General features: G+C 53.9%; 8 protein-coding genes, 1 long non-coding RNA gene, 2 other non-coding genes and 1 pseudogene across 36 annotated transcripts; 4 read left to right on the top strand and 8 right to left on the bottom strand.

The window, feature by feature from the left end:
- Positions 1-13,615: 13,615 nt before the first annotated feature.
- On the bottom strand, positions 13,616-23,082 carry TMEM59L (transmembrane protein 59 like). Its single transcript, XM_035286665.2, has 8 exons — positions 22,832-23,082; positions 21,859-22,003; positions 21,681-21,772; positions 19,766-19,918; positions 18,453-18,555; positions 16,225-16,342; positions 16,010-16,127; positions 13,616-14,239 (listed from the first exon to the last, which is right to left on the bottom strand). Exons 1-8 carry the CDS (start codon positions 22,988-22,990, stop codon positions 14,111-14,113), a joined length of 1,017 nt encoding a protein of 338 aa, XP_035142556.1. The 5' UTR covers positions 22,991-23,082; the 3' UTR covers positions 13,616-14,110.
- Positions 23,083-29,010: 5,928 nt separating this feature from the next.
- On the top strand, positions 29,011-47,517 carry CRLF1 (cytokine receptor like factor 1). 7 transcript variants are annotated; one of them, XM_035286658.3, is made up of 10 exons: positions 29,011-29,265; positions 35,965-36,246; positions 36,741-36,812; positions 36,905-37,034; positions 37,205-37,374; positions 38,421-38,578; positions 38,658-38,826; positions 41,631-41,818; positions 41,962-42,004; positions 46,878-47,517. In XM_035286658.3, the coding sequence occupies exons 1-10, from the start codon at positions 29,154-29,156 to the stop codon at positions 46,952-46,954; spliced, it is 1,401 nt and encodes a 466-aa protein (XP_035142549.2). In that variant the 5' UTR covers positions 29,011-29,153; the 3' UTR covers positions 46,955-47,517. The 7 variants fall into 7 exon arrangements, with proteins under 7 accessions (XP_035142549.2, XP_035142551.2, XP_035142550.2 ...); XM_035286660.3 differs by lacking the exon at positions 46,878-47,517 and adding an exon at positions 42,529-43,643; XM_035286659.3 differs by lacking the exon at positions 46,878-47,517 and adding an exon at positions 42,529-43,643 and having other exon boundaries at positions 41,957-42,004.
- On the bottom strand, positions 29,412-31,821 carry LOC144580915 (uncharacterized). Its single transcript, XM_078361616.1, has 3 exons — positions 31,752-31,821; positions 30,419-30,678; positions 29,412-29,915 (listed from the first exon to the last, which is right to left on the bottom strand). The coding sequence occupies exons 1-3, from the start codon at positions 31,819-31,821 to the stop codon at positions 29,412-29,414; spliced, it is 834 nt and encodes a 277-aa protein (XP_078217742.1).
- LOC128930571 (uncharacterized) lies at positions 39,666-40,855 on the bottom strand. The gene is made up of 3 exons (XR_008478805.2): positions 40,377-40,855; positions 40,175-40,289; positions 39,666-39,883 (listed from the first exon to the last, which is right to left on the bottom strand). It is a non-coding gene; the product is annotated as an uncharacterized LOC128930571 (long non-coding RNA).
- Positions 43,373-47,262, bottom strand: REX1BD (required for excision 1-B domain containing). 2 transcript variants are annotated; one of them, XR_013531296.1, is made up of 5 exons: positions 47,160-47,262; positions 46,983-47,065; positions 46,388-46,592; positions 43,981-44,863; positions 43,373-43,596 (listed from the first exon to the last, which is right to left on the bottom strand). XR_013531296.1 is itself a non-coding variant. In XM_054250746.2 (5 exons), exons 1-5 carry the CDS (start codon positions 47,256-47,258, stop codon positions 43,524-43,526), a joined length of 540 nt encoding a protein of 179 aa, XP_054106721.1. In that variant the 5' UTR covers positions 47,259-47,262; the 3' UTR covers positions 43,373-43,523. The 2 variants fall into 2 exon arrangements, 1 of the variants encoding a protein (XP_054106721.1); XM_054250746.2 differs by having other exon boundaries at positions 44,784-44,863.
- A 1,889-nt stretch (positions 47,518-49,406) lies between the features above and the next one.
- On the bottom strand, positions 49,407-53,631 carry UBA52 (ubiquitin A-52 residue ribosomal protein fusion product 1). 10 transcript variants are annotated; one of them, XM_078361840.1, is made up of 5 exons: positions 52,624-53,631; positions 51,875-51,988; positions 51,530-51,616; positions 49,672-49,774; positions 49,407-49,591 (listed from the first exon to the last, which is right to left on the bottom strand). In XM_078361840.1, exons 2-5 carry the CDS (start codon positions 51,975-51,977, stop codon positions 49,498-49,500), a joined length of 387 nt encoding a protein of 128 aa, XP_078217966.1. In that variant the 5' UTR covers positions 51,978-51,988; positions 52,624-53,631; the 3' UTR covers positions 49,407-49,497. The 10 variants fall into 10 exon arrangements, with proteins under 10 accessions (XP_078217966.1, XP_078217968.1, XP_035142546.1 ...); XM_078361842.1 differs by having other exon boundaries at positions 51,875-51,985; XM_035286655.2 differs by having other exon boundaries at positions 53,327-53,631.
- Positions 53,632-55,603: 1,972 nt separating this feature from the next.
- KXD1 (KxDL motif containing 1) lies at positions 55,604-69,370 on the bottom strand. 3 transcript variants are annotated; one of them, XM_078361839.1, is made up of 5 exons: positions 69,107-69,370; positions 64,334-64,455; positions 59,505-59,657; positions 57,583-57,629; positions 55,604-56,555 (listed from the first exon to the last, which is right to left on the bottom strand). In XM_078361839.1, exons 2-5 carry the CDS (start codon positions 64,432-64,434, stop codon positions 56,329-56,331), a joined length of 528 nt encoding a protein of 175 aa, XP_078217965.1. In that variant the 5' UTR covers positions 64,435-64,455; positions 69,107-69,370; the 3' UTR covers positions 55,604-56,328. The 3 variants fall into 3 exon arrangements, with proteins under 3 accessions (XP_078217965.1, XP_054106722.1, XP_002761956.1); XM_054250747.2 differs by having other exon boundaries at positions 69,291-69,370; XM_002761910.6 differs by having other exon boundaries at positions 69,326-69,370.
- On the top strand, positions 61,284-62,939 carry LOC100414017 (eukaryotic translation initiation factor 4E pseudogene; annotated as a pseudogene).
- A 12,434-nt stretch (positions 69,371-81,804) lies between the features above and the next one.
- FKBP8 (FKBP prolyl isomerase 8) lies at positions 81,805-95,420 on the top strand. Of its 8 annotated transcripts, none has more exons than XM_017967471.4 (9): positions 81,805-81,892; positions 83,390-83,706; positions 89,244-89,413; positions 89,505-89,593; positions 90,199-90,416; positions 90,882-91,054; positions 93,882-93,959; positions 94,394-94,525; positions 94,931-95,420. In XM_017967471.4, the coding sequence occupies exons 2-9, from the start codon at positions 83,415-83,417 to the stop codon at positions 95,015-95,017; spliced, it is 1,239 nt and encodes a 412-aa protein (XP_017822960.2). In that variant the 5' UTR covers positions 81,805-81,892; positions 83,390-83,414; the 3' UTR covers positions 95,018-95,420. The 8 variants fall into 8 exon arrangements, with proteins under 8 accessions (XP_017822960.2, XP_002761955.5, XP_078217956.1 ...); XM_002761909.7 differs by having other exon boundaries at positions 90,196-90,416; XM_078361830.1 differs by having other exon boundaries at positions 81,805-82,060.
- LOC118150360 (U7 small nuclear RNA) lies at positions 88,550-88,611 on the bottom strand. The gene has a single exon (XR_004738467.1). It is a non-coding gene; the product is annotated as a U7 small nuclear RNA (small nuclear RNA).
- A 73-nt stretch (positions 95,421-95,493) lies between the features above and the next one.
- On the bottom strand, positions 95,494-101,554 carry LOC118150093 (peptidyl-prolyl cis-trans isomerase FKBP8-like). The gene is made up of 4 exons (XM_035284093.3): positions 101,455-101,554; positions 96,587-96,756; positions 96,407-96,495; positions 95,494-95,803 (listed from the first exon to the last, which is right to left on the bottom strand). The coding sequence occupies exons 1-4, from the start codon at positions 101,552-101,554 to the stop codon at positions 95,521-95,523; spliced, it is 642 nt and encodes a 213-aa protein (XP_035139984.2). The 3' UTR covers positions 95,494-95,520.
- On the top strand, positions 97,385-97,446 carry LOC118150359 (U7 small nuclear RNA). Its single transcript, XR_004738466.1, has one exon. It is a non-coding gene; the product is annotated as a U7 small nuclear RNA (small nuclear RNA).
- Positions 101,555-113,584: the final 12,030 nt, after the last annotated feature.

Below are 113,584 nucleotides of genomic sequence, written 5' to 3'. Positions count from 1 at the left end.
TAAGGAGTCTATGAGTGTCCTGGGGAGCTGGCGGGCGTGTTCGGGGCGTTGGCTGGGCATGGTTATAATTTGAGGCGTGGGAGCAGGATAGGTGACCCAGGGAAGGGGGCCATGGGTAGGGTGGGCGGGAGGGCGAGGTGGAGTATGAAAATATGGGTCTCTGAGCTCTGAGAACCACACCCTCTCTCTACCCGCCCTGCACACCCGGACTCCAGTCTTACCTCCTTCCGATGCCTCTCTTAGGGGCGAAACTCACCCATGCCCAAGCCTCAGACTTCCCGTCCCTCATGGGTCCCCCCTCCCCTGACATACCCTCCCAGAGCCTCCACCCTCAGACCCCAATCATCGGCCCTTAGGTCCCCAAGCCTTCTGCTTCATACACCAGTTCTGGTTTCTCACACTTCAAAACCCTCCACATTCAATTATCTCTCATCCTCTACTCAAATCTCAACTCCCACTCCCCCAAATCCCTGCCCGCAGATTCTTCAAACCTTACACCCCTAAAGTCCATTCCACCAGACCCAACATCCTCAGGTCCCCAACCCCAGCCATCCCAACATGCCAACCTTCAGCCGGGGCTCAAAGTCCTGCATCTATAAGCCTCTATAAAGCATCTAGAGATTTTGGGGGCACCCCTCACTCCCCAAGCCTGGTAGGGTTCAAGCTCCCAGGATCCTCTCTATAGCCTGGAGCTCATTTATTCTTTTAACCTCCAAGTCAGAAAACTCTGACTTGTGCAGTGTCTGGCAGAGAGCAGGGATCCAGAAGGAGCTCAAAGGCCTCTCTACAGTCAGTGCTGGAAGGAGGTGGCTATGGGGCTGGAGAACCCCTAGGAGGAAGAAAAGGGCCTGCTTGGGTGGACTTCTGCAGATTGGACCACACACAACCAGCATCCCCCAACAGAGGGCCTGATGCAACAGTAGGTGCTCAATTGTTGCACAAAATGCTCTCAGATGACCCTGTGCAAGTTGACAGATACCAAGTGCTGAAGGGCCCTGCTGACCTCTCCAATACACAGTAAGCACTCTGCAAATGTTGAATGCACACGTGCATGAGCAGCCCATGTTCCAGCAAGGTCTGCACACACACACACCCTCGCCTGCCCTTGGTCAGCCCGCCGCAGGAATCTGTTCCAAATGAACCACATGCAGGCATCAAACCTCGCTCAGCAGAGACCTACAGCTGACACATCCTCCACGAATAACATCTGAAGTCAATGGTGTCCATATGCACGCACACTTCATAAACATCCAGATTTGACCCACATGTCAGACACACACACAGCTGAAGATAAGAAAGAAGAGTTTCTCTGGGCTCCTGGCTGTGCACACACGCATAGTGTGCTGTAGACCCACTGTACTTTGGACACTCTGTGTTATCTGTCCTCCCAGATCACATAGCACAGGGCAGCTGGTGCAATGTCCCTGGGGTGCCTAGATAGTGGCCTGTCAAAGAAAAATGAGGAAGAGGGAGAGGAGAGGGGAGGAGAATGGGTGGGAGGCAACAGGAGGGGGTTCAGGTCACAGAGGGCTTTGGGGATCATTTTTGGGGTCCTCTGTATGAAGTGAGAAAGGAGAGGGGTTTGTAAGCAGTGGCAATTACATTGTGATCACAGCTCACTGCAACCTCCCCCTCGGGTTCAAGCGATTCTCTTGCCTCAGCCTCCCAAGTAGCTGGGATTACAGGCATGTGCCATCACACCCAGCTAATTTTTGTATTTTTAGTAGAGAGAGTGTCACCATGTTGGCCAGGCTGGTCTTGAAATCCTGACCTCAGGTGATCCACTTGCCTCAGCATCCCAAAGTGCTGGGATTACAGGTGTGAGCCACTGCTCCTGGCCTAATTTTTGCATCTTTTTTTTTTTTTGAGGCGGAGTTTCGCTCTTGTTACCCAGGCTGGAGTGCAATGGCACAATCTCGGCTCACCACAGCCTCCGCTTCCTGGGTTCAGGCAATTCTCCTGCCTCAGCCTCCCGAGTAGCTGGGATTACAGGCACGCACCACCATGCCCAGCTAATTTTTTGTATTTTTAGTAGAGACAGGGTTTCACCATGTTGACCAGGATGGTCTCGATCTCTTGACCTCGTGATCCACCCGCCTCGGCCTCCTAAAGTGCTGGGATTACAGGCTTGAGCCACCGCGCCTGGCCTTTTTTCTTTTTTTTCTTTTTTTAAAAGATGGGGGTTTCACCATGATGGCCAGGCTGGTCTTGAACTCCTGACCTCAGGTGATCCACCCACCTCAGCCTCCCAAAGTGCTAGGATTACAGGCGTGAGCCACTGTGCCCGGCCTAATTTTTGCATCTTTAGTAGAGATGGGGTTTCACCATGTTGGCCAGGCTGGTCTCAAACTCCTGACCTCAAGTGATCTGTCCGCTTTGACCTCCCAAAGTGCCAGGATTACAGTGTGAGCCACCATGCTCGGCTGACACTGGTTTTAACAGTGTCAGTTCAACAGTGTTACAGTGTCTGACTGTTTAACAGTGTATGACAATTGGGGGGCAATATCTTGAATTTGGGACATGAGTTAGGAGGCATATAATCCACAGGAAAAATGGGTAGGGCTCATCCCAGTGTGGTGGACATGGAGGGGGTGGGAGGTAGTCCCAGCTGAGATGCACTTTGCTGGTGGGACCAAATAGAGATGGAACAGATGGGATGTTGAGTCCAACAGAGTGAGGCCAGTGACCTCTGCCAGTGCTCTTAGCCTGAGCCCTGGTGGCTGCCATCACTGGGATGGGGCAGAGACAAGTGGGGGACCTGGAAGGCCCATGCCGGTGACTGCACACGCCCCATCCAATAAGGATGACCTGTGGTCTGACGGAGCCTGCAGGCAGGGACACAGCAGGCAGCGTTCACAGGCCTGGCCACCATCTGGCCCACAGCTGGCATGGGTCTACTAGAGGCAGGGACTGCACCACCTGCTCTTCCGCTCCAGACCAGCTGCAGGGCTCACACCCCCAGGTCAGAGCTTCTCCAAGTTGTAAGGCCTCCGTTACAACCCCCAGATGTTATGGAGGAAGAAAGTGAAATCTGGGGAAGACTTCAAGTTCCTGCAGTTTTGGGCTGGGGACAGTGTCTACCCTGTCGGACGGTCACCACAGATTGGTCCTGGGGCTGGAGTGCAGTGGTGCAATCTCAGTTCACTGCAGCCTGGACTTCCTGGGCTCAAGTGATCCTCCCACCTCAGTCTCCCAAGTAGCTGAGACCACAGGCGTGCACCACCATGCCCAGCTAATTTTTGCATTTTTTTTGTAGAGTTGGGTTTTGCCACGTTGCCCAGGCTGGTCTCAAACTTCTGAGCTCAAGCAATCTGTACACCTCAGCCTCCTAAAGTGCTGAGATTACAAGCATGAGCCACCACACCAGGCTCTTTTATTTTTATTTTATTTTATTTTTAAAGATAAGGTCTCACTCTGCCACTCAGGCTGGAGTGCAGTGGTGCAATCATAGTTCACTGCAGCCTCGATCTCCTAGGACAAGTACCTCAGCCTCTGGAGCAGCTAGGACCACAGGTGTGTACTAGTACACCTGGCTAATTTTGTAAAATAGGCCGGGCGCTGTGACTCATGCCTATAATCCCAGCACTTTGGGAGTCCGAGGCAGGTGGATCACAAGGTCAAGAAATCGAGACCATCCTGGTCAACGTGGTGAAACCCCGTCTCTACTAAAAATACAAAAATTAGCTGCGTATGGTGGCACATGCCTGTAGTCCCAGCTACCCGGGAGGCTGAGACAGGAGAATTGCTTGAACCCAGGAGGCGTAGGTTGCAGTGAGCTGAGATCGTGCCATTGCACTCCAGCCTGGGTAACAAGAGCGCAACTCCATCTCAAAAAAAAAATTTTTTGTAAAATAAATTTTGGTAGAGATAGTGTCTCACTATATTATTCAGGCTGGTCTTGAACTCCAGGCCTCAAGTGATTCTTCCACCTCAGCCTCCCAAAGTGCTGGGATTACAGATGTGAGCCACCGAACCAGCCTATATCATCATTATAGGAGTATCTTAGGAGGCTAACATTTGCCAAAACTTATTGAACTGGGCATTTAAAATGGGTGTGCCGTAGGATGCAAATTATGTCTTATTAAAGCCGATTTACTAAAAAAGAATAACAATCAGGCCAGTTGCAGTGGCTCAAGACTGTAATCCTAGCACTTTGGGAGGCCGAGACAGGAGGATCACTTAAGTCCAAGAGTTTGAGACCAGTCCTGACAACATAGTGAGACCCCATGCCCCCAGAAAAAAACGCCAAATCCACCCAACGTGATAGAACTGGGACTGCCTCTAGGGGGTGACCAACTGGGATCCCCCTCTGGGGACAAGGGTGTTGAGAGGCTGCTGGGGATTCAACTGTCAGCCCATCTGACAAGAGTCTTACCGTCAGTTCCAGGATGTTCTGAAAGGTACACTCTGATGGGAAAGACAAATCTGAGATACACAATTGATCAATGACCAAGGCCATTTGAGATGACAATAATTGACTTGAAGGCAAGGGACTGAGAGTGATCAAGTGTGTGTTGGGTGGGAGAGCACTGCTTCCGCCAGGAGATCAGGAAAAGCCTTCCTGAAGAGGTGATGTCCCAACCTCAGTAAAAGTGGGGGGACAGACTGTTCTAGAATGTTCCGGGACATTCCAGAACATTGTGGAAAGTTCCAGAATATTCTGAGAGGACATAATGTGAAGGACCTGAGCCCAGTGCCAGAAAAAAGCTCTAGGGATACATATGAGGCCGAATTGGCTCGGAAGAAGTGGGCAAGGCGGAGCAAGGATGGAGAGTGTCGACAAAGATGTATTGAGAGCAGCCTCCTCAGTGTGTGGGACACAGCTGTGACTGAGACGCCTAGCGCGTCACATCTGGCAGAGGGAACATTTATTAAACCAATCATCACACAAGCAAACAAGCCATCACTTAATTGTCACCATGATAAAAGCTGGGGCTGTGCCAGGAGGTCAGGTTGAAAAGCTGGCCAGAAGGAGCGAAGAGGGAACAGCCTCCAGGTGGAGGGAACAGCCTTAGTGGGGGCCCTGAGGAGGGAGAACGGGCCAGGAGCTGCATGGAGCCCAGCAGGGACCTGACACCTCCTCCTCATGCCCCAAGCAAAGACAGCCACCATGCGTCCACATCCTGCCCTCCAAATGTTTACAGAATGTCCCCTGTGTGCCTGCTGGATGCTGGGGACACCCTCTCCTCATCTCTTCCCGGTGGATTGCCACCCTGGGGAAAAAAACTCAGGCCTGTCACTAGGGAACCAGGTTGCTGTGGAAACCCTGTGCTACCGTTGCCATGACGCCAGCCACCCACCCACCCACCACCAGGTCTGTGTGCAGCTCAGGAAGAAGATAGAAGGAGGGGCAGGGCTCTAGGACAGAAGAGGAAATTGAAGCTCAGAGACAGACAGAGTTGCAGTGAGTCTGGTCTTCAGCCACATAGTCAAAGGGGCCTCTCTCTCTCCTGAGAGTCTCGGTAGTGCCAAGGGTTGGTTATGTGGCAGAGCAGTGCCAAGACTCTGCATGGCACACGGGGTTCTTTCCCAGCTGTCCCACACACCCTTGTTGGGTCATTCCTCTGCGATCTGTGTTTATGGATGCTGGGGTCACAGCCGACCCAGCCCTGCCCTCCCAGTGAGCCCAGCCTTGCGTGGCGTAGGAGGCAGACAATGAACCCATAAAGAAGTAAATAGGCTGGGCACAATGGCTCACGCCTGTAATCCTAGCACTTTTGGAGGCTGGAGCAGGTAGTTCACGAGGTCAGGAGTTCAAGATCAGCCTGGCCAAACCAGGTGAAACCCCATCTCTACCAAAAATATAAAAAATTGGCTGGGCGCCATGGCTCACGCCTGTAATCCCAGCACTTTGGGAGGCCAAGGTGGGCAGATCACGAGGTCAGGAGAACAAGACTATTCTAGCTAACATGGTGAAACCCCATCTCTATTAAAAATACAAAAAATGAGCCAGGTGTGGTGGTGAATGCCTGTAGTCCCAGCTACTTTGGAGGCTGAGGCAGGAGAATAGCTTGAACCTGGGAGGTAGAGGTTGCAGTGAGCTGAGATCATGCCACTGCACTCCAGCCTGGGCAACAGAGCAACACTCTGTCTCAAAACACAAAACAAAACTACAAAAAATTAGCTGGGTGTGGTGACAGACGCCTGTAATTCCAGCTACTTGGGGAGGCTGATATAGAAGAACCACTTGAACCAAGAGGTGGAGGTTGCAGTGAGCCGAGATTGCATCACTGCACCCCAGCCTGGGCAACAAGAGCAAAACTTGTTCTCAAAAAAAAAAAAAAAAAAAAAAGGTTGAAGATATTGTAGGCAAACACACACACCCTGGGATGCCTTTGACACATCTACATGCACAGACAGATACACACACACACACACACACACACACACACACACGATGCTTTTCCTTCCACCTGGGACTTCCTCCCGTCTCCCCAGATCATACTCATCCCTCAAAACCCAACTTGACTGCCACCTCCTCCAGGCAGCCATCACTCACCACCTGGTTGGAGGGGACTCCCCTCCCACTTCCACACACCTACGGAGCTCACAGTATGTGCCCACGCCACCTGGCATGACTCATTATACATTTGTGAAGCATCCACTCTGGGCCCAACCCTAGGCTGGTCACGGGATTCAAGAAATGACCAATTACACACAACTATGAAAAGAACACATAAAGGCCGGGCGCGGTGGCTCACGCCTATAATCCCAGCACTTTGGGAGGCCGAGGCGGGTGGATCACGAGGTCAAGAGATCAAGACCATCCTGGTCAACAAGGTGAAACCCCCTCTCTAGTAAAAATACAAAAATTAGCTGGGCATGGTGGTGCACGACCTGTAGTCCCAGCTACTCGGAAGGCTGAGGCAGGAGAATTGCCTGAACCCAGAAGGCAGAGGTTTCGGTGAGTCGAGATTATGCCATTGCACTCCAGTCTGGCTAACAACATTGAAACTCCATCTCAAAAAAAAAAAAAAGAGAAAAGAACACGTAAAAACATTCTGCCGGCCCAACTCCGTGGCTCATACCTGGAATCCCAGTACTTTGGAAGGCCAAAGTGGGTAGATGGTTTGGGCTCAGGAGTTCAAGACCAGCCTGAGCAACATAGGGAGATCCTGTCTATCGAAAATATTTTAAAAATTATCCCTCAGCCAGGTACGGTGGCTCACGCCTGTAATCCCAGCACTTTGGGAGGCCAAAGCAAGCAGATCACAAGGTCAAGGCTTTGAGACCAGCCTGGCCAACATGGTGAAACCCATCTATACTAAGAATACAAAAATTAGCCGGGGGTGCTGGCACGTGCCTGTAATCCCAGCACTTTGGGAGGCCGACGCGGGTGGATCCCGAGGCCAAGAGATCGAGACCATCCTGGTCAACATGGTGAAACCCCGTCTCTACTAAAAATACAAAAAATTAGCTGGGCATGGTGGCGCGTGCCTATAATCCCAGCTACTCAGGAGGCTGAGGCAGGAGAATTGCCTGAACCCAGGAGGCGGAGGTTGCGGTGAGCCGAGATCGCGCCATTGCACTCCAGCCTGGGTAACAAGAGTGAACTCCGTCTCAAAAAATAAAAATAAAAAAAAATAATAATAATTAGCCCTAGAGGTTGCATGCATATGTCGTCCTAGCTGCTCAGGAGACTGAGGACAGAGGATCACTTGGGCCTGAAAGATTGAGGCTGCAGGGAGCCATGATCGCACCACTGCACTCCAGCCTGGACGACAGATGAAACAACAAAAATCAAACAGTCGAGGGAAGGAGGAACACTGCAGGTGCCGGGTAGATTCATACAGAGTCCCAGACCGCACTGCGAAGTGAAGGCAGGCTCTGGGAAAAGCCCTGAGGCTGGACCACTGATGCACCACTAGAAGCAGTGACGACAAGCGCATTTTGGTCTCTAAGAGCAAAAGGCAGGAGGGATGGCAGAGGAGAGGTGGCTGCCAGACTGGCAAAGATCAAAAGCTCTTCACAGGTAAGCAGGAGAATTAGGTTCTCCCGCCTCAGCCTCCTGAGTAGCTGGGATTATAGGCCTGAGGCACCACGCCCAGATAACTTTTGTATTTTTAGTAGACAGGGTTTCACCATGTTGCCCAGGCTGGTCTTTAACTCCTAACCTCAAGCCTTCCATCTGCCTCAACCTCCCAAAGTTCTGGGACTACATGTGTGAGCCGCCATGCCTGGCCTCTATTATTTATTTATTTATTTATTTTGAGACAGAGTCTCACTCTGTAGCTCAGGCTGGAGCGCAGTGGCGTGATCTCAGCTCACTGCAACCTCCGCCTCCTGGATTCAAGTGATTCTCCTACCTCTCAAGTAGCTGGGACTACAGGCATCCGCAACCATGCCTGGCTAACTTTTTTATATTTTAGTAGAGATGGGGTTTTACCGTATTGCCCAGGCTGATCATGAACTCCTGAGCTCAGGTAATCTGCCCACCTTGGCCTCCCAAAGTGCTAGGATTACAGGCATGAGCCAGTGTAACCAGCCATTTATTTATTTACTTTTTTAAGATGGAGTCTTGCTCTGTTGCCCAGGCTGGAGTGCAATGGCATGATCTCTGCTCACTGCAACCTCCGCCTCCCAGGTTCAAGCGATTCTCCTGCCCCAGCATCCTGAGTAGCTGCGACTGCAGGCGCGCGCCACCACGCCCGGCTAACTTTTGTATTTTTAGTAGAGATGGGATTTCACCATATTGGCCAGGCTGGTCTCGAACTCCTGACCTTGTGATCCGCCCACCTCGGACTTCCAAAGTGCTGGGATTACAGGTGTGAGCCACCGCGCCCGGCCAACAAATAAGTCGTAATCAATGACGAATGTCATCAGAGCAGAGAAGATGGACGGGAAGTGAAACATGGGGATCCCGGGATATTGGTGTGGCTACGAACTTAGCAAAGCAGGACCAGAATGTGCTCCTGGCAGAGGGGACTGCGTGTACAAAGGCCCTGGGGCTGGAAGGAACAAGGTAGGCTCAAGAAATCCAGAGAAAACCTCATGCGTCCCCTGGAGCAGATTGAGTGAGGGGCACAGACTCACAGAAGCGCTTGGAGACAATAGTGAGACCCAGTCGTGGGAATCTGTGCTGTCCAGGCATGTTTTGGCTCCTCATGACAGTAAACCCCAGAAAGGGGTGAGGTCTGGGATCAGATTTGCTTTACCCAAGACGGAAACAGAGGGCAGCTGTAGAGGAGGCCGGAAGCCCCACAGGGAGGAGGCAGTGGGGGCCGTTGTTGGGTGAGAGGCGGTGGCAGCTTGGACCTCAGTGGTTGCCATGGGAACAAAGAGATGCTTGTGGGCTGCAGGTATGCTTTGGAGGCCAAGGGGACAAGCCGTGCCGATGGAATGAGGTGAGGTGAGGACAGGGAAGAATCAAGATGCAGCCCAGATGTATAGAGCTGAGATGAGAAACTGGGACTGGGCGGGAAGACAGGTGAGTACAAATGAAGTCCCCTTCAAGCTGGGCTGACCAGTGACAGTGGCCATGCAAATCCACGGAAGGGCCGGGCGCGGTGGCTCACACCTGTAATTCCAGCACTTTGGGAGGCTGAGGCAGGCAGATCACTTGAGGTCAGGAGTTTGAGACCAGCCTGGCCAACAGGGTGAAACCCCATCTCTACTAAAAATACAAAAATTAGCTGGACGTGGTGGTGGATGCCTGTAATCCCAGTTACTCGGGAGGCTGAGGCAGGAGAATCACTTGAACCTGGGAGGCAGAGGCTGCAGTGAGCCGAGATCGCACCACTGTACTCCAGCCTGGGTGAAAGAGCAAGACTCAGTCTCAAAAGTAATAGCAATAGGGGCCGGGCGCGGTGGCTCACGCCTGTAATCCCAGCACTTTAGGAGGCCGAGGTGGGTGGATCACGAGGTCAAGAGATTGAGACCATCCTGTTCAACATGGTGAAACCCCATCTCTACTAAAAATACAAAAAATTAGCTGGGCATGGTGGCATGTGCCTGTAATCCCAGCTACTAAGGAGGCTGAGGCAGGAGAATTGCCTGAACCCAGGAGGCGGAGGTTGCAGTGAGCCAAGATGGCGCCATTGCACTCCAGCCTGGGGAACAGAGCAAGACTCAGTCTCAAAAATAATAATAAACAAATAAAACAAATCCATGACAAGGATGGCAGCACAACATTGTGGATGCAGTTGATGTACTCAAAACTCATGAAAACGGCAAATTTTGACGAGGCAAGATGGCTCAAGCCTGTAATCTCAGCACTCTGGAAGGCCGAGGTAGGCAGATTGCCTGAGATCAGGAGTTCAAGACCAGCCTGGCAAACATGGCGAAACCCCGTCTCTACTAAAAATATAAAATATTAGCCATGCGTGATGATGGGTGCCTGTAGTCCCAGCAACTCGGGAATCTGAGGCACGAGAATCACTTGAACCCAGGGGCGGAGGTTGCAATGAGCCAAGATCGTGCCACTGCACTCCAGCCTGGGGAACAGAGAGACTCTGTCTCCAAACAAAACAAAAAAAAAATTTAAAAATTAGCCTGGTGTGATGTCATGTCAGAGACAGGATCTTACTCTGTCACCCAGGCTGGAGTGCAGTGGCGCCATCTCAGCTCACTGCAGTCTCAATCTCCCCGAGCTCAAGCAGTTCTTCCGCCTTAACCTTCCAAGTACTACGGAGTAGCTGGGACTACAGGCACCCACCACGACACCTGGCTAATTTGTGTGTATATACATATATGTGTGTATGTGTGTGTATATATATTTTTTTGCGGGGGGGCGGGGTAGAGATAAGGCTTCACTTTGTTGCCTGCACCTAGACTAAAAGATTGTTTTAGAGAAAGCCTGGTGACACAGTGAGACTCCATCTCAAAAAACAGTAAAAATAAAAATAAATAAAATAAAATTAAAAAGACAGGTGCCTTGGCCGGACACTGTGGCTCACACTGTAATCCCAGCACTTTGAGAGACTGAGGCAGGTGGATCACCTGAGGTCAGGAGTTTGAGACTGGCCTGGCCAACATGGCAGAACCTCGTCTCTACTAAAAATACAAAAATTAGCCAGGCATGGTGGCACATGCCTGTAATCTCAGCTACTCAGGAGGCAGAGGCAGGAGAATTGCTTGAACCTGGGAAGTGGAGGTTGCAGTGAACCGAAATCGTGCCAGCCTGGGCAACAGAGTGAGACTCCATCTCAAAAAAAAAAAAAAAGAAAACGGCCGGGCACGGTGGCTCAGGCCTATAATCCCAGCACTTTGGGAGGCCGAGGCAGGTGGATCATGAGGTCAAGAGATCGAGACCATCCTGGTCAACAAGGTGAAACCCCGTCTCCACTAAAAATACAAAAATTAGCTGGGCATGGTGGTGCGCGCCTGTAGTCCCAGCTACTCGGGAGGCGGAGGCAGGAGAATTGCTTGAACCCAGGAGGCGGAGGTTGCGGTGAGCCGAGATCATGCCATTGCACTCCAGCCTGGGTAACAAGAGCGAAACTCCGTCTCAAAAAAAAAACAGGTGCCTCACCATGTTGCCCAGGCTGGTCTCGAACTCGGGCTCAAGTGATCCTCCTGCTTCCGCCTCCCAAAGTGCTGGGATTACAACTATCAGCCACAGTGCCCACCTAGAAAAATCTTACGTGTACATCAACTCAAACTAAATAAAGTAAATTCGGGGCAGGCGCGGTGGCTCACGCCTGTAATCCCAGCACTTTGGGAGGCCGAGGCGGGAGGATCACCTGAGGTTAGGAGTTTGAGCAAAACCCCGTCTCCACTAAAAACACAAAAATCAGCCGGATGTGGTGGTGGGCACCTGTAATCCCAGCTACTTGAAAGGCAGATGCAGGAAAATCACTTGAACCCAGAGGGTGGAGGTTGCGGTGAGCCGAGACCGTACCATTGCACTTCAGCCTGGGCGACAGAGGGAGATTCCTTCTCTAAATAAATAAATGAAGGGGCCATACACATATTTTTTGAGTCATGGTCTTACTCTGTCACCCAGGCACAATCATAGCTCACTGGAACTCCTGGGCTCGAGGAACTCCTGATCCTCCTACCTGGGCCTACAGAAGTGCTGGGATTACAGATGTGAGCCATCCCACCTGGCCTAAAGGAGCTATTATTATTGTTATTTTAAATTTATTGTTTTTTAAAATTATGATTTTTTTAGATGGTGTCTTGCTCTGTAGCCCAGGCTAGAGTCCAGTGGTGTGATTTCGGCTCACTGCAACCTCCACTTCCCGAGTTGAAGCAATTCTCCTGCCTCAGCCACCCGAGTAGCTGGGACGACGGTACAGGCTGCCACACCTGGCTACCTTTTTGTATTTTAGTAGAGACAGGGTTTCACCATGTCTCCTAGGCTGGTCTCAAACTCCTGAACGCAGGTGATCCGCCCACCTCAGCCTCCCAAAGTGCTGGGATTACAGGCACGAGCCACCGAACCTAATTTTTGTAGAGATGGGGTTTCACCATGTTGGCCAGGCTACTCTTGAACTCCTGACCTCAGGTGATCCACCCTCCTTGGCCTCCTAAGGTGCTGGGATTACAGGCATGAGCCACCGTGCCAGGCCCCTCCAGAGATCTTGAAGATCCCCAGGGAAGGCCGCCTGGTCGAGCTGTGGTCTTGGGTCAGGGGCTGCTGCGAAGGAGACCAGGATAGACCTTAACTCCTCCCTCATCTCCTCTCCTGCCAGTGGTCCCTGTGTCTGACTCCAGTGGAAAGAGGAAGGACCCAAGTGGATCAACCCTCTTGAATCCAGGGTAGGGTGGCAGGTTGGAGGGTCTTACGCACAGCCCTACTAGGCATTATGTCATTTGCTGCCCAGCCTGCCAACCCGCTGTCACTGCATCAGCCTGGAATCCCTGAGAATTTCCACCCCATTGCCTGGGGGCTGGGGCCCTCATGCCCCTGATCCCAAGCTCTGCCCAGGGGACGAGGCCCTGTATCAGCCAGCAATCTCTAGTTCCGAGCAACAGAAACCAGCTCAAGTCAACTGAATCTCAAAGAGGAGTTACCAGAAGAATGTGGGGGAGTCTGTGGAACAGACAGGAATGGCAGGGCGTGCGTGGCTCCCCTCCTGCATGGTCCTCTCCAACACAGAGTCCAAGGGAAGAAGGCTGTTTGGTCTCCTCGGAGGCGGAAGACGAGAGGACCCCTGCGCAATGCCCCGAGACTGTCCCCAGTGGGCCACAGCCCCATTCCCAAAAGAAAGTGGACTGGGCTGGGCACACGGGCTCACGCCTGTAATCCCAACACTTTGAGAGGCCGAGGCGGGTGGATCACGAGGTCAGGAGTTTCAGACCAGCCTGACCAGCATGGTGAAACCCGGTCTCTAAAAAAAATAAAAAGTAAATAAATAAATAAAATTATCCGGACGTGGCAACATGAGCCTGTAGCCCCAGCTTCGGGGCTCCGGTGATTCTCCTGCCTCGGTTTCCTAAAGTGCTGACATTACAGGCATGAACCTCTGCCCCTGGCCACAAGCCACCTTTCCAGGGACATCTCTAGCAGGGAGTGTGACCTGGGCTGGAGCAGAGGGAGTGTCCTTCCGAGAGGCAGCTACTTTGAGTCCCTGGTGCCACCAGAGTTTCCGGGTCTTTCCCGTGTCAGAAAGGGCCACACCCCAAGGGCAGACAGACAGCTGAACAGAGCAGAACAAGCTCAGCCTGAGACTCTTTTATATACACGGTTTATTTCTCCCCAGCCCTGAACGAGCCCCAGGGACACTCTGTTGGGGATGGAGCTGCCCACGCCCCATCTCTCAGAAGCTGGGTCTCCGGAGACCAGGATGGAGAGAAAGGGGAAGCCCTAGCAAAACGCAGCTCTCTGTCGGCCTCAGCCCCTGCAGAGAGGGGAGAGAGAAGGGACAAGGAAGGCGACACGGGACTGGGGTTCAAACACTCAGAAAGCCACACAATAGAAGACAAAAAGTAGCAAGCCCCCAAGAAAGTGGGAACAAGGAGGAACTGGCACCCCATCCCACCCTCCTCCCAGCTGGGGCACTGTGTCCCCAGGACTCCGTGGGGCCAGGGTCAGGACTGGGAGGAGAGGAAGGATTGGGGGGTGGAGGAGGCCAAGGCTGGTCCCACCCTGGCCTTGGACTCCTGGGCTCAGGGCAAGTGAGGCCCGAGGGCCCCTGCGATTGGCAATGATGGGGCCAGTGGAGGCCTACAGCTTGGTCAGGTCCAGCTTCAGCTTGTAGGGTGGCGGGCTGTCCTCACAGGCGTGCGACGGCGGAGGGTACAGGGGCCAGTCTGGCTCGATCATGAAACCCTTGTGCTGCTCCAGGGTCAGAGGCTGCAGGAAGAGAGGGGAGGAGGGAGTGGAGGGACGGAGAGTGGCTGAGCACCCAACCCTGACAAGAGTCTCCTTCCTGTCTCTGATTTTTTTTTTTTTCTGAGACAGAGTCTCTCCCTGTTGCCCAGGCTGGAGTGTGGTGGTGTGATCTCGGCTCACTGCAATCCCCAACTCCTGGGTTCAAGTGATTCTCCTTTCTCAGTCTCCTGAGTAGCTGGGACTGCAGGCACGCGCCACCACACCCAGCTAATTTTTGTATTTTTAGTAGAGACGGGGTTTCACCATTTTGGCCAGGCTGGTCTTGATCTACTGACCTCAAGTGATCCGCCCGCCTCAGCCTCTCAAAGTCGTTTCGCTCGTTACCCAGGCTGGAGTGCAGTGGCGCAATCTCAGCTCACCCGTAACCTCTGTCTCTCAGGTTCAAGCGATTCCCCTGCCTCAGCCTCCCAAGTAGCTGGGACTACAGGTGCCCACCACCACACCTGGCTAATTTTGTATTATTAGTAGAGGCTGGGTTTCACCATGTTGGCCAGGCTGGTCTCAAACTTCTGACCTCAAGTGATCTGCCCGCCTCAGCCTCCCAAAGTGCTGGGATTACAGGTGTGAGCCACCACACCGGGCCTTTTTTTTTTTTTTTTTTTTTTTTGAGATGGGGTCTCACTCTATTGTCCAAGTTTGAGTGCAAGTGGCACCATCACAATTCACTGCAGCCTTGAACTGTCAGGTTCAAGTGATCCTCCCACCCCAGTTTCCCAAGTAGCTGGGATCACAGACATGCACTTTCATGCCCAGCTAATTTTTTTTCTTTTTTTGAGATGTAGTCTCGCTCTGTCACCCAGGCTGGAGTGCAGCTGTGCAATCTCAGCTCGCTGCAACTTTCGACTCCTGGGTTCAAGTGATTCTCCTGCCTCAGCCTCCCCAGTAGCTGGGATTACAGGGACCCACCACCATACCCTGCTAATTTTTGTATTTTTAGTAGAGTCGGGGTTTCACCATGTTGGCCAGGATGACCTCGTACTTCTGACCGTGATCCACCCACCTTGGCCTCCCACAGTTCGGTGATTACAGGCGTGAGCCACCGTGCCTGGCCAGGCTAATTTTGAAAGATTTGTAGACACGACGTTTCACTATGTTGCCCAGGCTCTGGACACCACAGAGGTAAGGCCAACACCACAGAGGTGAGGCCACCTCTGACTTCACGTCGCCCCAACTAACAGTGGATGTTCTTCCCGCCAATTCAAAAGCCACTGAAGAAACTGGCCCCAAGTCTCACAGCAAGTCTGAGATCCTGGCCAAGGGCGGTGGCTCACGCCTGTAATCACAGCACTTTGGGAGGGCAAGGCGGTGGCTCACGCCTGTAATCACAGCACTTTGGGTGGATCGCTTGAGCCCAGGAGTTCAAGACCAGCCTGGGCAACATAGCAAGACTCCCATCTCTACAAAGAATACAAAATGTAGCTGGGCGTGGTGGCACGTGCCTGTGGCTCCAGCTATTCAGGAGGCTGACACAGGAGGATCGCTTGAGCCAGGGAGGCTGAGGCTGCAGTGAGCTGTGATCACGCCACTGCACTCCAGTCTGGGTGAAAGAGTGAGACCCTGTCTCAAAATTTCAAAAAATTATATATATATATATATATATGCAAAAAGAAGGATAAAAAAGCCTGAGGTCCTGAGGTCCGTGGGAGTGGGAGGCCAAGTCAGGACCAGCAAGCAGCTTTCTCTGCTTCCACCCCCTCCCTCAGTGCAGCGCCGTTCACAGATCACACCCACCTGGAACTTGAGGTACTGGCCAGGCGCAGTCACCACCGTGGAGCAGCTCAGCCACAGCATCACCAGCACGGACAAGAAGAGGCAGCAGGCCAGGACCCATCGAGGCAGCCCCGAGCGCCTGCCCCAACCGCAGGCACCACTCAGTTCCCTGGGCTGGGTCCAGGGAGACCCACACCTCCAGTCCCACCTTCCGCCCCCAGGGTCCTGCCACCCACCGGGACATGCAGCTGAGGAAGTCATTGTCCTGCGGCTCTTCAGACTCCACCTTGGTCTTGCTGCTGGTCTTGACCCTGATCTTGGCCTTCCTCACCTTGTCCAGGGGACCTACGGGGTCTGAGAGATCAGCTACCACTCAGTCACCAGCAGCTCTTTGCCAAGAGGTCATAATAGCCATGACCAGGAGGCAGGAGGCCAGGACCTGGGGCATGGAGTCCTGGAATGGAGATCAGAGCCCTGGGAGATGGGCCACAGAATGCTGAGAGAGGGACCACGGAGCCCTGGGAGATGGACCACAGAACACTGAGAGAGGGACCATGGAACCCTGGGAGATGGACCACAGAACACTGAGAGAGGGACCATGGAACCCTGGGAGATGGACCACGGAACCCTGGGAGATGGACCACAGAACACTGAGAGAGGGACCACGGAACCCTGGGAGATGGACCACGGAACACTGAGAGAGGGACCACGGAACCCTGGGAGATGGACCACGGAACCCTGGGAGATGGACCACGGAACACTGAGAGAGGGACCATGGAACCCTGGGAGATGGACCACGGAACCCTGGGAGATGGACCACGGAACACTGAGAGAGGGACCATGGAACCCTGGGAGATGGACCACGGAACCCTGGGAGATGGACCACAGAACACTGAGAGGGACCATGGAACCCTGGGAGATGGACCACGGAACCCTGGGAGATGGACCACAGAACACTGAGAAACCACGGAACCCTGGGAGATGGACCACAGAACACTGAGAAACCACGGAACCCTGGGAGATGGACCACAGAACACTGAGAGACCACGGAACCCTGGGAGATGGACCATGGAACCCTGGGAGATGGACCACGGAACCCTGGGAGATGGACCACAGAACACTGAGAGACCACGGAACCCTGGGAGATGGACCATGGAACCCTGGGAGATGGACCACGGAACACTGAGAGAGGGACCACGGGACCCTGGGAGATGGACCACAGAACCCTGGGAGAGGGACCACTGAACCCTGGCAGAGGGACCACGGAACCCTGGGAGATGGACCACGGAACCCTGGGAGAGGGACCACGGAACACTGGGAGAGGGACCACGGAACCCTGGGAGATGGACCACGGAACCCTGGGAGATGGACCACAGAACACTGAGAGAGGGACCATGGAACCCTGGGAGATGGACCACGGAACCCTGGGAGATGGGCTGTGGGAAGAGATGGCCAGGGGCAGACCTGTTACTTATAGTTAAATGATTACAAGGTTGCTTTGCTTTTTATACCCTGAGATTTGTGCCACGGATTATATCCAAACTACGGTGTAGTAAAATAAAAGCAGAGTTTACGTGGTAACAGGAGGCCTACAGTTAAGACCATCTGAGAGTGCCCTATAACCGTGAAACACTGTGACATGGCTGCAGAGCAGAAAAAAAAAGCTTTGGTCTCACGACTCTTTTTAACATAGTTTGTGTAAGGATTTTGTAAAGGGAAATTATGCAAACAACTCTGGGAAAAAAATGCGACTTTTGCTCATAAAACTCAGGAGGGTCTTTGCAGATGGGTGCTGGTGAGGCAGGGCAGAGACACCAGAATGCCACAGGCTTAGAGGGACCATGGAACCCTGAGAGATAGACTATGGAACCCTGGGAGATGGACTGCAGAACGCCAAGAGAGGGACCACGGAACCCTGGGAGATGGGCCGTGGGACTCTGGGAAATGGGCAACAAATCCCTGGGATATGGACCACAGAACCCTGAGACATGGACCACAGATCCCTAAGAGATGGGCCACGGAATCCTGATATATAGACTGCAGAAACCTGGGAGGTGGACCGCAGAACCTTGGGAGGTGGACAATGATTCCTGGGAGATGGATTATGGAACCCTGAGACATGGGGCACAGAACCTTGGAGGATGGACCACGGATCCCTGGAAGATGGGCCACGGAACCCTGAGGGATAGACTACGGAACCTTGGGATATGGACCATGGAACCCTGGGAGATGAATTGCAGAACGCTGGGAGATGGACCACGGAACCTTGGGGGATGGACCACCAATCCCTGGGAGATGGGCCATGGAACCTTGGGAGATGAGCCACGGAACCTCAGGGGATGGACCATGGAACCCAGGACTTGAGAGACGGAGATCCCAATCCTGGCGGGTCTGTTTGCCAGGCGGACTCCTCATGGCAGTGCGGCCACCCATGGAAGGAACACTAGTCTAGGTTGCACCTTACCCACGTGCACCTCCAGGGCTTCAGGGTGGGAGCCTCGCCAGGTCACCTCCACGCGCTGTAGATGGCCCCCCTGGAAGCCAAGGCTCTCCACTACGGGCTGAGTCTGAGCCAAGAATAAGACAGCACAGAGAAGCCTGTGAGGACAGCACCCCTGGGCCTAGGCAGGCCCTCTGTGACTGCCATGTCCCACGCCCAACTGATACCCAGTTCCCCTGGGGGCCGGCAGGGAGGACACCATCCCATGGGCTGTGGGCTTGGTGTCAGGGATGCTGTTTTCTGCTTTCATAGGCTCTTCCATTTGCCTCAACCCCATCGTTTAGCTCCAGAAGTAGGAACATCATCCAGACCAAGCCAGTGAATTGGCTGAGAGATGGTCTATGATCCAGCCAGGGCCAATCAGAGTAAATCCCAGCTCAGTTAAAATCCCAGAGGGTTGGCCAAGCGCGGTGGCTCACACCTGTAATCCCAGCACTTTAGGAGGCTGAGGCAGAGGGATTGCGTGAGGTCAGGAGTTTGAGACCAGCCTGGCTAACATGGTGAAACCCCGTCACTACTAAAAATACAAAAATTAGCCAGGCATGGTGGCGCACAGCTGTAATCCCAGCTACTCAGGAGGCTGAGGCAGGAGAATTGCCTGAACCCAGGAGGCGGAGGTTGCGGTGAGCCGAGATCGCGCCATTGCACTCCATCCTGGGTAACAAGAGCGAAACTCCGTTTCAAAAAACAAAACAAAACAACAACAACAACAACAAAAACTCAGAGGGGGCCGGGTGCAGTGGCTCATGCCTTTAATCCCAGCACTTTGGGAGGCCAAGGCGGGTTGATCCCCTGAGGTCAGGAGATCAAGACCAGCCTGGCCAACACAGCAAAACCCTGTCTCTACTAAAAATACAACAATTAGTTGGGCATGATGGCGCATGCCTGTAATCCCAGCTACTCGGGAGGCTGAGGCAGGAGAATTGCTTGAACCTGAGAGGCGGAGGTTACAGTGAGCTGAGATCACACCACTGAACTCCAGCCTGGGCAACAAGAGTGAGACTCCATCTAAAAAAAAAAAAACCAGACGGGCTGTAACCTAGAACCTCTGACATCCACCTTACTGCCAAGAGGAAGTAAATGCCTGGGAATGAAGCCACCACAGAAGAAAGCAGTCAAGGCATGGAGTGAGACACTGAGCCCCTGGATCCAGCCATGCCTGAAGCTCACCCACTGTGGACTTTGCATCTCATGAGCCAAGAGCCAATGCATCACAGCGTCTCATCCTGCCCGCCCATCTGCCACTCTGGTGTGGCCCCTGTTGGGGGGGGTCTCACCTGAAACACCACTACCTTCCCATTGTCAGTCTGCAAGTAATAGGTCCAGGTGGAGGAGACAAATCCCTGGGCTGAGCTGACGAGGTCATTGCAGAGGGTGGAAAACAAGTCCAGGAAAGAGAGGGCCCCACTTGGAGCTTCCAGGACCTTTCTCTGGTGAAAAAAGTTCCAAGACACAAAGGTGGCACCAAAGAAGGGATTGGCCGATGAGTGGGAGGGGGCAGGGCGCACTGGCTCCCAGCGCTTTGGGAGGCCGAGGCAGGCAGATCACTTGAGGCCAGAAGTTTGAGACCAGCTGGGACAACATGGTGAAACCCTCTCTACTACAAATACAAAAATTAGCTGGGTGTGGTGGCACATGTTTGTAATCCCAACTACTCGAGAGGCTGAGGCATGAGATTTGCTTGAACCCAGGACACAAAGGTTTCAGTGAGTCAAGATCGCATCGCTGCACTCCAGCCTGGGTGAAAGACCGAGACTCCATCTCAAATAAATAAATGAATAAATAAACGAATAGGAGGGGAGCTGGGAGAATTCACTTGGATTGGATGTGGCTAAGTGACTTGGGCCAATAGGACTTCTTAGAGGGAACGCAGATCTCAGCGTGGCATGTGGCTTCCTCTGTACCCTTAGGGAAGTGGATTGTGCTCTCTGAGCCCTAAAATGGGGATGATTGTTTTTCTTCATGGAGTAGCCATGAAATTCCAACTAGAGGATGTCTGCCAAGCACCTGGCATGGCATAGGCACTCAATACATAGTAGCCCCTATTACTGAAAAGCTCATCATCTTCACTATCCTTATTTGACAGCATAAGCGGAGTTCTGATGGCCGGGCGCGCTGGCTCACACTTGTAATCCCAGCACTCTGGGAGGCCAAGGTGGGAGAATCACTTGAGGTCAGGAGTTCAAGACCAGCCTGGCCAACATGACGAAACCCCCTTTCTCCTAAAAATACCAAAAATTTGCTATTGTAGTGGCAGGTGCCTGTAATCCCAGCTACAAGGGAGGCTGAGGCAGGAGAACCGCTTGAACCTGGGAGGCAGAGGCTGCAGTGAGCCAAGATTGCGCCATTGCAATCCAGACTCCAGACAGGGACAGAGCGAGACTCCATCTCAAAAAAAAAGGGAGCTCTGAATGGGAAGGGCTGACAGTGCAGTGAGCTCTTCTGAACAGAAGTAAAAGCCTGGAAGGGGTGGAGGAAAATGGGGGAAGCGGGGAAAGGGCTTTCTGGGGAGTCCCAATCCCTGGATCTCTGGCTATGCTACATGACTTTCTGTGCCTCAGTTTCCCCTGATGCAGCACTGCTTGGACGACAGCAGATGAGCCGTTATTGTTTCTTCCACAAGGCGGTGTGTGCCTGCTTTCGAGGCAAGGCTGCTCTGGCCTGAGCTGTGGTTCTGAGCCCCTCTAAGGTGATAGTGACCACCAGCTCATCCCAGGGGAAGGGCTTAGACCAGCACCTGGCAGCTCTGGGGGTGCCTAAGATGAGTGAGGTGAGGCGTGGCCACAGCCCTGGTGGCTTCAAGTCTTGCCCCTTGCACAGCCCTAAATGTTTGTGACCTGGGATGTTGCCCCCGGGCACTAAATGGGGGTGACAGTGTCCCTTGTGCCTCCAAGTGACACAAGACATTTGGGACAGGTCGAAGTCAGGCCTGAACCAGGACAGATGTTTCATAAAACAGGGCGGTTTTCTGCCACTTACTCCTGAAAAGGTGGTGGGGCATGGGGGGCACTGTGCATGTTAGAGATGGCAACTCAGGCTGGAGATGTGCCAAGGCTGGATTGAGGTCACCCTGCAGGCCTGGGACATAATGCAGAGCCTGGCAGAGCCTCTGGACCTGAATGAAGACTTCCCATGGGGCAAAGTGGGTGAGGTCGCAGGAAAAGGGGCCCCAGGCCACAGTAGGAGGCTTACCTTCTCCTCCGGCTCAGGCTCGGGGGACTGGCTCCAGCAGCCGTGGCTGCAAGCCTGCTGCTCTGTCTCCTTCACATAGGCTTCCACGCAGGCTGTGGGAGGTGGGAGGATGTGACTGGGGATGGCCATCCCAGGCCACCTCTCCCCGCCCTGGCCCACCCTGCCTGCGGGTCCTCACCTGCTTCACATTCAGTCTGGGTGGCATTGGGCTTGGAGCTCCTGGCCACGAATCGGCAGATGGAGAAGAGGCGGCAGCCACGCTCGCAAGCGCTGATCAGAACAGCTCTGTCATAGGGAGACTCGGAGGCGCCCTCCAGCCCCGCCTGGGGTGGGGGGGACACGGAGCTCAGGACATGGGGAGGGGCAGGAGGGGGTGGACCGGAGCCTTCAGGAGAGGCAGGGGAGGGTTTTCCGACTTCCCACCAAATCTAGCCAGATGGGGATGAGTTGGGAGGAGGCTCCAGATATCAGTGGAGGCTCCGAGGAGGGAGATGGGGAGGGAGCTTGAGAAGAGAAATGGACGGTGAAGGTGGAGAGAAATGAGCCTTCCTCCCCAGGCGTCAGGGAGGAGGGGAGAGATGGAGAAGGGTTCTCAGACCTGGAGGAGGAGGGGGAGGCTCAGAGGAGGGGGCAGGTTTAGAGGATAGGAGGCGGCTCAGGCTTAGAGGATGGGGGAGGCTCAGAGGACGGGGGAGAGACTCAGAGGAGCGGGGAGAGGCCCATAGGAGGCGGTTTTGGTCACACTCAGATCAGGCTTGAATCCTGGGAAGTGGTGGTATGAGTAGAGGCTGGTAGCTCTGAGTGGGGAGGGAAGAGGATGTGGAGGAGGGGGAGGAGTGAGATGGGGGACCGGCAGGCCTGAGGGATCTGGGGTTGGGTGCTAGAGGGTCCTTGCTCAGCAGAGTGCAGAGGGAGCCCAGGAGGTGGTATCAGCCCTTATCGCAAGGACCTGCATCTCCAAGCCCTCCCTCATAGGAGGGACCCCCCCTAGCCCGTCCCCCACTGGAGGGACATCCCCATTCCCGACCCCTCCCTCCCCAGGGGCCCTCCCCCAGTCTCCTGCTATCATCCAAGAGAAGCCATCCCAACCCCTCCCCTTTCGGAGAGATCCCGCGTACCCCGGCTGGCAGCTGGCCCCTCAAGCGTCTCACCTGCGAGGGCCGCGGGCCGAGGTCGCGGCACCGCAGCTGGCAGTTCTGCGTGTCCCCGAGCTGGGGGGCGAAGGGGTCGCGGGCGGACGGCGCGGAGGCTGCGGGCGGAGATGCCAGCAGCAGCAGCAGCAGCGGCGGCATCAGCGCCACTGCAGCCATGGCTGGGCCGAACGCGGGGGGCGCGGGGGACTCCGGCTCCGGCCGGGAACGGAGGATTCAGCGGCTGCGGCGGGGACCGGAGCGCTGACGTCACCCGAGCGGAGCAGCCTGGGAAGGAGGGGTGGGAGATGCGGAGAGCGGGCGGGGGAGCTGCGCTGCGGCACCCGCGGGGTGCGGGTCGGGCGGGGCAGGTGCATCGCGGCCCTCACCGTCTGTCCCATCGCGGGGGTCCCAGGACATCTCCCTGGTGCCCACGGGCGGAGGATTTCTGCTGGCGCTAGGGGCCAAAAGGAAATAGATAGGGGGATGGGATGGAGGGGGCTATTTGCCAGGGGTGTTGGAGAGAGCCTGGCGGAGGAGGCAAGGAGTGAGTCGACCCCGTGGGAAAGAGGAGGAAGGGGTGTCCAGGCTACAAGGGTCAGCGAGGACCCTGAGGAGAAGAGCTCGTAGGTGGAGGAGGAGGAGGGAGGGCGGTGGGGCTGGAGTCCAACCGGGGAACGGAGAGGGAGAAAGGTGAGAGCCCCAGGACCCAGCAGCTGAGGCCGGACACCCAGGTCAGAGAGAGGTGGCAATTTGTGCAGTTTGCCTCCTCCGGGAAGCCCTGTGAGCCCCTCTCTTGCTCCTTCAGCTTTGCCTCCCTTTGGCCCAGCCCAGATCCACGGACCTGGAGGATCTGGCCCCATCTCCCCAAGGCTGGGGACCCCTTGGGCCAGGCCTTAGTGGGAGGGGATCCAGAGGTACGCTCAGGAGCAAGGGGAGGGGGAGCTGCTAAAATTTGTAATTCTCGTGGGAAAACTCTGGGCAAATAGCGACACTTCTGACTTCCATAACCACCACACCCTCGGGTGATGCGCTGTACCCCAGGAGCCGAATCTCGGGTTAGGGTGTCCACCCAGCTTCTTCTCCGCCAGGTACGGGAATGGGGGTGCCCCTCTAAACCCAGATCCTCTGCAAAGATGCCCCAGTTTTCGCTGGCATCTCTGGCGCAGGTGCCTGCAGCGCCGCGCCACAGCCAGCGCGTCCTCCCCCCCCCCACTCTCCGCCCCCGCAGACGGCCCGGCAGCCTCGCAGGGTCCGCGGGTCAGAGGGCGCCTCAGGTTCCGGCCCGGGAGGAGGGGGTCCCGGGTGGGGGCCTGGCGCACCCGACCCCGCCCCCCGCACGGCCTGCGGCCGCGCTTTCATCTCTGAGGCCCCCGGCCGGCCCCCACGTGGCTTAATCAGGCGCGGCTGTGCCTGGCGGACCCCGAACATCTGGATCCCGGCGCGGCCCCTCCCCCGCCCCGCCCCGCCTCTCCCCTCCCTTTGCCTCCCCTCCCCTCCGCTCCCAGGCTAGGCCGCTGCGACCCTAGGGCCTCCAGCCCGCAGTTTGCGCCAGAATCCAGCAGGGGAACTCCGGCTTCTAACCCACCCGCGCGCCAGCACCTTGGGAAACAGTCCTGTGCATTATGACCAATACTGCCCCCTATTTCACAGGTGGAAACGTAGGCTCCGAGACGCGTTGACAAAGACAGGATTCAAGCCCACACATGTTAATTCCAGAGGCCCGCCGCGCGCCTCACCCCTCCACAATTACTGTCCTTCATTCATAACAAAACACTTTTTCTTGCAACAACCGTAGAAGATAGGTACTGGCGGCGTTGCCCTTTTCTACGGATGAGGAAAATGAGGCTCAGACTGCAGAGTGGTTCTGTCCAGGTGACAGGGAGAGACGCAGAGAAAAGCCGGCAGGGTCCTGCCAATGATGGGAGGGGGGCCTTTGGGTATAAGAAGCATTTCTTAAAGCGCATCAGGGAGGAGGGACACCCCGCGCCCTTTTGCAGAAGGGGAAACTGAGGCTGCAGGAGTGGGTCGATCGCCCAGGTTGCCCGAGGGGAGAAGGGAAAAAGGCCGATTGCCTCCCACCCACCCCCCTTTCCGCTGCGCGAGGCCGCTGGGGGTGGGGGGTGAGCGGAAAGAGGACTTGACCCCGGCCCCCAAGGTGAGCCCCCGCGCCCCTCCTGCTGTTCCCGGGGGAGCCGGTCCAGGTGAGGGGCGGGCGGGCCGGCGGGCGGCCAGGGTCGGGTTTCAGGAAATCCGCCGACATTCCTTCGGGGCTTAAGAGGGAAAGTTGACTCGGCGCCGCCCTCGCCCCCCCCCCCACTTCCTACCCCCCGGGGCGGCCTGGCTGGGGGCGGCGCGCGGGGGGCGCTGAGGCCGGCCTGGGCGTGAATCAGCGGCAGACCAGGCGTCCGGGAAGCCACAGCGGCCGAGGTCAAAGCAGGCGTCGGACAAGCGCCCTTTGTCCCTTGCCGCCCTCATCACGACCCTGCTGACCCCCACCTCCAAGCAGGGTACAGGCTGGGGAGGAGGCAGGGCACCATGGCGCCGGTGGTGGTTGCTGAGGGTTGTTGGGGGAGGAAGGATGGATGTGACTGCCCCTCCTCCCCCAAGCAGCTGGTCCTCCTGGGACCCAGACTTCAGAGGCTCCTCAGGGTGCAGACAGGCAGGAAATCTGGCCTCCCTGGGGCAGGTCTGCAATCCCCAGTCCCGGTCTCCAGGGCCTGAAGTCCAGAGTACATTAAACTGAGGACCCAGGCATCCCTGCTCCCCAGGCTCAACCTCCAGGGCAGAAATTATAAAGCCTAGGGCACACCCAGGCCCCACTTTCCTGGGCCACAGACCTTGAACCAGACATCCAGAACCTCACTGTCCCTTAATTCCTGGAAGCACCCGCCTGGAACACCAGGCAGCTAATCCTATACTGGGGGCCCCTGAGCACCCGGCTCTCAGAATGGAAAAGGCAGCTCCGCCCTCCTCCCAGTGGCTGTGGGTCCCCACAGGACCCTGAAGGTCCCATTTCCACTGGCCCCTCCCTGGTGCACCCTCAGTGCCTTGGAATCCCAAGGAAGCTGGGGATGGAGGGCCCCTAACCTAATACGTCTCCTCCAGAGGTGACCTTTGAGTGGAGGGTACAGAACTCAGGATGGGTCCCTCCCCCAGCCCAAGGAAAGGCCCTCCCTCCATCTACCCTTTAGACATTCCCAGCCAACTTCAAGAACTTGGGTCAATATTTGCCAGAAGTTCCATTGAGGAGAGCTCCCTTTTGTCCTCAAGGAGATGATGGAACTGGGGAGGAAGGGGTTAAACTGCTGGGGCCCCTGAGGGCTGGGAAAGTTGCATCTTGGAGTCAACTCCCCTTCCCTTAAGTCAAAGGTGTGGGGTAAAGTTCACCCAAGGGCAGAGGTCACACTCCAGGATGGGGCTGGGCAGGACTGGAAAGGGTCCTTCCCCTTCTATCGGTAAGGAACAGAGAGGGAAGTCTACCAGCTAGGGTTACACAGCCAGACAGAGCGCGCGCGCCAGCCTGGGACCCGGGCAGCATGACTTGCTGGGACTGAGTTTTCTTGCTACTTAGAGGGACTGAGAATTCTCCATACTTTCATTTTGCAAATATTTAGTGAGTGCTTTGCCTTTAGCCCTTACTGGGTCCAGCATGGGGTCCAATGGGGCTACAGCTGCCCACAGTCTAAAGAAAATCTGCTGCACAATGAATGAAGTGTTTGGAAGAGTTGTATTTCAAAAACAATAAAACGACGTGAAGGAGAGTGAGACTGCTGGGGAAGGGTGGAGGGCCTCTCTGAGGAGGTGACACTGGACCTGTGACCTGGTGGAAGAGAAGGGGGCTAACTGGGGAAGATGTGGGGAACAGCATTCCAGCAGAAGGAACAGCCAATTCGCAGAGGCCCTTTGATAGTAACAAGCCTGGTATGTTTGGGGAAACAGGGCTCCAGTGGCTGGGGTGGAATGAGGGAGAGGAGGGGGAAGAGGAGAGGGAAAAAGAGGATTGGAGAGGATGGGGAGAGGGAGGCAGGGCAAAGATCTGCTTTTTCTTCTTTTAAAAGCTCCCTGTGCCTGATGTACAGAGAAAGGCAGAGAGTTATCAGGAAAGTCCCGGAGGAGGCCGGAAAGCATCCCTGGGGGAGACTGTGGGGTCTGGATCTGAATGGGTTGGGGAGAAGCGTCTGCATCTCAGAATGGGATGTGTTTTGGAATCAGAGCCAACAGGATTTGCTGATGAATTGGACATGAGGGATGAGGGAAGGAGAGAGTTGTCACGCGCGCTTCTAGGTCTCTGCCCTGAGCACCTGGATGGATAGGGGAGCCCTTTAAACGGAGGGGGAAAATATCAACATTTTGCTCCAGAAGCCTAAAGTCCTCCCAGGAGTGCGTAAGGGGTCTGTAGCCACAGAGAGAGCATCTGCAAACAGGGGCGGTGGGGGAGGAGTGTTGAGTATCCTAAAAACTCGATTCCAGCCAAGAACTGCCACCTCCACTTAACCCTCTGGGCCCCCTGGCAGGTGGGACAATGGCTCCATGTTTCAGAGGGGACAAGCAGGCCTGGGGGTCACCTCTGCTCCAGGAGATCCTGCAGTGCTGTGCTAAGGTTGTAGAGACTTCTGCTGCCTTGCGTCTTCCCACGGAAGCCCTCAGGCTGGGTGGTGCCCATTGGGCAGTGAAAGAAACTGAGGCACAAAAGGCCTGGTAAATGGCAGCGTCTCTCTTTGTCCCTCTTCTCCATCCAGAGTTCAGATGGGGCAGGGGCGTCCAGGTCCCCCATAGGCCCCCATCCCCCAATCTTGGTTTTTGACAGTCTGGAGTCTGAACTGGAGATTTAAGTAGGAGAGGGTGGGGCTTCCTCTTGGGCAGACAAGTGGGTGCTCCTGAGCCCCCCTCAGTCACTTTTACCCCCTTGGCTGGTTGAGAACCTAGGGAGAGAATCCAGGCCTCTAAGGGACTCCTAAAAACGGGGACTTGGAGGCGTTCCCTTCCCTGGACGCTGCAGCTGGGGGCGGGGCTGCGACCCAAAGTGGGTAACTGCACCCCCTAACTCTCATTTCAGGCACCCCCATCCGCAGCAGCCTAGGAGGCCAGTAACTCTTTATTCCTGGGCACCCTCATCGGGTGGGGACCTGGAGGAGATAGATGAGGCGCCCGGGCCGGGAGGGGTCCCGAAACTCGAGCAATGGCCAAAAATAATAACACGGAGAAGGCTCTTTGCGCAAAAGAAGGAAGACAAACTATGCGTCGCTCCGGGCAGCCGGCGTTACCTGGAGTCGGCGGGCGGCGGCCGCCGGAGCGATTACTCACCGCGTGGCGCACCCCACCCGCGGGCCGCTGAGTGGATTTTTCCGTGGTGGGGTGTGAATAGGTCCCGCGGGGGGAGAACTTCTTACGCTCTCCTCCTGGGAATCCCTCCTACCGCGGTGGGATTCCCAGGAATCCCGCGCAGGCCTGGGTCCCCGCTCCCACAGGGGACAACATCTCCCAGTCTGCCCACGCTGGAGCTCTCGCCCCGAGCAACCTCAAACCCATCCCGCGCGTGAGGGGGACAGCGCAGCCGGGGCGAGGGCGAGGGACTCCGTGCCTTCCTGCTTTTTCTCCTTTCTTCCAGCAAAGCCCCGGGCCGAGGCAGGATGAGGTGGGAGGGCTGGGACCCGAGCGCCGAGGGCGTGGGGCTGGGGGTGACTTTTAGGCCCCTGGGAAGGCAGAGGGGCTGGAGCTGGGGGTAGGCGGGGCTCAGGGACCGCTCCGTGGGGGGGCGGGGCCAGAGCTGGGGTGGGGGCAGAGACAGAAGATTGGGCGGTGGAGGGGGGAAATGGAGGAGCGAGCAGGGTTGGGGACCGCAGGGGCCACTGAAGAGGCAGCGGGCTGAGAGGAGGGTGCAGGGAAGTGGGCAGGGTTATGGAAACGGGATTGGGGGTGCCGGGTCCCAGACTGGAGGTGGGAAGCCTGGAGCTCGCGGGGTTGGAGAGGGAGGTCCTGGGCCGGTGGGGGTTGATTAGGGGCTCTGGGCCGCGGGACAGGGCGCGCGCGGTTCCCGGTGGGGCGGAGGCCGGACGGGCGGGGCGCGCGGTGCCCGCGGGCGGGCGGGCGGCGGGGAGGCCGGTGCGGGGCCCACCGCCCCCCCGGGGCCGGGCCGGGCCGGAGGCGGGGCCGGGCGGGGCCAGCGGCGCATTAGCGCCTTGTCAATTCGGCTGCTCAGACTTGCTCCGGCCTCCGCGTCCGCGCCCAGCGACGTGCGGGCGGCCTGGCCCGCGCCCTCCCGCGCCCGGCCTGCGTCCCGCGCCCTGCCCCGCTGCCGCTGAGCCGCCGCCCGCCGCGCGCCCCCGGCAGCGCCGGCCCCATGCCCGCCGGCCGCCGGGGCCCCGCCGCCCAATCCGCGCGGCGGCCGCCGCCGTTGCTGCCCTTGCTGCTGCTCTGCGTCCTCGGGGCGCCGCGAGCCGGATCAGGAGCCCGTGAGTACCCAGCGCCCCATTCCTTCCCCCACGCCAGAGCAGAGGGCGGGCGCCCCGGGGGTAGCCGCGGGGGGAGGGGGCGCGGGCGCCACCTGGACGGCCCGGGAACAAAGGAAGGCGCCCCCAGCGCAGCCCTCGGGGCGCCCTTACCTGCGGGGCGCACGGCGTCGCAGTCTCCTGCCGGGAGAGTCCTGCTTCCGCGCCCGAGGCCATCTTACCTGGGCAGCTGGGCCGAGGGCGCCAAGCCAGGCCCCCAGGGGCTTGGGGATCACGGCCTGGGACCCTCTGCACGCTAGGACGTAGCGGGCGCACGAGTCTGCTTCGGCCGACTCTGAGCTGCGGGGACTGCGGGGCACCGCTCCCAGGCGGGGGCGCACGCGGTTGGCGCGCTGGGTGCGGGCCCCCAGCGGGGCTCCCCCCCCCGGTCGGAGGGATGAGCCCCACGGGGAGGGCGGGGCTGGAGGGGGGCCGCTCTGGCCTCCTGGCGCGCTTCCCGGTTCCCCGGGGACTTGCCTCTCCACGGGCCGGCGCCACCGCCCTCCCACTGCGGGACCCGGCGCACGGGGGTCCGCGGAGTCCCCGCCGCCGGCGGTGCTTAGAACCGTTTTCGGCCAGGCTGTGTCGGGCAGAGAGCCTCCAGCGAGAGGAATCTTTGTGAGGGAGTGGGTGAGAGGGAGAGAGAGAGCGGGAGCCAGTGAGTCCGGGCACCGGCGGGCCCAAACTTTGAGGTGGCCCACTGGGAACTCGCTGCCCGACGAGCCAAGACCCCCTCCCTGGAAGGACTTCTGGCCTCAGGCACTCTGGGGCCCCCCATCCAAGGAACACCCCCGCAAGGATACATCTCTATATCCAGACCCGCTCTGGGACACACCCAGAGACACAAAGAATCACACTGGCTTGTGGCCCGTCACCCTCGCCCTCAAACTCGCGCACACTGCATCCCAGATGTACATTCGCACACCATCGCGGACGCACACACATTCCATCCCTGACACACAATCACGGTCACACACTCATCCCACAGGGGAGGCGACCCAGGGGCACAGAGGCAGGCACGACTCGCCTCAGACGTGCATTCACTCCACGCACCCCATCCAGGCGCACGGGCCACCCTGGGGGTCTCTGGGCACACACTGCTCCCAGGCTCACTCACCCTCAGCTGGGCTATTTGCAGGCTGCCTGTAGGGCTCCTCCGGTTAGGGGCAGGGTCCCGGCATCCTCTGGGGGCACTTGCTGAGAATGCAGTGGCATCTCCCCTGCATCTGAGCAGGTGAGGGTCTACCTCGGACCTTCCCAGGGCCCCTGACAGCTCTACCAGGTGGTGGGCAGAGGCTGTGAGCGCCAAGCTTTGTTTTCCAGTCAGAGCAGCAGGCGAAGGTGTGGGGGTGGGGGGGTTGTTAAGTGTGTTTTTTCCTTTAAGGGGGAAGAAATTAAATAAAAGATTCTCACACCTCGGCAATATGTTTCTACTTACGGTGTGTCTTAGCACCTGACCAGCAGGCGGGTGGGTCGTAAAGTGTCTGCAGGTACCAGCGGGATGGGAGGTGGGGACCCCCGTGGGGACCCTGGGATGGAGGCCACCCTTCCGCCCTGGTTGCAGAGAATCTCACACTTTTCCCTTTTAAAACACATGGTGTTCCTTTTTAATAACCGCAGTGGCTCCAGATTGGGAAAAGAGGAGAGAGAAAACTTTTAAAGGCCCCAGCTCTTCAGGAAAGGAGGGGAGGCAGGGAGTGAAAACGGGGCTGTTGAAAAGCCCAACCTAGGGATCTGCTTTGGGGAGCCCTCTAGGAGGCCCTCCAAACCAAGCCAAGTCCCCCCCAACTCAGGCTCAGTGGGCTGTTCCCAGCTGCTCCCCCGCCTGGCCTGGAATGTGTGCATCCCTGTCCCCAGCGCCTTACCCCATTGTTTTCAGAGGCCGGGAGGGAGTGCCAAGCCACCCGGGACCCCAGAGCTGGGAGGGCCTGTCATCTTTACAGTTCCGGGGACTGCAGGCTTCTGAGCTCTCTGGACATTGGATTCCAATCACAGCTCATTGATCTCCCCAGCAAGTAGAATGTATTTCTCCTCCCGTTTTATGGAAGAGAAAAGTGAGAGCTGGAGAGGGGAAGTCGATTGCCCAGGTTCTCCCACTGGGGTTTCGAACGGGAGGAGAAAGCGTCCTTCTGACCTTGCCTGCTAGGGCTAAGCGGGTGGGAGACTGGCCTGCCCAGGCCCGTCTGGCCTTGCCCTGCCCCCGCCACCCGTGGCCTCCCGGTGTCCCCCGCCCAGCCCCAGGAGGGCAGCTGCAGCTGCTGGCAAGTGAGCCACGCCAGTCCAGGCCAGGCAGGCGTGGCAGAGGGGCAGTGCCCCCTAGCCAGGACCCCCCAGAAAGCCCCTTCCTGGCCAGGCCACGGTGGTGGGTGCGGGGAGCAGGAGGGGCATGACCCACTCTAGGAGGGCTGAGAGGGGCCTGGGGTCCGGGCAGGCCTGGCCGTGCCTCCCACTCTGCTGGGGGGGCCCAGGCAGGAAGCGGTGGGTGGGCCAGGGCAGAGACGCTGGCACGCCCGAGTTCATGCAGAAGGAATTCCGAATTAGCGGGCGGCTGGCTGCCTGGGACCTCCAGGGCGGCCCCCTGGCCCCCGCCCCCCTCAGCCGCCCCCGCCTCCTCGGCTCTGGCCCGCTCAGCCGGCTCCTTCGCACGGACGCGAAGACCTCCGGCGAGCCCTGGGCCAAGCCCCAAGCGCAACTGCGATTCCAGGCTCCAGCAAGACAGCCCTCGAGCCAAGTTTGCCCCGGAAAATCATCAGGGCCGGCCCAAGAACCGTGTCCACCCCACCTCGCCCATCGGGGGCAGTGAGGGCAAGTGCAGGGCAGCCGCTGGCATTCAGACGACCTCCCGGGGGGCCGGGATCACCCTGTCCTTGGCTGCCATCTCTGCGAGATGGGCTGCCCCTACCTCCTGCAGTCCTTTCTCCCAGCCGCCTGGGGAGTCCTTTTGAATGCAAATCTCACCGCGTCCGTTCCTCCCCTGCTCAGAACCCTGGAATCCCTCCTCCTGCAGGTCAGGGTCTCTGACCTCTCAAGCCTCATTTCCCACTGCTCCTGCCCCAGGACCTTGGCACTTGCCTGGACACACTGTTAGATAATGTCACAGCTACTGCCCCTACTTTATTCCCGTGTCTACTCAAAGGTCACTTCCCCAGACAGGCCTTTGGAGCTTCTGCCACTGCTCTTTTTCTGGCTTCTCTCCTATTTATTGTCTTCGATATTTATTCGTTCCTTTTTCCTGCTGCTTCCTTGGATTTGATGCCCACAATGGCAGGACGTTAGTCCTCGGTCTTTGGTCATCAGCCCGGTGCCCATAGATATTGACACTTTATAGATACCTGTGAATGAACAGATGAATCAGATGAGTCAGTGAACAAGGGTGGATGATCTTTGTAACCACTCTGAGTAGAACGAGAGGCCCCTTTCCAGAGACTCAGAGAAGTAAAATACTGAGGCCGGTGCCGTGGCTTATGCCTGTCATCCCAGCACTTTGAGAGGCGGAGGCAGGTGGATCACTGGAGGTCAGCAGTTCGAGACCAGTCTGGGCAACATGGTGAAACCCCCATCTCTACTAAAAATACAAAAATTAGCCACGGAGGTTATAGTGAACTGAGATTGTGCCACTGCAGTCCAGCCTGGGTGACAGAGTCTCAAAATAAAACACTGAGACTTTCACAGTGAGCTAGGGACATTTGAATCTGGGTCAACTTGGTTTAAAGATCTCATGGGAAAATATTGTCTCCAACAGTATTTCCTCTCAAACGACCCCATGAGGTTTGTTTTGTTGCTTTTTATAAATTTAAATTGATTTTTTTTTTCTTTTCTGAGACAGGGTCTCACCGTCACCCAGGCAGGACGGCAGTGTGCAATCATGCCTCACTGCAGCCTCAACTCCAGAGGCTCCAGCGATCCTCCTGCCTCAACCTCCCAAGTAGCTGAGACCACAGGCACCTGCCACCACCCTCCCCCCACCCACAGTCTGCCTAATTTTTGTGTTTTTGGTAGAGACAGCGTTTCACCATGTTGCCCAGGATGGTCTCAAACTTCTGACCTCATATGATCCTCCTGCCCCAGCCTCCCAAAGTGCTGGGATTACAGGCATGAGCCACCACACCCAGCCAACCCCATGATATTGATGACATGATGCCCACTTCCCAGATAGGGAAACGGACTCAGAGAAGCATCTGAAGCTTGGCCTGGGCACCCCCGCCTCCTCTGGGCCTTGGTTTCCCCATGAACAAAACACATTCCTCTTAGGTTCTGGTCTCAAGAAGGCGAGCTCCTGAGCTGCCCTGATGGCCAGCAGAAGAGGAGGCATCGACCACCTGTGGGCGTCCCCAGGGCTCCTGTGCCCAGCACCTGACACCACACCACCTAGTTCATCAAGTCCCCTTCCCCTCTCACTTTCACAGTTGCCCAGGAGACAAAAGAGCTTTCTCATTCCCACTTTGCAGATGAAGAAAACTGCGCTGAGGGAAAGAACGGTGATGTCTAGTCCTTTTGGATAGGAGTTGGGGACATGCAGTTTCCCAGGGCTGCCTTTAGTTCCGGAGGTAGGCAGTGTGGAGCAGAACACTGTAGACCAGAAAATCTGGGCGTAACTAGGATGGCCTTCCCTCATTGCGGCAAGGGAACTCCATCTTTCAGAGCCAACTTTTTTTTTTTTTTTTTTTTTTTTGAGACGGAATTTCGCTCTTGTTACCCACGCTGGAGTGCAATGGTGCAATCTCGGCTCACCGAAACCTCCGCCTCCTGGGTTCAGGCAATTCTCCTGCTTCAGCCTCCTGAGTAGCTGGGATTATAGGCATGCGCCAGCACGCCCAGCTAATTTTTTGTATTTTTAGTAGAGACGGGGTTGCACCATGTTGACCAGGATGGTCTCGATCTCTTGACCTCGTGATCCACCCGCCTCAGCAGAGCCAATTTTTTTTATCCTTAGCATGAGAAGGATTGGCTGAGAAAATGAAGGTAAAGTCTTAGCACAGTATTCAGAACACAAGTGCTCAATAAACTGTGCCTGTAGGCTGGGTGCGGTGGCCCACGCCAGTCATCCACGCCAGTCATTGGGAGGCTGAGGCAGGAGTTCAAGACTCACATTCAGGAGTTCAAGACCCATCCAACCAACATGGTGAAGCCTCGTCTCTACTAAAAATACAAAAATTAGCCAGGCGTGGTGGTGTGCACCTGCAATCCCAGCTACTCAGGAGGCTGAGGCAGGAGAATCCCTTGAATCCAGGAGGCAGAGGTTGCGGTGAGCCAAGATCGCACCATTGCATTCCAGCCTGGGTGACAGAGGGAGACTGCTCAAAAAATAATGGAATTAACGAAATTAAAATGTATAAAAAGGTGCTCTTAATCATTCAAGTAAGGATCAGGGCTTTCATTTTAAGCAATGCCCTCCCCCAACAGAAACACCTACTATGTGTGAAGCTCTGGGAGTATCACAGGAAGACCCCACAGTCGTTTTCTAATTGCCAAAAAAGAAAAACGAAATGAGAATGAAGAATAAAGAAGGCTAGGCACAGTGGCTCATTCCTGTGATCCTAGCACTTTGGGAAGCCAAGGTGGGAGGATCGCTTGAGCTTGAGGCCAGGAGTTCAAGACCAGACCAGCCTGAGCAACCTAGTGAGACCTCATCTCTAAATAAATATTTAAAAACCACCACATTCGGTGGTGCGTGCCTGTAGTCCCAGCTACTCAGGAGCTGAGATAAGGGAGGATCACTTGAGCCCAGGAGATTGGGGCTGCAATGAGCTATGATCGTGCCACTGCACTCCAGCCTGATCAACAGTGAGACCCTATTGCTAAGAAAATAAAAGTCGAAGCCTGGCTGGGCGCATTGGCTCACTCCTGTATTCCCAACACTTTGGGAGGCCGAGGCCGGTGGATCGCTTGAGGTCAGTTCAAGATCACCCTGCCCAACATGGTGAAACCCCATCTCTACTAAAATTACAAAAATTCCCCAGGCGCAGTGGCAGGCACCTGTAATCCTAGCTACTCGGAAGGCGGAGGTTGCAGTGAGCTGAGATGATACCATTGCACTCCAGCCAGGGTGACAGACTGAGACTCTGCCTCAAAAAAAAAAAAAAAAAGCCTCGGCACAGTGGTTCATGCCTGTAATCCCAGCACTTCTGGAGGCCAAGGCTGGTGGATCATGAGGTCAGGAGTTCAAGACTAGCCTGGCCAACATGGTGAAACCCTATCTCTACTAAAACTACCAAAATTGGCTGGGCATGGTGGCAGGCACCTGTGATCCCGGCTGCTCGGGAGGTTGAGGCAAGAGAATTGTGAACCCAGGTGGCAAAGGTTGCAGTGAGCCAAGATCTCGCCACTGCACTCCGATGTGCAAAGCAAGAGTCACTGGATCCGAATGAGCTTTATGCCTGAGATGTGTGACCCCTCAGAACCTTGAGCACCTCAGTGATGAAGTTTTGGAAGGATCTATTGTTGGCGTCAGACAGACCTGGACAACTCCAGCTTTGTCAGTTTGGCCGCCCGTGTTGGCCTGGACATTTAACCCAACCAATCCTCAGCTTTTCTATCTGTAAAATGGGGGACTGTCATTAACAGCGGCTTCTCAGGACCACCATGCACCCTGGAGGTCCTGGCATGGTCCGGGGCTCAGAGGGTCCCTGCCCCGGCCTGACACGTGCTCCTCTTTGACCCCAGACACAGCAGTGATCAGCCCCCAGGATCCCACGCTTCTCATCGGCTCCTCCCTGCAGGCCACCTGTTCAGTGCACGGAGACCCACCGGGAGCCACCGCTGAGGGCCTCTACTGGACCCTCAACGGGCGCCGCCTGCCCCCTGAGCTCTCCCGGGTGCTCAACACCTCCACCCTGGCCCTGGCCCTGGCCAACCTCAACGGGTCCAGGCAGCAGTCAGGGGACAACCTCGTGTGCCACGCCCGAGACGGCAGCATCCTGGCTGGCTCCTGCCTCTATGTTGGCCGTAAGTGGGCACCCAGGACCCCCCAGGGGTAGCTCTTGGGAGCGGCATCTCCCTCTGGAGAGAGGCATGAATCGTGGGCCTTCTGACCTGGGGCTAAGCAGTGGGTAACTGGCATGGCTATGCAGGTCTAGGTGGGAATGAGAACCTGGAGACCCAGTCAGGCTCAGTGTGGCTCAGGCTTGTAATCCAGCCCTTTGGGAGGCCAAGGTAGGTGGATGATTTGAGGTCTGGAGTTTGAGACCAGCCTGGCCAACATGGCAGAAACTCTGTCTCTACTAAAATTACAAAAATTAGACAGGCATGCTGATAGGTGCCTATAATCCCAGTTACTCCGGAGGCTGAGGCAGGAGAATTGCTTGAACCCAGGAGGTGGAGGTTGCAGTGAGCTGAGATTGTGCCACTGCACTCCAGCCTGGGCAACAGTGGGAGACTTTGCCTAGAAAAAAATAAAAGAACTGGAGACCGCGTCACCAGCTTCTCCATTGCCCATGCAGGTGTCACCAACCATGCTGGCATCTCTCAGCACGGGGCTGAGACGGTCCTATCTGCCCTTCTTCCACTCCAAGGTGGGGCCCTGGCGGGCGGGTAGCAACCCCTCGGCCCAGGCTTAGCTGGTCCAGACCCTCAACCTGCTTCCTGCACCCTCCCCCTCTCCTAGTGCCCCCAGAGAAACCCTTCAACATCAGCTGCTGGTCCAAGAACATGAAGGACTTGACCTGCCGCTGGACACCAGGGGCCCACGGGGAGACCTTCCTCCACACCAACTACTCCCTCAAGTACAAACTTAGGTTGGTGGTGGCCCGAGGGCCATGTGTGTGTCCCAGGCTGGCTGCATGACCTTGATGAACGCGGACCCTCTCTGAGCCCTCATGTACTGTCTGCACCCCAAGGCTGCCATGGTGAGATCTGGGGGCCAGAAGGAACCCTCATTCGTCCTGTCCCCCTCCCATCCCCGCAGGTGGTACGGGCAGGACAACACGTGTGAGGAGTACCACACAGTGGGCCCTCACTCCTGCCACATCCCCAAGGACCTGGCTCTCTTTACACCCTATGAGATCTGGGTGGAGGCCACCAACCGCCTGGGCTCGGCACGCTCCGATGTGCTCACGCTGGATATTCTGGACGTGGGTGAGCCCCCAGTGTCCACCAGTCCCTTCCCTCAGCACCAGCCTGGCCCACCAGGCATCCGGAGGGGTCCCTTGCACCTTCTCATTTCTCCTGGGGTCCTGCCTGCCCCTCCAGCCATGACGGCAACTCCCAGGCTGTCCCTGCTGGTCGGAGGGGAGGTAGGTAAGTAGCTGAGCATCCAGCCAGGATACCCCCACTCCTCGGAAAACACCTGGCCTGGCCACCTCCCGCTCGGCAGCCCAGGTGTGCTGGAGGGGGCCCTGGGGAGAGGGGAGGGGGCGCCCAGGTCGGGAGGCGCCCCAGGAAGCCGAGGCCTGGAGCTGGGGGGTGCAGGGCGGGAGGCAGGAAATGGATGATCTGTGAGCAGAATTGAGCCTAATCTAATTAGGGTGTTTCTCAGCCCCAAGCAGGCCTGCGCCTTAACCCTTTCAGCCCCTCACCAAGGCCTCAGGGAGAGGTGGGCTCACCCTGCTGCCCTCAGGGGCCCCCAGAAGGATCCTCAGCACCCTCAACACACACATACCCCCGGGGTTGTAGCTTCCATCCCTGCCCCCACCAGCCTGCTTCACTCTTCCCCACATCCTAAAGCTACAGGGCGAAGGTTCTAAGCCTCGGTTGCTTCTCTGCACCCAGCAAAATCACATCAAAGATTCTGGTGAAAGTGGAATGGAGGTGGAAGTGGGGAGGGAGTGGCAGGGGGTTCCCAGAAGGGAACCTAAGCATGATAGTAACAATATCATCAGCCTGCCATGTCCACTTTCCCATAGTGAGTTGAAGATCGGATTGTTTCTCCCGTCACAGATAATAATGGTGATAACAGCTAACGTTAATTAGGTGCTGAGTGTTTCTCCAATATTATTTATCGTGTAATCCTCCAGTCCTGGGGCTGGGGGCAGAGGGAGGAGGAGGAAAACAGGCAGGTGCCACCTAGGCCACGTGGCCTGGGCCACTCTCTTGGGGGGAGTTCAACCCAAACAGTCCCGGCTGAGGGGGGCCTGAGAGCGATTACCCGCATCACAGTGACCAGGCCCTGCTCCGCCCCGCAGTGACCACGGACCCCCCGCCGGACGTGCACGTGAGCCGCGTCGGGGGCCTGGAGGACCAGCTGAGCGTGCGCTGGGTGTCGCCACCCGCCCTCAAGGATTTCCTCTTTCAAGCCAAATACCAGATCCGCTACCGAGTGGAGGACAGTGTGGACTGGAAGGTGCCCCGCCCCTTCTCTGGCTCCGCCCCCGCTCCTGCCGGGCCCCGCCCCCTGCTCTGACCCTGTTCTCACTGTTCAGGTGGTGGACGATGTGAGCAACCAGACCTCCTGCCGCCTGGCCGGCCTGAAGCCCGGCACCGTGTACTTCGTGCAAGTGCGCTGCAACCCCTTTGGCATCTACGGCTCCAAGAAAGCGGGGATCTGGAGTGAGTGGAGCCACCCCACAGCCGCCTCCACCCCCCGCAGTGGTGAGCACCACCCCCCAGGGCTGGGTGATTCAGGGGCCAGGCCCAAACCAGCTAGAGCCTCTGTTTCCTTCTTTTCTTTTTTTCCTTTGAGGCGCAGTCTCGTTCTGTCACGCGGTGGCGTGATCTCCACTCACTGCAACCTCCGCGTTCCGGGTTCAAGCGACCCTCCTGCGTCAGCCTCCCGAGTAGCTGGGACTACAGGCACGCGCCACCATGTATAGCTAATTTTTGTTTCTTTTTTTTTTTTTTTCTCTCGAGATGGAATTTTGCTCTTGTTACCCAGGCTGGAGTGCAATGGCGCAATCTCGGCTCACCGCAACCTCCGCCTCCTGAGTTCAGGCGATTCTCCTACCTCAGCCTCCTGAGTAGCTGGGATTACAGGCACGCGCCATCATGCCCAGCTAATTTTTTGTATTTTTAGTAGAGACGGGGTTTCACCAAGTTGACCAGGATGGTCTCAATCTCTTGACCTCATGATCCATCCACCTCGGCCTCCCAAAGTGCTGAGATTACAGGTGTGAGCACCGCACCCAGCCTAATTTTTGTATTTCTTCTTAGTGATGGGGTTTCACCATGTTGGCTAGGCTGGTCTCCAGCTGCCGACCTCAGGTGAACCACCCACCTCTGCCTCCCAAAGTGCTGGGATTATAGACGTGAGCCACTGTGCCTGGCCGTGTTTGTTCTTGTTGAGACAGAGTCTTACTTTGGCCCAGGCTGGAGTGCAATGGTGTGATCTCGGCAACCTCCACCTCTCGGGTTCAAGCGATTCTCCTCCCTCAGTCTCCTGAGTAGCTGGGACTACAGGCACGCACCACCATGCACAGCTAATTTTTGTATTTTTTAGTACAGACAGGGTTTCACCATGTTGGCCGGGCTGGTCTTGAACTCCTGACCTCAGGTTATCTGCCCCTTTCGGCCTCCCAAAGTGCTGGAATTGCAGGTGTGAGCCATAGCGCTCAACGGGTTTCCTGGTTGTCTCCAAGAGAGTAGAGGTCTCAAACTGGTGACTCCCCAACCCCCCAAGGCTGAATGTGGCCTTCGATCTATTTCTTTTGCTCTGTTATTTGGAAAACAACAACAACAACAACAACAAACCTTTGACCTACTTGTAGAAATTCAAAAACAGGAAGTTTTTACATAAAAATATCCTAGATTCCCTAGAAAAATAAATTCTCTAGAAAATGTAACAGCATGACCCACAGCCCCACCAGCAGCCGCCATCCCTTCTTGGGACTCTCTCTCCATTTGCCCATCCACACCTGGCCTGTTCTGCCCATTTAGACTCCCTCCTAAGAGAGCCAGCGAGTCGGAGACCCCTGCTTCTAAGGGCAATGGGCTGCCAACTCACTTTGATGGGCCTCAGTTTCCCCTTCTGATCAAAGCAGGGGGATGGGAATGATTAGGTGCCTGAGTCTGCCTCCTCTTGCTGTCTTGGGTTTTCTCTGGGTCCACAGACCTCTAGTCTCCCTTTTGTGAAATGAAACGAAAGCTGTTACTTGGAATGTCTGGCCTCTGTTTCCCCATCTGGAAAGTGGGGACGAGAATCTCACTTGCCTTGGGCTGTTGTGAGGCTTGGATGACATAATTTGTGGCAAGTGCCCACATGGTGGGTGGCACCCAAGTGCCTGCAGGCAGCAGGCGTGGAGTTACTCATTGTCGGGTCCCCGACACCCCAGGGTTTCTCTGCAAGGGAGACAGCTTTTTCTCAGGTGAGGACACGGAGGCTTCAGGAGGTCACATGGGTCTGAACTCAGTTCACAGAAAGCCCAAGCTCACCCTGGCTCGTGAGATGATAGGGAAACTGAGGCCCAGAGAGGGTCCCAGAGCTAGGGAGGGGTAGAGTCAGGCTCCAGCCAGCTCCGCAGCCCCTATCCCGGGCCCCTCCAGGTTTGGGGGTGGGCGGGAGCAAGCTCAGCCGGGAGGGGCCTGAGCCTTGGCCCCTGCTCGTGCCCGGCACCTGCGATTCTTGCACAGTTGCCAGCAGGCCGCTGCAACCGCAGGGGAGGCCAGGGAGGCCGGGGAGGCTAGCAGGGGCGGCGGGGGCCGCGGCCGTGCCAGGGCCTGTCAGCGGGTCCCCGGCTTTATTTATGACGTGAGGCCGATGTCCTTATCTGCCGGCCTGCTGGGGGCTGGCTGCAGCCGGCAGCTGGACCGACAGGCCGGCCTCCCACCTGGCCCTCCCGGCCCACTCCTTGTCCCATGGGCCTATGATGGGGACTGTGCCAGGGGGTCATCTTGCACTCTGTCTCTCTTCATCTATCACTCTTCCCCTGTGCCTCTGTCTTGATCTCTTTGTCCCTGTGTCCCCATGGTTTCTGCCCTACCCCGATCAGGCCCTTCCCTCCTACGTTGACCCCCTTGGCTTTCACGCACCCTGCGCCTTCATCTCTCATCCCTGGCCCCGGCTCTCTCTCTCATCAGTGCCTCTTTATCTCTCTCTCTTTTTCAGCCCCCTGCTCTGTTTGTCTGTCTCTGCGTCTCATCCTCCCGGTCCTGGCCTCTCTCCTCCCCTCCCCCCACTCCACTCGCACCTGGCTCAGGCCACAGGAATCGGGTTCCTGGAGGAGATGTGGAGGAGGAGCCCCTTCCTTCCCCCGCCCCCCCCACCTCCCCAGGGGCGCAGCCGGGCCAGGGGCGCAGCTGGGCTGCTGTTCAGGGCCGCAGGGAGGACCCGGTCCCTGAGAAACAGGGAGGGAGGTTCCCCGAGGGGAACACGGTCCTGCCGCGCCGGGGGTCTTCCCTCTCCTGCCCGCGCGCGTCCCCTGCCGGGCGCGCCCTGACACTGCCGCTCCGCCCACCACCAGAGCGCCCGGGCCCGGGCGGCGGGGCGTGCGAGCCGCGGGGCGGAGAGCCGAGCTCGGGGCCGGTGCGGCGCGAGCTCAAGCAGTTCCTGGGCTGGCTCAAGAAGCACGCGTACTGCTCCAACCTCAGCTTCCGCCTCTACGACCAGTGGCGAGCCTGGATGCAGAAGTCGCACAAGACCCGCAACCAGGTAGGAAGGAGGGACCCGCGGGCGTGGGGGTGGGGACGGGGACGGGGAGCTGGGGGGCGCAGGCAACAGGGGAGGGAGAAGAAGCAGGCTGTGAACGCAGGTCTACAGCCCCCACGACACCTCTGCCTTCCTTCCAAGCACAGGACGAGGGGATCCTGCCCTCGAGCAGACGGGGCACGGCGAGAGGTAAGGTGGGTCCGAATGGGTGGGCGGGAGGGAGAAAGGGCGGGCCCCTTTTGGTGGCTGCAGGTCTTGCTCACACCCTCACATCCGCCAACCCCACCTGAGTTGCTGAGATGGAATGCGTTCTCTTCCTTTATTCATCGGCATTTACGTAGCACTTACTATATTACTGGCATTGTTGCCTTTAGTCTAAGAACATTCAATGCCCTGAATGTTCTTAGGCTAAAGGCTAATGTCCGTAGGGGAATCTCCTCTGAAATGAATGAACATACCCACCCTAGTTAGCAGCATGGGCGCCTACTGCATCCTGGCCCCGTGCCAAGTGCTTTACCTGCAAACCATGGGATGCTCAGATAGTCTGCCTTCGCAGATGGGGAAGCCAAGGTTCAGAGAGGAGCAAAACCCTGCCCAAAGTCACACAGCCAAGAGCGGTGGGGACAGGACCCGAATGGGGGCTTCTTCAGTGGCTCTGTGGTGAGGGCCTCTCCCCAGCTCCCTGCTTAGCTCCCCTTCCCCTCTGCCTACAGGTCCTGCCAGATAAGCTCTAGGGGCTCAGGCCACCCTCCTTGCCACCAGAGATGCGGAGGCCAAACCCAAACTGGGGCCACCTCTATACCCTCACTTCAGAGCACCTGAGCCCCCTCAGCAGGAGCTGGGGTGAGCACTGAGCTCCAACGGCCTTAAAACTCTGACTCCCACATGAGGCCACCTTCAGGTGCACCCCAGTGGGGGCGTGTGTGTGTGAGGGTTGGCTGAGTCGCCTAGAACCCCTGCCAGGGCTGGGGTGAGAAGGGGAGTCATTACGTCCCCCTACCCAGGGCCCCTCCGAAAGAGTCCTTTTAAATAAATGAGCTATTTAGGTGCTGTGACTGTGAAGGTGTTTGGGGCCTGCCTGGCCTGGGCTGGGGGCTATGAGATTTAAGGTCTAATTTTGAACCCTTGGAAAATGTGATTCAAAATACCTTACTTGGCTGCATACGAAGGCTCACCTGTAATCCCAGAACTTGGGGAGCTCCCAAGCTGGGAGCCTCACTCGAGGCCACGAGTTGGAGACCAGCATAGGCAACAAAGGGAGACCTCATCTATACTAAAAAAACATTAACTGGGCTCATGGTGGCATGTGCCTGTAGTACCAGCTACTTGGGAGGCTGAGGCAGGACTGCTTGAGCACGTGGAAGTGGAGGCTGCGGTGAGCCATGATGTTGCTAACGCACTCCAGTCTGGGTGACAGAGCAGCGAGACCCTATTTCAAGCCAAAAAGCCTGAGCTTCTGGGGAGGGTAAGAGTCTTTCACCCACAATCCCTGGCCTTGTGAGGGCCCCTCTCCAGGCACACTGGCTGCAGTGCCCCAGGACACAGATGGCAGACTGGTTGAAGAGGAAGAGCTCTTTATTGTGGGAGGTGTCTCAAATGCAGAAGGTCAGCAGCGCAGTGGGGCACGACCCCAGCCAGCTGGCAGTCAGGGCTGGGCTGGGGGCCATCCGTTCCGTTTCCCATCTCCTCCGTCCCTGGGGAGCCACCATCACTCGGCAGATTCCGCATCAAACCTGAGATCCTGGAGAACCTCGCTGATCGCCTCCATGGTTTTAATTACCCTACAAGAGCGGATGGGAACTATAAATAAAACCCAGATGGGGCGAATTAGCTGCTGCCTCGAAACTGCAAGAGGGCTGTGGCTGTGGTGAGCCCCGGGCCCTCCTGCCCGCCGCCAAACCTCCAGGCAGCACTAGCCGCAGGAGGGACCACGTAGGTGCTTGGGAGAAGGGGTGGTCCCATTAGGTCAGAGTGGGCTGAGAGGAAAGGCCATCTTGGCTGGGTGCAGTGGCTCATGCCCGTAATCCCAGCACTTTAGGAAGCCAAGGCAGACAGATCACTGATGTCGGGAGTTCGAACCAGCCTGGCCAAGATGGCGAAACCCTGTCTACTAAAAATACAAGAATTAGGTGGGCATGGTGGCAGGTATCTGTCATCCAACTTACTTGGGAGGCTGAAGCAGGAGAATCGCTTAAACCGGGGATGGGAGGTGGAGGATGCAGTGAGCCGAGATCACACTGGTGCACTCCAGCCTGAGCAACAGTGAGACTCCGTCGCCCCAAAAAAAAAAAAAAAAAAAAAAAGAAAGGCCCGGCTTGGTGCTTACGCCTGTAATCCCAGCACTTTGGGAGACCGAAGCGGGCAGATCACAAGGTCAGGAGTTTGAGAGCAGCCTGGCCAACATGGTAAAACCCCATCTCTGCTAAAAATACAAAAATTAGCCAGGTGTGGTGGAACTAGCCTGTAATTCCAAGCTACTCAGGAGGCCGAGGCAGGAGAATTGCTTGAACCTGAGAAGTAGAGGTGGAGGTTGCAGTGAGCCGAGATCATGCCACTGCACTCCAGCCTGGGCAACAGAGCGAGACCCAGTCTCAAAAAAGAAGAAAAGGCCATCTTGGTGGGGTGTGTACCATCAGGAAGTCATGAAGCATGACTCTGAAATGTGTGTGTGCGTGTGTGTCCTTGGGGGTGAAGGCGTGTGCCTGGTGGGGCATGGGCAACAATGTCCAAGCTCCAGCTGACAGCCACGTGTGCAGGATTGGCATGTGTCGAGGTATACAGCAGTGTCCCGGCAATGCACAGCAAAGCTGATGTGAAATTTCACAGCTGTGCTCTCTGGGGAATGTGTACATCTGGGGGACACCAGATGAGAACACCACTGTGCATAGGCAGAGGGTCCCTCTGCTGGCAGGGTCGGAGCACGTGCCAGGCATAAGCATAGCCAGGCGGCCTAGGCAGCGGCGCTCACTTCATTTCCAGCTGGTGCATCTGTACCGCATCCTTCTGCTCCACCACCTCAGGTGTCTCCATCAGCTGCAGCAGGGCCACCTGGTGGGGGAATGGGCAACTTGAAGGATGACTCCACTAACAGAAGCCACCCCCTGCCCTCCCATGCTGTTCAGGAAGACAGAGGCACCCAGAAAGGCAGTGCCTGGGTAGAGCCACGACGGGTGGTGCTTTGTGTAGGAAAAATCAAATTCAGTTTACAGGGGCTCTGCAGAAGGGAGAGAGTGGGCAGGCCAGAGGCAGTGCAGAGCGGGCATGTGGGTGTGGCCTGGGAACAGTAGTGACATTTCCATTGGTGGTAGGGGTAGGTTAGGCTGGGCCTCATTGTCCCAGGGATGGGACAGGGTGTTATTAGCATAATCCCGGGATAAAAGTAGGCCAAACAGGCTAGAAGCAGTGGCTCATGCCTGAAACCCTAGCACATGGGAAACCGAGGAGGGCGGATCACTTAAGACCATGAGTTCGAGACCAGCCTAGCTCATATGGCAAAACGCCGTCTCTACTTAAAAAAATACAAAAATAGGCCGGGCGAGGTGGTTTATGCCTGTAATCCCAGCACTTTGGGAGGCCGAGGTGGGCGGATCATGAGGTCAGGAATTCGAGACCATCCTGAACAACATGATGAAACCCCGTCTCTACTAATTTTTGTAATTAGCCAGATGTGGTTGTGTGTGCCTGTAATCCCAGCTACTCAGGAGGCTAAGGCAGGAGAAGCACTTGAACCTGGGAGGCAGAGGTTGCAGTGAGCCTAGATCGCACTACTGCACTTCAGCCTGGGTGACAGAGCAAGACTCCGTCTCAAAAAAAAATTAGCCGGGAGTGGCATCACACAGCTGTAGTCCCAGCCACTCAGGAAGCTGAGGCGGGAGAATCGCTTGAACCTGGGAGGTGGAGGTTGCACTGAGCCGAAATCAAGCCATTGCTCTCTAGCCTGGGCAAAAGACCGAGACCCTGTCTCAAAAATAAAAGAGAAAAAGAAAAAGGCTGAGACGGGTTGCTGGCGGGGGGGGGGGGGGGGGGGGGGGCATGGCCTGGGAATTCCAGTGTAGAGCTTGATGTGGGCGTGGTTTTGCGTAGATATGATGCCCGCCACCACATACACCGGGTTGCGAGGCTAAGTAGTCGGAGCCAAAGAGCGAAATAGGCCAAGAACTAAAGCCGTGATGGAGGGATAATACGGAGGAGGTGTGGGCTGGGAACCCTCTCCCCGGTATCTAAGGGACTTTGAGGGCAGGACCCGAGACTCAGAACAACCAGAGTGGGTGGAGTATTGTTGGGGCGGGATCTGGGCATCTTGGAATAGCATTTAGGCGGGGCTGGGAGAAAGTGGGAGTACTCTGGGAATAAGGAGGAAACTTGTAAAAAAAAATTGGGGATAAACAGCAGAGGGCAAGGTCCGAGAATCCCCAAAGTGAAGCCCTTAATAGAAGACTGAGGTGGGACAGGAAGGGGTGAGGTCTCCGTATGGGATACTGGGACCAACCCCAATTTCCCAGATAGGGGTGCGCCATAGGCGGAATCAGCCAGGATCCTAGAGCCACGGTCGGGAAGGGGTGGTGGTCTCACCGTGCCCAGCCGAGTCTGCTCCAACTGCTGTAGGCTGCGCACGTGGCTGGCGAGCAGCGGCTGCCTGCGAGGCCCGGCCAGCTCTGCTTCCACCGCCAGCACCTCCCGCGAGGCGGCGGCGAAAGCCTGGGTCACCTCGTGCACTGTGCTCCGGTAGCGCGCGAAGTCGTAGTCCGGGCTGCTGCGCAGGTACTGGCGGTGGCCTCTGCGGCAGGTGAGGACCCTGAGGCCGCGCCCCAGGCTCTCAGGCCCTGCACCCACGCTAACCTCCTGAAAGGCCCCCAGGGGGCGTCCCCGGACCCCAGCGGGGAGAACTGGCAGAGAAGACGCTTCCTGACTCCCGCAAGGGAAGCCGAGACAGGCCCACCCCTGCTCTTGGGGAGGAGAGAAGCCACGAGGAGTGGGTCGTCGGGCAGTGGGAACGTGCTGTGGGGCCTTTCTTGTGAAGGTGAGGACCCGGTGCCCCTAAATCCCTGCCCCATCTGACTAGGCAGCCGCGCGAGGATCCAGCTCCTCCTCCAGACACGGCCGAGACCATGTCCACGCCCGGAGCGGGCCGGGGACTGAACCCTGCGCCCCCAGCGCCCGCACTCACTCCTCCAGTCGGCGGAAGCCCTGCGCGCGCTCAGCCTGCAGCTGGTGGATGCGCTGCACCAGCGTCTGGATCGGGGCGTCTTTCTGCGGGGAGGGGGGCACGGCTGGGGCATGAAGCCGGCGCCCCTAGGTCTGCGCCGCCCGCCCCTCGCCCGTTCCCGCTTGGGCCTGGGCTCACCCAGGGCCACGCCGGCTCCTCGCGTCCCGCAGCTTCGGTGGCCGCCTCAGCAGTAGGCACCGCAAGGACCGTGAGCTCCGCCGCCTCATCGGTGATCATGACTGCGCAGCCCTGACCAGGCTCCGGAGCAGGCCCTTCCGCTGCACCCGACGCCCCCTACAGGCCGGGAGGTCCACGGATCGCCACCCTGCGGCCGGCCAACCCCGAGATCCCGGGGAAGAAAGGGGAGCCAAGACCGCGGGCCGCCCAAGCAAGCCCTGCATCCTTCACCCACCGTTCTTGTTCCTGTCCAGCACCCGCCTGATCCTGTTTTTCCTTGAATGTGCAGTTCTGAATACAGCACAGCTGTTAGCCTTGAGTTCTTTTCTATGTATGTATCTCAACACCTACTTCCACGTGAAAGAAGTATTGAGCATGGGTTTTGACGTTCAAAAGCGTGAAGTAGGGCCAGGCACGGTGGCTCACGCCTGTAATCCCAGCACTGAGAGGCCTGGGCAGGTAGATCTCCAGAGGTCGGGAGTTTGAGACCAGCCTGGCCAACATGGCAAAACCCCATCTCTACTAAAAATACAAAAATTAGCTGGGCATCACAACAGACGTCTGTAATCCCAGCTACTTGGAAGGCTGAGGCAGAAGAATCACTTGAACCCGGGAGGCAGAGGTTGCAGTGAGCTGAAATCACGCCACTGCACTCCAGCCTGGGTGACAGAGCTGACTCCATCTCAAAAAAAGAAAAAAGATTGTGAAGCAAGCCTGGCAACCTAAGCAGGCCCGATCTCTACCTAAGCTTAGCCCGGCGTGGTGGCTCCCGCCTATAGTCCCAGCTACTCTAGAGGCTGAGGTGGGAGGATTGCTTGAGCCCAGGGAGTGGGAGGCTGCCACGAGCGATGACTGTGCCACTGCACTCCAGCCGCAGCCACAGTGAGACTGCCTCAGAGTGCCGTGGCTGAACTCCACTGACAGTAACAGATTCATTGGTTCTTCAGAAAATCACAGGAGTGAAGACAAGATTCAGTGATGGGGACCTTGTCAATGGCCCAGAGTTGAATTGGGTGTCTTGTAGAATAGCTCTGAGCCTGGGGCACAGGAGGGGCCAGCATGACCTCAAGTATAAACAAGGCCTTAGAGCTTTCTGCTGGAAGGACACAAGGCCTAGATTGAACTTTGGAAAGCTTCCCCAGGGAGAGAAGGAAGATGGTGGTAGGATGACCTAGTGAAGAGGGACCAGCTCAGGTACTGGTGACAGTCACCAGCCTGTAAGGGGAAGGGACTAGGCTATCAGGATACACCACTGGCCATGCACTGGCTCACCGACACTGAACCTTCATCATAACTAAACAGGGGCCCAGTACGGCGACTCACCCTTATAATCCCAGCACTTTGGGAGGCTGAGGCAGGACACCACTTGAGAGCCCAGTCCAAAACCATCCTCCTGGGGAACATAGCAAGATACTGCCTCTTTAAAACAAAATAAAAAAAAAAAAGGGGTAGTAAGGCCAAGCACAGTGGCTTACACCTGTAATCTCAACACTTTGGAAGCCCAAGGCAGGTGGATCACCTGAGGTCAGGAGTTCAAGACCAGCCTGGCCAACACAGTGAGACCCCATTTCTATAAAAGAATTTGAGGGCCAGCATTGTATGTCATTGGGTGTACTGTCTCCCCACACCTTGACTCTTGAGGGCCTAGGCCTGAAGCACATCTCAAAGTGCCTGGGATCTGGCCGGGCACAGTGGTTCACGCCTATAATCCCAGCACTTTGGGAGGCCGAGGCGGGTGGATCATGAGGTCAAGAGACCATCCTGGTCAACAAGGTGAAACCCCGTCTCCACTAAAAACACAAAAATTAACTGGGCATGGTGGCACGTGCCTGTAGTCCCAGCTACTCAGGAGGCTGAGGCAGAATTGCTTGAACCCAGTAAGCGGAGGTTGCGGTGAGCCGAGATGGCACCATTGCACTCCAGCCTAAGTACCAAGAGCGAAACTCCGTCTCAAAAATAAAAATAAATAAAACTGGGATCTGTCAGTAAAAACCTCACTCCCACCAATCACAGGACTGAGGTTTTTACTCCAACTTTACAGATGACAAATCCAGAGTCAGGGGCATAGGGCAGGGACCACTGCCAGTGTGACAGAATCTAGGACAGAGGACCCATGGGTGGCACAGAATGGAGTGCTGATTAGAGTCCCTAAGGGAGATGCCCACTCTCCAGCCACCTCCCTGGACAGACCAGCCATGAGGACACCAGTTGCTGCTCCAGTCAACCAAAGGGACACTTTATTGAGGCTCCAGGGCCATGGGGCTTGGGCAGGAGGCTGCCCTTCCAGGAAGGAAGCGGCTTATTTGACCTTCTTCTTGGGGCGCAGGTTGTTGGTGTGGCCACATTTCTTCTTGCGGCAGTTGACAGCACGAGGGTGCAGGCGAGCATAGCACCTGCGAAGGAACAGGAGTGGCAGGTGAGGGCAAAGTGACCCAGCAGCCCTCCCAGCCCCCAGGCACTAAAGTAGACATACTTGCGGCAGATCATCTTGTCGCAGTTGTATTTCTGGGCAAGCTGGCGGAGGGAAGGCTCAATAATGCCACCTCGCAGGCGCAGCACCAGGTGCAGGGTGGACTCTGTAGGAGATAGCCAGAGGGACAGCGACTGCCCGACTGAGCCCAGCCTTAGCTCCTCAGTCACAGGGCAGGCCTCTAGAGCCCTACTATAGTCTGGGGCTTTCTCAAGTGTGATGGGGACAACAAGTCGTGGTCCCCAGAGTGTTCTACATGTGGAAGATACACCGTCCCAGTCAGGCCTGCCCCACAGAACCTCCATCCCAGCACTGACCACAAGCCCTGGGGGAGTCTGAGACTGAAACATGTATGACAACTGAGTCGTCCATCTGGGTTTTCCATCATGGAAGCCAATCTCTAAGTGATGCCGGTAAGGTAAAACACTGACGTCCAAGCCAGGTACAGTGGCTCACACCTGTCATCCCAGCACTTCTGGAGACTGAGGCAGGCAGATCATGAGGTCAGGAGTTTGAGACCAGCCTGGCCAACATGGTGAAACCAAATCTCTACTAAAAATACAAAAAAAAATTAACCAGGCATGGGGTCAGGCTCCTGTAGTACCAGCTACTTGGGAGGCTGAGAGGAGAATCACTTGAACCCAGGAGGCAGAGGTTGCAGTGAACTGAGATCACGCCACTGCACTCCAGCTTGGGCAAGAGTGAGACTGCCTCAAAAAAAAAAAAAAAAAAAAGACACTTTTGGGAGACTGAAGCAGGTGGCTCACAAGGTCAGGAGTTCAAGTCCAAACTGGTCAAGATGGTGAAACCATCTCTGTAAGTGACACTAATTTCTTTTTTTTTTTTTGAGACGGGGTTTCACTCGTTACCCAGGCTGGAGTGCAATGGCACGATCTCAGCTGACCGCAACCTCCACCTCCTGGGTTCAGGCAATTCTCCTGCCTCAGTCCCGAGTAGCTGGGACTACAAGTGCGCACCACCATGCCCAGCTAATTTTTTATATTTTTAGTAGAGACGGGGTTTCACCATGTTGACCAGGATGGTCTCGATCTCTTGACCTCGTGATCCACCCGCCTCGGCCTCCCAAAGTGCTGGGATTATAGGCGTGAGCCACCGCGCCCAGCCTGACACTAATTTCTTTATTGCAGTGATATGATTTTTCACTCTTATTTTTTTTGGAGACGGAGTCACTCTGTGATTCAGACTGGAATGCAGTTGCATGACCTCTGCTCACTGCCGCCTCTGCCTACCGGGTTCAAGTAATTCTCAGGCCTCTGCCTCCCAAGTAGCTGGGATTACAGGAGCACGCCACCATGCCCAACTAATTTTTGATTTTTTTTAAATGGATCTCACTCTATCACCAGGCTGGAGTGCAGTGGTGCAATCTCAGCTCACTGCAACCTCGGTCTCCTGGGTTCAAACAATTCTCCTGCCTCAGCCCCTGGAGTAACTGGGATTAGAGGCAAATGCCACCATGCCCGGCTAATTTCTATACTTTTCACCACGTTGGCCAGGATGGTCTTGATCTCTTGACCTCATGATCCATCCATCTCCACCTCCCAAAGTGCTGGGATTACAGATGTGAGCCACCACGCCCGGACAAGTTTTGTTTTTTTAATAGAGACAGTGTTTCACCATTTTGGCCAGGCTTTTCTTAAAATCCTGACCTCAGGTGATCCACCCATCTCACCCTCCCAAAGTGCTGGGATCACATGCGTGAGTCACTGCATTCAGCCCCATTGTTTTAAACAAAACATAAGTCATTTGAACTGCTTCCCCAGCCCCTGACTGAGGCCATCAATGCTCCTTTCCTAGGACCTGAGGATCTCGGGTCCCTGCTCAGCAACCCCAACCCTGGTACCTTTCTGGATGTTGTAGTCTGAGAGCGTGCGGCCATCCTCTAGCTGTTTGCCGGCAAATATCAGACGCTGCTGGTCAGGTGGGATACCTGAAAGGGAGAGAGGCTCAGTTAGAGGCTCTGTGGAGCACATTACTGGTAGTGTCCCCATGCAGGAGAGCTCCAGCACTACCCCCAGTGTCTCAAAACACAAGCTGAGGTAGAGATAACATTCTTCAGATCACATGGAGAAGCAACGCAAAACTGAAGTCTGTCTAAAGCCAGCACCAACCCACACAGAAGGGACTCCCCTGAGCAGAGAGGGACTGCCAGTCCATAGCCAGAGCCCCCACACCCAGTCCCACTCACCCTCCTTGTCTTGAATTTTGGCTTTGACATTCTCAATGGTGTCACTGGGCTCGACCTCAAGGGTGATGGTCTTGCCTGTGAGGGTCTTCACAAAGATCTGCATCTCTGCGTCTGCTGAAGGGAGGCAGGATAGATGGATGAGCAATGCATGTGTGGGGGATGCAAGCTCAGGTACCTACACCTCAGTTGCTATCCCTGTGCCTGCACTGACCACAACTGCTCCTGCCCCAGTACCTGTCTTCCTTCCACTCCTCCAAGCCTGTCCTATTAGGCTTCCCACACACCCTGGCCTGCAGCCTAAACATGTCCTGGAACTAAAGGCCACAAGTCCTCCACCCTACTGACTGCTTCGGTGCTCTCCAGGAACAGACTGGTTATTCTCCTTAGGCTCAGCAGGGGAAGGATCTCTGGAGTAAGTTCCCTTTGGCACCATCAGATACAACTTCCCTGAGCCCAGTCCCGTCCTCTCCAACACTGCAAGGTCCTGGTCTCCTTCACTGAGGGCTCCTGCTGCCATCCTGGATGGGAAGCCATCCTCTACAACACACATGCCTTCCGGTCGCAGCCCCCTCCCCTCTAACTGCAAGCTGTGGCAGCCAACACTGTTTCTTCTCCAGACTCCACTTCTTGCTTTTACTCCAGACCACAGTCAGCACTTTTATCTACCAACCACGTGCCAACCACTGTTTACATATCAAAGTTGACTTTTTTTTGAGGCGGTTCTCGTTGCCCAGGCTATCTCAGCTCACCGCAACCGCTGCCTCCCGGGTTCCAGCGATTCTCCTGCCTCAGCCTCCCGAGGAGCTGGGATTACAGGCATGCGCCACCACGCCCAACTACTTTTATATTTTTAGTAGTGACGGTGTTTCACCATGTTAGTCAAGCTGGTCTCGAACTCCCAACCTCAGGTGATCCACCTGCCTCGCCCTCCCAAAGTGCTGGGATTACAGGCATGAGCCACCGCACCCGGCCCAAAAGTTCACTTTAAAAAAATAACCTGCCAGGCGTAGTGACTTACACCTATAATCCCAGCACTTTGGGAGGCCAAGGCAGACGGATCATTTGAATTCAGGAATTCAAGACCAGCCTGGCCACCATGGTGAAACCCAGTATCTACTAAAAACACAAAAGAACAGCTGGGTGTGGTGGCGGGCGCCTGTAATCCCAGCTACTTGGGAGGCTGAGGCAGGAGAATCGCTTGAGCCCGGGAGGTGGAGGCTGCAGTGAGCCGAGATCACACCACTGCACTCCAACCTGGGGGACAGAGCGAGCTCCACCTGAAAAAATAGAAAGAGTCTAAAAGGCGCTACCACCGGCTCCTCCTTACAGACGTCGCAAGGGAGCCGGCTATGAAAACTCGGCTAGAGAAATTTAGTACTTCTAAAGGGATTGACGCAGGGACTGGAAGAGTTAACGCTACAAGCTCAATAACCCCCCCTCATTAGCACGGACCGGTCCCGAGGGCCGGTTCCCGCCCGAGGCTTCGTGGGGTCACTCAGGCAGGCAGAGCAAGCAGGCTCCTCTCCAGAGCGGCGCTCGCCTCCTGGGCCCCGGCCTGGTCTCGGAGCCGCGGCCTCGAGCGCCATGCCCGGCCACCCCGCCGAGACTGGCCTGCATGAGCCGGCTCAAGGCCGCCTCTTCTGCCGCCCAGGCCTCTGCGGCCTCCTGCAGCCCCACCACCCGACCTCCGCCCGGCGCGAACCCACAGGACCACCACCACCACCAACCAACTCAGTCGCCTCGCTGAAGAAAAAGAGGACGGCGGAACCGGAAGCCGGCTAATCGCCGCCGAAAGCGCTTGCGCGCGGAGCACGCCGGACGTTACGTCACAATCCGCGCCGCGCTTCGGGTCCCGCCCTGTCGCCATCTTGGATGCTGGGAAACGAAGCCGCAGCACACGTGGGTGAGCGTCTCCCACACGCTTTTGGGTGTTGGCCCCGCCCGCCGAGTCACGTGAGGAGACTAGCGCACCTCTCCAGGTGTTTGTGCCCGCTGCCTCTGAGCCACTGACAAACGGGGGCGGTTGGCAGGCCCTCAGCGACTACTTGAACGGAGTAAAGAATGTTTTCTGCTAAAGCAAAGGCATTAGGCAGAGGGCTGCGGGTCCAGGACGCAGGAGTTGGGGCTGGGAAGGGACCTAACACCCGGAATCGGTTATTAGAAAGCTCTCGGCCACTGTGTACGATGGATTTCAGGACAGCAGCAGGGAGAGCAGACGGGACAACCGCATTCGCCAGGAAAGGTGGTGGTGCCTGGCAAAATGTGCCAGGTGGGACTGAGGGTCTCTTGTTTCCATCTAGGATCCAGGTTTGTCGGCGGTTAAAAAGTGCCGGGGCGGCCTGGGTGCGATGGCTCACGCCTGTAATCCCAACACTTTCGGAAGCCGAGGCGGGTGGATCACCTGTCAGAAGTCCGAGACCAGCCTGGCCAATATGGTGAAACCTCGTCTCTACTAAAAACACAAAAATTAGCTGGGTGTGGTGGCGTGCACCTGTGGTTCCCAGCTACTGGGGAGGCTGAGGCAAGAGAATAGCTTGAACCCAGGAGGCATTGGTTCCATTGAGCTGAGATCGCACCACTGCACTCCAGCCTGGGCGATAGAGTGAGACTCCGTCTCAAAAAAAAAAGTGCCAGGGCAAGTTCAGTGGTTCACACTTGTAATCCCAGCATTTTGGGAGGTCAAGGAGGGAAGATTACTTGAGGCCAGGAATTCAAGACCAGCCTGGAAAATGTAGCAAGATGCTGTCTCTACAAAAAAACAAAAACCACCGTTTTTAAAATTTATCCAGGTGTGGTGGCGCACACCTGTAGTCCCAGCTACTTGGGAGGCAGGAGGAATGCCTGAACACAGGGGTTTGAGGTTGCAGTGAGCCATGATCCGGCCACTGCAATCCAGCCTGGGTAACAGAGAGAGATGCTGTCTCAAAAAACAAGAGAAGGCTGAGCACAGAGAAGATGGGAGAGTAAAGAGTAAGAAGTTACCTGTAGGCTTGGCAGGGGTACCTGTTCATTTCCTTGAATGTTTGCAGGTACTACCACAACAGGCAAAAGTATACCCTCCAATGTCTGAGAAGATGACTTCATGAACATTTTTTTTTTTTTCCTGAGACAGAGTTTCACTCTTATTGCCCAGGCTGTAGTGCAATGATGCGATCTCAGCTCACTGCAACCTCTGCCTTCCGGGTTCAAGTGATTCTCCTGCCTCAGCCTCTGGATTACAGGTGTGCACCACCACACCCAGCTAATTTTTGTATTTTTAGTAGAGTCGGGGTTTCACCATGTTGGGCAGGCTGGTCTCGAACTCCTGACCTCAGATGATCCGCCTGCCTTAGCCTCTCAATGTGCTGGAATTACAGGCATGCAACACCACGCCCAGCTGAAACAACTTCATTTCTAAGTACTCAGAAGATCAGGTAACCCTGGGAGTGTGTCTGACGGGGAATGGGATCCTGTGTGGCTTCCTGATCAGGAGGAGTGCTGAGATCTGGAGGAGGAATTATGAAAGGAGAGTGGTAACAGTCGTACCGTCAGCACTGAGGGCCGCATGCAGGAAGACGTAGCTGGTGACAGGAACTTAGGCTGTGACAGCTCACACCAGGGGGGTTCCAAGAAAGGGCCAGGTCTCTTTCTAGCTCCGTGGTAACTGACTGCACCTCCCTCCAGCAGGGCCCCCAGCCCACCTTCTGGATTGCTTGGCCTAAGGATGGAGGAAGCCACTGCTAGGGGTCCTTTTTCCTTTTTAGTAATGGTGTCTTTTTATTGATAACTTCCCAACAGCATCTGTAAACATCGGGTACAAAAATATCCCATTAAATTCTTTCCCGAGTGGCTCCATTTGCTCCGTGGAGGCCCTCAGAGAGGCCTGCTGGGCCCTCAGGTTCCACACCTCTGTTCTGAGACACAGGCCACAGCATGCTCAGGGCTGAATGGATGGCCCGCCAGCCTTCGTCTTGAGCCTTCGACCTATCTCAGAAACCTCTTTACAATACCGAGGAGAAAGTATTTGATACTTTTACAGAGGAAGGGGCAGGAAAAGCAGAATTAGTGGGTGCAGGGGTGAGCGGGATGAACTCACACGAGACCATGCTTGTGCGCCTCAAGGAAGTCCCGACTAGGGGTGGGGGACATCTGGCTCTGGTCTCTGGGAACCTTTTTAAGCATTATTCAGAGCAGCTCAGCTCTGGAAAAATTCCCATGCCCAGCCCCACAACTCCTGCTGTGCCCTGGCATGGCAGAGGGGTCTTGCAGAGGAGATGTGTTCTGAGGAAGGAAGGAGCCAGAATGAAAGACCCCCCTCAGTAATCCACACCCTTTGAGAGAGCCCTGTCCCCCTAGGAGCCCTGGGTGACAGAATGGGGCAGCAAAGGCACCCTGGATGACAGAACAAGGCAGGGTCACCTGCTGCCACCTTGTATGCTGCTGCCCTGAGACCCTCAAGGCACCAAGCAGCAGGGCTACTCGCCCATCTCCTCATCATCTGTCTGGCTGCGCCCATTGATGGCTGGGGAGCCAGGCCGGACATGGGATAGGTCTTCAAAGCCGGGGCTCAGGGAAGGTGAGACGGTGTCAGGGCTGGTGTCACAGGAGTCCGTGCTCTGCTCTGAGGTGGCGATGGTGGTCGTGGTGCTGGGTGGGATGGGGTCTTCATCCTCATCCTCCAGGAAGGATGCCTCCGGGATGTCTGGGGAAAGGAGGCCCAAGAGTTGGTTTTGTCACCTTGCCAAGCACTGTGACGTAGGACTTACTGTCCGTGTGACCCCTGATGGCTCCCCCACCCCATGGGGTATGACTTGGCCCATTTTTTCGGTGGGGGGGAGGATGCAGTTTTGCTCTTGTTGCCCAGGCTGGAGTGCTGTGGTGCCATCTCAGCTTACCGCAACCTCCACCTCCCAGGTTCAATCAATTCTCCTGCCTCAGCCTCCCGAGTAGCTGGGATTACAGGTGTGCCCCACCATGCCTCGCTAATTTTGTATTTTTAATAGAGACAAAGATTCCCCATGTCGGTCAGTCTGGTCTCAAACTCCCAACCTCAGGTGATCCCCCTGTCTTGGCCTCTCAAAGTGATGGGATTACAGGTGTGACCCACCGTGCCCTGCCAACTTAGCCCATTTTACAGAGGAGGGAACTGAGGCTGAGGCAGGAAAGAGCCTTCAAGGTGAGGTGAGGAGGGGACACAGGCTCTGGGGATGGGCCTATAGGAGCCCTGAGGGCGAGCCTGGCTCACTGTGCTACCTGGGCCAGGACCTGACCTCCCCTCAGCCCGGCTCCCTGCTCTATAAACTGCTGCTGGAGACCCTGGGATGGAGAGCTGTCGGCCTTTTCAACAGATGGGTAAACCAGGGCTCAACCTGCAGAGCCCTTTAAGTTTCCCTCTCCATGAAATGGGGATACTCACAGCCCCTACCTCATGGCAGGCTGATAGGGGCTCAGAGTGCCCACAGGGACAAGGATTGTCATGCTGCTTAACCACAGTCCCCGGTGCGGCTTCCCCACAGGGCATAGACCCCAGTCCTAGCACCCACTCTGCAAGCTGCCGAAAGGACCAGGCCAGCATCCCTACCCCTGCCGTCACCCCCGCCCCAGGTCTCCCCAGGCTCACTGCTCATTATAGCCTAGTCTCAGTATCAGCCCCCAAGGTGGCCTTCCAGAAGCTCCCACTGGGCGGAGGGCACGACATGCTCACGTGCAGGAGCCCTGGCAACACTTACGGCTGAAGGCCTCTGGGTGCTGCCGGGCCAGTTTTCCTTTCAGTGTCCTGCAGGGGAGAGAAGGCACACGGGCTTAACCTGCTGAGCAGGCAGGCTGGGCCTGGCGCCAGCCAAGAGCCCTGCTGCCAGCTGAGGGCAAGGGGAGTTGGGAGTGAGAACCCCCACACTGTTAATCACCTCACATCTTCACTCTCTCTAGGTGCTCGGCCCAGCAGCCATGGCCCTGGCAGTCACCTACCAGCCGGCCTCCAGCCCCAGCTTAGGCCCCAACCCCCAACAAGTTAGAGTCTGGATGCTCTGAGCATAGGCACTGGCTGGGGGTGCCCTGCAAGGCCTCTTCTTATGTGTGGCCTCTGCTACTCAGATAGCTTTTTTTTTTTTTTTTGAGCTGGAGACCCCCTCTGTTGCCCAGGCTGGAGTGCAATTGAGCAATCTCAGCTCCCTGAAACCTCCGCCTCCCAGGTCCAAGGAATTCTCCTGCCTCAGCCTCCCAAGTAGCTGGGATTATAGGTGTGCGCCACCCTGCCCAGCTAATGTTTGTATTTTTAGTAGAGACAGGGTTTCACTATGTTGGTCAGGCTGGTCTCAAACTCCTGACCTCACGATCACCCACCTTGGCCTCCCAAAGTGCTGGGATTACAGGCGTGAGCCACTGCGCCGAGCCATTCCTGCCTTTTCATTATGTGTCTAGCACTATGTTACATTTTTGAAAACTAAACAGCCGGGTGCGGTGGCTCAAGCCTGTAATCCCAGCACTTTGGGAGGCCGAGGTGGGTGGATCACGAGGTCAAGAGATGGAGACCATCCTGGTCAACATGGTGAAACCCCGTCTCTACTAAAAATACAAAAAATTAGCTGGGCATGGTGGTGCGTGCCTGTAATCCCAGCTACTCAGGAGGCTGAGGCAGGAGAATTGCCTGAATCCAGGAGGCGGAGGTTGCGGTGAGCCGAGATCACCATTGCACTCCAGCCTGGGTAACAAGAGTGAAACTCCGTCTCTCAAAAAAAAAAAAAAAAAAAAAAAAAGAAAACTAAACTTTGAGGTTGGGCGTGATGGCTCACACCTCTGATTTCAGCACTTTGGAAGGTCGAGGTAGATAGATCACCTGAGGCCGGGAGTTACAGATGAGCCTGGCCGACATGGCGAAACCCTGTCTCTAGTAAAAAATACAAAAATTAGGCCAGGTGTGATGGCTTACACCTGTAATCCCAACACTGGGAGTCCGAGGTGGATGGATCACCTGAGGCCAGAAATTCAAAATGAGCCTGGCCAACATGGTGAAACCCTTTATTTAAAAAAATACATAAATTAGGCTGGGCACAATGGCTCACACCTGTAATCCCAGCACTTTGGGAGGCTGAAGTGGGTGAACTGCCTGAGATCAGAAGTTCGAGACCAGCCTGGGCAACACGGTGAAACCCATCTCTACTAAAATACAAAAAATCAGCTGGGCGTGGCAGCACGCGCCTGTAGTCCCAGCTACTTGGGAGGCTGAGGCAGAAGAACTGCTTGAACCAGGGAGGTGGAGGTTGCAGTGAGCTGAGATTGTCCCACTGAACTCCAGCCTGGGCAACAGAGCAAGATTCTATCTAAAAAATAAAAATAAAAAAATAATTAGCAGGGCACGGTGGGGCACACTTGTAATTCCAGCTACTCGGGAGACTGAGGCACAAGAATCATTTGAACCCAGGAGGCAGAGGTTGCAGTGAGCTTAAGATCACGCCACTGTACTCCAGCTGGGTCCAGAGATCAAGACTGTCTCAATCAATTAATCAATCAGTAAATTTACTTCAAGATTTTATCCCAGGGCTGGAACAGTTCCAGACACTTAAGTGCGCTATGAAGCCTTGTAAAACAAACAAATCTTCCCTGGGGAAGATGGGGAGATGGAGGCAGAGGGCAGCTGGGGCCGAGCACCCACCTGATCCGGCGGAAGATGCTGTCCAGGTCCCGTTTCATCTCTACCAGGGTCCTGGTGTGGTGCAGGAAGCGCTCGCTCATCTGCTGCAGACGGGCGCTGGACAGGTTATTGAAGTTCAGCAGCATCTCATTGGTCTTTTCAAAGCGGTCCAGCCTGAGGGTGGAGAGAGGGCATGAGCTCCTCTGCCAAGCTTCAGGGCCCTGCCTGACCTGGCCCAACTGACTGTTCATGCCAAGCCCTTGCCTGCCTCACAACCTTTGTATGGGCTGTTTGCTTATCATGCAGAGTTCTACCTATTTGTTGAGCCACTTAGCAAACTCCTGTTCAACCTTCAAAACCCTACTCAGGTGTGTCCTTCTCACGCTTTGTCTAACTCTTCCTTCAATCATACTCTCTTTAACTCCATTAGCCCCAGGTTGTTCCTCTGGCCCATCCCTGACACCATAGGGACAGGAAGGTCTGTCTCTGGCTTTGTCCTCCCTCAGTCTGGAAGTTCCCCAGAGCCAGGTCTGAATCTGACCTAAAGAAACAGGAGGCTGGGCTCAGTGGCTCAGGCCTACAATCCCAACACTTGGGGAGGCCGAGGCGGGCAGATCACGAGGTCAGGAGATCGAGACCATCCTGGCCAATGTGGTGAAACTCTATCTCTACTAAAAATACAAAAAAATTAGCTGGGCATGGTGGCGCATGCACACACCTGTAGCCCTAGCTACTAGGGAGGCTGAGATGGGAGAATTGCTTGAACCCAGAAGGCGGAGATTACAGTGAGCCGAGATCATGACACTGCACTACAGCCTGTGCAACAGTGAAAGACTCCGTCTCAAAAAAAAAAAAAAAAGAAAGAAACAGGAGACCAGCACACCAGCATTTGGGAGGTTGAGGCAGGCAAATCACTTAAGGTCTAGCCAACATGGTGAAATCCCATCTCTACTAAAAAAATCAGCTGGGCATGGTGGCAGGTGCCGGTAATCCCAGCTACTCGGGAGGCTGAGGCAGGAGAATCACTTGAACCCAGGAGGCAGATGTTGCAGTAAGCAGAGATTGCACTACTGCACTCCAGTCTGGGCAACGGAGTGAGAGTCTGTTTTAAAAAAAGAGCCAGGCACGGTGGCTCACGCCCGTAATCCCAGCACTCTGGGAGGCGGGTGGATCACGAGGTCAGGAGTTCAAGACCAGCCTGGCCAAGATGTTGAAACCCCATCTCTACTAAAAATACAAAAATTAGCTGGGCACGGTAGCACATGCCTGTAATCCCAGCTACTCGGGAGGCTGAGGCAAGAGAATTGCTTGAACCTGGGAGGCGGATGTTGCAGTGAGCCGAGATCGCATCATTGCACTCCAGCCTGGGTGACAGAGTGAGACTCTGTCTCAAAAAAAAAAAAAAAAAAAGGCCAGGCGCAGTGGCTCACACCTGTAATCCCAGCACTTTGGGAGGCCGAAGCGGGTGGATCACGAGGTCAAGAGATCAAGACCATCCTGGTCAACATGGTGAAACCCTGTCTCTACTAAAAATACAAAAAATTAGCTAGGCACGGTGGCGCGTGCCTGTAATCCCAGCTACTCGGGAGGCTGAGGCAGGAGAACTGTCTGAACCCAGGAGGCGGAGGTTGCAGTGAGCCGAGATCGCGCCATTGCACTCCAGCCTAGGTAACAAGAGCGTAACTCCGTCTCAAAAAATAAATAAATAATATAAAAAAAGAAAGAAACCAGGAGAGAGACAGATACTGTGGAGCCTCAGAGCCAGCCGCTCTGGGCCTCAGAGAAAAGGTAAGAAAATCGAGATCGATCTAAGATGGCGACTGTCGAACCGGAAACCACCCCTACTCCTAATCCCCCGGCTACAGAAGAGGAAAAACCAGAATCTAATCAGGAGGTCGCTAATCCAGAACACTATATTAAACATCCTCTGCAGAACAGATGGGCACCCTGGTTTTTTAAAAATGATAAAAGCAAAACTTGGCAAGCAAACCTACGGCTGATCTCTAAGTTTGATACTGTTGAAGACTTTTGGGCTCTGTACAACCATATCCAGTTGTCTAGTAATTTAATGCCTGGCTGTGACTACTCACTTTTTAAGGATGGTATTGAGCCTATGTGGGAAGATGAGAAAAACAAACGGGGAGGACGATGGCTAATTACATTGAACAAACAGCAGAGACGAAGTGACCTCGATCGCTTTTGGCTAGAGACACTGCTGTGCCTTATTGGAGAATCTTTTGATGACTACAGTGACGATGTATGTGGCGCTGTTGTTAATGTTAGAGCTAAAGGAGATAAGATAGCAATATGAACTACTGAATGTGAAAACAGAGAAGCTGTTACACATATAGGGAGGGTATACAAGGAAAGGTTAGGACTTCCTCCAAAGAGAGTGATTGGTTATCAGTCCCATGCAGACACAGCTACTAAGAGCGGCTCCACCACTAAAAATAGGTGTGTTGTTTAAGAAGACACCTTCTGAGTATTCTCATAGGAGACTGCGTCAAGCAATCGAGATTTGGGAGCTGAACCAAAGCCTCTTCAAAAAGCAGAGTGGACTGCATTTAAATTTGATTTCCATCTAAATGTTGCTGAGATATAAGAGAAGTCTCATTTGCCTTTGTCTTGTACTTCTGTGTTCATATATATATATATATTTTTTTTGGCTAGAGTGTCCACTATCCCAATCAAAGATTTACAGTACACATCCCCAGAATCCATAAATGTGTTCCTGGCCCACTCTGTAATAGTTCAGTAGAATTACCATTAATTACATACATTTTACCTATCCACAATATTCAAAAAACAACTTGGCATTTCTCTACTTTACAGGAAAAAAATTCTGTTGATGTTCTATTGTATGCAGGAGCATATTTTGCTGTTTTGAAAGATTATGATGCATACAGTTTTCTAGCAATTTTCTTTGTTTCTTTTTACAGCATTGTCTTTGCTGTACTCTTGCTGATGGCTGCTAGATTTTAATTTATTTGTTTCCCTACTTGATAATATTAGTGATTCTGATTTCAGTTTTTCATTTGTTTTGCTTCTGTTTTTTTCCTCATGTAATACTGGTGAAGGATCCAGGAATATGACACAAAGGTGGAATAAACATTAATTTTGTGCATTCTTTGGTAATTTTTTTGGTTTTTTTTGTAACTACAAAGCTTTGCTACAAATATATGCATTTCATTCAAATCAGTGATCTAAGTTTGTGTGATTTCCTAAACATAATTGTGGATTATAAAAAATGTAACATCATAATTACATTCCTAACTAGAATTAGTATGTCTGTTTTTGTATCTTTATGCTGTATTTTAACACTTTGTATTACTTAGGTTATTTTGCTTTGGTTAAAAATGGCTCAAGTAGAAAAGCAGTCCCATTCATATTAAGACAGTGTAAAAAACTGTAAATAAAATGTGTACAGTTGAAAAAAAAAAAAAAAAGAAAAGAAAATCAGGTGTGTGCTGTGTCATGGAGGCTGGGAAGAGCCTTGGCTCAGACACACAGAAACAGAGCTGTGGGGAGGCTGTGCTTCCACTCCAAGACTGTATCAGCCCAATGGCGTCCAGTCTTTCCATTTCCCTGGCCCATGTTGGAAGAATTGTTTTGAGCCACACATAAAATACACTAACAATAGACAGCTTATGAGCTAAGAAAGAGGCTGGGCACGGTGGCTCACGCCTATAATCCCAGCACTTTGGGAGGCTGAGGCGGGCGGATCACCTGAGGTCTGGAGTTCGAGACCAACCTGACCAATATGGTGAAACCCCCATCTCTACTAAATATAAAAAATCAGCTGGGTGTGGTGGCGCATGCCTGTAATCCCAGCTCCTTGGGAGGCTGAGGCAGGAGAGTCGCTTGAATCTGGGAGGCAGAGGTTGCAGTGAACTGAGACTGCACCATTGTACTCCAGGCTGGGCAACAAGAATGAGGCTCCATCTCAAAATAATAAATAAATAAAAGATTGCTTAAGAAAGAAAGAGGAAAAAAAAACAAAAAAATCTCGTAATGTTTTAGGAAAGTTTAGAAATTTATGTTGGGTCACATTCAAAGGGCTGGGCAGACTTCATATCAGCCTTTCTCCCCCACAGGGCAGGGCTTCAGCGGCCACAGCACCAAACCCCAGTGAGGACAAGAGGCCTTTCTATCCCCTCCAAGAGACGTGGGCATTGTGCAAACAGCGTGGGCTCTGGCAGACCACTCCTTCAACAGGAAGTCGGCACACCAGCTCCTTAAAACCCGCATAAAGGCCAGGCGTCGTGGCTCATGCCTGTAATCCTAGCACTTTGGAAGGCCAAGGCCGGTGGATCACCTGAAGCCAGGAGTTCAAGACCAGCCTGACCAACATGATGAAACCCCGTCTCTACTAAAAGTACAAAAATTAGCTGTGCATGATGATACAGGCCTATAATCCCACCTACTGGGGAGGCTGAGGCAGGAGAATCGCTTGAACCCGGGAGGCGGAGTTTTCAGTGAGCCAAGATGGCGCCACTTCACACCAGCCTGGGCAACAAGTGTAAAACTCTGTCTCAAAAAAAAAGAAACCCAAAAAACCCCCATATATGGCTCCTCGGGTCCCTCAACTATCCCTCCCCTAGGCCTTAGGACAGGAGCCCCTGCGGCCCCCGCCCAACCATCCGCAGCTGCAAAACCTCCCCGAAGCCCTGCTTCCTGTGCCAAGGCCTCGCCTCCGGGCTGGGAAGGAATTTACTTTGGAGCCAGCCGCAGACTTGCTCATTTCCTTCGTTTTATCACCAGTGTGGGCCCCGGGTAGGGGCAGGAAAGACAAAAATGTTGGCGAGCCCGTGGATTCCTTCCCACGCGCAGGTCCCCCGGCCACCACTCACATGTTCTTCTGGGCCAGAATGATGGCGTTGACGTCATCTGTGTTCACCATGCTCAGAATGCGGCCGCAGAAGACCCTTGAGGCCGATTCCGGGAGGTCCATCTCTTCCTCCTCCTCCACTGCCTGAAATGTACAAGCAAAGCATGGTCTGCACCCATCACCAGGGGAGGTGGGACCAAGAAGCCAGGCTGGGACCCTTATGGGCTGGGATCTAACCCACACGTGGTATCCTACAGTGCGGACGTGTGACCCTGGCTCAGTCATGCCACCTGAACCTTAAGTTTGCCACCCCAGGAATGTGGAGGTATTGGGCAAACTACAAGAGGTTGTATTTGGAAACCGCACCCAAACACATTCAAATCCCATCACCTCCCACTTCCATGAGCCCAAGGCCACAGGCACCTTTCACCAGCACAGAACTGCCAGCTTCCCCTCTCACCCCCTGCTTTACACCTGCCACCCTCACAAGCTGAACGTGTGTGGCTGCCTCGGCAAATTGTCACCTCCATGTCTCCTCTCCCAAGAGGTCCTTGAGGACTACCCCTATTCCGGTCATTCTTACCACTTCTCTTACTACTTTATCTTGGTTTTGTCTTGTTTTGGTTTTTGAGATGGAGTTTTGCTCTTGTCACCCAGGCTGGAGTACAGTGGCCCAATCTCAGCTCACTGCAACCTCCGCCTCCCAGGATCAAGCAATTCTCCTGCCTCAACCTCCTAAGTAGCTGGGATTACAGACGCCCACCACCTTGCCTGGCTAATTTTTTATATTTTTAGTAGAGACACGGTTTCACCATGTTGGCCATTGGCCAGTCTGGTCTTGAACTCCTGACCTCAGGTGATCCACCTGCCGCAGCCTCCCAAAGTGCTAAGCCACTGCGCCCAGCCTACTTTACTGTTTTTGTTTGTTAAGAGACAAGGTCTCACTATGTTGCCTAGGCTGGTCTTAAATTCCTAGGCTCACACAACCCTCTCGCTTCGGCCTCCCAAAGTGCTGGGATTACAGGCATGAGCCACTGTACCCAGCCAGTTTTAACTGTTTCACTGGTTCACCTCTTCATGAAATTATCCTAGGATCAGGTGACCCCTTTGCTTGTCACCCCCCACAACAATGTAAGCTCCAAAAGAGCAGAGGCCTGTCTGTCACCAGAGTCTGACCCAGAGTCTAGCTCACAGCAAGGCACTGCCAGAATCTTGTGGGGAAGGCCAACAGAACTTTTCAAACAGCTCTGACATGACACTTTTATTAGCAAATTAAAGCCAAGAATTGCAGGCATTCACAGCCAAGCTGTGGGCCCCAGCAACCCAGATGGCCGTGTGGTTCCCAGTTTTGCAGGCACAGATGACCGTAATGGCAGGCAGGGGCTTCCAGGAGCAAGTAGAGTAGGAGGGGCTACAGCACTGGCCCTCCTAGGGAGTTCAGGAAGAATCCAGACTCTTGATGTAGCTTGGCTCTGAGGTTCACACTTCAATAGCCAAGAAACAGAGAGAACCACTTCTACTGGCTCAGAAGGGCTTGCAGAGGCCGGGCACAGTGGCTCACGCCTGTAATCCCAGCACTCTGGGAGGCCGACGCTGGTGGACTGCTTGAGGTCAGGAGTTCAAAACAGCCTGGCCAACATGGTGAAACCCCGTATCTACTAAAAATACAAAAAAAATTAGCCAGGTGTGGCCAGGCGCGACGGCTCACGCCTGTAATCCCAATGCTTTGGGAGGCCAAGACAGGTGGATCAAGAGATCAAGACCATCCTTGCCAATATGGTGAAACCCCGTCTCTACTAAAAATACAAAAATTAGCTGGGCATGGTGGCACGTGCCTGTAATCCCAGCTACTTGGGAGGCCGAGGCAGAATCGCTTGAACCAGGGAGTCGGAGGTTGCAGTGAGCCAAGATTGTGCCACTGCATTCCAGCCTGGAAATAAAAAATAAAAATTAGCCGGGCATGGTGACGGGCACCTGTACTCCCAGTTACTCGGGTAGGCTGAAGCATGAGAGGAGAGGCTGAGGGCAGAGGAGAGGAGCTGAGATTGAGGGAGGAGAATCGCTTGAACCTAGGAGGCAGAGGCTGCAGTGATCTGAGACTACGCCACTGCACTCCAGCCTAGGCAAGTGCGAGACTCGGTCTCAAAAAAAAAAGAGTTGGCCAGGTACAATAGCTAACGCCTGTGATCCCAGCACTTTGGGAGGTTGAGGCAAGGTCAGGCGTTCAAGACCAGCTTGGCCAACATGGTGAAACCCCGTCTCTACTAAAAATACAAAAATTAGCTGGGTGTGCTGGCAGGCGCCTGTAATCCCAGCTGCTCAGGAGGCTGAGGCAGGAAAATCACCTGAACCCAGGAGGTGGAGGTTGCAGTGAGCCGAGACCACACCATTGCACTCCAGCTGGGGCAACAGAGATTCCATTCCCCCCAAAAATAAAGGGTTTCAGAGCTCACTTAACCTACTCTCCTATTTATTCAAGCTCATACATACTAACTGCTATCCTTATTTATAGATGAGAAAATGGAGGATCAGGGACACTAAAGAACTGGGACACTGTCACAATCCCAGCAGTGAACCTAAGTCACAACAAATGTCCACAGCCCAGAGGTCTCACAAATGTGTGGATCTTAACAGATGCACAATATCTAGCAGTGACAGGACAGTGGCTTCTTACAGCAGCTGATTTCTGTATGACCTCTGAAGGATTTTTTTTTTCTAGGAAATTGACTCATTGACAAATGTTAGCAATGAATACTTTTTCCCAAAATATCATGGAGGCCAAGGGTATCTCTTTGTGATCTGAATCTGGCTGGCCAGTGGTTTGCAGCACCTTCTAGAAATACAATGCCACACCCAGTGAAACCCCCCTCCAATAATTACTATGGTTATTGAACTCCTGTGACATGCCAGGCAGAGACACCCACAGTCCCCACATTCCCAAAGAAGCATGCTCTTGTATAAAGAGGATACCTGGACTGGGTGCTCACGCCTGTAATCCCAGCACTTTGGGAGGCTGAAGCTGGCAGAGCACCTGAGGTCAGGAGTTTAAGACCAGCCTGGCCAACATGGTAAAACTCCCGTCTCTACTAAAAATACAAAAATTAGCCAGGTATGATGGCAGGCACCTATAGTCCCAGCAACTCAGGAGGCTGAGGCAGGAGAATTGCTTGAACTCTGGAAACAGAGATTGTAGTGAGCTGAGATCAAGTCACTGCATTCCAGCCTGGGCAACAAAGGGAGACTCCATCTCAATTAAAAAAAAAAAAAAGCTGGGTGCGGTGGCTCACGCCTGTAATCCCAGCACTTTGGGAGGCCGAGGCGGGTGGATCACAAGGTCAAGAGATCGAGACCATCCTGGTTAACATGGTGAAACCCCATCTCTACTAAAAAGTACAAAAAATTAGCTGCGCATGGTGGCGCGTGCCTGTACTCCCAGTTACTCAGGAGGCTGAGGCAGAAGAATTGCCTGAACCCAGGAGGCAGAGGTTGTGGTGAGCCAAGATCACGCCATTGCACTCCAGCCTGGGTAACAAGAGCGAAATTCCGTCTCAAAAAAAAAAAAAAGGTGGGGCGCAGTAGCTCACGCCTGTAATCCCAGCACTTTGGGAGGCCGGATCATGAGGTCAAGAGATTGACTTCAGATCACGGATTGATCCAAGGTCAAGAGATTGATCACGGATCACTTTGGGAGGCGGGTGGATCACAAGGTCAAGAGATTGAGACCATCCTGGCCAACATGGTGAAACCCAGTCTCTACTAAAAATATAAAAATTAGCTAGGCATGGTGGCGTGTACCTGTAGTCCCAGCTACTCGGGAGGCTGAGGCAGGAGAATTGCTTGAACCTGAGAGGCGGAGGTTGCAGTGAGCCAAGATCATGCCACTGCACTCCAGCCTGACACCTGGCGACAGGGCAAAACTCTGTCTCAAAAAAAAAAAAAAAAAAAAAAGACACCTGGAAAGGAAGGAAGCCCGTAGCTAGTGGCAGTGGGACACAGTTACTGGGACCTTCTGGGATACACCCCTACTTCAAAACAGAAATCTTTCCTGTCTCTGACTCCCAGATGTGAGGGCTGATTTATGGCACCTCCCTCTTGTTCCCCCTGCAGTTTCCTCTCCCAAGAAGCCTTCCCTGATTACTGCTAGTCTGGCCCACCTAGTGAAATTGACCAAGCAAGGGCTCTGATCCCAACTCCAAATGTGGATTTATTGAAGAAACGTAGGCTGTTTAACCTTAGGAGAGCCACTTCACCCTTCTGAATCAGTTTTTTCAACCATAAAATGGGAAAAGGGTGGAATGAAGATCTCACAGTGCTGTCTGTGAGAATTGAAACCAACGGTGATAACGAGTGGAGCTCAGAACGGGCTGTTTTTCCAAGAGGAGTGTGAAGGAGTACCGGGACAGGGCCCAGGAGTCAACATTTAGAGAGCATCCCAAGGGCTTCTAAGAATATATTATGGACAGACACTTGTAGAGCACTTCATTTAATCCTCAATCACCGTTATGAGGCAGACGCAATCACCTACGAGGGAAACTGAGGCTCACAAGAGTGGGCGCAGTTGCCAAAACTCACACGGAGAGGCAGAGCAGGACAACGGTTCTATCCAGATTATTTAACATAATTTAACTCCGCCATCCAAGCTCTGAAAAACCCCAAGTGGGGAGGAGCTCAGATATCCCCTCACGCCCCGTCACCTACAATGCGGGGAAACTGAGGCACAAGCCGGGCAACGCCCAGCTCCAGGTTACACGGCACACCCAGAACACAGGCGGCCCCACTTCCTATTTCTATACACCTGATCCGGATCCAGATCCAGCCCGCGGCGCCGCAGGTGTATCCATTGCGCAGACGGGGAAACTGAGGCCTGTGCGCAGCAGGAGTGACCAGATGTGGCCAGCGGCGCACCCCACCCCACCGCAGCCCGGGGGCCGCGCCCGACCCGGCCCGGTTCCCCGCGGCCCTGAAGTCCCCAGCCCCACCCCAAACTCGGCCCCGGCGTCGGTAGCGGCGGCACCTGCACATCTGGCGGCCTCGCTCGCGCTTCCGGGATGGCGCCCGCGCCGGCGCAACGTCACCACGCACCGATCGTGCGAGCGCGCGTGGCGGCGACGTATCCTGGAACCCCTTGCGTGCTTGGAGTCACGACAGGAAAGGGCGGAGCTTAGACGCAGCTTCAGCTCGCGGGTGGTCACAATGAATAGCCAATCAAGCAGTTCGGCTTGCGCCTGCGTATTTTCCGAAACCCCGGGTTCAGAGCAGCCTGGCAGAGGGAACGCTCAAAGAAGAGTTCCATCTTATAGATGGTGTGACTGAGGGCCCAGAGCGGCAACAGTCCCCAAGATCGTAAATGCTCCAGTGGTCTGTGGCCAAACCAGACCCGCGTGTCCTGCTTTCCAGGCAGGGAATCAGCAGAGCTGAGGTGGTGCCGGTGCTACGGCACCTCAGCCTAAGAGACAAGAGCGAAACTCCATAAGAAAAAGGATTTCCGGCCGGGCGCGGTGGCTCGCGCTTGTAATCCCAGCACTTTGGGAGGCCGAGGCGGTCAGATCACCTGAGGTTGGGAGTTCAAGACCAGCCTGACTGACATGGAGAAACCCCGCCTCTAAAAAACTAAAAGAAAAAAAGGAAAAGGATTTCCATTTGCATTTAGTCATGTCTCCTTAGTCTCTTACCCAATCCACCATTTGTGTCAGGTTCTCCACGTCTTTCATGATCTTAATGATTTTTGTTTGTTCGTTTGGTTTGTTTGTTTTTAAGATGAAGTTTCAGCCGGGCGCGGTGGCTCACGCCTATAATCCCAGCACTTTGGGAGGCCGAGGCGGGTGGATCATGAGGTCAAGAGATCGAGACCATCCTGGTCAACATGGTGAAACCCCGTCTCTACTAAAAATACAAAAATTAGCTGGGCATGGTGGCGTGTGCCTGTAATCCCAGCTACTCGGGAGGCTGAGGCAGGAAAACTGCCTGAACCCAGGAGGCGGAGGTTGCGGTGAGCCGAGATCGCGCCATTGCACTCCAGTCTGGGTAACAACAGCGAAACTCCGTCTCAAAATAAATAAATAAATAATTTTAAAAATAACAATAAAAAATAGGATCTCGCCGGTGCCATGGCTCACGCCTCTAATGCCAGCATTTTGGTAGGCCCAGTCTGGCGGATCACGAGGTCAGGAGTTCAAGACCAGTCTGACCAACATAATGAAACCCTGTCTCTACTAAAAATACAAAAATTATTTGTATTTTTTGTATTTTTAGTAAAGACAGGGTTTCATTATGATGTGGTGGTGTGCGCCTGTAATCCCAGGTACTTGGGAGGCTGAGGCAGGAGAATCTCGTGAACCTGTGAGGTTCACGAGAACCTCACAAGAGCGAAACTCCGTCTCAAAACAAAAAAGAAAAAAATAAAATGGGCCCGTGGCCCCATCTATGGTCCCAGCTGCTCAGGAGGCTGATTTGGGAGGATTGCTTGAGCCCAGGAGGCAGAAGTTGCAGTGAGCCAGGGTCCCACTCCAGCCTGGGCAACAGAGTGAGACCCAGTCTCAAAAAACAAACAGCGCCTCCCCCCCCCCGCCAAAAAAAAAAAGAAAAGAAAAAAAAACCAACAAAACATCACTATGAACTGTATTTATTTTATTCTATTCTATGGGTTATAATTGATTATTTCTTTTTCTGCCCCTTTAAATGCCTGTGTCCTTTTTTTTCGAGATGAAGTTTTGCTCTTGTTGCCCAGGTTGGAGTACAGTGACGCGATCTTGGCTCACTGCAACCTCCGCCTCCCGGGTTCAAGTAATTCTCCTGCCTCAGCCTTCCGAGTAGCTGGGATTACAGGCATGTGCCACCACGCCCGGCTAATTTTGTATTTTCAGTAGAGACAGGGTTTCTCCACGTTCTTCAGGCTGGTCTCAAACTCCTGACCTCTGGTGATCTGCCTGCCTCGGCCTCCCAAAGTGTTGGGATTACAGGCATGAGCCACCGTGCCCAGCCACCTGTGTTCTTTGAATAGGTCCCCACCATTCTCAGAGCATTATTTATCTTGGGCACCACAACATAATTCAATGCTGTGGAAAATTCCTGGAATCAGCCATTTCTCCAAGGAACCTGGTTTCCTTGCTTAAAGAGTAGGATTAAGAAACCAAGATCAGGCCAGGTGCGGTGGCTCACATGTTAGTCCTAGCACTTTGGGAAACTGAGGTGGGTGGATCACCTGAGGTCAGCAGTTTGAGACCAGCCCAGCCAATATGATGAAACCCCGTCTCTATTAAAAACACAAAAAATTAGCCAGGCGTGGTGGTGGGCGCCTGTAATCCTAGCTACTGGGGAGGCTGAGGCAGGAGAATCACTTGGACCAGGGAGGCAGAGGTTGCATTGAGCTGAAATCATATCACTGTACTCCAGCCTGGACAACAAAAGCGAGACTGTCTGAAAAAAGAACAGAAAAAAGAAACAGAGAGTGAGAGAGAGGGAGGGAGGGAAGGAAAGGAAAGGAAAAAAGAGAGAAATCGGCCAGTTACAGTGGCTCATGCCTGTAAATCGGCCAGTGTCTCGAAAAAGGAAGAAAGGAAAGAAAGTGAGAGAGAAAGAAACTAAGAAAGAAAGGGAGAGGGAGGGAGGGAGGGAGGAAGGAAAAGAAAAAGAGAGAAATCAGCCAGTCACAGTGGCTCACACCTGTAATCCAAGCACTTTGGGAGACCAAGGTGGGCGGATCATAGGGTCAGGAGTTCAAGACCAACCTGGCCAGCATGGTGAAAACCCGTCTCTACTAAAAACGAATACAAAAATTTAGCTGGGCTTGGTGGCGCTGTAGTCCCAGCTACTCCGGAGCCTGAAGCAGGAGAATCACTTGAAACTGGGAGGCAGGATCCGAGTCATGGCACCAATAAAAATGAAAAAAAAAATTAAAAAATGATTTTTCTCCAGACACTGACAAAAATTAAAAAAAAAAAAAAGAAAGAAACTGGGAGGCAGAGGTTGCAATGAGCCAAGATGGTGCCACTGCACTCCAGCCTGGGCTACAAAGAGATACTCTGTCTCAAAAAAAAAAAAGAAAAGAAAGGCCAGTGCAGTGGCTCACACCTGTAATCCTAGCACTTAGGGAATCTGAGGCAGGCTGATTGCCTGAGCTCAGGAGTTTGTGACCAGCCAGGCAACACATGAAACCACATCTCCACTAAAATAAAAAAAATTACCAGGGCATGGCGGCATGCTCCTGTACTTCCAGCTATTCCACTCGGGAGGCTGAAGCAGAATTGCTTGAACTCCAAAAAAAAAAAAAAAAAAGAAACCAAGACCTCAGTGCTGAATGTGCTCATTGCTGCTGGGGTGTCACTGCTTCTAGAGCCACCATCAGCAGGCACAGCTAAACAATAAGCCAGGCTTGGTGGCACAAACCTGTAGTCTCAGCTCCTCAGAAGGATGAGGTGGGAGGATCACTTAAACCCAGGAGCCGCAGTGAGCTGTGATCAAGCCACTGCACTCCAGACTCGGAGACAGAGAGACCCATTCTGCAAATAAATACAAATCATGAAGCTGGGTGCAATGGTTCATGCCTGTAATCCCAGCACTTTGGGAGGCCAAGGCAGACAGTTTGAGACCAGACTGGGAAACACCGCAAAAGTCTGTCTCTACACGAAATACAAACGTGGCCAGTCTTGGTGGCTCACGCCTGTAATCCTAGCACTTTGGGAAACGGAGGTGGGTGGCTCACCTGAGGTCAGGAGTTCGAGACCAGCCTGGCCAACATGGTGAAACCCTGTGTCTACTGAAAATACAAAAATTAGCTAGGTGCAGTGGCACATGCCTGTTATCCCCACTACTCGTGAGGCTGAGGCAGGAGAATTGCTTGAACCCGGGAGGCAGAGGCTGCAGTGAGCCGAGATCGTGTCATTGCATTCCAGCTAAGCAATAGAACAAGACTCTGTTTAAAAAAAAAAAAAGTAGCTGGGCATGGTGGCACATGCTGTAGTCCCAGCTACTCCGGAGGCTGAGGTGGGACGATCACCAGAGTCCCAGAGGTGGAGGCTGCAGTGAGCCATGATTACACCTCTACACTCCAGCCAGGCAACAGAGCAACACTCTGTCTCAAAAAAATAAAAAATAAAAACCAAGAATTCACAAAGAGATGAGGATGCCTTTTTTTTTTTCCTTGAGACAGAGTCTTGCTGGAGTTCAGTAGCACGATCTTGGCTCACTGCAACCTCTGCCTCCCTGGTTCAAGTGATTCTCCTGCCTCAGCCTCCCGAGTGGCTGGGACTACAGGCACGTGCCAGCACGCCCAGCTAATTTTTGTATTTTTAGTAGAGATGGGATTTCACCATGTTGGCCAGGACAGTCTCAATCTCCTGATCCAATGATCCACCTGCCTCAGCCTCCCAAAATGTGCAATCTCGGTTCACTGCATCCTCTGCCTCCCTGGTTCAAGCAATTCTTCTGCCTCAGCCTTCGGAATAGCTGGGATTACAGGCATCCACCACCATGCCCAGCTAATATTTGCATTTTTAGTAGAGACAGGGTTTCACCATGTTGGCCAGGAAGGTCTCAATCTCCTGACCTTGCAATCCACCCTCCTTGACCTCCCAAAGTGCTGGGATTACAGGCATAAGCCGCTGAGCCTGGCTGAGGATGCCTTTTTTAAGAGAGATAATCTAAGTTAAATGTATGAACAAAATGAGGTGAATAATAATTGTTTCATAAATGTTTGCTTTTGAGAAACTTGTCATTAGGTTTAAAAAAATAAAATTAAGGCTGGGCACGGTGGCTCACGCCTATAATCCCAGCACTTTGGGAGGCCGAGGCGGGTGGATCACAAGGTCAAGAGATCGAGACCATCCTGGTCAACATGGTGAAACCCTGTCTCTACTAAAAATACAAAAATTAGCTGGGCACGGTGGCATGCACCTGTGTCCCACCTACTCAGGAGGCTGAGGCAGGAGAACTGCCTGAACCCAGGAGGTGAAGGTTGCAGTGAGCCGAGATCGCGCCATTGCACTCCAGCCTGGGTAACAAGAGTGAAACTCCGTCTCAATAAATAAATAAATAAATAAAATTAATAATTGCAAGTAATAATTATTAGTGATTGAGATTCTATACAGTGTGTATGTTATGAATTACACGTGTAACTTCTCTGGGTCTCTGTTAATTGCAAGTCTGTGTAATCACAGCCTCTACCTCTGAAGACTGTTGAGAGCTTAGAAGATAAACACACAAGTTCTTGGGCACATGAAAGACTGTTTCAGAGCCCTGGAATTGCACGTATCTGAGTTTTCATTCCAGCTGTGACACATCCTAGCTGGATGGCCTTGGGCAAGTGGCTTAACGATATGAACTCATGCAGGCAAAAATCCTTACAGCCAGGCTTGGTACACAGTAAGCCGGCAGTAAACTGTTGATAATATCACTCCCAGGTTCTGCTGCCTGGAAAGTCAATGACCAGGAGGTAGAGGCTGGAGGATTCCTTTAACCCAAGAGTTCAAGGCCAGCCTGGGAAACAGTGAGATTTTGTTTCTAAAAAAAATACAAAAAAAAATTAACTGGGTGTGGTGGTGCACATCTGTAATCCCAGGTGCTTGGAGGCTGAGGCGGAAGAATTGCCTTATACCAGGAAGTTAAGGCTGCAGTAAGCCAGGATCATACCACTGTACTCCAGGCTGGGTAATAGAGGGACACCCTGTCTCAAAAAAAAGAAAAAGAGGCCGGGCGCGGTGGCTCATGCCTATAATCCCAGAACTTTGGGAGGCCGAGGTAGGTGAATCACAAGGTCAAGAGATTGAGACCATCCTGGTCAACATGGTGAAACCCCATCTCTACTAAAAATACAAAAAATTAGCTGGGCACGGTGGCGTGTGCCTGTAATCCCAGCTACTTAGGAGGCAGGAGAATTGCCTGAACCCAGGAGGCGGAGATTGCAGTGAGCTGAGATCGCGCCATTGCACTCCAGCCTGGGTAACAAGAGAAAAAAACTCCTTCCCCCCAAAAAAGAAAAAGATAGAGGTCAATGATGACTAGAATTCTTAATATTCAGTTCAACAATTGTTTTTTGGGTTCTGTTTTGTTTTGTTTTATTTTTTGAGACAGACTCTCACTCTGTCACCCAGCCTGGAGTGCAGCGGCACGATCTTGGCTCATTGTAACCTCTGCCTTCCAGGTTCAAGCGATTTTTCTGCCTTGGCCTCCTGAGTACCTGGGACTACAGGCATGTGCCGCCATACCCGGCTAATTTTTTGTTTGTTTGTGTGTGCGTTTTGAGATGGAGTCTCACTCTGTCGCCAGGCTGGAGTGCAGTGGCGAAATCTTGGCTCACTGCAACCTCTGCTTCCTGTGTTCAAGCGATTCTCCTGTCTGAGCCTCCTGGGTAGCTGGGACTACAGGCGCGCACCACCACGCCCAACTAATTTTTGTTTTTTTGTTTGTTTTTTGTTTTGAGACAGAGTTTCGCTCTTGTTACCCAGGCTGGAGTGCAATGGCGCGATCTTGGCTCAACGCAACCTCCGCCTCCTGGGTTCAAGCAATTCTCCTGCCCCAGCCTCCCGAGTAGCTGGGACTACAGGTGCGCACCGGCATGCCCAGCTAATTTTTGTATTTTTAGTAGAGACGGTGTTTCACCTTGTTGACCAGGATGGTCTTGATCTCTTGACCTCGTGATCCACCCGTCCCGGCCTCCCAAAGTGCTGGGATTATAGGTGTGAGTCACCTCGCCCAGCCTAATTTTTGTATTTTTAGTAGAGACGGGGTTTCACTATATTGGCCAGGCTGGTCTCAAACTCCTGACCTCATGATCCGCCCTCTTCTGTCTCCCAAAGTGCTAGGGTTACAGGCATGAGCAACCGTACCTGGCCTTTTTTTTTTTTTTTTTTTTGAGATGGAGTGTCGCTCTTGTTGCCCAGGCTAGAGTGCAATGGTGCAATCTTGGCTCACTGCAACCTCGCCTCCCCAGTTCAAGCCTCCTGCCTCAGCCTCCTGAGTTCCTGGAATTAGAGGCATGTGCTGCTACGCCCAGCTAATTTTTGGGGGTTTTTTTTAGTAGAGATGGGGTTTCTCCATGTTGGTCAGGCTGGTCTCGAACTCCTGACCTCAGGTGATCCTTCCGCCTCGGCCTCCTAAAGTGCTGGGATTACAGGCGTGAACCACCACACCCAGCCCACTAATATTTTATTATTATTTGTAGAGGTGGAGTTTCACTGTGTTGCCCAGGTTGGTCTCAAACTCTGAGCCTCAAGGGATTCTTCTGCCTCAGCCTCGCACAGTGTGAGGATTACAAGTGTGAGCCACCACTCCAGCCTTCATTTTGCACATAGTACTGGTCATAGTTGCAATTTAAATACCTACCTGCGTCATTGTTTGGTTAATATCCAGCTCCCCTGGCTGGACTAGAAGCTCAGTGGGGGCCGGGTGCAGTGACTCACATCTGTAATCCCAGCACTTTGGGAGGCTGAGGCGGGCAGATCACGAGGTCAGGAGTTCGAGACCAGGCTCGCCAACATGGTGAAACCCTGTCTCTACGAAAAATACAAAAATTAGCCAGGTGTGGTGGTGGTTGACTGTAATCGCAGCTATTTAGGAGACAGAGGCAGGGGAATCACTTGAATCTGGGAGGCGGAGTTTGCAGTAAGCTGAAACCGACCTGGGCAACAGAGCAAGACTGCACCTCAAAAAATAAAAATAAAATAAAATAAAATGAAGATAAAGAGAGTCTTATCAATCCTGACGAAGGCAATAAAGGAGAAAGGAGGATGGAGCAGGTAAGAAAGAGAAAAACCACCTCAGAAGGCAGATTTATGTCTAGGCATGTCCGTCATCACGTTAGATACCAATAGACCAAACGCCCCAGTTAAAAAAGAAAGATGGAGCCGGGAGTGGTGACTCATGCCTGTAATTCCAGCACTTTGCGAGGCTACGGTGAGAGGACAGCTTGAGCCCAGGAGTTCAAGAACAGCCTGAGCAACATCGCAAGACTCCATCTCTACAAACAATAAAAATTTAAAAAGTAGCTGGGTATGGTGGTACACAGCAGTAGTCGAAGCTACTGGGGAGGCTGACCTGGGAGGATTGTTTGAGCTTGGGTGGTTGAGGCGGCAGTGAGTCACCGCACTCAACTGCATGTACCACTGCACTCCAGCCTGGGCCACACAGCTAGACCCCATGTCAGAAAGAAAGAAAGAAAACACGGCTGGGTGAGGTGGCTCACGCCTGCAATCCCCACACTTTGAGAGGCCAAGACAGGTGGATCACCTGAGGTCAGTAGTTCGAGACCAGCCTGGCCAACATGGTGAAATTCCCCTTCTCTACTAAAAATACAAAAATTAGCCAGGTGTGGTGGTAGGTGCCTGTGGTCCCAGCTACTCAGAAGGCTGAGGCAGGAGAATCGTTTGAACCCAAGAGGCAGAGGCTATAGTGAGCAAGACTCCATCTCAAAAACTTTAAAAGAAAGTTTTGGGCTGGGCGCGGTGCTCACACCTGTAATCCCAGCACTCTGGGAGGCCGAGGCGGGTGGATCATGAGGTCAAGAGATCGAGACCATCCTGGTCAACATGGTGAAACCCCGTCTCTACTAAAAATACAAAAAATTAGCTGGGCACGGTGGTGCGTGCCTGTAATCCCAGCTACTCAGGAGGCTGAGGCAGGAGAATTGCCTGAACCCAGGAGGCGGAGGTTGCGGTGAGCCGAGATCGCGCCATTGCACTCCAGCCTGGGTAACGAGAGCGAAAACTCCGTCTCAAAAAAAAAAAAAAAAGAAAGTTTCAGTTCACCAAGAAGACACAACAACTGCAACACTTCATGCAGCCAATGATGTGGCCTCCAAGTAGAGTATTTGTTGTTGTTTTTGAGATTGAGTCTTGCTTTGTCCTCCAGGCTGGAGTGCAGTGGTGCCATCTCGGCTCACCGCAACCTCCGCCTCCCGGGTTCAGGCAATTCTTCCGCCTCAGCCTCCCAAGTAGCTGGGACTACAGGCGCCCGCCACCACATCTGGCTGATCTTTGTATTTTTAGTAGAGATGGGCCATGTTGGCCAGGCTGGTCTCCAACTCCTGACCTCAGGTGATCCGCCCACTTGGCCTCCCAAAGTGCTGGGATTACAAGTGCGAGCCCCTGCGCCTGGCCGAGTATTTGTTTTATAAGGGAAGAGTAAATATAGGTAAAATGTTTGCCTGCAAATACCTGTTCAATGAGTGCTAGCCATTATTATTATTGTCGGTGGTATTATTTTGTAGTTTATTTTAGTAGCTCATTGTTTATTTATAATAGTAATTCTTCTTCTTTTTTTTTTTTTTTTTTTTGAGACGGAGTTTCACTCTTGTTACCCAGGCTGGAGTGCAATGGTGCGATCTCGTCTCACCACAACCTCCGCCTCCGGGGTTCAGGCAAATCTCCTGCCTCCGCCTCCCAAGCAGCTGGGACTACAGGCATGCACCACCATGCCCAGCTAATTTTTTGTATTTTTAGTAGAGACGGGGTTTCACCATGTTGACCAGGATGGTATCGATCTCTTGACCTCGTGATCCACACGCCTCGGCCTCCCAAAGTGCTGGGATTACAGGCTTGAGCCACCGCACCTGGCCTGGTAATTACTATTCTTATTTTAGAAACAGTGTCTTGCCTTGTTGCTCAGGATGCAGTTCAGATCCTGGATCATAACTTACTGTGGCCTTGACCTCCTGGGTAAGGGATGCCTCACACCTCAGCCTCCCATTTAGCTGGAATTACATTTTTAAATTTTCTGTAGAGGCTGAGCATGGTGGCTCCTGCCTGTAATTCCAGCACTTTGGGAGGCTGAGGCGGGCAGATCACGAGGTCAGGAGTTCAAAACCAGCCTAACATGATAAAACCCCGTCTCTACAAAAAATACAAAAGAAAATTAGCTGGGCATGGTGTTGTACACCTGTAATCCCAGCTACTCAGGAGGCTGAGGAAGGAGAATTGCTTGAACCTGGAAGGCAGAGGTTGCAGTGAGCCCAGAGAGCTTCACTGCACTCTATGTGAAAGCCAGAGGGAGACCATATCTTCAAATAAGTAAGTAAATATTCTGTAGAGGAAGGCTCTCACTTTGTCACCCAGGCTGGAGAGCAGTGGCGTGACCTTGGCTCACCACAACCTCCACCTGCTGGGTTCAAGTAATTTTCCTGCCTCAGCCTCCCGAGTAGCTGGGACTACAGGTACACACCATCACGCCAGGCTAATTTTTGCATTTTTAATAGAGATGAGGTTTTGCCACGTTGGCCAGGCTCGTCTTGAATTGACCTCAGGTGATCCACCCACTTTGGCCTCCCAGAGTACTGGGATTACAGGTGTGGGCCACTGTGCCCAGCCCCCTAGGTGATTTCTTTCTTTCTTTTTTTGAGATGGAGTTTCGCTCTTGTTACCCAGGCTGGAGTGCAATGGCGCGATCTCGTCTCACCGCAACCTCCACCTTCTGGGTTCAAGCAATTCTCCTGCCTCAGCCTCCTGAGTAGCTGGGACTACAGGCATGCGCCACCATGCCCAGCTAATTTTTTTGTATTTTTAGTAGAGACGGGGTTTCACCACATTGACCAGGATGGTCTCGGTCTCTTGACCTCGTGATCCACCCGCCTCAGCCTCCCAAAGTGCTGGGATTACAGGTGTGAGCCACCGCGCCTGGCCCTAGGTGATTTCTTACATAGCTCTGCTGTGTTACCACCTTTTCTGGTCGTCTAGCCTCCCTTCCTTCCTTCCTCAGTGACTTCCCTGAGACTCCACTGCTACCTTTTGTGCCAGGCACTGTGCAAGCCTCAGAGCAAAGCGTTCCCAGGCTTTAGGGCTCTTCCAGTGTAGCGGGCAAGGCAGAGGTCGGCAAGGCAGAGGTCAGCAAGGCAGTGGCTCACACCTGTAATCCCAACACTTTAGAGGACTGCTCGAGCTCAGGAGTTTTAGACCAGTCTGGGAAACATAGGGAAACCCCATCTCTACAAAAAATATAAATATTAGCTGTACATGATGGTGCACCTGTTGTCCCAGCTTCTCAGAAGGCTGAGGCAGGAGGATCGCTTGAGCCCAGGAGGTTGAGCTGAGATTGAGTGATCTGAGATTGTGCCACTGCACTTCAGCCTGGGTTTCAAAGTAAGGCCCTGTCAAAAAAAAAAAAAAGAAAAGAAAAGAAAAAAAAAAGTCAGTGATACAGGTAAACTAGTTTGGGAGGCCAAGGGGGATGGATCATGAGGTCAGGAGTGCGAGACCATCCTGGCCAACATGGTGAAACCCTGCCTCTAAAAATACAAAAACTAGCTGTGTGTGGTGGTGTGCACCTGTAGTCCCAGCTACTCGGGAGGCTGAGGCAGGAGAATTGCTTGAACCCGGGAAGCAGAGGTTGCAGTGAGCTGAGATTGCACCACTGCACTCCAGCCTGGTGACAGCGAGACTCTGTCTCAAAATAAATAAATAAAAATAAATAAACTAGTTATGAAGTGGAGGTTCATCGACTTCATTTTGCCAAGACAGCCAAATGAGGCCCCTGGTCTTGCCTTGGAGAGGTCTGGGAGGGCTTCCTGTAGGAGGCCACCTAGGAACTCCAATCTGAGAGGTTATCTCCAAAAAGCTGGTTACCACCTCCATGATAGGTACCTCCCAAAGCCAGTGTCTGACTCATTCATTCATCCATCCATCCATCCACCCACCCATCCATTCATCCATCCATTTATTGAGCTATAGATGCCAGGCATGGTTCAGGGAGGTGCTAGGTACAAAACAAGCAAAAATCTCTGTCAGATGGAGTAGAGTGGGAGGTGCCCCCTCCAAACACAGGCAAAAAAAGCGACAAGATAATTCTGGATGGGACTAACTGCTAGAAAGGAAAAAAAACTGAGTGAAGGTGGGAGAAGTGCCCCGGTTTCAAAACAAGATCTACAAAAACTTAGCTAATCAAAGGTGCTGCCTTCTCCCTGGGCTGTGGGCATCTTATCATCCTTCAGCAGAGTGCGTGGGGGATGAACTCTTCCCAGTGGCCCTGCGGGCTCAGTCGCCTGCCCTGCCGTAATTAAGCGCCTCCTGTATGCACCACACAACCTTCTGGACATTAAACTGGGTGGGGGATGGGAGGGAGGTTTCTGTATGCCCTCGGGCACGTCACTCCCCCTCAGAACCTCAGGTCCTCTTCTGTAACTAGGGCTTCAGGATGGGTCATCAGTAACCCCAGAGCTGCCCTAACGGAACTCTTTAAGGAAATAGCATTTAGTGCTGTCCCCCAACAGCCCCCAAGGTGAGAGTGCATAGATGGGGGTGTTTATCCCCATTTCGCAGATGATCAGGATGAAGCTCAGAGGAGAGCGGGGAGTCGCACATGCTGCACGACTCTGACTCGTGCTGAGGTCCAGCCCGGGGTTTCCTGCCCCCGCCCAAAGCGGCCCGGAGGCTCGGGTCCCTTTAAGAACGTCCCGCGGAGCCAAGCAGGAAGGGGGAGGTGCCAACGCCCGGGACGGATGTCTGCACGAGCCAATGGGCGCGGCAGTCGCGGCAACGGCAGCCAATGGGCATGGCAGGGGCGGGGCCGAGCGGCTGAACCTGGTTCCCGAGGCGCGGCGGCCGCGGCTGGGGGCGGGGAGGGGGGCGCAGGACCCCAGGCGGGGGTCCCGGAGCCAGAGGCAAGTGTCCTGCGGCGCCGGGGGCGCCTTGTCGGCTGGGGCGCTGCCCTGGCCTGGGCTGGTCCGGGGGCCAGCGCGCAGCGGGCTGCGGCCGATGGGCGGGGCGAGGCGCCGCGGGGGCGGCGAGCCTGGGGGCACACGGGGGTCGCGGGTGCCCGAGGGGGCAAGGCAGGCCTGGGGTGTCCGTTATAGGGGTCATGGCGGCGAAGGGAAATCCCATGGGGGTTTCCCTACGCAGGCGTGCAGGGCCAGGGGCGCCCGAGGCGTGCGGGGGTCGGGTGCCCCAGACTGGTGGCGTCAGACAGGCGTGGGGCGTTGGGGGCCTGGGTCGGCGCTTGAAGCAGGGCCCGGCCGGGCTGTGGGGCGTCAGGAGGGCGTGGGGTGTTATGGGATCGAGAAGGGGGGGCGTCTGGGGACACTAGAGTGTTTACGGAGCGACGGAGCGGCTGTGGGGAGAGCTGACCCGGGCTGGGGGCGGTGGTAGTTGGGGCGGGGGTGGGGGGTGGGAGGGGAGGCCGAATTGTGCGGGCGCGGGGGATTATGGGGGTGGGGGCTGGGAGGGTCTCAGAAAGTGGGGCCCGCGCCCGGGAGGAGCAGGCAGGTGAGGGGTGAGGAGGGGATGCTGTGGGCTGGTTTGATGGCTGTGCTACTCTTCTGAGCTTGGGGCCTGAGGGCCAGAGGGTTAGGTTGTTGGTTCAGGAGGCCTGGGGCAAGGAAGAGGCTGTAGAACGAGGTGGGACCTCGACCACTCCTGGAAAGGAGGCTGCTTTGAGGGGATAGGACCGAGGCCTGTGAAGGGGAGGATGCATTCGTCCTAGGGGAGGGTTTGGACCAGGGCCCCTGATGTTGGGGTTGTGGGGATAGTTTTAGATTGAGAGCGTAAAAGGAAAAATAATCAGGGTTTCTGGGTGATTACTGTTGGTGGTCTTGGGAAATGTCTCTTGTTTGGAGAAGAGGCTGGAGGTGGGAGGCCCTAGTAAAAGGTTCAATTCCCTCAGTGGCCCCAGAGGCTCTAAAAATGGCTTCCCTAAGTCCTCAAAAGCTGTCCTCTCCACAAAAATCCCAGCACCCCTGACTTAGCATATAATCAGGCAAAGCCACAGGGCCTGAAGCCCCAGGTTCAAATCTTCCCTTGGCCATTGGCTTTCTCTGTGACCTTGGGTAAATGGCTTTGCCCCTGTGGCCTGTTTCCTGTTCAGTAAAATGTTGACGGGAATGTTCCCTACTTCCTGGAGTATTTGTAAACGTTAAATAATAATTAGCTCTAATAATGGCTAACACTGTTTGAGCCTGATGCCAAAGGCTTGATGCCTGGGTTAATTTCTCCCAACAAGCTGGGGTGGTTGTTCTACCCACTGTACAGGTGAGGAAACTGAGGCTGGGAGTCCCTGAGTTACACAGAAAGTGATTGGCAGTGTGGGAAATGGGTACAGTGGGGACTTTGAGGGACTGTGTAGGAGTCTTACCCACATCTCTGCCCCCCCCCACCACTTCCAGGGCCAGTTCCCGTCCCCCCAGCAGCATGGCGTCCTGTGCTGAACCCTCTGAGCCCTCTGCCCCGCCACCTGCGGGGGTCCCACCGCTTGAGGACTTTGAGGTGCTGGATGGGGTTGAGGATGCTGAGGGGGAGGAGGAAGAGGAGGAGGAAGAGGAGGAGGAAGATGACCTGAGTGAGCTGCCACCGCTGGAGGACATGGGACAGCCCCTGGCGGAGGAAGCTGAGCAGCCTGGGGCCCTGGCCCGAGAGTTCCTGGCTGCCATGGAGCCCGAGCCTGCCCCGGCCCCAGCCCCGGAAGAGTGGCTGGACATTCTGGGTAAGGAGCAAGGGTGGATTGGGGTGACCTTGGCCCTGGCCCTCTCGTCCCCTGAGCCCCATTTCCTCATCTGTGCTGTGAGGGTTGGAAGTCATGTGGTCACCACCATGATCGCCAGCCAGAGGCAACTACTGGAGATGCTTCATGGTGATGTACCTCATTCATTGACTCACACAGGTGCACAACATACCGTGTCCCTGTTTCCCAGATCTGCCAACTGTGGCTCAGAGAGGCTGAGTCACCTGCCCAGAGCCACACAGCCAGCACACCAGGCGCTGGCAGCTCCTAACCCTATTACTGCATCTTTTTTTGGTGTTTGTGTGACACAGGCTTGTACTCTGAAAAATGTGTCCTAGGCCAGGTATGGTGGCTCACGCCTATAATCCCAGCACTTTGGGAGGCCGAGGCAGGTAGATCACAAGGTCAAGAGATCGAGACTATCCTGGTCAACATGGTGAAACCCCGTCTCTACTAAAGACACAAAAAATGAGCTGGGCACGGTGGTGCGTGCCTGTACTCCCAACTACTTAGGAGGCTGAGGCAGAAGAATCGCTTGAACCTGGGAGGTGGATGTAGCGGTGAGCTGAGATCGTGCCATTGCACTCCAGCCTGGGCAACAAGAGCGAAACTCCATCTCAAAAAAAAAAATAAAATGTGTCCTGGGTGCTTGCCAGTCTGTGCAACACAGCAAGACCCCACCTCCAAAAACAAAATTGTGTCCTGGGGTCAAGTAGATCAGCCTTCTGGTGGGTTCACAGTACTCCTAATATTGTAAATGCTCAGAGAAATCCTACAGGAAGAAAACTAGGGGAACTCACACATGTTCTGCCTAGCATACCCCATCACAGCAACTGAAAACAAGGGAAATGTTAGTATTCTGTGGAAGTCGTCTCGCCGGTGGTATAGTACACCAAATAACGCTGGTGCCTATGCAAATAAGATGTCATTACCACTATTAATTGTACAAAAAATACCGTAGCAATACCATCCAATCACACTGACACTGATGAAACAGTAATATTACTAAATATCACTACCGCTACTGATAAAAATCGTACTACTACTTTTTTTTTTTTGAGATGGAGTTTTGCTGTCACTCAGGCTGGAAGCTGTGGTACGATGTCAGCTCACTGTAACCTCTGCCTTCCAGGTTTAAGTGATTCTCCTGCCTCAGCTTCTCAAGTAGCTGGGATTACTGGCTCCCACCACTGAACCTGGCTCATTTTTTTTGTTTATTTTTATTTTTTTTTGAGATGGAATCTTATTCTGTGTCCAGGCTGGAGTGCAGTGGCACAATCTAGGCTCACTACAACTTCCACCTCCCAGGTTCCAGCAATTCTTCTGCCTCAGCCTCCCAACTGCCTGGGATTTCAGGTGTGTACCACCATGCCCAGCTCATTTTTGTATTTTTAGTAGAGATGGAGTTTCACCATGTTGGCCAGGATGGGCTTGATCTCTTGACCTCGTCATCTGCCCGCCTCAGCCTCCGAGGTGGGATTATAGGCGAGAGCCACTATGCCTGGACTGTTTTTCTGCATTTTTAGCAGAGATGGGGTTTCACCATGTTGGCCAGGTTGGTTTTGAACTCCTGACCTGAAGTGATCCACCCCCTTTGGCCTCCCAAAGTGCTGGGATTACAGGTGTGAGCCACCATGCCTGGCCAAAAATCTTATTACTTCTGAAAATAGCACGACTGCCATTGCTCTCCAGCCTGGCTGACAGAGCAAGACTTTCCTAAAAAAATAAAAATAACACCAGGTAATATTTCCTGAGCACTGATTTTTGTGCCAGGCCTATATATCATTTCATTTCATCCTTGCAACAACACTGTGGACCGGGCACCGTGGCTCACACCTGTAATCCCAGCTCTTTTGGAGGCTGAGGCAGCGGATCACCTGAAGTTGGGAATTGGAGGCCAACATGGTGAAACCCCGTCTCTGCTAAAAATGTAAAACTTAGCTGTGGGTGGTGACACCTGTAGCCCAGCTACTTGGGAGGCTGAGGCAGGAGAATCGCTTGAACTCAGGAGGCGGGGGTTGCAATGAACTGGTTGTGCCATTGCACTTCAGCCTGGGTGACAGCAAGCAAACAAAAGCAACAAACAGGCAGGGCATGGGTGTCTCATGCCTGTAATCCCAGCACTTTGGGAGGCCGAGGCAGGTGGATTGCTTGAGGTCAGGAGTTCGAGACCAGCCTGGCCAACATGGTGAAACCCCGTCTCTAAAAAAAAAAACACACACACACACACACACACAGAAAAACAAATAAACAAACAAAACCACCGTGTTGTAATTTCTACTATATCCCCACTTTACAGATGGCAAAGGGTAGGCTCAGAGAGGCGAAGGTGCTTGCCCGAGGTCACACAGCCTCCCTGGCCATGTTAGCGATTGGCAAGCTGTTCTTTCCTCCTGATACTGTAAGAGCTGAGCTGCCCACACCCACTGGGAGCATGAGGTTGGCACTGTGTTTATAATTGTGCCAGCCGTTTTTTGAGGTCAGAATGGGGGCTTCTGTTTCTCAGGCAAGGAAACTGAACTCTTTTTTTCTTTGGGGGGGGTGGAGTCTCGCTCTGTCACCTAGGCTGGAGTGCAGTGGCACAATCTTGGCTCACTGCAGCCTCGGCCTCCTGGGTTCATGCAATTCTCCTGCCTCAGCCTCCCGAGTAGCTGGGACTACAGGCATGCGCCTCCGTGCCCGGCTAATTTTTGTATCTTTAGTAGATACACGATTTCACCATGTTGGTCAGACTGGTCTCAAACTCCTGACCTCAAGTGATCCATTCGCCTTGGCTGGGATTACAGGTGTAAGCCACTATGCCTAGCTGGAAACTGAACTCTTGAGAGGAGACATGATTTTCCCAGAGGCCATCTGATTGAGAGGCAGCCATTAGTGCCTGCAAACCTCGAGACACAGGTCCATTGGGATCCCCTAACTTGGTGGTTTCCAGATGAGTTAAGGGACTTGTACAAGGTGGGAGTAGCACAGAAATTTGGAATATTCTAGAATATTCCAGAACATAAGTGGATGATATACCCCTGCCGCTAACCTTTAGGCCAGAGTTCACTCAGACTCATGAAATACTCTAGGCCAGGCCATGAGTGGTAGCTCATGCCTATAACCCTAGCACTTTGGGAGGTGGGTGGATCCCCTGAGGTCAGGAGTTCAAGACCAGCCTGGCCAACATGGCAAAACCCTGTCTCTACTAAAAATACAATAAAATATAGGCATGGTGGTGCACACCTATAATCCCAGCTACTTGGGAGGCTGAGGCAGGAAAATCGCTTGAACCCAGGAGGTGGAGATTGCAATGAACCAAGATTGTGCCATTGCACTGCAGCCTGGGCAACAAGAATGAAACTCTGTGTCAAAAAAAAAAAAAAAAGAAAGAAATACTCTAGGCCAGTGGTGTATTACAGAACTCAGGTAAACGTGGGAACAGGAGGGACGGCAGAGCACCTCAGACCCACGTAGCCCTTGCTTTGCTAAGATAGTGTTTTGTGGACACCTTGGTAGCACTGCAAAGAAGGGCAGGGCTGTGTGTCCCCGGCCGGGTTATCTACCCCCTGCACCTCCATTTCCTGCTTTGACGGGGTGGTGCTGGCAGCAGTCACTCCAGTGCTTTTCTGGGACGATGGGGGGATCGTCACTGTGGGGTTATCTGGGCGTGTTTGTGAGGGTATTGGCTATGGTCATTCCTGTGATTGCTGGGGGCACGAGAGGCAGCCTTTGTTTATAAGCTGTTCAGCTCTGTTTGACTTTATTTTTTGTTTGTTTGTTTTTTAAGATGGGGTTTCACCATGATGGCCAGGCTGGTCTTGGACTCCTGACATCAGGTGATCCACCCACCTCGGCCTCCCAAAGTGCTAAGATTACGGGTGTCAGCCACTGCACCTGGCTATTTTTTTTTTTTGAGACAGTCTCGCTCTGTCACCCAGGCTGGAGTGTAGTGGCACAATCTCAGCTGACTGCAACCTCTGCCTCCCAGGTTCGAGTAATTGTCTGCCTCATCCTCCCGATTAGCTGGGATTAAAAGTGCCCACCACCATGCCCAGCTAATTTATTTATAAATTTATTTATTATTTTATTTTTTTAGAGACAGGGTCTCCCTCTGTTGCCCAGGCTGGAGCATAGTGGCTATTCACAGGCATGATCCCACTACTGATCAGCACGGGATTTTTGACCTGCTCCGTTTCCTACCTGGGCCAGTTCGTCCCTCCTTCTGGTGGTCCCCAACTTTTTGTATTTTTAGTAGAGACAAGGTTTCACCATCTTGACCACGGTGGTGTTGAACTCCTGACCTCAGGTGATCTGCCTGCCATGGCCTCCCAAAGTGCTGGAATTACAGGTGTGAGCCACTGTGCCCAGCCCTCAATTTTCTTTAAAAAAAAAAAAGGCCAGGCGAGGTGGCTCATGCCTATAATCCCAGCACTTTGGGAGGCCGAGGCAGGTAGATCACAAGGTCAAGAGATCGAGACCATCCTGGTCAACATGGTGAAACCCCGTCTCTACTAAAAATACAGAAATTAGCTGGGCATGGTGGTGCGCACCTGTAGTCCCAGCTACTCAGGAGGCTGAGGCAGGAGAATTGCTTGAACCCAGGAGAGGGAGGTTGCAGTGAGCCGAGATCGTGCCATTGCTGTCCAGTCTGGATAACAACAGTGAAACTCCGTCTCAAAAAAAAAAAAGAAAACTGGGCACAGTGGCTCCCGCTTGTAATCCCAGCACGTTGGGAGGCCAAGGTGGGTGGATCACAAGATCAGGAGTTCGAGACCAAGCCTGGTCAACATAGTGAAACCCCATCTCTTTTTATTTATTTATGTATTTTCTTGGAAATTCTTTTGGGGGCTTTGCGGCCAAAACTGGAAAGCCTGCTAGACAAATTCTAAAAGAGCTGTAACACTAACCCCGTCTCTTAAAAAAAAAAAAAAAAAAAAAAGCCAGACCAACCATTGTTCGCTGTCTTGGTCCCTGGCACCAGCACGGTCACCCCGAAGTGTGTCCCATCCTGTTCAGTGTCCCACACATGAAGTCCCTGACTCTGGTGGCAGAGTGGCTGTTGGAGGTTTGGTTTGTGCCCCGGTGTTGGGCCAGAAACAGAGGTTCCTATCCACTCTCTGTGCCAGAAACTTGCAGCTCCAGATAGCATCAGACTCAGAACATTCTAGAATATCCCAGAAAATGGGTGGGTCTCCAACTGCCCCTAATCTAGGGCCTGTTGCAGATTCATGGTCTATCCCAGACCAGTGGAGTGTTGTAGAATGCAGATGGATGTGGGGACAGGGGTGACCGCACACAGGGCCAGTCCACTCCCCGTGGGTTAGGCCCTCGCTTGTTTAAGGCACCGCGTTGTAGATTCTTTGGGAGAGCCCCAGGAAAGCACAGCCTTTGGTCCAAGGTTAAAGTTGGGGAAACCGAGGCCAGAGAAGCCTGCATTCCCCTGGGACAGCCAGTGGGCAGAGCTCAGGGTGGGGCTCGGGAGCGGGTGCCTGTTTGAGCTGCCCGGTGACAAGCTGCATGTCCCTGGCCCCTGGCAGGAAATGGGCTGTTGAGGAAGAAGACGCTGGTCCCAGGGCCACCAGGTTCGAGCCACCCAGTCAAGGGCCAGGTGGTCACCGTGCATCTGCAGACGTCGCTGGAGAACGGCACGCGGGTGCAGGAGGAGCCGGAGCTGGTGTTCACCCTGGGTGACTGCGACGTCATCCAGGTGCGGGCTGGGGCGGGACAGGGCAGGGGCAAGGGGCGCACCTTGCTGGGCCTGGGCCTGCCTGACCGCTGGCTGTCCCCACACCCCCCAGGCCCTGGATCTCAGTGTCCCACTCATGGATGTGGGGGAGACGGCCATGGTTACTGCTGACTCCAAGTACTGCTACGGCCCACAAGGCAGGTGAGAGCCGGCCACCCTTAGGGTCTCAGCAGGGGATGGGTAGAGTGGGTGTACCCCTCAGCCTACCCTGTCTACCTGCCCATTTTATAGAAGGAGAAACAGGCTGGGTGAGGTGGCTCACACCTGAAATCCCAGCACTTTGGGAAGTTGAGGTAGGATTGCTTGAGGCCCGCTTTTCCAGACTAGCCTAAGCAATATAGACCCCATCTCCATACAAAAAAATTTAAAAATTACTTGGGTGTAGTGCTAAAAATTAGCTGGGTGTGGTGCATGCCTGTAGTCCCAGCTACTGAGGAGGCTCAGGCAGGAGGATCACTTGAGCCCAGGATTTCAAGGCTGCAGTGAGCCAAGACTGTGCCACCGTACTCCAGCCTGGGCAAGACAGTGAGACCCTTCCCTTTAAAAAGAGGAAAGCAGAGGCTTAGGGAGGGGAACTCACTCATCAGGTCCCATCGCTCCAAGGCGGCAAGTCACTTATGCTGCACTTTACTGAGGAGGGAGTGACAGAGGGCGGAGGATGATAGATCTGGGACTTGAGCCAACCCAGCAGGTTTGGGGATCACCAGGTCTGAGTGCAGCCCTGCCTGCCCCCACCCCACTAGCAGGAGCCCATACATCCCCCCGCACGCGGCCCTGTGCCTGGAGGTGACCCTGAAGACAGCTGTGGATGGGCCTGACCTGGAGATGCTAACGGGGCAGGAGCGCGTGGCCCTGGCCAACCGGAAGCGGGAGTGCGGCAACGCCCACTACCAGCGGGCAGACTTCGTCCTGGCCGCCAACTCCTACGATCTCGCCATCAAGGCCATCACCTCCAGCGCCAAAGGTGACTGTCCGCCGGGTCAGATCCCCACCACCTCCCCTGCAAAGGTGTCCACTCTCCATTGCCAGAAGCTTTAGCCCCAGAGATCCTCAGACTCAGAACATTCTAGAATATCCCCGAGTATGGGTAGATCCCCAACTGACCCTAAACTAGGGGCCTGTTGCTGACTCGTGTTCTATCCCAGTCCAGTGGAGTGTTATAGAATGCAGGTAGATGTGGGGACAGGGGTGACCGCACACAGGACCAGTCCACACACCCCATGGGTCAGGCCCTTGCTTGCTTAAGGCTCCATGTTGTAGATTCCTCGGAGAGCGCCAGGAAAGCACTGACCTTGGTTTCGGGTTAAAGTTGGGGAAACTGAGGCCAGAGAGGCCTGCATTCCCCTGGGGTAGAAGGCAGCTTCCAAGGGGGGTCCGGGGGTCTGTTCATGTGGTGACAGCCACCGTGGCGGACACTGTCTCCCAACAGTGGACATGACATTCGAGGAGGAGGCACAGCTCCTGCAGTTGAAGGTGAAGTGTCTGAACAACCTGGCGGCCTCGCAGCTGAAGCTGGACCACTACCGTGCGGCCCTGCGCTCCTGCAGCCTCGTACTGGAGCACCAGCCGGACAACATCAAGGCTCTCTTCCGCAAGGGCAAGGTGGGCCATGCCAGGGTGCCAGGATGGGTCACCCAGCCCAGGACAGAGGGGCTGGTCCCCAACCCTGCATTTGAGGAAGGCACAGGGGTGCAGGAGTGTGGTCTAGGGCATAGCATTTATTGGCCGAAGCTAGATTCAGTCCTCGACTCTTGGGTTCCCCACCTTTGCTCCAGTGTGCAATTTTTGTTTGTTTGTTTGTTTTTTAAGAGAGTCTCGCTGTGTCTCCCTGGCTGGAGTGCAGTGGCGCGATCTCAGCTCACTGCAACCTCCGCCTCTGCTTCTCAGGTTCAAGCAATTCTCCTGCCTCAGCCTCTCGAGTAGCTGGGACTATAGGCGTTTGCCACTATGCCCCCAGCTAATTTTTGTTTGTTTTTTTCTTTTTCTTTTTTTTTTCTCTTCTTTTCTCTCTCTCTCTCTCTCTCTGTTTTAAGGCCAGTCCTACAGCATGAGAATTTTTGTATTTTTAGTTGAGACGGGGTTTTATCATGTTGGCCAGGCTGGTCTTGAACTCCTGACCTGAAGTAATCGATCCGCCTCGGCCTCCCCATGTGCTGGGATTGTACACATGAGCCACTGTGCCTGGCTTGGCCCAGTGTTGAAAGCTCCTCACATGGTCCCATTTTTTCCTCAGAGTAAAAGCAGAATCCTAGTCCCAGCCCTTGGGGCCTTGAGTCCTCTGGTCTTCTTCCTCCTGCTGTCGCCTCTCCCACCTCACTTTCTGCTTCTCTACTCCCACCCACCCTTCTCCCTTTCTGCTGTCTAGGCCAAGCACTCTTCACCTCAGGGCCTTTGCGTAGGCAGTGACGACTGCCTGAGACGTTCCTAACAGGCAGCCCGTGGAGGTGACATGCCTCTCGTCCATCTCCCCCACTTGAAGGTGGGGATTTGGTCTGTCTTGCTCACTCTTGAATCTCCAGCCTTGCAAATAGCCAGGTACATAGTATGTACTCCGTAAAAGTCCTCATGGCTCATGCCTGTGATCCCAGCACTTTGGGAGGCCAAGGCAGGAGGATCGCTTGAGCCCAGATATTTGTGACAAGCCCAGGCAACATAGGAAGACCCCTGTCTCCACCAAAAAAAATGAAAACATTAGCTGGGTGTGGGGGCAAGCACCTGTAGTCCCAGCTGCTCTGGAGGTTGAGGATGGCTTGAGCCCCAGAGGGCCAGGCTGCAGTGAGCCTTGATCACACCACTGTGCTCCAGCCTCAGCATCAGAGCAAGGCTCTGTGTCAAAAACAAAAGAACAGAAAAAACATCCTGGCAGAACATAGGGGTGAATCTGGCTTGCACAGACTTGACCTTTGTTCTCACCCCCTTTTCTGTTCATCCTCATAGTCCCATCCCTAGTGGGGCTTTCAGTACCTTTTAGCAGTTCACCAAGGAAACTGAGGCACAGACACTGGCTCACCTCCTGTGTTTGCGAAAAGCCTGAGGCGGGGCTCCCTCCAGCTGGGGTTTATGAATCACCTGTTGTGTGCAGAGTTCTGCAGAGAGGTATGAAGAGGGAGAAGATGCTGTCCTGGTTTTGAAGCCTTTGCTCCACCTGGGGGTAGCATCCTCCTAGGGGCAGCGGCAGTGGCTGCTTGTATAGCTTCTTACAAGTTTGGACCTGCTGGCTAAAGGTGACAGAAACCCACTCAAACAGATTCAGGCAGAAAGGAGGGATGGATGGCTCATGGAACTGCCGCGTTTGGATTAGCTGGCTTCAGGCATAGCTGGGTATTGTGAGGAGGCTGTGTCTCTTGGACCAGCTCCTCTCTCAGGGTGACCATGATGTTTTGCCTCCCCCCGGGAAAGTTCTAGACTACCATCCTCTACCCCCCAACTTTTTTTCTTTTTGAGACAGCATCTTGCTCTGTTGCCCAGGCTGGAGTGCAGTGGCATGATCTCGGCTCACTGCAATTTCTGCCTCCTGGGTTCAGGCGAGTACATCCAGCTTATTTTTGTATTTTTAGTAGAGACAGGGTTTCACCATGTTGCCCAGGCTGGTCTTGAACTCCTGACCTCAAGTGATCTGCCTGCCTCAGCCTCCCAGCCCAAAGTGCTGGGATTACAGGCGTGAGCCACCGCACTCAGCTCCATCGTCTCCCTTCAGCAGCTCATCTCCTGTCAGCACCAGCATAGTGCAGGCTGGATCTCATTGACTGGCTTGGGTCACATGCCGGCCCTGAACCATTCACTGTGGCCAAAGCTTTGGAAACATCAGGGCCATCTGTGGTGGCTCATGCCTGCAATCTCAGCACTTTGGGAGGCCAAGGCAGGAGGATCATTTGAGCCCAGGAATTCAAGACCAGCCTTGGCAGCATAGTGCATTCCATTGCAACAGAAATTTTAATAATAAAAACAAGGGCTGGGCAAAGTGGCTCATACCTATAATCTCAGCACTTTGGGAGACTGAGGCAGGTGGATCGCTTGAGCCTAGAAGTTCAAAACCATTCTGGGGAATGTGGTGAGACCCTGTCTCTAAAATAAAAATGTAAATAGGCTGGGTGCTTTGGCTCACACCTGTAATACCAGCACCATGCCCGGCTAACTTTTTGTATATTTTAGTAGAGATGGGGTTTCACCATGTTGGCCAGGCTGGTCTCGAACTCCTGACATTGTGATCCACTCACCTTGGGCTCCCAAAGTGCTGGGATTACAGGCATGAGCCACTGCACCTGGCCCAGGCTGGTTGGTTGGTTTGTGAGATGCAGTCTCGCTCTTTTGCTCAGGCTGGAGTGCAGTGGCATCATCTTGGATCACTGCAACCTCCTGGGCTGGGTTTCTTGAAGGACAGTGGGGCCCAGGTATGGGTCCAGAGTGATGCCACCCTCTTCCCCTACAGGTGCTGGCCCAGCAGGGGGAGTACAGTGAGGCCATCCCCATCCTGAGGGCGGCCCTGAAGCTGGAACCTTCCAACAAGGTGAGCAGGACAGGGGCACCCTGGAGACTTGCTCTGCTGGGAAGTCCCTCTCATGGTCTGCCCCAGGTCTTTCTTGCTGTGGCTCTCTGTTGTGTTCCCATCTGAGCGGTGGCAGGGGGTAGATACCTGAAGGGCCCTGGTCAGCTTGTGAAGACCCTTATGACAGCCACACTGCCAGCCTGGCCCATGCCAGTGTCCTCAGCCTTCCTTCCAGAACCTTTTGTCTCCTGGCTTCCTTGTGCTCTGTCCCATCTACTGGCTTCCTAGGGGGATGGGGTCAGCATCCCCGACTTTGCTAAGCCCAGAAAGGGGCAAATGCGACCCCCTATGTCCAGTGGTCCCAGTACCCAAACGACCTAGGGTCCCAGAAGGGGAGAGCGCCAGTGATGACAGGTTGGCCGCCGCATGTTCTCTGCCTCCCCTGCCTCCTGCAGACGATCCACGCAGAGCTCTCGAAGTTGGTGAAGAAGCATGCGGCGCAGCGGAGCACGGAGACCGCCTTGTACCGGAAAATGCTGGGCAACCCCAGCCGACTGCCCGCCAAGTGCCCTGGCAAGGGTGCCTGGGTAAGCTGGGGCACAGGAAGATGGGCAGGGGTTGCATGTAGGGGCCTAGCAGAGGAATTTTATTCTGTACACGTGGATGTCCTTGGAGACTGGGCCATCTTGGGGGCTGCAGGGGACACTGAGAGGCCCCAGTCCCATGTGATCATGAGTGGAGTAGAAGGTGGAACTCAAGCTGGAGGGCTCGGGGTGGGGAATGGAGGCTCTTCCAGGGCACCAGAAGCAGTGTCCTGGAGGTCGGGCCAATTGATTTGGGTTTTGCTGCACGAGTAGGAGTTTGCCAGGAAGTGGGAAATGCATGGTCAGGCAATGATTTGTGGGGAGGTCTGCTTGGGCTGTGCCGGCAACTGAGGTCCCAGAGTCCAGTCTCGACCTCCCTCCACCCTTCTGTCCCTTCTTTATCCACAGTCCATCCCATGGAAGTGGCTGTTTGGGGCGACTGCTGTTGCCTTGGGGGGTGTGGCGCTTTCCGTGGTCATTGCTGCCAGGAACTGACCGCCCAGGTGGCCAGCACTCCCTCTGCACACCGTGGACCCTGCCCTGCGCTCCCCAACTCCCCCAGGCTCCCTGTCCGCTGCCCTCCCTGGTCTGGCCCCCTCCTCCGGGTTGGGGGAGCAAGGATTGGGGGTCGTGCAGTCCAGCCAGCAGGAGGGACTAAGGCCCTCAGGAGGAAAGCCCAGAGGGAGGGGGCCCTCATTCCTTCAGACCCAGTTACCCCCTCCCCTTACCCCACTGGGCTAGGTCTCCGCCAGGGCCGGCCTCAGTTTCTCCTCAACAGGCCTGGGGGCAACCCTTCCCCTGCCTCATCCCCGCCTGAGTACCAGCCCTCCTGCCCCGCCTGCCGCCCCTTCTCCAGGCTCCCTCCCTGCCACAGTGAAATAAAGCCTCCCACCAAGCAGTCCACGGGCTCCTGAGCTTTCTTCTACTGCCATCTGGGGCTGTGCCAGAGACAGCGTGTGATGCATCTGGAGTCACACAGCACAGTGGATGTGGCTGAACTAGCAGGAGCGGGGAGTCTCCTCTCTGGGCACAACAGACTCATTTTGCAGAGGGGAAACTGAGGCATAGAGAAGTAGGGTGATGTAGCAGGCACAATTGTAGGAGTTGGCGGCCAGGACGAAGTCTGCCCGCTGGTAGTGGGCGTTGCCGCACTCCCGCTTCCGGTTGGCCAGGGCCACGCGCTCCTGCCCCGTTAGCAACTCCAGGTCAGGCCCATCCACAGCTGTCTTCAGGGTCACCTCCAGGCACAGGGCCGCGTGCAGGGGGATGTATGGGCTCCTGCTAGTGCGGTGGGGGCAGGCAGGGGCTGCACTCAGACCTGGTGACCCCCAAACCTGCTGGGTTGGCTCAAGTCCCAGATCTATCATCCTCTGCCCTCTGTCACTCCCTCCTCAGTAAAGTGCAGCGTAAGTGACTTGCCGCCTTGGAGCGATGGGACCTGATGAGTGAGTTCCCCTCCCTAAGCCTCTGCTTTCCTCTTTTTAAAGGGAAGGGTCTCACTGTCTTGCCCAGGCTGGAGTACGGTGGCACAGTCTTGGCTCACTGCAGCCTTGAAATCCTGGGCTCAAGTGATCCTCCTGCCTGAGCCTCCTCAGTAGCTGGGACTACAGGCATGCACCACACCCAGCTAATTTTTAGCACTACACCCAAGTAATTTTTAAATTTTTTTGTATGGAGATGGGGTCTATATTGCTTAGGCTAGTCTGGAAAAGCGGGCCTCAAGCAATCCTACCTCAACTTCCCAAAGTGCTGGGATTTCAGGTGTGAGCCACCTCACCCAGCCTGTTTCTCCTTCTATAAAATGGGCAGGTAGACAGGGTAGGCTGAGGGGTACACCCACTCTACCCATCCCCTGCTGAGACCCTAAGGGTGGCCGGCTCTCACCTGCCTTGTGGGCCGTAGCAGTACTTGGAGTCAGCAGTAACCATGGCCGTCTCCCCCACATCCATGAGTGGGACACTGAGATCCAGGGCCTGGGGGGTGTGGGGACAGCCAGCGGTCAGGCAGGTCCAGGCCCAGCAAGGTGCGCCCCTTGCCCCTGCCCTGTCCCGCCCCAGCCCGCACCTGGATGACGTCGCAGTCACCCAGGGTGAACACCAGCTCCGGCTCCTCCTGCACCCGCGTGCCGTTCTCCAGCGACGTCTGCAGATGCACGGTGACCACCTGGCCCTTGACTGGGTGGCTCGAACCTGGTGGCCCTGGGACCAGCGTCTTCTTCCTCAACAGCCCATTTCCTGCCAGGGGCCAGGGACATGCAGCTTGTCACCGGGCAGCTCAAACAGGCACCCGCTCCCGAGCCCACCCTGAGCTGTGCCCACTGGCTGTCCCAGGGGAATGCAGGCCTCTCTGGCCTCGGTTTCCCCAACTTTAACCTTGGACCAAAGGCTGTGCTTTCCTGGGGCTCTCCCAAAGAATCTACAACGCGGTGCCTTAAACAAGTGAGGACCTAACCCACGGGGAGTGGACTGGCCCTGTGTGCGGTCACCCCTGTCCCCACATCCATCTGCATTCTACAACACTCCACTGGTCTGGGATAGACCATGAATCTGCAACAGGCCCTAGATTAGGGGCAGTTGGAGACCCACCCATTTTCTGGGATATTCTAGAATGTTCTGAGTCTGATGCTATCTGGAGCTGCAAGTTTCTGGCACAGAGAGTGGATAGGAACGTCTGTTTCTGGCCCAACACCGGGGCACAAACCAAACCTCCAACAGCCACTCTGCCACCAGAGTCAGGGACTTCATGTGTGGGACACTGAACAGGATGGGACACACTTCGGGGTGACCGTGCTGGTGCCAGGGACCAAGACAGCGAACAATGGTTGGTCTGGCTTTTTTTTTTTTTTTTTTTAAGAGACGGGGTTAGTGTTACAGCTCTTTTAGAATTTGTCTAGCAGGCTTTCCAGTTCTGGCTGGAAAGCCCCCAAAAGAATTTCGAAGAAAATACATAAATAAATAAAAAGAGATGGGGTTTCACTATGTTGACCAGGCTGGTCTCGAACTCCTGATCTTGTGATCCACCCACCTTGGCCTCCCAACGTGCTGGGATTACAAGTGGGAGCCACTGTGCCCAGCCTTAAACAAGCGAGGGCCTAACCCATGGGGAGTGGACTGGCCCTGTGTGTGGTCACCCCTGTCCCCACATCCACCTGCATTCTACAACACTCCACTGAGCTCTGACTCAGCTGCATTCTGGGGGTGTTCCTGCCCAGCTCCACCCTGGAATCTGGGACCCCAATGGGCCCTGACTTGAGGCTGCCACGTGGGCTCTGTGGCGTCACTGCTTTACCTAGTGGATGTGCTGACTTCAGAAAAGACAGATGGTAGGAGAATGGCTTCAGCACAGGAGTTTGAGGCTTCAGTGAACTATGAGCACACCACTGCACTCCAGCCTGGGCTGGAAGGCCTCACAAGGGTGAGGTCTCTCTTTTTTTTGTTTGTTTGTTTTTATCTTTTTTTTTTTTTTTTAAAGAGGCGGGGTATAGTAGCATGGCCTTTAATTTCAGTCCCTTTGGAGGCCAAAGTGGGAAGATCACTTGAGCCCAACTTGGGCAACATAGTGAGATTCTATCTCTGTTTAAAAAAAGAAAAAAGGCCAGGCGTGGTGGCTCACACCTGTAATCCAAGCACTTTGGAGGCCAAGGCGTGGATCACCTAAGGTCGGGAGTTCAAGACCAGCCTGACCAACATGGTGAAACCCCATCTTTAAAAAAAAAAAAAGGCCAGTGTGGTGGCTCACGCCTGTAATCCCAGCACTTGGGAAGGCTGAGGTGGGCAGATCACTTGAGGTCAAGAGTTGAGGGCCGGGCGTGGTGGCTCACTCCTGTAATCCCAGCACTTTGGGAGGCTGAGGCAGGTGGATCACGAGGTCAAGAGATCGAGACCATCCTGGTCAACAAGATGAAACCCCGTCTCTATTAAAATACAAAAAATTAGCTGGGCATGGTGGCGCGTGTCTGTAATCCCAGCTACTTGGGAGGCTGAGGCAGGAGAATTGCCTGAACCCAGGAGGCGGCAGTTGCGGTGAGCCGAGTTCGTGCCATTGCACTCCAGCCTGGGTAACAACATCGAAACTCCGTCTCAAAAAAAAAAATAAGTTGATCAACCTGCCCAACATAGTGAAATCCCATCTCTACTAAAATACAAAAAATACAAAAATGAGGCTGGGCACAGTGGCTGACGCCTGTAATCTCAGCATTTTGGGAGGCTGAGGCAGGTGGATCACCTGAGGTCAGGAGTTCGAGACCAGGTTGGCCAACATAGTGAAACCCTGTCTCTACTAAAAGTACAAAAGAATTAGCCAGATGTGGTTTTGGCAACCTCCCTAGGAGGATGGGGTCAGCATCCCCAACTTTGCTAAGCCCAGAAAGGGGCAGATGGGACCCCGCCATGTCCCAGCTGTCCCAGCACCCAAACAACCTAGGGTCCCAGCAGGGCAGGGCACCAGTGATGACAGGTTGGCCACCACATGTTCTCAGCTTCCCCTGCCTCCTGCAGACGATCCATGCAGGCACCTGTAATTCCAGCTACAATGGAAGCTGAGGCAGGAGAATCGCTTGAACCCAGGAGGTGGAAGTTGCAGTGAGCGAAGATCATGGGACTTTAATGCAGCCTGAACAACAAGAGTAAAACTCCACCTCAGAAAACAAAAACGAAAATTAGCTGGGCGTGGTGTCAGGCGCCTGTAATCCTGGCTATGCAGGGGGCTGAGGCATGAGAATTGCTTGAACCCGGGAGGCAGAGGAGCCTAGATCATGGGACTGTACTGCAGCCTGGGCGACAGAGCAAAACTCCACCTTGAAAAAAAAAAAAGAAAACAGATAGATGGGATCCAGGGGAGAAGATGTGAATGCCTGAATTCGACCTGTGAGGAGGCACAGCTGGGGCCCTGGAAGACCTCTCCCCGGGTATACATGCACTGATAAATTAATTACACCACAGCAAGGGTCTGCCCATGCATGGAGCTGCCTGCCCCAGGTCTGGGCAGCGGCACACCCAGTGCAAAGGCCCTGGGGCCAGATCTAACCTGGTGCATTCCAGATGGATGAGGCTGGGTAGCCCACAGAGCCACACCCTGCTGGGCTTCAGGGCCATTGGAAAGGGCCACGGTTAATGCTGGGCGCTTCCCTGATCCCATCTGGCTCTAGACTCTGGGAGCTTCTCCCATAATGCCGCTCATCAGTGCAGCCAGGATGGGCAGAGCCAGCACGGGGGCCTCTTGTCAGCCTAGCACCCGCCCCTCTTCTTCCTACTGTTCCATCTTGACCCCAGGAATGAGGGTGTCCCTGAAAAGAGACCACCATGGTCATCTCCTCTGCATCTATCCCCTTACAGCCCAGGAGGGGAGGCCGCCTGCCGCAGCCACCTAGCAGAAGTTGGTGGTCCGACCTGGGACCTCCATCTATGCCCCCACCTCACCCCCTCAGCTGCCTCTTCCAGGCGTTGTTCTCTGGACCACCTGGATGCCTCTCTGGTTCTTTTTTTCTTTTTTTGAGACAAAGTTTCGCTCTTGTTGCCCAGGCTGGAGTACAATGGCAAAATCTCAGCTCACCACAACCTTCGCCTCCTGGGTTCAAGCGATTCTCCTGCCTTGACCTCCTGAGTAGCTGGGATTACAGGCATGCACCACCACGCCCAGCTAATTTTGCATTTTTAGTAACGACACGGTTTTTCCATGTTGGTCAGGTTGGTCTCGAATTCCTGACCTCAGGTGATTTGCCTGCCTCGGCCTCCCAAAGTGCTGGGATTACAGGTGTGAGCCACCGCGCCCGGCCGAGTCTTGTTTTGTTCTTAGAGACAGGCTTTTGCTTTGTCACCCAGGCTGGAGTGCTGTGGCGCAATTGCAGCTCTCTGCAGCCTTGATTTCCTGAGCTCAGGTGATCCTCCCACCTCAGTCTCCCAAGTAGCAAGGACTACAAGCATGCGCCACTGCTCTCACTCGGTATTGTAGTCTTGAATAGTAGTCTAGATCTTTTTTTTTTTTTTTTTTTAAGACGGACTTTCGCTCTTGTTACCCAGGCTGGAGTGCAATGGCACGATCTCGGCTCACTGCAACCTCTGCCTCCTGGGTTCAGGCAATTCTCCCTCAGCCTCCCCAGTAGCTGGGACTACAGGCGCGCGCCACCATGGCCAGCTAATTTTTTGTCTTTTTAGTAGAGTCGGGGTTTCACCATGTTGACCAGGATGGTCTCGATCTCTTGACCTCATGATCCACCTGCCTCGGCCTCCCAAAGTGCTGGGATTACAGGCATGAGCCACCGCGCCCGGCCCACTAGCCTAGATCTTAATAAATGTGAGACTGATAGTTAATATTTCACTCACTTGTTTGAGACACTTTTTTTTTTTGAGACAGAGCCTCACTCTGTCACCCAGGCTAGACTGCAGTGGGGGGAATCTCCGCTCACTGCAACCTTCACTTTCTGGGTTCAAGTGATTCTCCTGCCTTAGCCTCCTGTTAGCTGGGACTGCAGGTGCGTGCCACCATGCCCGGGTAATTTTTGTATTTTTAGTAGAGATGGGGTTTCATCATGCTGACCTGACTGGTCTTGAACTCCTGACTTCAAGTTATCCGCCCTCCTCGGCCTCCCAGAGTGCTGGGATTACAGGTTAGAAAAGCTTTATTAAAGGAAGGAAATATCCTCCCTGGCCAAGGAAACCGCCGGTGCCAATGTCTGGAGTCCTGCATCATACTCTGCCAATTTTTTGTATTTTTTGAAGAGACGGGCTTTCTCCATGTTGCCCAGGCTGGTCTCGAACTCCTGGACTCAAAGGATCCTCCTGCCTCAGCCTCCCAAATAGCCCCGGAGCTGTTCTAGGACATGCAAGTTATGGCATGACCCAGGGACGGGGAGGAGAGAGGCCCTGAATGGCAGGACTAGGAGGGTGAAATTTGTGTTGTCATTCACTCCGCCACTTTATCCCCAAAGGTCTGACCTGGCTGTAGGTGGAGAGCTGGAGCATCCAAAATGTGTGACTCTGCAGTTGTCTTGAAGGCATGGGATGCCTTTTCTGGGTGGCAACGGGCATCCCTCATGGCTGGCATAGCTGTGCAAGGTACGCTCGGTGGACCATGTGTGGTACCTTTTACATTTGGAGAACGACAGGGATGCCTTTTCCTTTCATACCAAAGCATTGACTAACACCTCCCGTGTACTTGGCCTTGAGTGTGACTCAGCCGGGCCTAACCTGGCTGGCCACGGGCTGTGGATTGGAAGTGAGCATTGCAGAAGGAATTTTGTATGTGTGTGCGAGCTCACATTTCTGAAGCACTTCAACAGGGTGAGCTACACGTGTCCTTGTCTCATGTCATCCTCACAGGACAATCAGGTGGATGCTCTGTTACTCTCCCTGTTTTTTTCTGTTTTTGTTTTTTTTTGAGATGGAGTCTCACTGTGTTGCCCAGGCTGGAGTGCAATGTCTCAATCTTGGTTCATGCAACCTCTGCCTCCTGGGCTCAAGCAATTCTCCTGACTCAGCCTCCCCAGTGGCTGGGACTACAGGCACCAGCCACCTCGCCTGGCTAATTTTTGTATTTGTTTTTTTGAGACAGAGTCTCACTCTGTTGCCAAGTGCCAGGCTGGAGTGCAGTGGAGTGATCTCAGCTCACTGCAACCTACACCTCCCCAGCTCAAGCAATTCTCCTGCCTCAGCCTCCCAAGTACCACCACCCCCAGCTAATTTTTATATTTTTTAGTAGAGACTGGGTTTCACCATGTTGGCCAGGATGGTCTCGATTTCCTGACCTTGTGATCCTCCCAAAGTGCTGGGATTACAGGCGTGAGCCACCGCACCCGGCATTTTTGTATTTTTAATAGAGACGGGGTTTCACCATCTTGGCCAGGCTGGTCTCAAACTCCTGACCTCGTGATCCACCTGCCTTGGCTTCTCAAAGTGCTGGGATTTTGATTTAGAAAACAGGAAGTGTTGGCTGTGAGCCACTGCACCCGGCCAACACTTCTTGTTTTCTGAATGAGCAAATTGAGGAACAGAGAGGGGAAGACATGTTTAAGACCACACTCAGGGCAATGGGCAGGCTGGGGCCACTGCTTCCATCAGAGAGCTCACCAGGTGGACTCCATGTCTAGGGGGGCATCCCAGGATGATTAACTCACTTGCAATATCGTGGGTGACCTAGTTCTTAAAAATTCCTTTTTCTGGCTGGGCATGGTGGCTCACGCTTGTAATCCAAGCACTTTGGAGGTCAAGGCAGGAGAATCACCTGAGGTCGGCAGTTCAACACCAGCCTGACCAATATGGTGAAACCCCATCTTCAAAAAAAAAAAAAAAATTTCTTTTTTTTTTGAGATGGACTTTCGCTCTTGTTACCCAGGCTGGAGTGCAATAGCGCGATCTCGGCTCACTGCAACCTCCGCCTCCTGAGTTCAAGCAATTCTCCTACCTCAGCCCCCCGAGTAGCTGGGACTACAGGTGTGCACCACCATGCCCAGCTAATTATTATTATTTTTTTTGAGACAGAGTCTCACTTTGTAACCAGGCGCCAGGCTGGAGTGAAGTGGCACAATCTTGGCTCACTGCAACCTCCGCCTCCCAGGTTCAAGCAATTCTGCCTCAGCCTCCCGAGTAGCTGGGACTACAGGTGCACACCAACATGCCCAGCTAATTTTTGTATTTTCAGTAGAGACGGGGTTTCACCATGTTGGCCAGGATGGTCTCGATCTCTTGACCTCGCGATCCACCCACTTCGGCCTCCCAAAGCGCTGGGATTATAGGCTTGAGCCAGCGTGCCCGGCCTTTTTTTTTTTTTGAGATTGAGTTTCGCTGGAGTGCAATGGTGTAATCTTGGCTCACTGCAACCAACTCCTCCCAGGTTCAAGCAATTCTCCTGCCTCAGCCTCCCAAGTAGCTGGGATTACAGGTGTGAGCCACAATGCCTGGCTAATTTTGTAGCATTTTAGTAGAGACGAGGTTTCACCATGTTGGTCAGGGTGGTCTTGAACTCCCGACCTCTAGTGATCCACCTGCCTTGGCTTCCCAAAGTGCTGGGATTACAGGCGTGAGCCACCACACCCAGCCGTTCTTAAAAATTTCTGCAGATAGCCGTGCGGTGGCTCACGGCCTGTAATCCTAGCATTTTGAGAGTCTGAGGTGGGAGGATCATTTGAGCCCAGGAGTTCAAGACTGCAGTGAGCCGAGAGATCATGCCACTGCACTCCAGCCTGGGTAACAGAGTGAGAACTTGTCTTTTTTAAAAAAAAAAAAGAAGCTTCTGTAGAGCATGCCAATGTCTGATAAATGCTGTCATATTTTTCCTGCGGTCCCATGGAGAGCCACTGGGGAATCAAAGGTAAAGTGGAAGTGGAGAAATACTTTTTTTTCCTCATTATTCTTTTTTTTTTTTTTTCTGGTTCATGTTCTCTGATGAAGTTGCAAGAAATGCTTTTTTTCTGAAACAGAGTCACCCAGGCTGTAGTGCAGTGGTGCGATCTTTGCTCACTGTGACCTCCACCTCCTGGATTCAAGCAATTCTCCTGCCTCAGCCTACTGAGTAGCTGGAACTTCAGGTGCCCAACACCACGCCTGGCTAATTTTTGTATTTTTAGTAGATATTGGGTTTCACCATGTTGGCCAGGCTGGTCTCGAACTCCTGACCTCATATCATCCACCTACCTTGGCCTCCCAAAGTGCTGGGATTACAGGCATGAGCCACTGTGCCCAGCCAAGAAATACTTGTGACCAAGTAGTACAGCCCATGGTTAACCTCTCCAAGCCTCAGTTTCCCCACCTAGGAGATGAGTTCAAACCACTACATGTCTCCCCAGAGGCAGTCATGGGTGCCAACCACTGAGCACAGAGTCTGGTGCATTTTAAGTGAGTAACTGTTCTTTTTTTTTTTCCGAGACAGAGTCTTGCTCTGTCCCCCAGGCTGGAGTGCAGTGGTGCAATCTCGACCAACTGCAACCTCTGCCTCCCAGGTTCAAGTGATTCTCCTGCCTCAGCTTCCTGAGTAGCTGGGTTTACAGGCATGCACCACCACACCTGTATTTTTAGTAGAGATGGGGTTTTCCCCATGTTAGTCAGGTTGGTCTCGAACTCCTGACCTTGTGATTTGCCTACCTTAGCCTCCCAAAGTGCTGGGATTACAGGCATGAGCCACAGCGCCCAGCCTTTTTTTTTTCTTTTTGTTCCTAGATAGGGTTTTACTTTGTCACTCAGGCTGGAGTGCAGCGGTGTGACCATAACTCACTGCAGCCTCAACCTTCCAGGGGCTCAAGTGATCCTCCCACCTCAGCCTCCAGAGTAGCTGCGACTACAGGCATGCTCAACCATGCCCAGCTACTTTTTAAATTTTTTTTGTAGAGGGGGGCTTTGCCATGTTGCCCAGGCTGGTCTCAAGCCCCTGGGTGCAAGCAATCCTCCTATCATGACCTCCCAAAGTGCTGGGATTACAGGTGTGAGACACCTTGCTAGGCCCTGAGTACTGTTCTTTTTTCTTTTTTTTTTTTTTTGAGACAGAGTTTTGCTCATGTTGTCCAGGCTGGAGTGCAATGGCATGATCTCGGCTCACCGCAACCTCCGCCTCCCGGGTTAAGCGATTCTCCTGCCTCGGCCTCGTGAGTAGCTGGGACTACAGGCACGTGCCACCACACCTGGCTAATTTTGTCTTTTTAGTAGAGACAGGAGTTCTCTGTGTCAGTCAAGCTGGTCTCAAACTCCTGACTTCAGGTGATCCTCCCGCCTCGGCCTCCCAAAGTGCTGGGATTACAGGTGTGAGCCACTGCGCCTGACCGCTGAGTACTGTTTTGTTGCTATTTCTTGTTTCTGAAGTGAATTCACAGAGGGTCAGAGCAGGGCTGTGCCTTTCACAAGGTCACAGAGCCAGCTGATTGGTCTTGCAAGCCAGCTCCTCTCTTGGCCAGGTGAGGTGGCTCATACCTGTAATGCACTTTGGGAGGCCAAGGAGGGCAGATCACCTGAGGTCGGGAGTTAGAGACCAGCCTGATCGATATGGCCAAACCCAGTCTCTACTAAAACCACAAAAGTTAGCCAGGCATGGTGGCGGGCACCTGTAATCCCAGCTACCCAGGAGACTGAGGCAGGAGAATTGCTTAAATTTAGGAGGCAGAGGTGGCAGTGAGCAGAGGTCACAGTGAGCTGAGATCATGCCACCTCACTCCAGAGCCTGGGTGACAGAGCAAGACTCCATCTCAAAAAAAAAAAAAAAAAAGCCAGACTCTCTGATGTTGCCCACCACTCAGCAGCCTGGCCATCTCCACCCTCCCATCTTCTACAACAGAAGTCCTGAGTTCCAGCTGCCCTTTATGACCCTCCTGGGCAGTGCCAGCTTCAGTATTTAACTGCTGGCCTCTGGATTAGCTGGGCACAGACAGTGGGCAGATGGCTCAGGGTGTCTGGGCAGCAGCAGCACCCTCCCTGTAGGATCGGCTGATCCCAGGTAAACCAGTGGAGGATCCAGAGCTTTGGCGCTTGGTTCCTGGAGCTGTAATCTCTGCAGCAGTGTGTCAGACCTCGCAGTCTTTCTAAACCTCAGGCTTCTCAGCCCTGGAATGGGCTGACAGCTAAGCTGTAAGCGTTAAATCAGATCACATATTCACTCAATGTGTGCAATGAGGAAATACCCAGAAAGGGCCCCAGGTACTGGAGGCAGGGTGGAAGATAATGAAGAGGGCTCTGCGTCAAAAAGATCCAAGTTCATGGCCAGGTGTGGTGGCTCATGCCTGTAATTCCAGTGCTTTAGGAGGCTGAGGAGGAGAGGAGCATTGCTGGAGGCCAGGAATTCGAGACCAGCCTTGGCAACATAGTGAGACTCTCATCTTTAAAAAGAAATAAATAGCTGGGTGTGGAGGCTTATGCCTGTAATCCCAGCACTTTGGGAGGCTGAGGCAGGTGGATCACCTGAACTCAGGAGTTCCAGATCAGCCCGCCTAACACGGCGAAAACCCATCTCTACTAAAGACTACAAAAGTTAGCCAAGCACAATGGCACGCATCTGTAGTCCCAGCTACTCTCAAGGCTGAGGCAGGAGAATCGCTTGAACCCAGGAGGCAGAGGTTGCAGTGAGCTGAGATCATGATGTTGCACTTCAGCCTGGGCAACAAAGTGAGACTCATCTTCAAAACAGCAACAACAAACAAACAAACAAAGATCCAGCCAAGCGTGGTGGCTCCTGCCTGTAGTCCCAGCACTTTGGGAGGCCAAGGTGGGCGGATCATGAAGTCAGGAATTCAAGACCAGCCTGGCCAACATGGTAAAACTTCATCTCTACTAAAAATCAAAAATTAGCCAGACATGGTGGTGCGTGCCTATAATCCCAGCTACTCAAGAGGCTGAGACAGGAGAATCCCTTGAACCTAGGAGGTGGAGGTTGCAGTGAGCAGAGGTTGTGACACTTCACTCCAGCCTGGGTGACAGAGGAAGACTCTGTCTCCAAAAGAAAAAAAAAAAAGACTCTGTCTCAAAAAAAAAAAAAAAAAAAATTAGTGGGGCATGCTGGTGTGCATGTGTAATCCCAGCTATTTGGGAGGCTGAGGCAGGAGAATTGCTTGAAACCGGGAGGTGAAGGTTGCAGTGAGCTGCGATCACGCCACTGCACTCCAACTTGGGTGACAGAGCAAGGAAAAAAAGAAAAAGAAGAAAAAAGAAAGACTCAACTGCAAATCCCAGCCTGCCTATGGCCTTACCCCTTCAAGCCTCAGTTTCTTCCTTGATACATGGGGATATTAATGTCAAGTACTGAAAAAGATTCTAGGTATCTAGTGTTGCCTTTAGGGTGAGCAGTTCATAGCTGGGCAGTAAAAGAATGGTTGTGCTTCTGGGCATGGTGGCGCATGCCTGTAGTCCCGACTCCTCGGGAGGCTGAGGCTGGAGGATCACTTGAGCCCAGGAGTTCTGCAGACTAAGTTCAGCATCAATATGGTGACCTCCCGGGGTCGGGGGATCATCAGGTTGCCTAAGGAGGGGTGAACCGACCAGCCTAGGTCAGAAATGGAGCAGGTCAAAACTCCTGTGCTGATCAGTAGTGGGATCACGCCTGTGAATAGCCACTGCACTCCAGCCTGGGCGACATAGTGAGACCTGGTCTCTCAAAAAAAAAAAAAAAAAAAAAAAAGAAGGGCCGGGCACAGTGGCTCACGCCTATAATCCCAGCACTTTGGGAGGCTGAGGTGGGTGGATCACAAGGTCAAGAGATCGAGACCATCCTGGTCAACATGGTGAAACCCTGTCTCTACTAAAAATACAAAAAATTAGCTGGGCATGGTGGTGCGTGCCTGTAATCCCAGCTACTCGGGAGGCTGAGGCAGGAGAATTGCCTTAACCCAGGAGGCGGAGGTTGCGGTGAGCCGAGATTGCGCCATTGCACTCCAGCCTGGGTAACAAGAGCGAAACTCCGTCTCAAAAAAAAAAAAAAAAAAAAAAGAATAGTTGTGCTGGCCTGGAGCAGTGGACAGAATGAATGAGATCACCTGAAAGAGACAGACAGAAGGTCTTTGAACTTCACATTCCTCTCTCTTCTCAAAAATTCATCCTGGGACCCCTGTCTGTGAATAGACTAAAACAACAAGGAAAGCCATTAAAGAACATTCTATGTCAGGAAACCTGGGAGGCCGGGAGTCATTTGGTGTGTTGCCTGTGACCTGGGCAGGGCAGGGCCAGTTTCCAGCTCTGGCTTCCTATAAACCTGTAAACCTATTGAATGAGAGATTGACGAAATAGTGCATTTCCTGTGGAAAACAGTTTGGCAGTTCTTCAAAAGGTGAAACGTAGAATTACTGTATGATCCAACAATTCTGCTCCTGGGTATAGAGTAAATCCTCACTTAGCATTGTAGCAATGCTTAGCATTGTAGCAAGTTTCGCTTAAACTTCGAGTTTAATGCATTATGCTGATGATTATTGTTAGAGACAGGACCTCACACTGTTGCCCTGGAGTACAGTGGCATGACCATGACAGCTCACTGGGATGTCGACTTCCCAGGCTCAAGTGATCCTGCCTTAGTTTCTCAGCTTCTGAATTTACACTTTTTGAGACGGAGTCTTGCTCTGTCACCAGACTGGAGTGCAGTGGCACAATCTTGGCTCACTGTAACCTCCACCTCCTGGGTTTAAGCAATTCTCCTGCCTCAGCCTCCCGAGTAGCTGGGACTAAAGGCGTGAGCCACCGTGCTCAACTAGTTTTTATGTTTTTAGTAGAGACAGGGTTTTACCATGTTGGCCAGGATGGTCTCGATCTCTTGACCTTGTGATCTGTCCTCCTTGGCCTCCCAAAGTTCTGGGTTTACAGGTATGAGCCACCAGGCCCAGACCACTTTTTTTTTTTTTGAGACGGTGTCTCACTCTGTCACCCAGGCTGGAGTGCAGTGGTGTGATTTCTGCTTACTGCAATCTCTACGTCCCGGATTCAAGTGATTCTTGTGCCTCAGCTTTCTGAGTAGCTGGAATTATAGGAGTGAGCTACCATACCTGGCTAATTTTTGTATTTTTAGTAGACACGGTGTTTCACCATGTTGGTGAGGTTGGTCTCAAACTTCTGATCTTAAGTGATCTGCCCACCTTGGCCTCCCAAAGTCCTGGGATTACAGGTGTGAGCCATCTCACCTGGCCAAACTTTTGTTTTTTTAAGGAGGGAAATCTCTATTTTTTGACCTGGCTGAAGTGCAATCATGGCCCACTGCAGCCTCAACCTCCTAGGCTCAAGGGATCCTCCCACCTCAGCCTCCGAAGTACTGGAACTACAGGCATGCACCACCACGCTGGGTTAATTGTAAAAATTTTTGGACTGGGCTCAGTGGCTCATGCCTGTAATCCCAGCACTTTGGGAGGCTGAGGCAGGAGAATTGCTTGAACCCAGGAGGTGGAGGTTGCCGTGAGCCGAGATCGAGCCATTGCACTCCAGCCTGGGTAACAAAAGTGAAACTCTGTCTCAAAAAAAAAAATTTTTTTTTGTAGAGCTGGGGTCTCTACAAATCAACTTTTTTTTTTTTTTTTTCTGAGATGGAGTTTCGCTGTTGTTACCCAGACTGGAGTGCAATGGCACGATCTCGGCTCACCGCAACCTCCGCCTTCTGGGTTCAAGCAATTCTCCTGCCTCAGCCTCCCGTGTAGCTGGGACTACAGGCACGCACCACCGTGCCCAGCTAATTTTTGTATTTTTAGTAGGAATGGGGTTTCACCTTGTTGACCAGGATGGTCTCGATCTCTTGACCTTGTGATCCACCCGCCTTGGCCTCCCAAAGTGCTGGGATTATAGGTGTGAGCCACCATGCCCGGCCGGGTCTCATCATCTTATTCAGTCTGGTCTTGAACTTCTAGGCTCAAGGCATCTTCCTGACTTGGCCTCCCTAAATGCTGAGATTACAGGCAGTAGCCACTATGTCAGGCCAAACTTTTTTTTTTTTTAAGTCTCAATCTGTCACCCAGGCTGGAGTGCAGTCGCGCGATCACGGCTCACTGCAACCTCTGCCTCCCAGGTTCAAGAAATTCTCCTGCCTCAGCTTCTCCAGTAGCTGGGATTACAGGTGCACACCACATACATGGGTAATTTTTGTATTTTTAGTAAAACGGGGTTTCACCATGTTAGCCAGGCTGGTCTCAAACTTCTGACCTCAAGTGATCCACCTGTCTTGGTCTCCCAAAGTGCTGGGATTACAGGCGTGAGCCACTGCGACCGGCCCCAAACTCTTAAAGGCTCCAAACATGGCTAGGCGCAGTGGCTCAGGCCTATAATCCCAGCACTTTGGGAGGCTGAGGTGGGTGGATCACGAGGTCAGGAGTTCAAGACCAGCCTGACTAATATGGTGAAACTCTGTCTCTGTTGAAAAATACAAAAATTAGCAGGGTGTGGTGGCATGCACCCATAGTCCCAGCTGCTCGGGAGACTGAGGCAGGAGAATCACTTGAACCTGGGAGGCAGAGGTTGCGGTGAGCTGAGATCATGCCATTGCACTCCAGCCTGGGCAACAAGAGCCAAACTCCGTCTCGAAAAAACAAAACAAAAAAAAAAAATGGGATGAAGGGGTTTGGGAGAGTCTCTCTATATTGCCCAGGCTGGTCTTGAACATTCAAAGGATCCTTCTGCCTCAGCCTCCCGAGTATCTGGGACTACAGGAATGCACCATTGCATCAGGCTGCAAAATACTTCCAATATTAAACACTGAAATCAGTGTGAGCCATACATACATTTGAGACAAATTAATAAAAACAAGTAAGATAAGGCCGGGTGCAGTGGCTCATGCCTGTAATCCCAGCACTTTGGGAGGGGTGGATCACCTGAGGTTGGGAGTTTGAGACCAGCCTGACCAACACTGAGAAACCCTGTCACTATTTAAAAATACAAAATTAGCCAGGTGTGGTGGCACATGTCCTAACCCCAGCTACTTGGGAGGCAGAGGCAGGAGAATGGCTTGAACCCAGGGAGGCGGAGGTTGTGATGAGCTGAGACTGTGCCATTGCACTCCAGCCTGAGCAACAAGAGGGAAACTTCATCTTAAAAAAAAAAAGGGCCGGGCGCGGTGGCTCAAGCCTGTAATCCCAGCACTTTGGGAGGCCGAGGTGGGTGGATCACGAGGTCAGGAGTTCCAGACCAGTCTGGCCAACATGGTGAAATCCCATCTCTACTAAAAATACAAAAATTAGCCAGGCGGCTGGGCTTGGTGGCTCACGCCTATAATCCTAGCACTTTGGGAGGCCGAGGCGGGTGGATCATGAGGTCAAGAGATTGAGACCATCCTGGTCAACATGGTGAAACCCTGTCTCTACTAAAAATACAAAAAGTTATCTCGGCACGGTGGTGTGTGCCTGTAATCCCAGCTACTCATGAGGCTGAGGCAGGAGAATTGCCTGAATCCAGGAGGCAGAAGTTGTGGTGAGCCGAGATTGCGCCAATGCACTCCAGTCTGGGTACCAAGAGCAAAACTCCGTCTCAAAAAAAAAAAAAAAATTAGCTGGGCATGGTGGTGCACACCTGTAGTTCCAGCTACTCAGTAGACTGAGGCAGGAGAACTGCTTTAACCCAGGAGGCGGAGGTTGTGGTAAGCCGAGATCGCGCCATTGCACTCCAGTCTGGCGCGATCTCGGTGGGTTTCAACAGCGAAACTCTGTCTCAAAAAAAAAAGAAAAAAATTAGCTGGGCATGATGGAGGGCTCCTGTAATCCCAGCTACATGGGAGGCTGAGGCAGGAGAACTACTTGAACCCGGGAGGCAGAGGTTGCAATGAGCCGAGACTGCGACATTGCAATCCAGCCCGGGCGATAGAGCAACACTCCATTTTTTTTTTAAAGATGGGGTTTCACCATGATGGCCAGGCTGGTCTTGAACTCCTGACCTCTGGCCTCCCAAAGTGCTAGGATTACAGCCACCTCGGCCTCCCAAAGTGCTAGGATTACAGGCATGAGCCACCGTGCCCGGCTTCGCAACATTCCATCTCAAAAAAAACCCAAAAAACCCAGTAAGATAATGATTTACCCAATTATGCCAGTTCAGGGTCTCTGATGGCCAGATCCTCGCCTGGCAGCTCAGGGTGGCAGGTGGGCAACCATCCTGAACAGGATGCCGTGTCATCGAAGGGCACTCACACATACCCACTCACTCAGAATGAGACTATGGAGACTTGCTACTTAATCTAATACACCCTTCTTTGGGATATGGATGGAAACTATAGAGTGCTGGGAGAACACCCAGGCATACATAGGGAGAACATGCAAACTCACACAGACAGTGGCCAGCCTAGAAATCATTTTTATTTTTTTCTGCATGAGCATTATGATGAAACAACGTTGAACAAAATCTTATTATTCACGGATCTGCTGTATATACCCACAAGAAGGAAAAACATCTGTCTACACAAAAACTTGTACATGGGGGACGGGTGCGGTGGCTCACGACTGTAATCCAAGCACTTTGGGAGGCTAAGGTGGGTGGCTCACTTAACGTCAGGAGATCGAGACTAGCCTAGGCAACATGGTGAAACCCTGTCTCTACTAAAAATACAAAAATTATACAGCTGTGGTGGGGTGCGCCTGTAATCCCAGTTACTAGGGAGGCTAAGGCAGGAGAATCGCTTGAACTTGAGAGGCGGAGGTTGCAGTGAGCCGAGATCGTGCCACTGTACTCCAGCCTCGAGGCTCCGTCTCAGAAAAACAAAAAACAGGGCCGGCGTAATAGCTCCCTCTGTAATCCCAGCACTTTGGGAGGGCAAGGCGGGCAGATCATTTGAGGTCAGGAGTTGGAGACCGCTTGGCCAACATTGTGAAACTCTGGCATTACTAAAATATAAACATTAGCTGGGCATGATGGCGGGTGCCTGTAGTCCCAGGCTGAGGCATGAGAATCACTTGAACCCGGGAGACGGTGGTTGCAGTGAGCCGAGATAACGCCATTGCACTCCAACCTGGGCAGCTGAGCAAGACTCTGTCCTGGAGCACTAGGCTAGGTGGCTCTTGCCTGTAACCCCAGCACTTCAGGAGATCCAGAAAACTAGGATCAGTTCGACTTCAAGAGGTCGAGGGTGCAATGACCCAAGATGGTGCCATTGCACTCCAGCCTGGGCAACACAGCCAGGCTCTCCAAAAAAAAAAAAAAAAAAAAAAACCAGGAAAATGAAACTGGACTTCACCGTCGCTCAGGGCCTGTGAGGATGTGGGATTTTTATCCTATTAAAAGTACTCATCTCAGAAAAAAAAGTTTACCAGCTCCTCCTCCACCACCGGTCCAGCGCCTTCCCTGGGGATAGTCCCATCGCCCCCCTTAAGGGATGCCCTGTAGGCCCAACCCAGCGCCCAACGCGCGCGTGTCTTTTACATAACCACGCCCAGCAGCCCGGGCCCGCGGCGGGGCCTACCCACGTGCTTCGCGCCGACCCCGCCCCCTCCACGCCCTCTCTGCGGCTTTCCATGGAAGCCAAAGACGGAAGCCTGTAGAGATATCATAAATAATGCATTACGTCAGAGGCTGTCGGGGCGGGGCTTCGACGCGCCCGGCTGAGTCAGGGTTATGTATAATACTATGGAGGCGGGGCCTGGAGGAGTGCGCGTGTTGCGGCGGAGTTCGTTCACGGAAGTGGCCGCCTCTAGGGCCTGAGGAGGCGGGG

This window comes from Callithrix jacchus, chromosome 22 (assembly GCF_049354715.1).
Source record: "Callithrix jacchus isolate 240 chromosome 22, calJac240_pri, whole genome shotgun sequence".
In the NCBI taxonomy this organism is placed as follows: domain Eukaryota; kingdom Metazoa; phylum Chordata; class Mammalia; order Primates; family Cebidae; genus Callithrix; species Callithrix jacchus.
Note: the sequence above shows the minus strand (reverse complement) of the source record. Positions and strands in the feature narration are given on the sequence as shown.

Bases quoted from the DNA above. Each gene is read 5' to 3' on its own strand.
- FKBP8 (XM_078361829.1), top strand. From the start codon at position 81,987: ATGGGCGGGGCGAGGCGCCGCGGGGGCGGCGAGCCTGGGGGCACACGG. The intron at 89,414-89,504 runs GTGCGGGCTGGG...CACACCCCCCAG, and splicing joins GTGACTGCGACGTCATCCAG to GCCCTGGATCTCAGTGTCCC. The intron at 94,526-94,930 runs GTAAGCTGGGGC...CTTTATCCACAG, and splicing joins GCCCTGGCAAGGGTGCCTGG to TCCATCCCATGGAAGTGGCT.
- CRLF1 (XM_035286658.3), top strand. From the start codon at position 29,154: ATGCCCGCCGGCCGCCGGGGCCCCGCCGCCCAATCCGCGCGGCGGCCG. The intron at 29,266-35,964 runs GTGAGTACCCAG...CTTTGACCCCAG, and splicing joins GCGAGCCGGATCAGGAGCCC to ACACAGCAGTGATCAGCCCC. The intron at 37,035-37,204 runs GTTGGTGGTGGC...CCATCCCCGCAG, and splicing joins TCCCTCAAGTACAAACTTAG to GTGGTACGGGCAGGACAACA.
- TMEM59L (XM_035286665.2), bottom strand. From the start codon at position 22,990: ATGGCTGCAGTGGCGCTGATGCCGCCGCTGCTGCTGCTGCTGCTGGCA. The intron at 18,556-19,765 runs GTGAGACCCCCC...TTCTTGGCTCAG, and splicing joins GGAAGGTAGTGGTGTTTCAG to ACTCAGCCCGTAGTGGAGAG. The intron at 14,240-16,009 runs GTGGGTGTGATC...CTCTTCCTGCAG, and splicing joins GCCAGTACCTCAAGTTCCAG to CCTCTGACCCTGGAGCAGCA.
- REX1BD (XM_054250746.2), bottom strand. From the start codon at position 47,258: ATGATCACCGATGAGGCGGCGGAGCTCACGGTCCTTGCGGTGCCTACT. The intron at 44,864-46,387 runs GTGAGACCACCA...TTCCCCCACCAG, and splicing joins AGCAGACTCGGCTGGGCACG to GTGGCCCTGCTGCAGCTGAT. The intron at 43,597-44,783 runs GTGAGCGCCGCT...CCGCTCTTGTAG, and splicing joins ATGCACCAGCTGGAAATGAA to GGTAATTAAAACCATGGAGG.
- LOC118150093 (XM_035284093.3), bottom strand. From the start codon at position 101,554: ATGAGGGATGCCCGTTGCCACCCAGAAAAGGCATCCCATGCCTTCAAG. The intron at 96,757-101,454 runs GTCAGACCTTTG...GGCCCCTGGCAG, and splicing joins AGCTCTCCACCTACAGCCAG to GAAATGGGCTGTTGAGGAAG. The intron at 96,496-96,586 runs GTGCGGGCTGGG...CACACCCCCCAG, and splicing joins GTGACTGCGACGTCATCCAG to GCCCTGGATCTCAGTGTCCC.
- LOC144580915 (XM_078361616.1), bottom strand. From the start codon at position 31,821: ATGAACTCGGGCGTGCCAGCGTCTCTGCCCTGGCCCACCCACCGCTTC. The intron at 30,679-31,751 runs GTGGGAGGCACG...TCCCCCTTAAAG, and splicing joins GCCTGGGCCCCCCCAGCAGA to GAAAAAACACACTTAACAAC. The intron at 29,916-30,418 runs GTGAGTGAGCCT...TCCCTCACAAAG, and splicing joins TGCAAATAGCCCAGCTGAGG to ATTCCTCTCGCTGGAGGCTC.
- UBA52 (XM_078361840.1), bottom strand. From the start codon at position 51,977: ATGCAGATCTTTGTGAAGACCCTCACAGGCAAGACCATCACCCTTGAG. The intron at 49,775-51,529 runs GTACCAGGGTTG...TATCTCCTACAG, and splicing joins AGACTACAACATCCAGAAAG to AGTCCACCCTGCACCTGGTG. The intron at 49,592-49,671 runs GTATGTCTACTT...GTTCCTTCGCAG, and splicing joins GACAAGATGATCTGCCGCAA to GTGCTATGCTCGCCTGCACC.
- KXD1 (XM_078361839.1), bottom strand. From the start codon at position 64,434: ATGGACCTCCCGGAATCGGCCTCAAGGGTCTTCTGCGGCCGCATTCTG. The intron at 59,658-64,333 runs GTGAGTGGTGGC...CTCCACCCTCAG, and splicing joins ATTCTGGCCCAGAAGAACAT to GCTGGACCGCTTTGAAAAGA. The intron at 57,630-59,504 runs GTGGGTGCTCGG...TCTCCCCTGCAG, and splicing joins AGCATCTTCCGCCGGATCAG to GACACTGAAAGGAAAACTGG.